The sequence below is a fragment of the Rhineura floridana genome, chromosome 2 (genome assembly GCF_030035675.1).
Source record: "Rhineura floridana isolate rRhiFlo1 chromosome 2, rRhiFlo1.hap2, whole genome shotgun sequence".
Classification (NCBI taxonomy): domain Eukaryota; kingdom Metazoa; phylum Chordata; class Lepidosauria; order Squamata; family Rhineuridae; genus Rhineura; species Rhineura floridana.
Genome location: NC_084481.1, coordinates 29,657,388 through 29,801,566, shown reverse-complemented (window position 1 = coordinate 29,801,566; position 144,179 = coordinate 29,657,388). Strand labels below are relative to the sequence as shown.

Below are 144,179 nucleotides of genomic sequence, written 5' to 3'. Positions count from 1 at the left end.
CCTTGAGGCCCATGACATATTATAACATGCTAAGGGATTCTGTGGTAGTGAAATTTCTGGCAGTGATAGGCTGAATTACTTTAATGTCACAGAGAGGGCAGACAAAACAGTCTCTGGCTGAACTTTGGCACAGCTCTGCCTTTTTGGCACTAGCAAAGCCTTTTATATTAGGGTCATTTTAAAGGCTTTTAAGGATTCCTGAGGTCTTGTTGAAATGTGTAAGTTTTCAGAGCTATCTGTTCTGATTTAATTAGTTTATTTCTTGTGGTAATATGTTTTATAATTGTATTTATTTTATTTTTTTAAAAAAAGTTTTAAATATTTTTTATGTATGCTGCTCAGAGAACTTTGGTTATCGGGCAACACAGAAATACCATCAATTGATCAAGCAAGCAAGCAAGCAAATGGATTATATCAAACTGTAGTTTCTGGTATTCTGGCCCTAACATCTCTCTTGTATACTTTGGTTATACTCATCAGGGTTGCCATACAAAGAAAGGGACAGGCAATCTCACTAAATTCACATCATAAAGTTCCAGCCATTTTGGTGCTTATGCTGTGGAGATTATCAATAATCTTCTCCACCATTGGCAGTCTCACTAAATTCACATCATGGTATACAGGTCAAGCCACTTTGGTGCTCATGCTGTGGAGATTATCAGTAACTTTCTACACCCCTGGGAATAGGAGCACCCACCCATGTCATGTAATGAAGGATCAGTATTCTGAGCTGGGGGGCTTTCAAATGAGTTCAACATAGAGAACAAATTGGTTAGCAACTCTTCACACAGAGACATTCAAATTGCATATACTTCTCTTTGTACAGTATAATAGCTATACAACATAAAAACTGTATGCTGTACAGTAGGTGTGGGGCACCTTTGGTCCTCCAGTTGTTGCTGAACTACAACTCCCATCATCTGGTCATTGGCTATGCTTGCTGGGGCTGATGGGAGTTGAGGTTCATCAGTATTGATTCTAACCAATAGAGATGATTTGGTGGATGAAGTGGCAATTACGGGAACTCTGGGGGAAAGTGACCACACCATACTTGAATTCTTGATTTTAACAGAAGCAAAAGCTGAGAGTAGCCATATGCGCACCCTGGACTTCAGGAAAGCTGATTTTAATAAACTCAGAACAATTTTAAGTACAGGCAAGCCACCCTAATGAGAAAAGGAGTCCAAGATGGGTGGGAGTTTCTAAAAAATGAAATTCTAAAAGTGCAATGGCAAGCAATTCCAACAAGGAAAAAAAGGGGGAGGGGAAACAGCAGAAGAAGCCAATGTGGCTTCACAAAAAGCTTAGAGATGACCTGAAAACAAAAAAGGACACATACGGGAAGTAGAAAGAAGGCCAGGCCACAAAGGAAGAGTACGGGCAGGTATCACGGAATTGCCGGGATGGTGTCAGGAAGGCTAAAGCTGAGAATGAGCTGAGGCTAGCAAGGGATGATAAAAGCAACAAAAAAGCTTTCTTCAAGTATGTCCATAGTAAAAGACAGAGAAAAGAAATGGTGGCAAAGCTACTCAATGAGGATGACAAAATGATAACAGATGACAAAGAAAAGGCAGAAGTCCTCAATTCCTACTTTGGCTCAGTCTTCTCCTAAAAAAGGGCCTATGACCCTCCCGGGAAACATGAAGTAGAAGGGTGAGGATTGGACCTTGAGATTGATAGACAAATGATCAAAGAATACCTAATCACTTTGAACAAGTTCAAATCTCCAGGGCCCGATAAACTGCATCCTAGAGTATTGAAGGAACTGGCTGAAGAACTCTCAGAACCGCTGTCTATTATCTTTGCGAAATCATGGAGGATTGGTGAAGCGCCGGATGACTGGAGGAGAGCTAATGTTGTCCCTATCTTCAAAAAGGGCAAGAAGGAGGAACCAAGGAACTACAGTCAGCCTAACATCAATCCCTGGAAAAACTCTGGAGCAGATTATAAAGCAGTCAATCCGTAAGCACCTTGAAAGCAATGCAGTGATTACTAGGAGCCAACATGGATTTATGAAGAACAAATCCTAATCTCATCTCATTTTTTGATCGGGTAACCTCCCTTGTAGACTGTGGGAATACTGTGGACATAATATATCTCGACTTCAGCAAAGCTTTTGACAAAGTGCCCCATGATATTCTGATTAGAAGCTAGCTAAATGTGGGCTGGATGGAACAGCTATTAGATGAATCCAAAGTTGGCTCCAGAATCGTACTAAAAGAGTACTTATCAATGGTTCCTTCTCAAACTGGGCAGCAGTAATGAGTGGAGTACCACAGGGCTCTGTCCTGGGCCCAGTGCTCTTTAACATTTTTATTAACGACTTGGATGAGGAGGTACAAAGCATGCTTATCAAATTTGCAGATGATACAAAGTTGGGGGGCATAGCTAATACCGTGGAAGACAGAAAGAAAATTCAAACGGACCTTGATAGGCTGGAACATTGGGCTGAAAACAACAGAATGAAATTCAACAGGGATAAATGCAAAGTTCTACATTTAGGAGGAAAAAACCAAATGCACAGCTATAAGATGGGGGATACTTGGCTCAGCAGTACGACATGTGAGAAGGATCTTGGAATTGTCATTGATCACAAGCTGAATATGAGCCAACGGTGTGCAAATGCTATATTAGGCTGCATTAACAGAAGTATAGTTTCCAAATTGCGTGAAGTACTAGTTCCCCTCTATTCAGCACTGGTTAGGCCTCATCTTGAATACTGCATGCAGTTCTGGTCTCCGCACTTCAAGAAGAATGCAGACAAACTGGGATGATCAGGGGACTGGAAACAAAGCCCTATGAGGAGAGACTGAAAGAACTAGGCATGTTTAGCCTGAAGAGAAGACGGAGGGGAGATATGATAGCACTCTTCAAGTACATGAAAGGTTGTCACATAGAGGAGGGCCGGATCTCTTCTTGATCGTCCCAGAGTGCAGGACACGGAATAATGGGCACAAGTTGCAGGAAGCCAGATTTCGACTGGACATCAGGAAAAACTTCCTAACTGTTAGAGCCATACAACAATGGAACCAATTACCTAGAGAGGTAGTGGGCTCTCTGACCCTGGAGGCATTCAAGAGGCAGCTGGACAACCATCTGTCGGGAATGCTTTGATTTGGATTCCTGCATTGAGCAGGGGGTTGGACTCGATGGCCTTGTAGGCCCCTTCCAACTCTACTATTCTATGATTCTAGTATCTGGAGGGCCAGATTCCCCACCCCTGTTTTATAGTGTGCTGTTGTATGTTATACTGTAGGACGGGTGGGGAACATTTGGCCTTTCAGATATTGTTGTACTACTACTCCCATCAGCCTTGACCATTGGCCCTGTTAGCTGGGGCTGATGCAAGTTGTAGTTCAGCAACATCTGGAGGGCCAAAGATTCCCCATGCCTGCTGTAGGGCCAAACTGAGGCCTTACTCTGGAATATCCTTAACTTAATCCAGCTCTGTTTAAAACACTGATCTTATAGACATGCTGTCTACTGACCCCTAAATCTACTAATAGCCATCTTGCTGATTTTTAAAAAATGATGTGCTCTTTATATGATTGTTTTTGTTTATCTCAGAAACTCTTGTGTGATATTTTCCTCATGACATTTTTTAACAGTGACCATTTGGGACCTTCTCCTCTCCAGTTACCAATGTAAATCTAACAATTGACCACTGGTAAATATAGTAGTATGACACACTGTGTTCTCTGTAACACCCCCTCAAGGGTTAGATTGTGGTGTTTGGGCCTGAGCTGAAGCTATTTGGAGACAGTAGTAACAAAATAAGAGAAATACTGAAGGAATGTTGTTGATATTCCCTGTCAAAGAGACCCACCTTCTACTTCCTGTCATTTGGGAGCATTGGGAAGCCATGCCACATGGAATCATTTGAAATTTAGATAATCTGACTGAGTGTAGAATTAGGCAGTGAGAGTCTGCATGCTTAGGTAAACTACTTAATTTTGAAAAGCAAGATAATAATATTGACTTGGGTCATGGTAATCCCTTTCTTTCTACTCATAGATTATGAATAAGATAATGTGTATAGCCTGCACTTAGTTGAGAATTAAAGGAGATGGTCTAAATTCTCATTTGAGCCTTTCACATGAAAAGCAGTGACAGAGCATTATTTTTCAGGGCTCCCTACAAACTTGTAACATGGCCCTTTTCTCTTTCTGCCCACAAGAAGTCCAGAGAAATGGTTCTTGAGCATTGTCAGTCATTAATCTGCATGCACACAGCATTCTTCACCAGCTGAAGTTGCCAAACAATTTTTGATGGCACCACCCAAGTTGTTGCGCAGATAAGATAGGGCAAACACATCTGTGCCCTGTACCTGTTGGAAGAAATGGAACAGGGATTGGGAACCTTGGGCCTGGGGGACAAATGTGGCCCTCCAGGTCTCCCTAGGCCATAGCCCCTCACCTCCCATCAGCCCCACTTTGCACCCTCCTAGAACGGTTTTGCTTGGCTGGAATGTGTCTTTGAACTCTGTTGATATTTCTTGCTTGCTTGAATAATAATAATAGCAATAATTATTCCATGTCACATGGAATCATTTTGATATTTGGTTAAGTGTAGAATGAAGTAGGTAAAATTAGGTAAAATTCACATTTATTGCTGTGCTCACTTGTCTGTGCCCTGCTGACAACTGGCATGTAGCCCCGAGAAGGTTACCCAGAAGGGAATGTGGCCCCAGAATCAAAAAGGTTCCCTACCCATGAAATATAAATGTGAGAAATCAATAAATAAAAATATAAGTTGGATTCCTCCCACATAGGTAACAGCAAATAAATATAAAATGTAGCTGGTCAGTTCAGGGTCTATTTTACACCCAAAAATATTTGTTACATTTGAACTCCATCTTTCCTTTAAAGAGTTCAGGGCAGTGAAAATGAAACTTGTCCCATTTATCTTCTCAATAACTCTGAGGTTTCTCGGTCAAGAAGCAACAACTGACCCAAGGCTGTCTTGGGAGCTTTTTTGCTGAAGGGAGAATTCAGATCCAGATATCCTCAATCCAAGTCATTGCTGTGAACCACACTGGACCTCACAGTTGCTGGTGAGCCTTCCAGGATTACAAAACAATCAATTTATGGCAATTCCTCATCTAAAATATGAAGATGATGATGATGATATTTATTTATAACATTAATATACCACTTAATCATTTGCTTTTCCAAACAGTGTACATAAAAACAAGCCATGTATAACATAAACAATAGAACAGTAAAATCATCATAAAACCAAACATTACCTTAAAATGCCTGCTGGAACAAGAAAGTTTTAGTAATACGCCTGAAGTTCAACAAGGAGGGTGCCTGTCTAATCATAGTTGGGAGGGATTTCCACAGGATTGGCCCCACTACACTGAAAGCATGTTTTTTCTTTTTTATTATTAATTTTTAATTTGCAAATATAGCAATGAAAGGAAAAAATAATAAAATAAAAGCAAAAATAGTGAAGTTACCAAAAATAAAGAGAAAAGTAATATATGAATTCTACTACTACTACTAATAATAATAATAACAACAATAACAATAATAACAATAATAAACAACCATCAATTTACATAAGGATACAGTATTCATCAATACATGCAACTTGAGTTAAGTATATAAATTAATATAAGCCCTCCAGATGTCCAAATAGGTATCTACCGTACTCGAAATTGATGTCTGTATGAAGTATCTTCAAATGTAGCCAGGGAAGTGAGGTCTTTAGTCCATTGCTTAATAGGCAGTGGGCATTTAAGCTTCCAGGCTCAAAGTATAAGGGCACAGGGCGGTATGTAAATATAATAAATAAATAAATAATAAACTGATGTAAGTCCTCAAAAAAGGGTGTTCTGGGGGTGTGGTGGGCAGTGGGACTGGGAGAGATTTATCCTGTACAGTATTTCAAATCTGTTCAATTCAGTCATGTAATCTCCAGTCCTGGCGTAATTTAAGCTGAGAAAAAGGGTGGTCCAAGTAAACACACACAATACAGTAGCTCTGTTTTTTTGCAGCTTTATTTTCTTTCCACTGGGCTCTGTTGGCTGAAGCAGCATTCTCCCCTCCCAAGGGCTACTGAAAGGAGGGTCTGGTATTCTTTAAACTGGCGTAACTTCAGATGGCTTAAGTTACGCTGTCTTCTTCAATGTAGGATTGCTCTGTCTCTTAGCAACCATAAGGCAGAGTTTAGTCTAAGCTTTTCTTCCTACTGCAAAAGCAGCCAGCACACTGCTCACCTCAAACTTATCAAGTAATTTGTCCCTTAATATACAATTAGGTCTTTTTTTGTGTGGCAGTGCTCACCTGTACGGAGTACCAGCACCTCTTTTTTTGCTGCCCATGCCAGCCATTTTGTGCTGGCACCCACAGCATTTTTACCAAGATATGAGTACTGGCATCTCATTTTTTAACAATGATGGCTATTAATATAAGGTTATGAAGATTTGAAAGGAACCAACATTTATCTTCATTTTCTATTTCTTTTATCTTTTCTCATCTATTTTTTAGAAACTACCTAGCTCCTTACTAAATTCCATATGCTCAACTGCATAAAAATCTATTTCACACTACACATTTTTTTTGACACTGCACGAGTAGTGTAGTGGCAAATTCAGAAATGCAGGGTAACTACATATTAGTCACAGCCATGTCCCCATTTTTTGCTGCTGGGTTGAGAATGAGATCCTTGTTAATGCCTTCTCCCACAACAAGAGTTGTCCCCAGCAGCCAATAAGCATGAAAGAGGGGAGGTTTAGCTACTGAAAAGAGTTTTCTCAGTGGCTGACTCACCTCCTTTTCCTCTGACTGGCTTGTAGGATGCTGGAGACATAGGGACCCTGCTGGGACTCTGCTCCCAAAAAAGTAAGAGGTCTAAGACTCCGGACGACTACACCCCTGCACTGCGCAAAATGTGTCTAGCTACACATTGGAATAAATCCTGCCATAAGGGCCCATAAAGTCCACTTCTGTTTATTTTATTTATTGTTTGTTTGTTTGATTTATATCCTGCCCTTCCTCCCAGCAGGTGCCCAGGGTGGCCAGCCATTAACCTCCACAGTATAGGAATATAATTTATGTGCCTGAACATCTGCAAATATCACGGATTTCACCAGCACAAAATTAATATAACTCTGGACCAGAACAAATGTATCACTAGACAAGGCCACATCATAAGCCTCAGTGTGACATTCTCAGCATTATACCTCCAACATCTATCGGTATTAGACAGTGCTTCCCTACACAAACATTGTGGAGTCCAATACTCACGAAATATTGACTTTTGTTAAATTAGTCTCAATTTCAAGTCTAAGGAAACATTCCATGATTCCAAGATTCTATCTAAAACAATTTCCCATTCTTTAGAAAAGCAAAGCTTCTAGTAATTACAAGCTATGCATCTGGGCCATGGCAGACCACCAATAGAGAGTCCCCCAAAGAACTCAGTACAGTAATTGGGCCCAGGATATAAGGGATCAGGCAGTCCTTAAGATATCCTGGACCCACGTTGTTAAGGGCCTTGTAAATTAACACAGGAACCTTGAAGTTGACCCAGTAACATGGGCAGCCAGTACAAGCTTTTATGCACTGGAGTTACATGTTGCCAGTAGTCTGTACCCATCAACAGTCTAGTTGCAGCATTTTGCACCAGCTGGAGCTTCCAAACCAGGTGCAAGGGTAGCCCCACAAAGAGCTCATTGCAATAATCAAGTCTTGAGGTTACTAGTGCACAAATCACTGCAGCAACCAGGCTGTCCTTGTCCAGTTGTAGCTGGTAAAAGGAACTCCTACCCACTGAGGCTACTAGAGCCTCAAGTGACAAAAAGTGATCCAGGAGCACTCCCAAACTATGCACCTATTCTTTCAGAGGGAGAATATCTCCACCTAGAACAACAAAAGGGTAAATCCCTGGACACCTACAGTGCCTCTTCCTAGGGTTCGGGCACAATTTATTAGCCCTCCTCTATTCTACAGCTGCATCCAGACAACACTCCAGACCATGTTCAGCTTCCCCCAACTTGGATGTTATGGAGAAAAAGCTCCATATCATCAGTGTACTGATGACACTTTGCCCCAAAACTCCTAATGACTACTACTACTACTACAACGAAAAATAATAATAATTATTATTATAATAAATAAAGCAGACACACAGATCTTGCCCACTTACGTATTCCCAACATTATCCTGCCTGCCACCTAATCTGTAATTGTGGCAATTTCTGATGCTCTAGAAATATCCACTTTTATTTCTAAGAACTGTCAATTGCTGTTAGAACAGGGATGGGAAACCAGCAGCCCTCCAGTTATCACTGGAGCATGGTCCAGTGGTCAGGAATGATGGGAGTTGGTGTCCAAAATCTGGAGGGCCAAAAGTCCCCCATCCCAAATAGTCCAACCTAACACACTTATGCCTAACATGAGAAAGTTAAGTTTTACAACCAACTAAAACTTGCAAAAGAGAAAAATAAAATACTTCAGATTGGGTTTTTTAGGATTAACATCAGTCAATATAAAGTGTCGCAATATTTTCATTTTATTGTACCTCTGAGAATGCAGTCGGAATGAATCCATGTATATTAGAACCCATGTCAAATTTTTATGGAGTTTTACTTGGCCAACTTTAAAGACACATGTTGATTCACCACTACTATTTGATCATTATTGAAAAAAGAAATCAAAGTGTTATTGATTCAAATTCCAGTCTTACACCAACTCAAAATATTCACACCCACCCACCAAATTACAGTTGTGATTTTCAGACTTCTTCTACACAATGCCATGGGAAAGACGTTACTTGACAGTAAAAATTGACCTATGGTTAGAATAGTACTATTCAAACAATAACCCTGCTTGAAAGTATTTGACTAGTTATTTTCATTTTCTAAATAAGAAATGGGGTGGAGTGGGGGGACAAAAGGACTAGCATAATACAGAACAATGATACTTTGTGAGATGGAGTAAAGCAGTCTTGTTTAGTCAATGTCTCTGCCTTTCCAATGCCTCTCTGCTATATCATTTCGCCCACCCGGTATAACCTCAAAGCTTTGTTCTTTTTGCCACAAATTTGCTGAATAGGCCCATTTGGTCACAGCAAGCCTCTGCTAGTCTTGGGGGAAAATACATTCCTGTTATCCTCTAATTATTGGTGTATGAATTTTCAGTGGGCAGCCTGTCATCCTTCTGTTTAGATTTATTTAAACTATCTGTGAATATGAGGGGAAAATTCACCTCACAAAACTGGAGAATTCTTAATTTTGTGTTAAAATAATTGACTTTTTGTTGCGTGTAGCACTGATAAACATATGAATAAATGAATGAATGACAGAATGCAAGATGCAGTCGTATATAAAGAGACAAAAAAATTAAGTACTTAATCCTTATGGTCAATTTTTATTTGTTATAATGAAAGTTCTTTAGAAGCCAGTCTAATATTTCTTTATTTCATTTTAATTCTTCCATGCATGCATTTTTTAATTGACAAAACCTTGCTCTAATATCCACTTTTTTTTGCCAAAAAGTATTTATTTTTCTTTTTTTGTTTAATTAATGAATGGCATTTATATACACCTTAATCATTAGCATTTCTAAATGACGTACATTAAAATACCATTCAGAGAATAAAACAGTAAAAAGGTGTCATAAAACCCAACATAAACTCTTAATCTTTCATCCTTCCACAGCCATTAAAGACTTTTAGGGGGTAGTTTACATTAATAAGGATAAGGTTGATAAATATAATAAAAATGACCTGAAGAATAGAGGGAAATGTACTTAAAGAAGTAAAAAATCTTTTAAAAGCAAGCTTAATGTTCTTCAAATAATATATCTGATGGGCATATTACCAGAAACATTTTGCAGTCTTATAAGGGTATCATTCTTGGTGACAAGAACCCCAAACACAGACATAATACTGAGATTCTCCCTGAACAGCCACCTTCATCAGCAATTACTTGTGGAAGGAACACTTTCAAAACAGAGAAGGCATGGGCCAAATTCTCACCTTCCCCTCAAATATCTTGCTGCCAAGTTCCATTGCTCCTGTTAATGCACATCCATACCTCTCTTTAGTTTCTGGGATTGGCAGTTGGGGACTCAGGTTGTTTTACTTTGAGAATCAGATTGGATTCAAAATCTTAATTGAAAGGATTCTCCTTTATTGTCAGGATAGTATTTCCTTCTGATTTGGTAGGAAGCACTTGCTGTACCATTAGAATGAGGTGGTCGTTCCTTCTAGTTTGGAAGGAAACATTTGCTGTACTATTAGAGTGAAGTGGCTGCTAATTTGGGGTGTTATGAAAGTGCAACAAACTGATAGTTATTTATCATTATTTAATTTTTATTTCAGAGAAAGGTGCTTGTGGGATTTTCTGCTTCATGTGCCAAAATCACTTGACCAACATTGGAAACTATGAACTTTGACCTGGGAAGAGAGGGAGGTGGCACCATTTGCTGTTCTGCCTTAGGTTGGTAACAATTTGCCTTGGGCCATCCGTGCTTTTGAAAAAGCTCCACAAATGCACGAAAAAATACAAAAAGCATGAGTAAGTTATATATTCTGATGAACAAAAGAGGCAGTTTCAAACTGGAGACAAGCAGATTCTGCCAGTTCTGCCCCACTATTGTTCCACAATTCTGATATCCATTGGGTCTAGGGTTGCCAGGTCTCCAGTTTTCACCTGGAGACTCTGGATTTTTGGGGTCCTCTCTAGATCTCCGGGTGACTCACCTTGATCTCTGGACTCTCACCTTCCATTTTTAAACAAATGTAAGTTTCTAAGTGGTCTGGTTCAAGAGATATACACCAAAATGTCAGCTGACCCGCCAACAACTTCTGTTAAATGAGCTTGCGTGGCTGCTCAAACCCCTCCCTTTCAGATTTGTAGCCAATAAGTGAAGTCAGGGTTGTGATTGACAAGGGATTTGTTGACCTCCACGCAATAGCTACAACCCATTGCAAGGCCAGAGAACTCTTGTCTTTTCCTGCTCGTCTGAAAGTCTCAAACAAGTATATAGCTTTCAGCAATAGCAAAAATCCCCTTCTCTGTGTGTGCAGGTCAGGAGATGTAGAACAAAAAAATCACAGCAGAATCTTTGTAGGCAATTGTTTACTGTAAACAATTTCAGTTACAGTTACAATAAAAGTGTACATGCAGGGTTTTTCAAATTACTTGCAAAAATAACATATCATACATTTTATCTTTCAAATAATTTTTGAACATAAATTTAAAAGAAGTGTACATGCAACTTGTTTAAATTTTCCTGGGCTGTTGAAGGAGGCAGTTTGTCTAATTCATAGCCTGTTTTGAAAACCTTCCCTATATGAAGCTGTAATTCTGTACTCGCTTTTCTGGGAATAAAGCTGCAATGCTGATTCCACAAACCAGGAGTAAACCTCATTGAATTCAATAGGACTTACTTTTGAGTAGATATGGTTAGGACTGTGCTGTAAATCAATGGGACTTTTGAGTGAACATAGCGTAGGATTGTGTTTGTGTTGTAAATCTTTCTCTCCCTCTCCAATTCTATTTTTAAAGCAATTAAACAGGGTTTACCTAGGTGTCACTGCTTTTATTTTGCAGGAAACTAATACTGATTTAATTAAAAATGTTCTGCAATGACCAACTGGTTTTGACAATAAACTATTATAAGAGGTGTATATATTTTTACATCTCCAGTGTGTGTGTATATGCAATCTTTCCAATAACCCTGTGAAGTAAGGGTTGGAAACCAAGGCAGCTCACAAGAAGAAATAAATCTATTTAAAAGCCAATAAGTATAAAACAAGTATAAAACAGGGCAAAACAGCTTAAAGTGGCAAGATTCTGAATTTTGGTTTGGGTGAGTTGAGTTCCTAATCACTGGAGGTTGCAGTCTTGCATTGGGACTTGCTTCTGAGTAAACATGCATAGGATTGTCGATATCTTTGTGGGTTGTGTAAATAATAAACTGGGTCATGCTTATATAAATATTTATTTATACTATGTCCTGGTAAGTATCTGATTTCACACTATGGCTGTACATTATTACTTCCTCTACATTTTAAGTGTGCCCTTCTTCCCGAGAGATGGTGGATAGCCCATGGTCACTGTGATGCCCTTCCCTGGCTCTCCCTGTCAGGTTCCTACCTGCTTGTGGCTACTGCCTGTCACTAGGCACCACCAGGGACTCCACCAGTCCGGACTGTCCTCTTTTATGGTTTCTCTCTCCGCTCTAGCATAGACCTCACCAGATCCCCCTGCTAGGCAGCACCACCAGTCACGTCCTATAACCAGTATTCCCAGAGACTCTGCCTGAGTCTCTCTCAATCAGGTTACCTCTGTGACTGCATGCTTAAGCTGTCCCAGTCCCTTTGATCTATATAGAATGCATATAATTCTGGGTTGCTGTGGATACTTGTGGTGTTATATTCTTCCCTTCACTGCTGCCACCAATTGTTACCGTTTCCCTTCAGCCTTGGTAAGTACCTTGCCCTCCCCTCTGGTCTGTATATTCCCCAGCCAAGGATCAGGCCTCCGGTAAACCAAAATAGTGTTTATTAAATATTAGAAATAACAAGATTACTTTATAAAGGCACATAAGCATATGGTTTCATCTATTCCTGTGATACTTGTCTTAGTATTAATCCGAACTCCACACTCTCCCCACCTCCACCTCCAAACACCCAGCTCCAAACACCTCTCAAACACCTCTAAAACCCACCAACGTCCACCTAACACCTCTCAAACAACCCACCAACATCCACCCAGATTCAACTGGTCATCCTTCCATTTATACTCTCAGCCATCCAAAACCTCAGCCAATCATCCAGCATTCTACTGCTCATTTACTCCCCCCTCCTCTTTCATTCCACTTACCATGTATCTTCTATACAAACAGCACTTACCATATATACATTGATACAGGAACATCACAGTCACCCAGTAAACTTTGTAGCTGATCTCAATTTTAAAAGATTAATTAAAATGATTTATATGCAGAAAAGTTTATGAAGCAATGCAGATCCACATCATAAATTTAAAGCACATCCAACTCACATTTAAAGTGCATGACTTCTCCGAAAGAATCCTGGGAACTGTAGTTTTCGCCTCACAGTCGTAATTCCCACCACCCTTAACAAACCACAGTTCCTGTGATTCTGCGATGGGATTCATGTTTTTCAAATGTGTATTGAATATGCTTTAAATGTATGATGTGGATCTCCTCTAGGTATGCTGTGCATTCATTAGTGAATTGAAAAGGCTGGGAAGGCTAGCTCAGTGGTAGGGCACATGTTTTGCATGCAAAGATCCAAAATTCAATCTCTGGAAACAGGGCCAGTTCTGAAGGGCGGCCAGGTGGGGCACTGACCGAGGGCCCTTGGGGTTACAGGGGCCCCTGCGCTCCCCTTCCACAATCCACGGCAGGATTGTTGCCACGGATAGCAGGGCAGGAGCTTCAGAGCCGCCCACCATTCCCCCGCTTCACCTACCTTTCTCTGTGCTGTTTTTTGCAGCTGCATGCACTGCACATGCAGGTTTGCCATCAATCAAGATGATGGCCGAGATTTCCCTAAGGGGCTGAAGCCTCTGCCGTCATCTTGGTTGATGGCAGCAATGCGTGCATGTAGTACACGTGCGTGCCATCAACAAAGATGGCGGCAGAGGCTTCAGCCCCTTAGGGAAACCTCAGCTACCATCTTTATTGATGGCAAACCTGCGCGTGCAGGCGTGCCGCCAAAAAAACAGCACAGAGAAAGGTAAGTAGACTGGGGGAATGGGGGGCGGCTTGGGATCTCCCGCCCTGCAATCCGCTGTACCAATCCTGCAGTGAATTGCAGAAGAGGAGTGCTGGGGAAGGCTGGTGCCCAAGCGTCCCCGCATGCCTGGGGCTGGCCTTGTCTGGAAAAGACTATTGCCTGGAATCCTGGACAACCAATGCTTAACCCCCTTTAACCCACTGATGATGCACCTTTACAATAAAGCAGTATATAAATGATGTAAATAAAATACATAAATAAATTTCAGAGTCACTGTAGCCCTTAGGTCTCTTTCTTTCAGGAACAAAGGCATCTGCCTTATACCGACTCAGGCCATTTGGTACCATTTAGTTCAGTACTGATGACATGGACTAGCATTGGATCTCCAGCATTTCAGGAAATAGTCTTTTCCAGATATTGGGTTTTGGACCTTTGCATACAAAACGTGCCCTACCACTGAGCTATAGCTTTCCCCCTGTTTAAAAAAAGTATGATTTAAAATTGTTCTTTTAAATTTACTAATGAATGTACAGCACACATGTACAGATCCACACCATTCAATTCAAGCACATTTGAAGCATGTGAATCCCACCTCAGAATCATGGGAACTGTATTTTGTTAAGGGTGGTGGGAACTATAACTGTGAGGGGGAAACTATACTCCCCAGGATTCTTTAGGAGATGTCATGCACTTTAAATGTGAATTGGGTGTGCTTTAAATGTATTGCGTAGATCTACTTAATAAACTTTGCCTGCATGTAAATGATTTTAATTAATTTTTTAACATGGAAATCAGCTACAACTTTTACTGGGTGACCATGGGCTACTCACCATCTCTCAGCCTAATCTGCCCCTCAGAGTGAAAACAACAGAGGGGGACCATGATCATCTCAAGGAAGAAGAGCACACTTAAAATGTAGAGGATGTAATTGCCAAGAACTGCTGCCAGTTCACACCAGGACTCAATTCCCAAACCCAGGGCAATTGATCCAGGCCAGGCACAACCCATGCCTTCCTTACCAGGGCTGAGTAAACCAACAACCTTACAAGGTAGGTAGACTGCCACCACCTCTTAAACCTGGTCACCCACTCTGGACCAAAGGGAAACCCAAAGTGCCAGAAATAGACCTGCCAAAGATTCCAGAGGACAAGAGCCAAAGATATACTTCTTCTCTTGAAGCGTTCAGGCAAAACACCCAAATATACGGTAGTCCGTGGCTAATTGGCCAAAGTGCTGGATTCAGAGCCACTGTCCCCCTGGAATTAACACACACTGATAAATAAGAGGTGGCTTAGTACAAAAAGTACAGCAGCAAAATAGTTCATTAAACCAAACACCCCCAAGGGCTAGGTAAAATAAAGAGAGTTCAAATCACAAATAAAAATAACAAAGCTGTCTAGCCTAATCTATACTCAAACAACAGGGAAACCAGTAAAGTAACATCATGGTTCTACATCTCCCCAGAGAAATATAGCCCAGATAACAGATGGAAGACGGAACCCCAAACATCAGGTAGCACCAAGGAACATTGGGGAAGAAAGACCTAACTCTGGGTCCTATTCTTATGGGAAAATGCCCAGCAACAGCCAGGAATTAATTAGCCAGTCAGGGGGCTTTCTGATGATGAAATCTTCTGAAGCTGTCATGTCTAACAGTCACACACTCACCAACTTTCCCAAGCCTATGGCCTTGAAATACCAGTCTCAGGCTGATAAGCAGGTGTTCTTGCTTACTGCTTAATTAACTGAGTTCAGCTGTGAGAACTCTCTCGTGGCCTCTCAGAGATCTTATTTCAGGCAAGATGTTTCTCTCAACACTTCCTTGCCACAGAACCATTTTAGAAACCAGGTGTTCTTGACAGCAATAAGGTACAACCATAGTGTGAAATTGGACACTTATTGGGACATAGTATTAATATTTATACAAGCATGACCCAAAGATGTTTATTTTTTATCACAACTGTAAAGATATTTATAGTGCAGTCCTATGCATGTTTACTCAGAAGCAAGTCCCAATGCTAGACTGCAATTTCAAGTGATAAGGAACTCCTAGAAAAGTGAGTTAGGATTAAAGCTTCATATTGGGATGGTTTTCAAAACAGACTGTGAATTAGACATAAACTGCCCTCTTCAACAGTCCAGGAAAATTTAAACTTATTTGACTCCTTATAATTAGAAAAGTATAATAAATTGTAAGGGCATAAACTGCATGTACACTTTTTTTACTTCTGTTCAAAAATTATTTGAAAGATAAATTGTACAATATGCTATTTTTGCAAGTAATTTTAAAAAACCCTGCATGTTCATTTTTGTTTTAATCATAACTGAAATTGTATACTGGACATACCTACCAAGATTTTGCTGATTCTACATTTCCTGCCACATTATTGTGCACAGAAAGAAGGGCACTCACTTGCTGCTGCTGCAGGCTATAAACTTACTTGTGATGTGCAGATAAGCAGGATAAAGAAGCTGTTTTCAGGATTGCAATAGATTCTAGCCACTGCCTGAGGTCAACAAATCTGACAAGGGATTTGACATCACAACCCTGACTTCACTTACTGGCTAAAAATCTGAAAGGGTGGGGATTAAAGCAGCCGGCTACTAACAGAAGTTGGGGGGGGGGTGATGGCTGACATTTTTGTGTGGATCTCTTGAACCTGACTATATAGGAACTTTTTAAAAAAATGAAAGGTAAGAATCTGGAGATTTTGATGAATCACTCAGAGACCCGGATAGGACCCCCTGAAAACTGGAGTCTCTGGGCAAAAAACAGATACCTGGCAACCCTAATTCTGAAGCATCAAAGTCACTCATATCTTGAAATTAGGAAGAGTTTTACAAGCTTGCACATCTTGTTGGCAGTTCTGGAGCCTCGGCTTCTTTGTTAACATATTTAGTAAAGACAGACCAAACTAAGTAAAATAAGTATTTCTATGATATGTCTCTGTATAAATGAATCTTTTGGATTATTTTTTCTGATAAAGCTAAGAATCAAACTTTGCTATACCAGTATCCCAGATTTGCCCTTTCTAAATGCTTCCAATACTTCTTTATGGTGAACCTAGCAGCTAACAATAAAAAACTATTTAATTATTTGGTTTTACAATCGATATTCAGAATTGTTAAGTATGGAATTAGGGAAACATTTTGGTGTGCAATTTGCTGTAAAAGATTTGGCACCAAAATTTATTTGTCAATGACCTGTTTACAGTATTAAGCCCCTGTCTGTAAGGGAATTAAATTCAGTTTGCATTTAAAGGTGAACTTGCCTAATTTGCAGTTTCTGAAACAAGATGCAAACCATAACACAGACATCCTTTGGATTTTACACTTCCCTGAATATTTCAGTCTACTTCTCAAGCCAAGTGATGTGTACAGAAATTCATATGCTACTGTAAAGTGTGTCTCTAAATGCATATCTTACTGAAAATAACATACAAAAATGCATTATAGTAGGGGTAATTGTTTGCAAGAATTGGTATAAGGCAAAATTGCAAATAAAATGTGTGTATTAGAAGATATTCACATGAAAATGCTGATGAATTTTCATGGGAACTTTAAAAAAATATCACAGACGGATCTGGAAATGCGGAGCTGAAAATTGGAAAAATTAGAAAGTGGAAAAATCTAAAATTGAGAGGTTTGCCCATCCCCATTATCACCACCCTTTGTGTATGCACCCTTTTACTGTAATACAGTAAGCAATGCTGTCAAGTTATAACACATACATTTTTAAAGGAGCAGACTTGCAATCTTGAGGGAAGGAAAAAAAGAAGAAAATTACCCAAATCCAAAGTATCAGCACTGAAACAGGGCACTGTTGGTTTAGTTAAAAATGGCACCCAGAAGCAGCCATTTCTGGCACTTGCGATTCCAGATCATTTGTCCTTAAGAGGGTGGGCTGAGCAAGAATGATTTTCACATTTATGCCACCCCATTCGCAGGCTGACAATCTGGAGGGACTAGAGTTTTCCCAGGGTGGCTGAAATGTGGGTGGGGCGCTTTTCAGTAGCAGCAAAAATAAGCACTCTTCCTACTAGCCACCAGCTCACTGCTGCCATTCCCTCCCCCAACCCCAAGTAACCTGGGGACAATCCTATGTCAGTCCTAAAGGACTGTCGCAAGTGGTGGAAGTTCCCTAAGCATAATACTGCATTATCGCATAGCTTTGCTCTCAGATGGCTTCCAAAGAAGAAAATGGTGTCTGTCAGCTGGCACCTTGAATTAGCTCTGCCACCACCATCCTGTTGAGCTGTTACTGTCAGTGCTGCCGCGATAATACTAGCAGCTATGGTGAAATTGGAGAAGGGAGAGTGGTTTTGATCCCAAATTGCTTTGAACTAGGTGGTCTCAAAATTCTTTTGAGCTGGAACATGTGTTCTGAACCTAGGCTCAAGGGCGAGTCAAAAAGCTGCTTTATCCTCTAAAACAGCTCCATTGCTGTGGATGATGGAATTCTCATAACATATCGGATAAAGGAGATTGCATACACCATTCATAATCACCTGAATATATAGCTTGTTTAATCTGAGGATGCAACCACCATTCAAAACGTTTCAGTGAACATTTGAGTATGAGTGAGTTTTCTTCCTTTTTGTTTGTACATTCCTTCATTTTACTCCTGAGGTAATTCACCATAGTTATCTCCCAGTTCTTCACTGTGTTTCAGTCTTCTAGGTCTAGATAGTCATTTATTCACCAAGTAAATTGCTTCAGACAGTTGTTTATTAACAAGGAACAACTTTATAATCAAAAGACTTATTCACTCAGCAATTTAATCTGAGATCAAGCCTCTCTGCATACCTATTAAATTCACAGCAATCACATGACCTAGGAGGCAAAGGGGAGGCGTCCAGCTGCTTTCCCCTTTAAATGCGAAGCAAATCAATTCACTTTAAATTCGAAAAGGGAAGGAAAACCTGTCTGTACTTCGCGTCTCTAAGGGCATGTAGACGGTTAGCTCCGATGCTTTGGTGAGTCCACGCCCACTCCCTCCTCCTCCCTTTTTTTTTTAACTGAGCATGCTTAGTTGCCAAGGTAACCAGAGGAAGAGATACTTTGACCTTAAGAGGGTGTGGTCACTAGGAAGCTGCAAGATTAACCCTTTCCCTTCAGTATGAACGGAAAAAAACGGTTTGAGGGCTCAGATAAGGTAGGAAGTGTGAATCTAGTTTTAAACCCTATCGCGATGAGAAAAGCTTTGTCTTAATTCGCAATTCAGCTGAAGTCAGCTGCAGTGTGAACCAGCTATTGGTATTTAAGAAAGCCATTGTATTTTTGAAGACTCTGAAATTAATTGGCGAACTAACCAAAAAGAAAGAAAGCAAAATCCAGGAAATATATACGTCTACTCAGAAGTCAGTCCCAAAGAGTTCAGTGGTACTCAGGAAGTCTGTATAGGATTGCAACCCAAGTCAAATTTCGTTTGACTTGGATTTGTCATTTTTAGATTCTCTGTCCTTCTGGGCATGCTGGGCTGGTTATCTTGGCTTGTATCAGATCAACACAGGTGGTGATACCAGCTGTAGACTGGAGGAGGCACTTCCTGATAATGACCAATGCCTATGCTGAAAAGGGAGAAGATGCTGGAATGTAAAATGCCTTCTCCGTACTTAGAAAATGCCCCTGGAACATAATAAATATCTCAACAAAATTAATGTTTTTAATTGTAAACTGCCCAGAGAGCTTCGGCTATGGGGCGGTATATAAATGTAATAAATAAATAAATAAACAACTGCACCTCCTTGAGACTTTAAGGTCTTTGAAATATTAGGGTCTGCTACTTCCTGGGAAGTGATAATGTATTGATTATATTTGCCAAACAAGTGGGGGGGGGGAGAAAGTATTAAATGTACATCTAATAGATTAGGCCAAGGAGCCTCAACTGGCAAATTTAGTTCCCGTAAGCTGCAGCGCTGTGAATCTTACTTGGGGAGGAAGCTCCTTGGAACTCATAGGATCAAGCTGCCTGCTTGTCTAAAACTTACATGCTCAGGATGTCTGAAATACAATACTTGAAAAATCTAAATTAGAAGTAAATGCCTGCACTGTCTATCAGCACCCCAAGATGCCCTTTGAAAGCACACAGCAGTCCTCTACCCTCCTCAGGCAGTGCAGCAGTGGCTGGGACTATTGTGCGTTGCTGTAGTAAGTCTCCCTAGACAGGCAATGGGCCCTAGCTTGTACCTCCTGCTTTCCCCCTCCCGGCCCTAATAAGAATATCTAGTCCTTCATTAGGGCAGTGGGAAAAGTAGGTGGGCATGTTATTTCAAGGCTTCTGAACTGTTTTGAGGAGATAAGCTCTATCTCAAGCTCACTTCCTCTCCCTCCCTCCCCTGAATGTCCCTGAAATAGCGTTGCCAGGTCTTTGGGTTTCACCCAGAGACTCCATTTTGGGGGGGTTCTCCCTGGGTCTCCAGGCAAGTCACCTCAATGTCCTCTGATCTCTTGGTTTCCTGTCCAGCTGCCTGGCCACACATGCATGTTCTGGCCTCCTGCCCATACATATGCAGCCACCCACCACCGCCGAGTGGCTGGACTGGAAAACCGGAGGATATGGCAACGGTAGGGTTGCCAGGTATCTGGGCCTTGCTGGGTCCCCTCCCAATTTGCAGCTTGGCGGGAAGGAGGGTGGCAAAATGCCATTTTGCACAGGTGCAGAAGGGGAAGCAGGGTGGGCCATTATTGCCAGAGCTAATGAAGAGGCTCCAGTGAGGAGGCAGGCGGAGTGACAAATAGGAGTGGGGCAGTGGGAGCCCTCTTGAACTCAGAGGTAGTGCAGCGCAGCCTAAACTCAGTGGCACAGCCTGAACACGATGCCAGCAGCAGTGTGGCCTGAACTTGGTGGGGATGGCGGGGCCTGCCTTGGCAGCAACCTGAATTCAAAGGCAGCAGCTTGGCTAGGTGAAGCTATGTGTCCCTCCCTCCTCCCAAATCTCTAGCACTGTTGCTTGCGAGCTAGGTTTCTCTCTGTCCCTTTTTGCTGGTTTATGGGACATTGTGGTTGGGGCAACATACTGTTTGTGTAGCATTGGCCACCCATCAGTGCCTCAAAGCTGTGTTTAAATTGGGAGATGCTGTTCTGCTTACCTTTACAAAGAGTGTTGCATCCCTGTGGAATTTTCAAGTTTATCTTTTCCGTAGGGTGCCTTCTCTCTCTCAACCCCCTCTTTCCTTCTCCCCCCCCCCACTAAAAAGTTGTGTCTGGGTGTTTAAATGAAGGGCATCAGGTGCTGTCATGGAAATTCTGTATGCTTTTTCTTAAGCTAAGAAGGCTAAGCTGTTTGATAGAAACTGAATTTGTAGCGTGGTGGTTCTGTTAGAATCAGTCTAGAAATGAAAATGTTTGGTGTAAAGCAACCTTCCCCAACCTGGTACCCTCCAAATGTACCTGTTACCACCCCTTCCTTAGCTTTCCACCTTGTGACCTTGCTAGGCCCCGCCCCTGAAATCTCAGGGCCTAGGACACTCCAGACATGGCAACCCTACCCTGAAATCAGTCTCAGGTTTATTTCCAAGCAAAAATAAAAAGAGTGTTTAGGATAAGATTGTATGAAGGAGCTTAAATATGCAGTTGAAAATAGCCATCATATATTGAAGCCCTCCTCACTTATTCCCCAGCCCTACATATGACAAATTTGGTTTGCGTAATTTGTCTGTGACATAGCTCTCATTTAAAACACAGCCATATTTGTTTTTCTGTAAGGCTGCAGTAAACTTCAAACAATATTGCCAAATATACTGCACATAATCATTAAATGTGGTTTGCCAATTTTAGAAGCACAGAATTGTTTATGAGTTAGGATTTTAAATACTGGATTTGCCTTTGATTCTTAAATCAGCAGCATGTTGGCAACGAAGGATCTTGCTACTTGCCTTGTTTAAGGCTTTGTTGCAGGATTTCATAGGGAAGGAGGTAGCTTATATTATACAGCTAGCACTGCTTCTTATTTGCAGTGTTTCAAAGTAGTTTAGAGTCACCGTATGCACTGCAGGCACACACTATAGGCAGGCAGGGGCTACAGAACTTCCACACCAGTGTGAAGTGCTCTCCCACCCACAAGGGGAGGGAAAAATTAAAAGATGAACGTTACAAACTAAAAAGTCTCCTGAGAGAACTGGTGAGATCTAAGCGACTGGATGCTAAAGCCAAACACCCACTTCTACGGTTCAGAGTCACACTTGCTGTCAGTCAAATCAGTTTTGCTGTCCTCTTCTGTTGCCACCTCCAGTGTTTTTGCAGACTAAGGATTTCAACTAAAAAGAAATACTTTTAGCTCCAAGAGAGGCACTGAACAACTCAAGACTTGAAACTCTGGATGGGGTATGTAGTTTGGGGGTACTTCTGGACACATCTTTATTAGAGGCCCAAGTGACCTCAGTGGCTATTGTAGTACTGCCTATTACCAGCTTCATTTGGTACACCAGACACAACTATTTATGGTTTGCGATAACTTGACCACTGTAGTCCATGCATTGGTACCCTCGAGACTGGATTACTGCAATATGTGCAGCTGCCCTTGGGCCTGGTCCGGATGCTTCAGCTGGTACAGTGGCTAGGCTGCTGATGGGGACAGATCACGGACAGCATGTGACACTTCTTCTAAAACATGTGCACTGGCTGCCCATACCCTACAGGATCACATTCAAGGCTCTTGTATTGATATATAAAGCACTGAACAACTTGGGTTCAAAATATGTTAAGGATCACCTGAACCATTATATCCCAGCACAATCACTGAGATCACCTGGAGGAGTGCTGTTAGTTGTCCCCCATGTTACAGAGGCCAGACTGGCCTCTACCAGAATTTGGGCATTTAGTGTCATCGGCCACATGCTGTGGAACACTGTTCCAGCAGAGATTTGGCAGGCATCCTTGCTTTTGACTTCTTGAAGGCTTGTTTATGCTGACAGGCTTATGCAGTTGTCTCTTGAGTGGCCAGTCATTTTAATTATTGTTTTGTAGTTTTTAAATGTTTTTATGTTGCTGTACATTGCCTTGATGTTTTGTGAGAAGGATGTATATAAATACCTTTATAATAAATAAACAGATTACCATAAGGCGCTGCCCTTGAATATGGTCCAAATGTTTGGTCCAAAATGTAGCTGCATGCCCATGCAGATCTTTCACTGGTTTCACTTGCTACCAATTTCATCCTGGGTTCAATTCAATGTGCCGGATTTGGCCTTTAAAAACCTGTAACAGTCTAGCACCAGAATCCTTCATCCCATTTCTCAGCCTGTACAAATAAGACCTTCATTGTATTCAGAGGTGCTGAGGATTTGGAATGGCCTCCTGGGAAATGTACCACTAGGTCCATCAATGCATGCTTTAGGTGGGCAGTAAAGACAATGTTTAGGCAGCCTCTTTGACAGCCTTTCCCAACCAGTGTGCCTCCAGATGTTGTTGGACCACAACTCCCATCTTTCCTGACCATTGGCAATGCTGGCTGAGGCTGCTGGGAGTTGTGGTCCAACAACATCTGGAGGCACATGTTGGGAAAGGCTGCTCTTTGAGAATTCTGAATTCTATGTGAATTTTTGCTATTTTTATAAGGCTGCTTTGCCATTTTATTGTTTTAGCTGCAGAATATTGCTTTAACTATGTTGTAATCATATTGCATATCTTGATAGAAAGGCAGGTTAGAAATAAATACATAAAGATGAAGCTAGCAAAAGTGCTAATTTTTCCACTGCTCAAAACACAGAATTCCATTTCTCTGCTTTGTAGAATATTGCTTTAACCATGTCGTAAGAACCTTGTTGTTGTTGTTGTTATATGCCTTCAACTCAAAGTTGTTGTTATGTGCCTTCAAGTCGACTATGACTTATGGCGACCCTATGAATCAGCAATCTCCAATAGCATCTGTCATACCCCCCCCCATTCAGGTCTGTGGCGTCCTTTATGGAATCAATCCATCTCTTGTTTGGCCTTCCTCTTTTTCTACTCCCTTCTATTTTTCCCAGCATTATTGTCTTTTCTAGTGAATCATGTCTTCTCATTATGTGTCCAAAGTATGATAACCTCAGTTTCATCATTTTAGCTTCTAGTGATAGTTCTGGTTTAATTTGTTCTAACACTCAATTGTTTGTCTTTTTCACAGTCCATGGTGTGCGCAAAGCTCTCCTCCAACACATTTCAAATGAGTGTATTTTTCTCTTATCCACTTTTTTCACTGTCCAACTTTCACATCCATACATAGAGATTGGGAATACCATGGTCTGAAAAATTCTGAGTTTAGTGTTCAGTGATACATCTTTGCATTTGAGGACCGTTTCTAGTTCTCTCATAGCTGCCCTCCCCAGTCCTAGCCTTCTTCTGATTTCTTGACTATTGTCTCCATCTTGGTTAATGACCGTGCCAAGGTATTGATAATCCTTGACAAGTTCGATGTCCTCATTGTCAACTTTAAAGTTACATCAATCTTCTGTTGTCCTTAGTTTGGTCTTTTTGACGTTCAGCTGTAGTCCTGCTTTTGTGCTTTCCTCTTGAACTTTCATCAGCATTCATTTCAAATCATTACTGGTTTCTGCTAGTAGTATGGTATCGTCTGCATATCTTAAATTATTGATATTTCTCCCTCCAATTTTCACACCTCCTTCATCTTGGTCCAGTCCCGCTTTCCGTATGATATGTTCTGCGTACAGATTAAATAAATAGGGTGATAAAATACACCCGTCTCACACCCTTTCCAATTGGGAACCAATCGGTTTCTCTATATTCTGTCCTTACAGTAGCCTCCTGTCCAGAGTATAGGTTGCGCATCAGAACAGTCAGATGCTGTGGCACCCCCATTTCTTTTAAAGCATTCCATAGTTTTTCATGATCTACACAGTCAAAAGCTTTGCTGTAATCTATAAAGCACAGGGTGATTTTCTTCTGAAATTCCTTGGTTCTTTCCATTATCCAACGTATGTGAGATGATCTCTGGTGCCTCTTCCCTTTCTAAATCCAGCTTGGACATCTGGCATTTCTCGCTCCATAAATGGTAATAATCTTTGTTGTAGAATCTTGAGCATTACTTTACTTGCATGGGATATTAAGGCAATAGTTTGATAATTACTGCATTCCCTGGGATCCTCTTTCTTTGGAATTGGGATGTATATTGAACGCTTCCAGTCTGTGGGCCATTGTTTAGTTTTCCATATTTCTTGACAAATTTTTGTCAAAATGTGGACAGATTCAGTCTCAGTAGCTTGTAGCAACTCTATTGGTAGAAAGGTGGTTAGAAATTAATTAATTAATTAAAATAAGCTAGCTTGTGCTTAAGCTTAAAGGGTGCTCAGTTTTCCACTCCTCAAAACGCAGCGTTCCTGGCTGTGCTAGTTGCAGCTCCTTTTGTCATTTCTCATCCCAGCAAATGTGCTACTGCCTGTTTCCCTACAAGAGAAGCTCAGGAGAGCTGTAAAAAGGTTGCTGGGGGTCAGAACTGAATCATGTTGGTTGGCAGAACTGTGTGGGAGGCTTTGCCCCACTTCATTTAGCTCAAATCAGTCCCATTCATTATTCATGCTGTAATAATTAAGGAAGTAGCCTTGTCTTTTTAAAACCCGTTTTTGGTATTATAACAACAACAACATTTATTACCCACTTTTCCCAAAAAACTCTCAGGACAGGTTACAACAATTTAAAAACACTTCCCTGGAGGGAAATACTCACCATATGCTCAGAGGTATATGTCACCAAATTCTTCTAAGCTACACAGAAAGTGGATTGGACTGTTAAAGACAAACCCAGATTGTGTTTGCATTTTGACAAATCTGTAGGGCAGTACAATATCTCAGGAGGAGGTTAGGTCTCCTGCTCCCATGGTGCATTCACTATAGCTGCCCAATTTCCCTGGTTTTTAAAGTGTGATAGAAATATCTTTCAGCTATGCATACATTCTTAAACCACAAAGTTTTTTTTGCATATTAGCGCAGTGAATTTCTTTGCTTTTTAATTCAGGAGGTAAGAAATAGGATCCTGTGAAAGTTTGCTGAGAATGGATTGATCATTTGCATGCTCATTGAAATCAATGGGATTTACTCCCCTGCAGTCAAGCTTAGGATAGGTGAAACTGACCACCGGGGAGAAGGGAGGGGAGGAGGAGGACCCGCAGGGGGAGGGAAAGAGGAGGGAGGGGAGGAGAAAGGGAGCAGGCATGAGGGGGAGGGCAGGTTTGATCATTTGCATGCTTATTGAGTTCAGTGGGATTTCCTCCTGCACAATCATGCTTAGGATAAGTGAAACTGACTATGGGGAAGAAGAAGAGGGGAGAGGGGAATGGGAAGAGGAAGAAAGGGAGGAGGGAAGAGGGGAAGGAGGAGGGAGGGGAGAGGTTTGATTATTTGCATGCTTATTGAGTTCAGTGGGATATACTCCAGTGCAATCATGCTTAGAATAAGTGAAACTGATCTAGGGGAGGAACGAGGGGGGGAAGGGCAGGGGTAGATATGGAGGTGGAGGTGCACTAGGTCTGGGCTCCTGCTGGGAGGAAGGGCAGGATATAAATCAAATAATAATAATAATATAGAGAAAGCCCCTTTCCTTTCCAAAAAGAAAACACTGTTAACAGTATTATTTTGGGGGGGGGTGTTCCCCCACCTTTTTATTCTACAGGACACACATGTAGTTTCCCAACCAAATTTAAACCAAAGCTGTCCTTGGCCACATTCATACCAGACATTTATTCAACTTTAAACAGTCATGGCTTCCCCCAAGGAATCCTGGGAAGTGTAGTTTATGATGGATGCTGAGAGTTGTTAGGAGATGCCCTATTCCCCACACAGAGCTTCAATCACCAGAATTCTCTGGGAAGAGGGGCTGTTAATCCACTCTGGCCACTGGAGCTCTGTCAGTGTAATAGGAGTATCCTAAGAACATTCAGCACCCTTCACAAACTGCACTTCCCAGGATTCTCTGGGGGAAGCCATGACAGTTTAAAGTGGAATGAATATCTGGAGAGGGTGAGGCCCCCTGATTAGCCAAGCCAAATGGACCATTGGTCTCACCTGAAGGGTGATTTGCCTGCGCTATCAGAGACTTCAATGTTAATATTGTTAAATTAATTAAAAATCAGCAATGCATTTTTTCTAACTTTTAAAGGGCAGAAGATGAAGGTCAGAGTATGGGGCAAGATCAGTTATAGAATTACAGGTTCTCTGTGAACATGGCTGATTTTTAATTAATTTCAACAGATTATGAGACCACCGACAGAAAAAAGTCCAACAGGGGTCTGGATTATTTTATTGTTTCAGACTTTGATCTCTGGATTCTGTGTGTTTTGTGCATCATCACGAAAAATTAGAGGGTTGTTAAAAAGAGTTTCTGGGTTCAGGACTATATGTTTTCTAAGTTTTTGTTTTGAAATGAGCTTATGGGAAGCAGCAGAATGTTATGGGAGGTATTTTCAATTTAACATCATGGAATGTGAAAAATCCATGCTGGCTATAGCATACAGCAACGCTCGTGGCTGTCTAATATGTAAAGTATCATCAGCCTTCAGTATTAAAAAGCAAACAGTTTGGAATGTTTTCTTCACAGGCATCAGTAAGATCTTTGGGAAATATGGTTAAACATACATTTTTTAGGTAATAATTCTTTGTGCTGTGACCTTATCTAGCCCGCAAAACTAAACAGACTGTACTGAGGGGGTGAAGCACCATATACTTGTTTAGTGCCATATCTTCCTCTTCATCTTCCTCCTCCTCCTCTTCTGGTGGCTGTCAAAGACACCAAGGAGCAAGACGTGGGAGACGTGTGCTTCAAGAATCTCCTCCGCAGGGAGCTACACCAGCTGTTGTGTTGGCAGCCTTGGTACTGCCTCTGGATCTTTCTTGCCTGCTCTGTCTTTCAGATAACTACTTGCTGTCAATTTTTCCTTTAATTTCAAGGCTCTTGTGTGCAGCGACAACACTGGAAACGTGTCACTAGTTATTCTCTTTTTATGTTTAGCCCACCCTTGCCTCAAGGTAACAATGATTTCAAATAACACTTTACATAAAATATTCAAGCAAACCACAGCAATATCATGTGCTAAAATTGCTACATACTGCCATTCTTTTAAACAAATTATTTTATTATTTTCAGTTTACAGATAAATACATCAAGCATTGCTGTGCAGCCACGTTTAGTGTGCCAATGCTTTATAATTTAAAGTCCTCCCCCGCTCCCCCACAATAGAAAGAAAACTCAAATGAAACCAGTATAAGAGAAGAGGAATTCAGATGTATCAGAATATGAATTAAAGCTCATATATCTGTATTTTGTTTAACTTATGACTCATCAGTATTCTCACAAAGGGCCCCCAAACAGAATAAACATTGCCTTTAAAAAACAGATCCTGCCTATTTTGTTTCTAGTTTGTTAACTAAGGGTGCGTCCAGAAAAATCTATTGGATGAGCATTTATCCTGATTTGTTTGCAGGGAGATTAGATGGCATTGGCTTTTTAATGAGCATTCATTCTGATTTGTTTGCAGCAAGGTTAGATGGACATTGTGACAAAGTAAGTGTTATCCCACACGTTCCAGTGCATTTTCCATCACTTGCCTTGTCACAAACAAGCTAGTTTGATTTGCAAGTCTTCTTAATCAACTATAATTGTGCAACCTGAATTTGCTGGTGTGGGATTGAATCCCACCCCAAAATATTGCCAAGTCTGGAAGTGCCCCAACTTGCTGCCATGCCACCGTTTATTAAACCATTCTCTAAGGGGCATCAGATAATTAATTAATCAATCCATTCATATCTCACATCTCCTCAACGGACCTCAAGGCACAAGGCAGGACAAAAATATAACAGTAAAATATTTGGAACACAACAATAAAAGATTAGCAGATTTCCATTTAGTATATTTTTGCTGTTATCAACATATATATGAAATTATAGTTTTACTACCATAATTAAATAAAATTGTTTCTGTTCCTAATGATATTATGCACCATGTTGTACATTTTTCTAACCTTGATAATGTCCATCCTGTAGGCCTTGGTTTTAGACAACCCTGTTGGAATAAACAATGTCTTTAATTAATATCCACTATACTGACAGGAAAAAAGCACTAAAGGGTTACTGTATTTATTTATTTAATTTGTTAATCACTTTTCTTCACAAAAGTGAACCTAAAGTGACTTGCAGTCAATAAGCTAGCTGGATAAGTTCCTATAAGACTTAATTTCTACTTGGAAGGAGGTGGAAAAGTTACCTCAACTGGAAGTTCACAACATTATTTTTTTAAGTCAGTGGTTGTCAGTCACAAAACAATGAGAAACGTACACTGGTAGTTTTGGTGTTGCAGAAATTCTCTCCTAAGGAAAAGGATACAGAACATGAATATATGTCTGGTACAATTTAGTCCCAGGAAGTTAAGTAGCCTTCCTGAATTGTAATTTTAGTTTATCTTTCCCAGTCTTCCTTGCTTTCTGTTGTACGCAGTAATGGCCAATGTTAAGTAAAAATTCTGGCTCCATCTGCACTATACCTTTAAAGCAGTGTCATCTCATTTTAAACAGTCATGGCTTCCATCAAACAATCCTGGGCACTAAGGGCTTTAGTGTTGTTAGGACACCTCTAATCCCCTAACAGAGCCACAATTCTCAGAGTTATTTTTAAAAAGTCAATCCCTCTTCCCAGGGAACTCTGGGAATTGTAATTCTGTTAGGGGAATAGGGGTCTCCTAAAAAACTACAGCTTCCAGGATTCTTTGGGGTAAGCCATGACTGTTTTAAAATGGTATACTACTTTAAATGTACAGTGCAGATGGGCCTCCCAGTTTAAATCTTATAGCCACTTCTGTCTTCCTTGGAATAAGACAGAGAACCTATTCTGCAACAATAACCCCTTTCAACGATGTGCAAAATTCTGTTTTTATTCCATCTCTAACATTTCGCATCCCTTAAGCTATCATCGCTCCAGATGTAGTTGAACTCCAACTCCCATCAACCCTAGCCAATAGTCCGGACTAATGGGAGTTGTAGTCCAACAACATCTGGAAGGCCACAGGTTTCTCACTCTTGCTATATATCAATTGCACCAGGGTGTGGACGGGAAAATACACTGCCATGAGCACTTTTGCATTGCAGGAACATTGCCCATATGCAGAGCTTGGAAAAGTTACTTTTTTGAACTACAACTCCCATCAGCCCCATCCAGTGGCCATGCTGGCTGGGGCTGATGGGAGTTGTAGTTCAAAAAAGTAACTTTTCCAAGCTCTGCCCATATGTGTAGCTGCAGCCCCAAGGGGAAGGGCTATATTCGAACATTCAGTCTCGCATTCAGGCCCTGTGAAGAGACGAAGGCATGAGCACTGGCAAAGCTCAGGTGGCACCATTTCTTTCTTCTCTATTACTTCCTTGCAAACACCTACCATGCATGCAGGTCAGTGACCCCTCCACACTGCTCACTTAGGGTCCCAAGGAGCCAAAGTGCGTTGCAGCATCTTTTGAAATATTCATTTTATCCACTTTTAGTTTGTTATTTATCTAACTGATAAGCGGTCAGATGATCTTGATTATTACTTTTCTTGAACTACATCTGCTTAATAAATGAAGTGTTTTTTTCCTCTGCCTCAAGTGTTCTGCATATTTAACAAGTGCTTGTATATGTTTCATTCTACTAGAATGACCTGATTATTGTCTTTCTGTTCACTTTACTATTAAAATAATTTTGTATTCTTCTGCTTTTCATGTTATATTCTGCATTTAAGTGCTTGCAACAAATGTATTAATACAATAATAATAACAGATGATGATAATGGGTATTCCATGCTGGTCCTACTCAGAGTAGACTCAGAGTAGACGTTAATAAGGATGACAGGATCATTCATTTCAATGGATCTTCTCTGAGTAGAACTTAGTTAAATATAACTCAAGATTATTAAAATCAAATCTAAATATCGCTTGAAAATCTCTCTATACAGCCTGGGAGGGCAGGCTGTAGAAAGGGAAAGGTACTCTGCTTGTACTCAAAGGAACTTTTATTATTACAGTACTTCACAATGACTCATTCTTGGTGCAGAAAACAATTTCCTAGCAAAATTTAAGCCCTGTTGAGGTGCAAGAGAACTATCCTTGTACATAAAACCAGGCACACACATTTCCCATGGCATTCCCATGCAAACCAGCTGCCCCTCTGCAGATGATGTTTTTTGCAAGCTCAGTGACAGCTCTCCAGTTCAGGAAAGCCACTATCTCACAGGTAAAACCTAGATCACTCAACATTTTTCACCCATCGCCTCCAACTGCTGCTAGGACCCCCCTCCCATCTGTGTACCAGTAATACACTATGTCTATGACTCCATTTCAAAAATTAGAAGCCAGATAATGATCATAAGTGGCAGAGGGAGAGCAAATGCTGCTTTTCAGCTTTTTATGGAGGACATTCAGTGATGAGCCTGAATATGAGTGTAATGATGAGTGTTTATTAGGTAGATTTAGTTATTCCGTTTCTGGATTATCTGTCAAAGGGATGTGTTCCTTTGAAACCTGAATACATGTAAAGTTTTTCTTTCCCACAGCCATTGTTAAGAGTTGCTTTCTTATATTTGGAGAGCCACTGCGGCGCAGTGGTTAGAGTGTTGGACTACGACAGGGTTCAAATCCCCACAGAGCCATGAAGCTCACTGTGTGGCCTTGGGCCAGTCACTGCCTCTCAGCCTCAGAGGAAGGCAATGGTAAACCCCCTCTGAATACCACGTACCATGAAAACCCTATTCGTAGGGTCGCCATAAGTCAGAATTGCCACTTCATTTTCATTTTTTCTTATATTTTATCTTACAGTGCTTTGCCCAATTGCTGTTCACTCATACTTCCTGCTCTTTGTGCACCGTTCTGTGGATTTTAGGGACATATTTTTAAAAGTTTATTTTGTAAAACAACGGTCAAACGTATATATTTAGATTAAGGCAAGTTGAATGTAGAATATGCATAAAAACCAGCCATCATGTGCATTCACTGGGTGAATGAATGAACATATTAGGGGGATGAGCAGGGCATTAGGTACATAATCTAAACAATATGTGGAACTTCCAAGTTGTGTTTATGTATTGCACACATTGAACACTGAATGTGCATAACCTCCAAGTGGAGGATATCAATACTCAAGAGTGTAAAATAGCTTTTTGACAGTCAGATATTCTGACTATATACACATTCACTGGTGAATGTGCAAAATCTTCTATTGGGACTGCTGAGTGTACATGATGAACAGTTCTTATGCAGCTTCCCCATTATCTCACATTAAACACACTATATAAACAAACAACTATGGTTTCCTACAGCCACCACTTTTTTTTTCCTGATTGTTGTCAAGGCAGGAGAGGAAGATGATTTCTGTGGGATTTTGGAACTAACGGGCTAGAAGGGAAAAAATAGTGGGGAATGAATTGTCTATTTTTTAAAAAAAAATCTGTACTACGTTTCCAATATCAATTGTTCGAGGCATTAAAAAAAAGGATTAAAAAATTAAAATATTTGTGAATTAAAACAAGATAATAAAAACATAATTTGATTAAATTAAAAATGTGTATCTAGCATTGATTCTGGGGTTTATTTTTCATGTAGGATGTCTGCTTTGATTGGAATAGGATGGGAGACTATAGCTAGAGGAATGCCATGGGCACAAAATGCACCAGCAGCAAAATATTTAAATGTATTCTTTTTCCAGACAAGCCACCAAAGGGAGCCTAGGAAATATTGTAGCTCTGTAACCTGCAATTGGCTGCACCCTCAGAATTTCTGCATGAGCTTTTTTTTGTAAGATAGTTTTTGTTTTTCTAATATTGTTAGGATTTCATTTTTGTCATTGAGTTATGAGTACAAAACTCCTTTAGACCATGGGAGACATTTCCATAACCACAAAGATCTCAATTTCTGCAGGGCAACAGTCATTCCACTGATGATGACTCTAAGACTTGTCCTGCAGATTAGAATTTAGTTGTGTGTCATAATTTTAGGCCTCCAGTTTGCAAAAACAAAGCACAATTGCGTGGGAAGAAAAAACTGAAACTGTGGAGCAAAGGCTTTTTCTAATGCTCAAGAAACTAATCTTTCTAGGGGTTCCATCAATCAGTAGACAGGATGACCATGCGAGTCCACAGGGCTAGGCTGAGACATTTTGCTATCTGAAGGCAGACAAAGGGATCTCCCTGCCCATTTCACATCCAGAAGCTGACTAGACTGGTCAGTTTAAACTCACTTCAACACTGGTGATGGGACAGCATTTTTTACCACACTGGAGGGCAGTAGGCTAGCTTAGGGAGTGCTGCACAGCTGGTTGTGTGGCATTCACTGGCTGCGTCCTCCAACACTTGCCACCATTTCTTCTCCGATATCTGCTAAGGTATCTGCCTCACTGTACCTAATGGTAGGGCTGGCTTTGGGAGTGTGAGATATGTTTCACAGCACAGTCCAAAGTCCTTTCTCCATACTCATGCCACCATCCCTATATACTCCATTGATCCCTTTCACCTCCCCTACTCTCTCCCAATCAAAGAGTGTCAAAAATATGCAGTAGCTTCTCAAGTATAGTAACTGGAACAAGTAGGGTAGAGTGGAAGGGCAGAGTTAGAGAGGCAAGAAGACACGTTCCCTTTGTACCACTCTCTGTGACTGTGAGGTTTCTTTCTCATTATTTTTCTCCGGTTCCTTTAATTCTCCCAAATCTTCTAGATGAGGCAGAGTGTATGAGAGTTGCTTTCCCTCACCCTTCCTCACTCATTGGGATGCATGGGTGGTATGGTGATGGGGAAGGAAGCTCGCATCCTGGGTTTTAGGATCAAGGGCAGCTGAACATAGCGTGCCTTGATGAAACTAGGCCAACCTCTGCCCCCCTCCCAGCCCATCTTGGGAACTGATCTGAGTTCAGTGGAAGTACTCAGTGTGTCTGTGCTTCCCTAAACCAAATCTATCCACAGCAAATTATTTGGCTAAGCATCATTTGCCAAACATTGATCCAAGATATCTCCATACCCCCAGCCTAGTGGTGCATGAATCTCTCGGGGACCATCCGTTTTTGGCAAATGCTGTTTTAATGTCCCATGTTATTTTTCTTCAAGGTTGGGGAGTCCTGACAGTCATTAGAAATCTTCTTCAGTTGTTGCCTGATTCTTTGAATCCTTGGTTAACTGCACACAGGCTGACCGGGTTCGGAAATAGAGTGTAGATAAACTAGGGAAATTAGAAAAATCTATTATTTTCTTTTAGTTCTCAAAATGTGCAAAAAAAAAAAAAAATCCCAGAGAAGACCCATCTCCAAAACAACAGCAATAGCCTAATGAGGAGTGGACTGAGCATGCTCAGTGGCTTCCAGGAGCCATGGAATGTTGAGTGTCAGAAAAGTGGAAAACTGGAACAAATGGGAGTAAAGTTAATTGTCCCCTTCCAATTTATAGTAAAGAGGAGCTCTCCTCTTAGGAAACAAGGATACATTGCAATATTTTGTTGTCATCCTCATTAGGCTTTAATTTGCATTGATGGCATTCCACTAATACAGATGTGGGGAACCTTTGGCCCTCCAGCTGTTTCTAACCTGTAACTCCCATTATCAGTGGCCGTGCTTGCTAGGGCTGATGGGAACTGTAGTTCAGAAACATCTGGAGGGCCAAAGATTCTCCATCCTTGCATTTATAAGTACTTGTACATATATATCCCCATTGCTGGCAGTGCATAATCTGTCTGAATTGCCTTGAAAGTATTAGATATGCATCCTAACCAGCATGCACCCTAATAAATATACTTGAAATTGAAAATAGATAAGAAAATTATACTTACATATGGCTTCTATATCCTTATCTCTTTTAAATTTCAGTTAAGATTTATTACGATCAGGGGGCTGGTCCAACCATAAGGAAAAACTAGACAACTTCCTGGGAAGCCAAAAACCCATGGGCACCTGTCTTAGTCTTAGCAATGTAAACATGGAATCACCAAACTTGGGACTTGCCCAGATTCAGGGTTGTAAAATTCACTCTTTGGAAAACAATTGCAGCTGTCTGATAAATGATAAAAGTAGCTTGAGGAACCATCTTACTAAGAGGTTTTTGCCTGGGTGCTTTTCAGTCTTAATTTTTACATCCCTATTCTCTTTGCTGGATAGGGGCAGCCAGCAAAGAGGGTAAGGATATAAAAACTGAAACTGAAAAGCACCCAGCAAACCATCTCCGTAACAAGCATCCTCACAATATTTTTATCATTCCTTGGGTACTACATGTTGTATATATTGGGGACGAAAGGTCTACAGACTATATTGATATTTTACAGCTTTAATTATCATTACTGACCTGCCTGAAGCTATATGAAAAAAAGGAGTGGGAGGAGAGAAGGCAGTCTTGTGAACATTTCTGTGGCTTTGTAGGGTAGCACATTACATTTTCTCATGAGAACTAGAGAGTGTTACAGGGAAAATGCTGCTTACACTTCAAGGCTACTCCCTTGGTACCCTGGAAACAAGTCTGAAAAACTGTATATTCCCATAGTCCATATCAAATCTCCAAACAGAAAGGCAGAACTGTTAACAGGTAACCAACAGCTAATGAATAGCTGTGTGTCTCAGAAGCCGCAGGTGCCATAGCAATGATGCCAACTTTTTAAAATGTAAACCACCATGCTATTTGTAATACTAGCTCTTCATTGATAAAAATGGGTTCAATGGCATATGTTGTCTTACCTACATTTCTTATTCTCTGGGACTAACAGAACAACAACTATATTCACACAGTTGCATTAAAACATCCTGGGAACTGGCTTCTACTATATTCTACCCGCTGAAGTGCTTTGTGCTCCTTTTATTGCCAGCTATCGGTTTAATTATATCATCTTGCCTGTTTTAATTTTCCTGTCCTCTGGAATCAAGAAGGCAATAGGTAAGTATGTATAAAATGTTTTGATTTTTTTTTTCTGAAGGGAGGCATGCGAGAATTGGCAACTGATGATCTGCAGCAGTGATTTGTTGGACTGTTAACAGAAATCTCTAAACTATACCTCCTGTTTGTTGATCTCAAAGCTAAGCAAATGATCTACACTGCCAATATTCTTAACCATCTATATAGTGTGCAAAATGTAGGTGAAGAATGTTGTATATCTTATTGGCACTCCAAGGATCTGGATTTGGAAGTGTTCCGACAAAATTTGCCACAAAGGTGCCATGGCAACAATCCCAAAAGTATGTATGCAAACAGCTGTGTACACTGCGGTGCTAGCTCTCGTGAGTCAAGGTGAAAAGTAACAGAAAAGCCTGAGCCTCTACTGGGGGAAAATAGCCATTTTAGTTGTATATGGCATTCATGGCAACTACACACAACAAAGCCAGGCGACGGAGTCACTAATATGGTAGAGTAGTACCACCTCCATTCCAAAAACCAAGAAGGTGAACCTCAAAAGGTGTGGAAGAATGGTGAATTTCATTCTTAAAAGCATTCCAATTTATAGTTGTTGCATCTAACACAAATGGCATGTAACAACACTCCATCAGAGGCAGCAGCCCTTTATTTGTCTTTTGAATGAGGACAGCACTTGATCTCCCCCAAAAAACAAACATAGGAACTCCTTTTATTCCGGAGACAAAGAAGAGAGAATTGCCTCTGATGAAGAGTGGTTACTCTTGAAACTTTGTTAGGCGTAACTGCAAACTGAAGAGTTCTTAAGACTAAACTATTTTAGTTAATATTTAGTAAAATAAAAACAAATACAATTAAAGTATACCATTTTATTCAGCAACCTTTTTTGAGATTCACCCATTGATTTTTCTGGCAACTGGATACAAAGAAAATTTCAAATTTATTCCAGCTTAAAGACTAACCCCACTGCATAGAGAACCATTGACTCTTATTTTATTTTATTTATTTATTGTATTTGTATACTGCCCCATAGCCGAAGCTCTCTGAGCGGTTTACAACAATTAAAAACATTATTACAAATTTAAAAATACATCTTTAAAAAGCAATTTAAAAACACATGCTAAAATGCCTGGAAGAGGAAAGTCTTGACCTGGCGCCAAAAAAGATAACGATGTTGGCGCCAGGAGCAACTCGTCAAGCAAGTTAAATTCCATAATTTGGGGGCCACCACTGAGAAGGGCCTCTCCCTTGTTGCCAGACTCCCAGCTTCCCTTGGAGGAGGCACCCGGACGAGGGCCTTGGATGTTGAGCGTAGTGTACGGGTGGGTTCACGTCAGGAGAGGCATTCCATCAGGTATTGTGGTCCTAAGCCATGTAAGGCTTTATAGGTTAAAACCAGCACCTTGAATCGAGCTCGGAAATATACAGGCAGCCAATGCAAGCGGGCCAGAATCGGTTTTATATGTTCGAACCGCCTGGTCCCTGTTACCAATCTGGCTGCTGCATTTTGCACTAGCTGCAGTTTCCGAACTGTTCTCAAAGGCAGCCCCACATACAGCGCATTGCAGTAATCTAGCTTGGAGGTTAGCAGAGCATGGACAACTGAAGCTATGTTATCCCTGTCTAGATAGGGGTGTAGCTGGGTCACCAACCAAAGTTGGTAGAAGGCACTCTGTGGCACCAAGGCTACATGAGCCTCAAGTGACAGGGATGGTTCTAGGAGAACCCCCAAGCTACGAACCTGCTCCTTCAGGGGGAGTGCAACCCCATCCAGGACAAGTTGGACATCCACCATCTGGTCAGAAGAACCACCCACTAGCAGCATCTCAGTCTTGTCTGGATTGAGCCTCAGTTTATTAGCCCTCATCCAGTCCATTGTCGCAGCCAGGTACCAGTTCAGCACATTGACAGCCTCACCTGAAGATGAAAAGGAGAAACAGAGCTGCGTGTCATCAGCATACTGATGGCAACGCACTCCAAAGCTCCGGATGACTGCACCCAACCAGATTCTGCCTGACAAACGTGTTACTGACAATTTGTAATCTTTTGAATAATATCAATAACATCATCACTTTGAAGGAAGAATTTAAACAAGCATCCCCTGATGAAGGCTATATGTGATTAGCTGAAACGCATTGGGCTTTTTATACATTTTTTATTTATAAAAACGGAATAAAATTGTGACTTTTTATTGTATTGTTTTGTCATTCTGGGCACCTCCCTCCAACTATTTCCTGAGCAATGTTCCCCAAGCACCACCTTCTGGAGCCGACCCACCAAGTAGGAGTGGAATCACTGTCATGCAGTACCTCCCACTCCCAACTCAGCTAGTCTTCCCAGAAGGATACCATGGTCAATGGTATCGAAAGCCGCTGAGAGATCAAGGAGAATCAACAGAGTCGCACTCCCCCTGTCTCTCTCCCGACAGAGGTCATCATACAGGGCGACCAAGGCTGTTTCTGTGCCAAAACCAGGCCTGAAACCCGACTGAAATGGATCCAGATAATTGGTCTCATCCAAGAGTGTCTAGAGCTGGCCCGCAACCAATCGTTCAAGGACCTTGCCCAGGAATGGAACATTTGCTACTGGCCTATAGTTATTAAGACTTTCTGGTTCCAGGGAGGGTCTCTTCAGGAGTGGTCCCACTACCGCCTCTATCAGGCAGCCGGGGACCACCCCCTCTTGCAGAGACGCATTAATCACTTCCCTGGCCCAGCCGGCTGTTCCATCCCTGCTAGCTTTTATTAGCCAAGAACGGCAAGGATCCAGCACAGAAGTGGTTGCACGAACCTGTCCAAGCACCTTGTCAACGTCCTCAAGCTGTACCAACTGAAACTCATCCAAGAAATCGGGACAAGGCTGTGCTCTGGATACCCCGCTTGATTCACCTGCTATAACACTGGAGTCTAAGTCCTGGTGGATGCTAAAGATTTTATCCTGGAAGTGTTTTATACAACATTATGGGAAGGATTGGTTCTCATTAAATTCTATGAAACAAAGTACTGTAACGATACTAAAAACTGCATTGCTGTTGGGAACACCTGAGCCTACAGAAGAGCTGTAACTCAGTGACAGAGCCAGGGCTGGCGCCAAAGGGCGGCCAGGTCAGGCCCTGGCCAAGGACCCCACGGCCCACAGGCCCCCCTGAAGGGCCCCTCATTAGGGCAGGAAAGTAGAGCTCCCCTTCTGCAATCCGCGGCAGGCTCCCTGCAGTGGATTGCAGAGAGGGATCTGCCAGGCTGCCTGCCCACTTGCTCGCTCTAACTACCTGTCTTCTGCTGCTGCACGCGCAGGGCTGCCATCAACCAATATGGCGGCAGAGGCTTCTTTAAGGGGCTGATGCTCCTACCACCATCTTGCTTGATGGCAGGCATGGGGGCACGTGCACGTAGTATGCATGCAAACCAGCAACCAAGATGGTGGCAGAGGCATCAGGCCCTTAGGGAAACCTCGGTCACCATCTTGGTTGATGGCAAGCTTGCGCAGCACAACAGGCCCCGGCCTGATGCTGGCCGTGGCGACCAGCATTTACCTCAAGGGACAGGTAGGCGGGGAGTGTTGCAGGCGGCCGTCGCGGGCCTGAGTGGCAGTTGAGGGGTGTGTGCCTGGGAGCTCCTCCCGTGATCCGTGTTGCACATCTCGGGAGCGCTACCTGCCCACCCTAAGGAGGCGCCCTTTAGAGAGAGGTAGGTGATGTGTGCGTGCGCCAGGGCAGGCTGGTGCCTAAGGGCCCTGGTATGCCTGGCGCTGGCCCTAGACAGAGCAGCTGCTTTGCATGCAGAAGTTCCCAGGTTCAATCTCCAGTATCTCTAGGTAGGGCTGGGAAGGGCTCCTGCCTGAAACCCTGGAGAGCCGTTGCCAGTCAGTGTAAACGATACTAAGCTGGACCAATGGTCTGACTCAGTATAAGGCAGCGTCCTATGTTCCACCCAGTGAACTGGGATCAGTAATCAAGATTTAGTCCTCCCACCATCTGAAGATGCCCCTTAATTTTTCGACTCTCATGAGAATTCCTGCTCTCATGAGAAAAATAAAACATTGCACTTGGGAACATTGTTACAAATAGACCAGAAGCTGCCCTTTGCCCCTAGGTGGCCTTGTCCCCACAGAAGTCAGGGAAACAAGGTACTCCCCTATGCAGCGTGTACAGAGAAGCACTGGATACTCCTGGCATCTCTAAAACATATAGTCCTACCCTGGAGCATATTGATTGTAATTTTCTGTTTTTTTTAAAAAAAAATGTAGTTACAGGCATATCAAAAAAAGCCAGTAAATTGGTTTCCATTGTATTTTTTCCCTTTTCGTTTTCATTAATTACAATATAGAAATATGATGCAAAACACATACACATTCCATTCATTCAAAGAAAACTAATTCATAGGTTAATACACTAAGGTTAATAGAAACAGAGAAAAGGAGCGTACATCATCAAGGAATTTATCACTCCAATGATGACAGGGAGCATTCTTTTTATTTTCTTACCATTTTATCATTTTCAGTTGCTCTTGGATAAGAACTAAGCTTCATTATCTCTGCCATATAAAAAAAACCACACCAATCAGTTGGGGGGCAAAGCATATTTCTTTTTCAATGTGAAGCTTTATTTTCACAGAAGAAAGAAGATAATTTATCATTTCTGCATTGTTCTTGTCCACACTGCCTTTGAAGTTTTTTTTTTTTGAAAACTTGAAAGGATCCATCGGATGTTTATACCCTGCAATTTGTTCAATATCCTAAAAAGCACCCAAAACTTCCAATTTTCTCACATTTGCAAAATAGCCGTGTACTTGGCCTTTATTACCAGCAATGAGCATGAGACAAAAGTCATAAGCCAATTTTAATGTCAGGGAGTTAGGTACAATTGATGTAATGTCTTTTAAAAGTTCTATTTTAAATTTATCACAATCAGTTTCCCCCCCTCCATAAACTTCATAACCACTGCCAGACTTTGGTAGTCATGTTCTGGGTTAACGTCTTTCTCATTTTTTCTGAAAAGTCAGGATACCATCAGATTTAATAATCAAGAGTATTCCATTTGTCTTACCTGCTAGTGCTTTACACTGGTAGAAGAATAAATTCTCCACTTGTGCTCTCTAACTGGGCCATTTTTCCAATAATGGCATGACTAATTTGGGGGGGGGGAGAAATAAATCATCAACATCTAATACTACAGGGATTTTGCGACAGGAATTGAAATAAAGAGATAGATTTATTTCAGTTAAGGAATTAAACTAAGGCCACAACTCAAATGTTGTGACATACAAACTAAGGCTGCATAGGGAAGTGAGACAATGTGCGGGAAAACTATAATTCTCAATCAGGTTCCTAAGCTTGTCCTTACTGGGTGAAGCTACCCTGCAGGGAAGTCAAGCTGGGCTTAAGGCCAGCTTGTTTCTCCCTGCCACACCCCTTAGGGTAAGGTGGGAGGTATTCTCCAAGTAAGTGACACAAGTTAACCCCAACAGTGACACATACCTCACTCCCAAGACCTCAGAGTCCTGACAGTAATTCTCTGGACTCATTATTCATCTAAAAGTGCCTCAAGGTACTCACAATTCCTATCCACCTCCTCCTTTTCCCACACACACCTGTCTCCACTTAGTCCTTCTTCCCTCACTGCTCTATTAGCAGAGCTTCCCTATGCAAACCAACAAGGAAAATGTTATTCCCAATATCTGAGAGATGAACATCATTTGGCCTATAAACTCCTCTCTACTTTGTACTGTATTGGGGTGACTTGATTATCCCATCCCAATTCTGCTGTAATGCTATTCCCATTTCCCTGCTGACCTTTTTACCTGCTTTATTCAAAGCTTTGGGGTTTTCCAATATCCTCCAACACCTCTTGTGCAGAATGTTTGACCACAGAATGACCACCCCGGGCTATCTGTTTAACCAGTTCCAAGTCTTGCAAAGCCTGCAGTATTAAAGCCTTCCCTTTCAACAGGCCAAGGTCATTGCCACCAGTGTGAATCACAAGCACATGCAGCTACCCTGTTAGAAGATGGTAGGCAAGAGCTTGTCCCATGTCAAACTCTGTCTGCCCAGCCACTGAACAGTGGCCCTCTCACTAAGGCCCACCTGTGTCCCCATGCTAGAACACATTGCTCTGTGGCTGACTCAAAACACCACACTGTGGCCTGCAATGAGGTCTCTGATGCATGCCCCTCCATCCCAGCCACCTGTGCAAAAATTGACAACATCAGTTATCCTGGAGCATTTACAGACTTGCCATCTTCTGTTTAAATGGCCTCACATAAGCCTTATAAGTTGCAGACTTCCACCTGCCAATAAGTTGAATGCCCTCCTGTGGCATTCCCATGTGAGCCGGTGTAGTTGCTGCTCCAATTCTGCATGAATGAGTGCAGAAACTGGAAGTACTGATGCCCAAGGCACACAAGGCCTCTCGTTACTGTCCAGAATTGGAACCTACTAAGGGAGGAACCATTCGTATGAATAAAAGGTTTCCCAGGGGGCTCCCCTCTAACCCTAACAGACTCCTCCTTCAGGGCCCTCACTGGACACAGATTTATATCGCAGCAAAAGTATAACTCTACCACCGAACCATGCCCTCACTGGTCAGTTTTAGACCTGCATACCCTGATGTGAATCTTCCCTTCTACAATCCCCAGATCCCCAAACTGAAGGGCCCCAGGGACGTATTGAGCTTAGATCTCGCTACTAATAGTCCCATCCTAAAAGCCCCACAGAAGCTGCTACATGAAACAGTGCCACTCCGCAAGGTGAATTAGAAAGAATAACTCACTGCAGCTTCATTCGCATCAATAAGGAGAGTGAAATAGGCTCCTGTCTGTTAGGCTGAACCACACAAAGATGGGGATGGAGCTATGCAGAGGGCCTTGTATACCTTATGCCCATTCCTCCCAGATTTGTGTTCCTGCGCAGAAGACTTTTAGTTTTGGACAGAGGAGCGGTATTCTGTACCACTTGTTCAAATGATACAATAGTTTCTCCTATGATAAAATTCTTCAAAACACTAAAACTCTTCTTTTCCCAGTAAGACATATCCCTTTAAATATCTTAATTATGAATTTGTTCATTATAGTAACAAGATATATACAGATATACCCAGAGCTGATTTGAAATTATATTTAGCCCGCAGTGTAAATTGCCTGGACAGATGGTGTTTCCATTATTATTTTTTAACTATTTCTATCCTCTTGGGCAGAAGAATTGTTGCAGCATCTATCTGCAATAATTTCATAAGAATCTGCACTCCAAACCCATAAAAAAAGCTAGAAACCTTATTTTTGTCATGCCAGCTTTCCACAGACAGGGATCATCTGGTGTGGGAGAACATTCAAAGGTAATCTCCCCACTTAAGAGTCTGAAGTGGTACAGTCCAAGAAAGAAGGACTCTACCATATGATATTTCTCAATGCGCAGTTTTGTTCTTTCTGGCTTAATACACAACAAGCTTTTTAAAGAAAGAGCCTACTTTCACTGGATTCTTGGACAGACAAAGGTAGGGGTCTGCAAGAGTGGAGGAAAGGGAAGAGACCAGTTTTGAAATGAAAAGGGAACATAATGACAACTGTATCTCTCTATCAAAATGTGGGTTTTATAGGTGCCTGAGTGAGACTAGTGAGGGTGAAAGTGAGATCTTTTTGTTGATTTTTGTTGGTTATTTTATTTTTAAAATACAAAAGGATTAGATGGTTTGTTGGTTATTTAATGTTTTATTTTATTTTTAATAATTTAATTTTTATATTATATTTTTTAGTTTGTATATTGATTTATACAAAATACACCTCTATAACCAACATGTTTCTTGTAAACTGCTTATGGGCATTCTTACAATGAAGAGGTACAGTATATAAATGTTTAATAAATAAAAACATTGGCTCTAATTTTTGAAAGATACCCAGATTGTCTATGTTAGTATATATAACTAGTAAAAGTAGTGTGTATTCTGCATAGGTACATTCTTAAATTGGGGGTGGGGGCCTTGCAAGTGCAGGAGATCCCAATCAGTTTCCCAGCATCTCTAGTGAAAAGGATCTCGCAGAATAGTACTGGGAAGCACCTCTATCTGCCTAAGATCCTAGGAAACTGCTGCCATTCAGAGTAGACAATTGAATCATAAGAGTTGGAAAGGGACCTTGAGGGTAGGCCATCAAGCCCAAGCTCCTGCTCAGTGCAGGACAAAAACTCCAAAATCCACAGTTAAGCAATACCTTTATTAGGATCAACAGAAACATCACTAAATAGTAGCAAGCTTTTGCATTTATATTCAATTCCAAGATGGAGACTGCAGGCTAAATAAGTCTCTGCTGGATACTACAGATATCAGGTTACAAGTCTAGGATTCTGGAACAAAGAAGCAATGGCTGCCTGCCATTTTTGAAAGCATAAAGGCTGCCTGTTACCCAGATCTGTCCCATGCTTTATGCTTAATTTAGGTTGCTCCTAATAATGGCATTGCCCAACTGTGGATTTTAAAGTTTATACAAAAATGTACACATCACCTCCTCTGCTTATTTCAGGCATCTGACAAAGTAGGTTCTTACCTTCAAAACATCCTGTCGCTGTAAACTAGTTAAGGAGTCAACTCATACCTGGAAGATCCACTGATTTAAATTCAGCTTACTACAGTACTAAATAATTGAGTTTAGGACTAGAGTAGAAGTCATTCTGTGCAAGTACAGCTACAATCCTATACACGCTTATCTGAGAGCAAACTCCATTGAACTTGGACTTATTTCTGAACAAACTTCTTAGGACTGAGATTCATTATGATTGAACAGCAGTGTTTTGGCTTGCATTGAGATGAGCTGGAATAATATGGTTTGTGCATGCAAGTATATTAATTTACATGAACAATGGAATAAGCCTGGTTCTTTTGCTGCTTGGGGAAATTGTGTTTTCTCTCTCTATTTTTTGACAGAATCAAACATTGTAAAATTTCTTTCCTGCATTTAAAAATTAATTCAAGCAGCTGAATACATCTGCAAGGTATGCCAACCTTAAAAGCCACAATGAATTGTCAAATGATGCTGCTTATGTTGATGATTTATATCTCAGGAATTCCAAAACTTCATGTCAACGTTCAAACAGCTTTGTGAGCACTTTTCCATCTCACCCCTGTGTGCAACAATAGAGTTTTGTGTTCAGAACCCATATCTATAAAGAGAACCTCAAAGCATCTCAAATTAAGAGCCCTAGCTTTTATGAAGTCAACAGTTTTCACACTGGTTTGTAGAACTGAATGTAGGACTTAACTCATATATTTGGAGGCTAGTGCTCCTCTGTGGAGAAAGCAATGAATACAAATTGCATTTGGAACAACTTTGGAAACAAGATGGATCAGCCCATTTTCTCTTCCCATCATAGATGCTGCATCATCCATTGTTAGATCAACACGGTTGCTCACATTATTTCATTTTCTACCATGAAGCTGTCCAAAGCTTTGAAAACTGCTGCGGTTGTTAGTTCTTTACTGAATGACATTTCTTCTGCAATTTCTTCTTCCCATACATATCTCACATATGCAAGAAGAACAACATGCTTGGACACATCTGTTGGCTCATCTAAATGTATTGCAAAATGCTTGCTTTGTTTTATATGCTGAACTATGCATTTTTAAATTGTCAGAAAGACTTTTTGGCAACAGTGGTGTCTGATAAAGATAAACTTTTCGGCTTTGTAGCTGCTGCCTCACCAAGCATTTCAGTGCCAGTATCAATGGCAGCTGGCAATATAAAGTTTTTCTATAATTGTATAGTCTCTTTTTGCTTTTGCAATGTGGAATGAGTCAAGAAATTAGACTTTCAGTAATTTTCTACTGAGTTTTCTTGATCTCCAAAAGCTGGTTGTGCATTTTTTGAAATAAACCAAGTGTTGTTTTTTAAACTGGCATGTTCTGTTGCTAAATGCCTCAACAACTTTCATGGCTTCAAACTTTCATTTGCTAGCATCTCACCACATATCACACACAGAGGTATTGGTATGCTATTTTTTTCAATACAAATGAACCCATATTTTATGAACTGTTGGTCAAACTTTTGAACCTTTTTAGCAGTTGTGTCCTTTCTTTGCTTTTGGTTTTTTTTCCTCTTCAGTGAAGCCTGTGCTTGATGTTAAGCAAGAAGGTGTTTGTGCTTTCTTACAAAAAATGCATCTATGGCATCCAACAGGATTCAACTCTGCCTCATCTTCTGTCTGTCTTCTCACTTTCTGTAACTGTCTCGGTCACCTCCTGGTGCCTTTTTTTCACCCTACTTTCTTGCACTTTCTGTCTTCAGTCACCAGCCTTGCCTTTTTCTCTCATCTCACTTTCCACCTTCTCCTTGCCTCCACCTTGAAGTGTTTTAGTTATTCCTTTCTCTGCTGCCACTTTTTCTCTTGTCCACAATCCTCTCACCTTCCACTTTCTCTTGTCATCTTCTTTGCCCCTTCTCTGTCACTTGATCTCTTGCCTCATATTCTTTCACAGTTTTTTTTATCACCAGCTATCTACCTGTTAAGAACATAAGAACAGCTGCTGGATCAAGCCAGTGGCCCATCTAGCCCTACATCTGCTAGATGCCTGTGAGAAACCTGCAAGTAGGATTTGAGCACAAGAGCATTCTCCCCTCCTGTGGTTTCCAGCAACTGGTATTAGCCATTGACAGACTTATTCTCCATGAATTTGTCTAATCCTTTTTTAAAGCCATCCAGATTGGTGGCAGTTTGCAATGTCTTGTCATTTGACAATTCTTTTAAAAGCCAACTAGATAAAAACACTCATTTTTATTTCAAACCAACAATGAAACAGTAAGGTTGCCATCATATGGACACTTACTTGCAAGTAAATCCCTTTAAAATGAATATACCTTACTTGCTTACCAACGTAATTAAGGTTCTCCTTACCTAGAGAGCTGAGTCTTCTCCCACTTTCTTGCTTTTTTCTCTTTTTCTATCAACTTCTGTGAATGTCTGTCACAACCACCTCTCTGCCTTCCCCTTCCTAGTGTCACCTTGCCTGAAATCAAAGGTACAAAAAAATAAATCTGGGGAAAGGTCAAGCATCCTTAGAACACAATACAGGGGTCAGTTGCTCTTCTTTTTAAAAAGTTTTTTAATATTATTCAATATACAAAGAAAAAACCCTCCCCACAGTTTTATTCAATATTTAAAGAACCCCTCCCCACAAATCCAACAATTATAAAAATAAACAATGGCTCTTAGTGGCAAATAACATCACAATCAGCAAGTCTACATCTTCTGTGACCACACAAATAGTCAAAAGTGTATGATGGTTAAGACAGCAAGCCAGATGTTCCTGCTAAGACCAGAGTTGTCATTTTTACTCATAAAAGCAATAAAGCAGAATCAGCCAGTGACAAATGAGGTGGCAGCGTGGGTATTGTTTTTCTGCCTAAGAAGCAATTTTTTTTTATTCTTTCAGTTTTCAATGTCGGCATTTTACAGCAATGAAATAGTAAGGTTGTCATCGTATGCACACTTACTTGCGAGTGAATCCCATTAAAATGAATATGCCTTGCTTCTGAGTAGACATGCATAGGACTTGCTCATTAAGCCTCCTTGCAAGATGAAAATGTGTGTCATCAGCACTGGAGAAACCTCCCCACCAAAAAGAGCATCCTGGCTGTGTGTGCAGGAAGAAGCCATGGAACCAATGGAGGAAGCCAGTACGCAGGCCCTCTTCTGCTCCTAACGGCGGGAAAACACAGATGGCGCGCAATGGCACGCCACGCAATCCTAGCCGCAGACAGAGTGGCAGCGGGAACCCCCCCTCCATCAATTGTTGATATCGATAGCGGTCGGAGAAGGTCAATAAGTCGAAGGGGCAAGGGAATCACTGCGCACGCAGCCGAAAGGAGCAAACGGCGGCAGCCGCAAGCGGATAAAATAGAAGTGCCGCCTCTGAGGAAACCGCCGCTCCGTATCCCCTCTGAAAGGGAGGAAATGGAGCAACAGAAGAGAAGGTGGTCACAACGGCACAATGTCCAAGTCGCTGCAACCACTGGTACGACAAATGGCAGACATGCAATAAGCGGGAAGCAGAAACCGCCGAGCCACCAGCCGTCTCAGCACAAGTCGCACTCCCTCAAACAACAGAACCGCTGAAATCAGCCAGCGGCCAACAAACCCTGCCCTAAGGAACATGAACAGGACGCAGTGAAAGGAAAAAAAATGCTATTCACTAAGTAACTGAAAGGAACGCAGGCTGGCACCCAGGGAACCACCAGTAGTGTCAAATTCAGAAGTGTAGGATCCCTTCATCATAGTCACACTACGCCCGTCACAGCCACGCTCCTTTTCCTACTGTCCCTTCTCTCCTTGTTCTCGCTGTCATATTGCAAGTCCACACTCCACGACAACAGAGGCCCCTAGGAGCAAGATCAGCATGACGGGAGGCTGTGGGTTAGCTACTGAGAAGAGTCTTCTCAATGGCTGACACACCTCCTTTCACGCTGATTGCCTCCAATCAGCATGAAAGGGCAAGGTCTCTTTTCAGTGGCTAACACATTCCTTTTTCATGCTGATACGCAGGGACCTGGCTGGAACCCTGCTCCCAAAAAAGTAACGGGTCTACGATCCCGGCTACCCTGACCGATTGCACCTCTGGGAATCAGAACCATACATCCACACAAAGAGAAATAGAACTACTAAAAACTCACAAATATGGAGATATAAGGCTCAGAAGGAAGAGCCTCTGCAGAAAGCTTAGATTTGGTGGGCGGGACAACTCCCCCTGGAGAGGAGGCGAAAGAAAGGTTTTGTGCCGTCCACCTTGGAGTCGCGCAAGAGGTGAAAGACCGATGCATTTTCTACCTGATTATGCTTCAGTCTCTCCTCTAAAGAGTTTAATTGAAGAGGGAAAATTTTAGAGAGTGGAATACTGAAAGAGGTAAAATTAGAAGGGAGACGAGGAGGGAAGTGACACTAGGAAAAGGGCAAACTGGGACTAGAAAAATAATGAAAGACAAGAATGAGTGTAACCCATACGCAGAAGCGTTCAAGTTAACTGGTGGTTTAATAAAAGAATGGTCTTCCACTATTTATTTATTTTAAACCTTATATCGTGCCTAATTTTAAAAGGAAATTCAAGATGGTTAACACATTAAAACCATAACAGTAAGATATAAAACAATCCACATCTCAATTCCAAACCAAACAACAGAAAAGGAGGGGTGGGAGGGCAATTAGCACATCCCTACAAACCACAATAGTGATTCCGAAGTTGCTTCCAGAGTTAACACAGTGGTGGAAATGATGTCCAGGAGATGCCTGCTGTGTTGGACGTCGGTTTTGGTACTGTACAACTATGGAAGAGTTTTAGGCTTACTTGGGAGTAAGTCCCACTGAGCGCAGTTCCGCATGCTTTCCGCACACCTCTGAAGTCTGAACTGTACGAAAGCGTTCAAGGGGGCGGGGCACGGAGGAAAAGACTTAATAGCACAGCCCTGTACAGGTCTGCTCAGAAGTAAGCCCTGCGGAGCTGAATAGAAATTGCTCCCAGTTAAGTGGGCATAGACTTGCAGCCTTAAGCAGAGAAACGACAGAACAAGGAAGCGGCGACCGACAACTCACTTTGTTAAGTCCCGAATAAACCTCAATGAAGTCCGCCCAGAAAATCTGTAGGAGTGTGGGACGCAGAATGGCCTCCGAAGCTCGCAAAAGGTACAATTCGGGCCGATAGAAATGCATTAAAATCAGTTCGAATACCATTCTGCGTCCCGGGAGGGGAGGGTGGCTTGGAGTCATTCCAACAGCCTTTCCCCCAAAGCGGCTTTGGTGACACTATTCAGAAGTAAAGTGGGCCTTGGCGTGGTTTGTTACCCGAGAAGCAAAGAAGAAAAAAGGGGTGGGGGAGACAGTGCAGAGGCTCCTCCTCTTTCCCTTTTCAGCTCCAGCAGCACCAGCTCTGCGCGCGCTCTTCTTTCCTTCTCCCTTCCCCCGCCCCGCATCCCCATCCCTTTTCTCGAGTTGGGCCGCTGCCGGGCACTCCCATTCATGCCGCTGTGCTCTATTCCAGGCGGTAGCCGCCACCCCCGCCCTTGCGCTGCCCACGCCAGGATCTGCGTCACGCGGCCGTGTGTGGGAGGGAGGAGCAGGATCGCGGTGCAGGAGGGAGCGAGAGCGGAATCTCCTCATGTGACGGCGCGGGAGGGGGCCGTGGATGTGCGGGCAGAGGAGAAGGGAAGGAGGCGGCGGTGGAGGAGGAGGAGGCTGCTGCTTCTACCGCCGCCGCCGGTCCCTACCTGCAGCCCTGCAACAGCCGCCGCTGCCGCTTGTCCCGGGTTCGGGGGCTGCTGGGCAGACCGGAGCCAGGGGGGCGGAAGCCAGCTCGCCTACCGATGGGAAGGGAGAAGGCTGGCCGCGGGCGAGGGGGACACTGGCCATAAGTTCTGGACAACATCCCTATCCGGCTCAGGAAGGACCAGGGCAATCAGCAATAGAAGCCGCCTCCCCTGCAGGAACAGCGTCCTGCAGAGAAGTAAGTAGGGACCCTCGTGGCCGGTGATCGCGCGTAGATAGGTCCAAAGTTGTTGCTGTCGCTTTGTACGTAGGCTGCTCGGCGCTGAAAGCGCACAGGTATGGGACCGTGGAGAAGGGCGGGGAGAATGTGTACGAGCACTGGCATCCTTTGGCGGCTCGGGCGTCCGCCTCTTCTGCAAGCTTCTTTTGCTTACGCGAAATAAGGTTATCTCCGAGTAAGCACGTATGGAATCGGGCTGCAAATGTTGGTGTCTGTGACCTGTCCCCAGTGGTGGTGGTTATCTTTAAAATATTTCAGCGGAATGTACTGTACGTGTTTACTTTCTGAGAATAATCCTATAAAGTGATCCGCATGAAATTGCTGCGAGTAAGCCGTTTGAGAATAGTAGCTCAGCTCCTCTCTCGCCCCTTCTTTTAACAAAAGCCTTTCTATAGACTGGAATAAACTGTGTTCGGGATTTTGAACTGAAGACATGCATATAATGTAACATTCTGTAGTTGCTTTAGTTATATAGTTAACTCTTGCCTACATAGTTCTAACTCATCGAGGAGTAAATCGCATGTTAAAAATTTACGTGTGAGTTGGAGGAGTGGGATAAGCTTTTTGCATACTGAAGCAGTTAGTAAATATTTTAAAGAGTGCAAGATAGGTATATAGCTTCTATTGCAAGTTCTTTAGCTTCACTGGTGCTCAAACGCTGTGAAACTGCAGATGGCTATGATGGTGAGAAGGGCTTAAATAACTGGAAGAAACTAAGGCAAGCATGGAGTCCCACCAACATATGGAGGGCTCCCAAGTTCCCCAACTCTGATCATCCCTGACCTTCGGCCGTGTTGGCTGAGGCTGATGGGAATTGGAGTCTGGAAAAACTCACATCATCTGGAAAGCCACAGAGTCCCCATTCCTGAACTAAGGGGATAAGGGAGCAAATGGGAGCAGTGCCTCTTCCCTGCCCTGTAGGGTGTTTTCATAGCTGCTGCTGTTCAGTTCGTTCCTGCTGCTGTAGATTGCCGGAAGGAGAGGGCGGATTCGTGTATGTGTGGGTGGTGCGTGGATGATTCCCAGAGAAATCCAGAGCAAAAAAGGGTGAGGGCGTAGGAGGAAAGTACTGAAACATCCTTGTATTGTCTTTGCTTAAAAGTTTGGGAGCTGGACTACATTTCAAACGCTTACTATGTTTGGAGTACAATCCAAATTTTACTATGTTTTCTCTTCAGTTGTTTAGTGATTGGGTTTGCAGCTCAATACATTAATGACTTTGAACTTTTTAAGTGTTGGGAAGTTTAATTTGCTATAGATTTTTGAAAAGATATAAAGACTTTTTTTTTTTACAATAATTTTTATTCAAATTTTCATAAAACATACAAAACAAAATCATAAAACATTCAAAGACAAAAAACAAAACAAAAATGATTAAACAAAAAAATAAGATGTTGACTTCCCATTTGCCGCAGATCAAATCAGTTATAGGTCGACAATATATAACAATCCTGTCTCTTAAATTATATTATAAAATCACTTTCCTCCAGTAGTTATCTTAATTAATCATCAAATCTCATAAACATTACTTTATTCTTTCCACAAAAAGTCAAAGAGAGGTTTCAATTCTTTAAGAAATATATCTATCAATTTTTCTCCAAATAAACATGTCGATTAATCCATCTCGTTAATAATAATAATAATAATCTTATTGTCATAACCATAGTCCAAATAAACATATCGATTAATCCATCTCATCAAAATCTGTTAGGTCCAATAATTTCAATAGCCATTATTCCATTATCCCTATTAATTCCATCTTCAATAGTCCTGTTAAGTCCAGTAATTTCAGTGTCCAATCTTCCATTATCAGTATTCCATAATAATCTTGCTGTCATAGCCATAGTCATATAATAAGAGTCTGATGGGAATTTCCTCTATCCCAAATATTTTCTTGCCATCCATTCTGAATAAGTTGCTGAAATATTGTTGTAAAGTCATATCTCTGTTCTTCTTTTTTACAAAATGCACTGGCTCATCTCTTGAGAGTTTTTCCATTGTCACATGGCTGCAGTTAATTCCATAGATTTTCTCTATATCAAGCTCCATCACGTCATTCCAGTCCAGAAGATTATCCAAGCCATTGATAACTTTATCTCTAATATCTTCATTAATTTCTTCAGAGATAACGTTAAATTCCAAACAGTAGATTTTATTTCTAATATCCATAAACTCCAGATCTTTTTCCAATTCCACAGTTGTTCCAATCTCCAAGGCTTGTGTCTTCCCTTTATTTTTTCTTTTCTCATCTCTGATCTCATTCTCCTCTCTCACAGGATCCCCTATTTCTTTAAGCTCCTGCGTCATTTTGCTCAGTTCAATTTTCAGCTCCTTACTGCCCTGTCGCAGGGTTTGTTTCGTTATCTCAATCTCATCCATTATTTTCTGAAACATAATTACTTCCAGATTCTCAGCCACTTTCTTGATTGCCATTTTTAAAACCACCAAAACAAAACAAAACAAAAATAAAGAAGAACCACTTCTTATTTCAGCAACAATTGGGCTAATATTCCAGGCTTGATGACATCACAGTATAAACAGAGCAGCCTGCCTTATCTCTCTATGTTCAAGAATACAAAACAAATTTAGTTCCCAGCATCAAAACAGTTAGTGGCGTCGTGAAGAAGCAGATTCGTCAAAATAAAATAGACCAAAAAGAGAATAGTCCCAGACAATATAATGTTCCTCGGAATAGAAATCCCTCTTCTGTTTATATCTTTAGAATGCACTTCCAGGACAGCTTTTTGCAATAGAAACAGAGATAAGCTGTTAATTTCGTGAATAACAGAGAAGAGTTATAGCTCACCCAGAAGTTCTTTAAACCTGATTCATTTGACAAATCTCTTTTTGCTGCAACAATTTAAACCAAGTTAAAAAAAAAAGAAAGAAGGGTGCTTGCCTGTTAGTCCGTTTTCTCTTTGAAGAAAAGATAAACGTATCGCATTAATCAGATAGAGCTTGTTCGGAAGTCCGTCCGGCATTGCTGGCTGGACCTTTTCTCATAAATTAATGAAATCCAGTCCTCCCAACAAAAACAGGCTTTTGAGGTTGATCTCTACGTTTCTCCCTGCTCGGGAGAAATTTCATCAGTCAAAAAAAAAATGTTCTGACTGATTTATATCTGAATAAGCTTCTTTTGAGGCGGGAGCCCGTCTCAAAAGCAGGCACAAGCGAAGTCACCCTTCCCGGAAGATATAAAGACTTTTGAGAGAAAGAGGGGTGGTCAATGTTACTCATACACACTTGTCTTCACAATTGTCTGCCCTTTGGCAAATACCTTGTAACTGCTTCATTTGGCTGCATAAGGTAACATGCAAAGATATATTCCCATGCATGTAGAAATATACCATGTGTTCTTGCACAGGCACACCCTAATTGTAAACCAAAGTCAACTTAATATTTTTGAATATGAGGATTCCGATTCTTTTCCCCCGAAACAAAAAAGATGGAAAAACATTGTAGGGTTTTGAAAGTGTAGAAGATCTTATTTATTTTAATCGGTACGTGAGTAGAGAAGTCTGTTTTTTATATTCCCACCATGTTCTATATTAGAAACTACGTAAAGACGTCAAACAAATTGTATAATTATTTTATTCTATATTTGTTTCTTCTAGCCCCTGATGAAGGCTGTATATTGTTAGCCGAAACGCGTTGGGCTTTTTACAAGATCTTTTTAAAAATACACGCTCCTCATTAAACTTTTGGTATTTTCCTACCTACGTTTTTCTTTTGTCATTCTGGGGCACCCCCCCATTCATTCTTTCTTTGTAAGGGAACTGATAATTTAGCTGCTGCCCTAAAAAAAGTGAGGTGTTGAAGTGTGATCACCCATATTCTGCTACCAAAATATAATATTAAAAAGGTGGTGGATTGTTAAAACAAAGTATCATGAATTAGTGATGGAGCATCCCTAATAAATCATCAGTAGATCTTAAATGCCTTTTTTGGTGGTGGTGGGGCAGAACTGATTCTATAGTTTAAAAGAAGTGGTTTTCCTTCTGCTGTTCAGTTTGCTAGATTAGGGGAACTATACTGTATAGATGTCTGTTTGAGAAAGTACTGTTATTGGGGATATATTGTTAGTGCCCTAGTCCAAATTTTGGAAAGAAGTCCCACTGATTTTAATGCTTTTTACTTCAAAGGAAACAGTGTACAAGTACCTATCATATAAGGACACAACTTCTATTGAAGTAGCAGGGACCTTACACCAGGGGAAACAAGTTTAGCATCAAGATGCTGATGATACATTTGTTTGTTTAAAACCCCATTTGCTAAAAAAAGAAAGAAGGAAATAGCCTTCATACTGGAATTCTGGACTATAGAAAGTTGTGGAAAGCCTTTTAAAATATGCAGTCAAGTGTTGTGGAAAGTATATAGTGATTATATCATCTGTACAAATATTTATTCAGTGATTTTAAAGAAATCTTTTGGAGGCTGTAGAACAGAGATGGGCAGATTCCAGGCTTGCACAATCTAGTTTGGTTTTTTTCCTAGAACCCCTGAGGTCCATCAACCAGCGCCAGGTTCAAAAGCCAGACATTTAGAGTAAAAGAATTCTGAGTCCAGGAATTTGTTTTTGAGTACCAGAACTGTAAATGAGATCACAGTTCTTCTACACAAAACCATCTCCTGATGTCTTCTCTTCCCACCCCTAGATTTCAGCAGCATAATGGGTTGTGGGGGGAATCAATTTGTTGTTTCCATTTTGTTAATAATTGGGAGTCAGAAATCCCCTGCCAACCTACTTCAAATTACCCAGAGATCTGTTAGTAGAATGTCAGAATATGATCTGCTCTAGAATGTCAGAAATGTTTTTTTGGAATGTTCTCTTTTGTTTTCCTAAAGGTGAAAGGTCTAAACATGCACCCAGATAAGAACAAATGGCAGTGGGAATAATATTTGATGTTGCCTTCACCCCACCCCATGCCATGCGCCATGCTCTTTATATAGGCATTCATCTATACCTATAGAATCTCACTGACTCTGGATTGTGAGGGCTGCCATTGCATTGGCAGGCTTCATGATTCGGCTTTTGGATTTGCTTTCTCTCTTTTGTGGTGGGACCAGGAAGCAATTACTGACACTTGAAACCTTAAAGATGCCCTAAAAAACCTTCACTTACCAACTCTTAAATTACTCTTCTGTTGTTTTACATATCTGAAGATAAGCATGAGCTAGAGTGCTTGCTATTAGATCATGTTTGTTTGCTTTCATTCCTTGCAATTTAACTTTCACTAAGAGTGTGTATGCGCACGTGTGTGTGTGTGTGTGTGTGTGTGAGAGAGAGAGAGAGAGAAGGGGGTTAAAGAATGAGAAGTGTGTGTGTGTGTGTGTGAGAGAGAGAGAGAGAGAGAGAGAGAGAACTTGGCAAATTAAAATGGAAGTGAAGGATTAGTAAGTCAACTGACATCTGTGCAAACATGGAGGAAAATATAAAAGTAGTTCTCTTCATCTTGTGTCATTTCCTTTCCTCTTGGGCATTTGTGCTACAGATGAATATAAGGAAAAACTGGTCGAAGTCTCATCGGCAAACACTCAAATAACGCATGTATTTTGCTCCTGAAACACAATAAGGCTTGCTGTTTCATTTCAGCCTTAATTACGGGAAGAAGGGGGTTGTGAGGGGACAGAGAGTGCCTTAAAAGGTGAAAATAGGGTCTTTGCTATTTCCTTTCTGTGCAACATGCCCATCGATTGAATGTGAAATTTTGATTGCTCTGTTTCGTACAGCATCTCTTTAGACAAATACTTGTTCATAGTCACATTTGCTACCAAAGTAGCCTGTGGACAGCCTGGGAAATAACTGGTTAATGCACATTCAGCCCACCCTTCCAGCCCACGCCAAGACTTCTTCTCTGTACTACTTCGCCCACATGCACAACATTGCAGCAGAAACGCCTCCTCTCTGTAACCTTCACAGAAACCTGCAAGAACCTTCAATTCCCATCATCTGCTTTGGGTAGAAATTTATACTTTTAAAGTTGATCATCTCAAGATGCTTATTTGAATAGAAATATTGGGAAGATTTCTGGTCCGTTCTTCATTTGACGGTTAGACAACTACTGATCGCGCTGCTTAGCATTTATATAGCTCTCTCTCAAAGGCTGTTCTTCTACTGCGTCTCATATGATACCTATTGTAATTGTTAATAATGACCTTGTATGATGGGTTAGAACAAATTGCTTTGCGACGCAATTCTAACCCGTGTCTACTCAGCAGTATGTTCTATTTAATTCACCGGGCTTAATCCAAGGTAGTTGAGGTTAGGATTGAAGACTTAGTAACACCATAATTCTGTGCTTTTGTTATTGAAGATACAAGCTGTGGTGGTGCCCATGGCTTGCTTCTTCTCCTACCCCCCCCCCAATCCCCTGCAGAAAAATATTTTTCAGGTGTTAGTAATCAGCCTCAGATACTTACTTATTTTATTTAGGGGATTTCGACTCTGCTCTGAAGTTCAGGTGCTATCTACTTTGCAGACCAGCAAGCATAAAACTGAATGTAAATACAGTAACAAAAACAAGCACTCATATTTTTTTTTAAAAAAACAGGAAAAGGCAGAAGTTGCAAATAGAAGACAAGCAGCTAGGGAAAATGGTGCATAAAACTGGATATAAAAGGTGCCTAGTATGTTTTCCAATCTAGCTGGCCCCACTTAAGAAAACTACATATTGAAAACATATTGAAAAGTTGTTCCCTCTCCCGCTTTCCCCCTGGTATCACCATTGTTACCAGAAGATTTTATGTCTTTCAGAGTTAAGTACACTCTGCCTGATGATTCAGTGAGAAGATAAACATGTGTACACCAGAGTTTGTGGATCGGTTTTCGTATCACCAGCTTTGGCTTCAAATGCTTAAAGTTTAAGCTTCTTGTGGGAATTTAAATAGAAGCTTGGGGCAGGGTGTGTGTATAGCTGCTGAAAGGGAAATTGTTGAATAGCAGGTCGTTCACACATGCATGTAAATCATTTGATTGTGAATGACTCAACCTGCACTGCACTATAGATGATGCCAAAAATTTGATCTGTGTTGTTTGATCTGTAATGCCGAGATAATTGCAACAAAGAAAATGCATATTGTGAATCATCCTTTAGTACAGGGGGGCTATTTGCATGTAGCCACTTCCCTCCCTCCTGCAAATCGGGGATGGAATGGTGAAAATCTGGAGTTCTATTTGGTACAACGTGGTATGTGAGTGCCACACCCTGAAGTTTGGGATTCAGAGCAGTTATTGTGCAGCTGCTTAGTCATATAAATTTGACCTTCTGCTGATATTGGTGGTTCAGAGTGGAGCAGAGCTTGATGATCACCCTATCCTTTGAAAGTTGTAATATGCCTGTATAAAGAAGTTTGCCAGATTGGATTGGGGAGAAAAAAGTGAGAGAGAAACTATAGGCATTCAGTGAACGAAAGCGGGTTATAAACTGGCAAATAAATAAATATTGCTTGAGTTAGATAGCACTACTACGCTGGGGGCACCTCCCATTGGGTTTCTACACTGCTGTTCCTTTCCCCCTTCCCTCCCATCTTGCATTGTTTGCTCAACTGAATGATGTGGCCTTTTCCTCTCCTACCCTCCTTGCACCTCAGGTTTCCTTTGCTGTCTGTCTTGCATCCTCACTTCTCAGTCACCTTCCAGATTCAGTGGTTCTCTTGGTGTTTATGAGTAGAAGATTACCAGTTGGCTTTGGTGGTGGGAATGGAGTGGTATGAAATGAAATATACATTTAAAAAAATCTAATAGTGTAGGAGTGCAGAACCTGGGAGGGGGGCTCAAAGGCCTGTCTGTGGCCCATGGAACTATACTCAGGCCACACCCCTTACTGGCCCTGCTTTATACCCTGAATGTTTTTAGCCTGGCTGGAATGTGTCGTTGAATCCTGATAATGCTTCTTGCTTGCCTGGATGGAGAATAGAGAGGAGTTATACTGCACAAAGGACAAATTTGTATTTTTTGGTCCACCCACTTCTGCCTCTGGCCCTGTCCACCAGTGAAGAAGAAGAAGGTGGCCTTTAGGCTGAAAAAGATTCTTCACTTCTTAAAGTTAAGAGTGTTGCATTCTGCCTGGCACATGCTGGGATGTTAACAGCACAATTCTATCCATGTTTGCTCAGAAGTAAGACATACTGATTGCAGCTGGACATTTCCAAATAAATATTCTGAAGATTGCAGAGTAAATCCCATTGAATTCAATAAGCATGTAATATATGATCAATCCATTCTCAGCAAACTTCCTATTTCTTACCTCCTGGATTAAAAAGCAGAGAAATTCACTGTAATATGCAAAAAAACTTTGCGGTTTCAGAATGTATATATAGCTAAAAGATATTTCTATCACACTTTAAAAAGCAGGGAAATTGGGCAGCTATAGTGAATGCACAAGGGGAGCAGGAGACCTGACCTTCTGTCTGAGATATTGTACTGCCCTACACAGTTGTCAAAATGCAAACACAATGTGGGTTGGTCTTTCACAGTCCAATCCACCTCTGTGTAGCTTGGAAGAATTTGGTAACATGTGCTTCTGAGCATATGGTGAGTGGTCGCAACACCTGCAATCAGGCCAAATAATAGAAAGAAGACATGTGCTGTGCTGAACTTGTTTTAGCAGGGAAGAAGCAACATTATTAAGACAGTTGATATAGTGCAGATGGTCACTTTAAATATGTCTGATTTACTTTGCAATTTTAGTGAAGTTTCCTATAGGAAATCATTTTCTTTTGTTTCTATTTCTGTGAATATGTGAAGTACAGCAACACTTTGCAAAATTTACACTAAAAAAACTCCAAACATAATTGTGGAGTAATGGCACTGACTATTTTGCAGAATACTCTCCAATGGACATCAGGAGTGTCTCAGTTTGCACAAGATAAAACAGTGGGAGGTGAAATATATTCTAGCAAAATTCTAGGTGTGCTCTATGTTTTTAATTGACAGTGCCCACCTTGCTTTAAATGAAGAGGTTTAAACTTAGCAGGCTGAAAACATGCATCGTCTTTTTTCCAACAGCTAGAGTCATTGCTGAAGTAGCAACATATTGTAATCAGTCTGATTTTACATTAAACTGCATTTTCAGATTCAACTGTTAATGCACCCAGAATAGAAATAGAACATAACCTCCAATTTGAAACACAAAAGGCTGTCTTCACCATCATATGACATTGACCATTAAAAACTTTGAAATTAATAAAAATAAATTTGACACAGATTTCTAGGATGAATAATGAGGGAAATAAAATTTCCTAGGTTAGATTCTCTGTAGAAACAGTAGTAACACAGGAAAGAAGCAAAGTAAGAAGAACACCAACAAACATACAAAAATGTAATTCTCCATCTTTGGAGATGGCAGGTGTTGCCGTCACTCACCATATGCTCAGAGGCACATGTTACCAAATTCTTCCAAACTACACAGGAAGTGGATTAGACTGTGAAAGATTTTCCCAAATTGTGTTCGCATTTTGAGAAATTTGCAGGGCAGTACAATATCTCAGACAGGAGGTCAGGTCTCCTGCTCCCCTGGTGCATTTGCTATAGCTGCCCAATTTCCCTGCTTTTTAAAGTTTGATAGAAATATCTGTGGGCTGTAGGTACGTTCTTAAACTGCAAGTTTTTTTGTCTATTAGTGAATTATTTTTTGGAATTTCCTCACCTTTTTATTCTACAGCAGACACATGTAGTCTCCCACTCAAATTTAAACCAAAGCTGTCCCTAGCCACATCCACACCAGACATTTATTCCACTTTAAACAGTCACTGCTCGTTTGTGAAGAGTAAAGAGAGTTGTTAGGAAACGCCCTATTCCCCTCACAGAGCTTCAGTTCCCAGAAGAGGGGCTGATTGTTAAACCACACTTGAACTCTGTCAGGGGAATAGGAGTTGTTCAGGTTTAGCACAATAATAGTTTGGGGCATGATGGAGTCAGACTTAGGTTGCAATCCTATACCCACTTAGCTGGGAGTAAGTAAGACTGACTGAGTAGACATATATAAAATTGCACTGCCCACCAATTTTAAAAGTACCATTGTTTTCAGCAGGAAAGTTGAGCATATGTTTTTCTCTCACTGCAGTAAATTTCATTTAAAATAGATATACTCTGCTTTTTTAGACACCTAAGGCAGCTGGAGGAGATGTAATAATTTGCAGAATACAGAATAATTTTCTTTATTTTACTTTTTAAAAGATGTTTTTAGATGTGTCTTTGTGTGTTGGCCACCTTGGTCTCCTTTGGGAGGAGGGAGTGGAATATACATTTAATAAATAAATATAGTGTTGATGATTTCTTCTGTTTTTATTGTTTTTTGCCTGCTCCTCATAAACTGGCACAACCAACGAGATGACAGGTTCCTTACGCTTCAGCAGCTTGTTGGTCAATTTGTAACAGGTTAAAAAAGTAGATTCAATTTGGACAAACTAAACATCATATGTTCTATTTTCCCAAAGTAACAAACAAATAACATTTTTCTTCTTTTCTATATAAAATTACTAATTTATGTAGCAGCAATTAATTCTCCACCACCATCCCCATTCCTAATTTCCATTTTAAAAGGGTATCTAATGAGCTCTGGATTTCTTGTGGGGGTAAATTATATCTTTATTGCAGAACTACTTTGTTGCCACCTTGATGTAAAATTGGAAATATTAATAAATTCCACATAATGTAGTCTGTTAAGATTTGACTTAACCAGATATGAAGTGTAGCATTTATAATGATGCTGTTACTATATCAATTATGAGCTAGAAATGGGCTTAATTTAACTTGTTCATGTCTTTTTAATTGAATGTATTAGTTTCATTCCTATTTTCTCGCTTGTGTGGCTTTCATACCTCTGTTGGAATTTTCAGAAACTAAGAGTTTCACTGGAGCTTGTTTTAATTAGCTTACAGATACATTCTTAGGTTAAAAATGTTCAGGATTAACTATTTTACTTATATTCTGTGCTGTTCTCAGAATGCTTTCTGTTAATTTTAAAGCCAGAGTTCATAAGCAGCAGGACTACTTTTTTGTGTGTGCAGGAATTAACCAGTGCCCTTCATGCTTTCATAAGTGAGTGGAGCAACAGATGTAAACTTTGCCTTTGTGTAGCTGATGCTGCCTACACACTCTTACTCACCCCTCTCTGTCCTTGATAAAGTCAAGCAAGAGGCATTATCCAAGTTGAAGGACACATTCCAGCCAGGCAAAAACACTCGGGGTGAAGCAGGGCCAGTGAGGGGTATGGCCTGCAGATGCTTCTGAGGACCAGATAGAGAGACCTGGAGGGCCGCATTCAGCCCCCCAGCCTGAGGTTCTCCACCCCTAGTTTAAATTGTTAAACAATTAATGGAATAGCCCTTCAGTATTTGAAGTGATTCAGTAATTGATAATTATCACAGAGGATCTCATTTAAGCAAGTTAGTATTATCCTTTAACATTTTTCTTCCTTTTTTTGAACTTCTACAAATTTGAGTATTTAATTTTTTTACTCTCATCTTTGCTTTCTTAGTTCATTTTTTTAAAATTCTCAATGCATTCTCTTTGGAAGGCAACAATGTTTTCAAAGAGCAACGAGTAGAAGAGATATGACAGATTGCTCAGTTCCATGGGTGAATGTGGAATGGCACAAATCTGAGCCATGAGTGAAACAGTAGGGGCACGGCTGTTGTTTCTGTCCTTTAAGCAATTGTGTACAGACAGTCGCTTTCTTGAGATAATATTTGCATGTCAGCAAGGATTCCCCTCCCCTTCATGACATGTTATTTATTTATTTATTTTTATTTCATTAAACTTATAGACCGCCCCATAGCCGAAGCTCTCTGGGCGGTTCACAAGACAAGAAATATCAAAAATACAATAAACGTATAACAATATAAACACATTAAAAGTTTAAAATATTAAAAATATTCAGTTGAACCTCTGGTGCTGGATTGGCTAGGTCAGAGATGGGGAGCTTGTGGCCCTCTGGATGTTATTGGACTCAATCTCTCATCATTCCCAGCTAGCATGGCCAGTGATCAGCAAAGATGGAAGCTGTAATCCAGCAACATCTGAAGGGCCATGGCTTCCCCATCCTTGGGCTGGATTCTTTAGTAGAGGTATGGGGAAAGTCACTCCTGCTGCTTCTGAGAAGTGATATCTGCATGTAGCCTTTATTTTCATCAGGAAAAACTTTGCCATGAGCAATGAATGGGCAAAGATCTCTGGCTTCCAGCCTCCCTGGGCTCCTGCTGGGAGGAAGGGCGGGATGTAAATCAAATAATAAAGTGATCTCCTTTTTCCAGTAGGAATGGCCTCAATAGAACATACATGCCATAATTGCTGGTATCACTTCTAAAGCTTCATCTTGTTCTTCTCGCACCTCCTCTCTGAAAGGGCTACTGTGTTTTTCTACCTCACAATTGGGGAACTGAGATAGTGACTTGCCCAACTCCATCTAGTGTGTTGATCATTTTGAGCAGGCCATTGAACCAGATCCTATCCCAATACTCACTTTGCTGTACCATACAAGGCCCCATAACTTGTGCAATTGTTTGCCAGTCAACTTCTCCCTCCATCAAAACCAAACACATTTTGAAAGAGCAATGGGTGTTGGAAAACGTGTCCGGAAATGGACATTCATTTTGTTCCCTCTTTTTTTTTTTTTTTTGCAGGGTGTTCCTTCCACAATGGCAACAGCGTTACCCAGAACCCTTGGAGAATTGCAGCTTTATCGAATATTGCAGAAAGCCAATCTCTTACTCTACTTTGATGCCTTCATTCAGCAGGGAGGGGACGATGTACAGCAGTTGTGCGAGGCAGGCGAAGAGGAATTTCTTGAGATCATGGCCCTTGTTGGCATGGCTAGCAAACCTCTTCATGTCCGAAGACTGCAAAAAGCTTTGAGAGACTGGGTCACAAATCCAAGCCTTTTTAACCAGCCTCTTACTTCCTTACCGGTCAGTAGCATTCCAATATATAAGTTACCGGAAGGATCTCCAGCTTGGTTGGGAATATCTTGCAATAGTTATGAAAGGAATAATAATACCCGGGAGCCTCACTTGAAGATTCCAAAATGTGCCGCCACCACTTGCATTCAGAGTGTGGGTGCAGGCAAGTCTGACGGGGTGGGAAACTTACCTCTGCAGAGCAGCAACGAGCCAAGACTATGGCAAGGACACCACACTACAGAGAGTGAACACAGCCTTTCGCCAGCTGATGTTGACTCTCCAGCCTCACCAAAGGAAAACACAGAAACCTTGGATGCAGCGGCAGCTCTGTCGGTTACCGAGTGTGTCGAGCGCATGGTTCCCACCCTCCCCAAAAGTGACTTGAATGAAGTGAAAGAACTGCTGAAAATAAATAAAAAGCTGGCCAAGATGGTGGGTCACATCTTTGAGATGAGCGATGAGGACCCTCACAAAGAGGAAGAGATTAGGAAGTACAGCGCAATATATGGCAGATTTGACTCAAAAAGGAAAGATGGCAAACATCTCACTCTCCATGAGGTAAAATAATACCAGCAAGAAATCCTTTTTCCCTGTTTCTTTTCAGTCTCCTCAGAAGTCCCCCACCCCACCCTTAGAGATCACAATTCTGTTAGGGGAAGTTCAGTACAACCCTATCTTGTCAGGCCATTAAGAATTTTTAAGGCAGGGAGGCCTTTTAAAAGAATATTTGTACATGAGTGTATTTTAAAAAGATGCATCTAGTATGCAAGTCCTGAGGTGTCTTTCTGAAGAACAAGTTACATAACTAAACTTAAATTCGAAAGTTACTGTTTTTGTTTATTTTATAAAATTATTTATGTGTTGCCTTTTGACTCAAATAGAGCTCCCAAGGGAACTTTCAGTTTAAAAATGTTAGGTTAAAAATAATATGACAAACAGGAAGAGTGGGAGGAGGGGATTCATCTTTAAAAACAAAGTGGAATTAATGGATTTTTATCTAACGAAGTTATACTTGGGGTAGACTTAGTGATATAAATGAACTTGCATTAATTATGACTAGGGTTGCCAGGTCAGAAGCATCTCAAACCCTGAGATTTCAGGGGTGAGCCCTAGTGATGTCATGGGGCAGGCCTGAGTGATGTCATGGGGGCGGGCCCGAGTGGTGTCATTAAGCATGATACATTAAGCATCAACCACAGTTGCTTGGAGCATACAATTCCAACAGAAACATTTCTCTGATTGGAAATTAAGACAGAAATATTGGCTAAAAGATGGGGCCTGGGTAGGGAACATTTAATCTAGCCTACTTGCTTTCGGCAAGAAGGGTTTTAGTGCCCTCAGTCACCAGGCCAATCACCAAAAGGCCATTGTAGGAAGAAAGGAGCCTAGTGTTGTGGAGATGTTAGATGGGAGCACTCAGGAGTAAAGTTGGATACCCCTGAAGGTTGCAATTCTAAACACACTTACTAAGGGACTAAGCCCCATAGAACTCAATAGGACTTACTTCTCAGTAGATATGGTTTGGATTGTGTTGGTAAAGCTTAACCAAGGATCCTCTGCAAAGATATCCAAATCCAAGCAGGGTTGGCAACCCCCTGCCTGGAATGCCCTTTTAAAATGGCTACTCCAAACGTCTTTACAGATTTGATCCTTCACTTCAGAAAGAGGTTTGAGAAAAGAGTAAGACGATTCTCTACCCTTTTCTGTCTACCCTGGGGCCGCTATAAACTCACTTTGACAGCCTACCCAATTCCAGGGAGTAATAATTGACAGAGAGAAAACACACATGGTTTGGTCTACCTTCACAGGCAGCAGCTTGGGAACAACAACAGTTGAAGCATGCTTCCCAGTACGTGAATTCTCTTATACCACTATTGGGCAAGAAACAAACTGTCATGCAAGCAACAAGGTGCATCATCAGTGGGTTTAAGGGGGTTAAGCTGTGCATATGTAACCACTGTTGTTGCTTTTATGGATGCAAGGGAGTTAGGTTAAAGGTAAATGAAATGCAAATAGAAAAGAAAAACAGAACACAATGATGCTTTCCTAAATGCAATACCATACCAACTGCAACAAAATTCCTATGAGTAAGGAAGAAAACTCAGCATCCCACAACCAGTCAGGATTCCTAACCAAAACTACAAAAATCCTGGCAGCCAGTCAGCCAAGGTCACAGAAATCCCCATGCAGCACAACCTGACCTGCGGGCTGCAGTTAATGCAGAATGCTGTGGCACGATTGCTGACATGAGTGAGACCCTGTCAGCACATAACACTTTTGCTCTGAAATCTGCACTAGTTGCCGATTTGCTACCAGGCCAAGTTCAGGTTGTGCTTTCCATGTTACAGGTGTGACATAGTACTTGTTCATTTCAAAACACTGCCCCTCTTCAACAGCCTAGGAAAATTTAAAATTGTTTAACTCCTGCACACAAGAGAGAGAAAAACTGAAAGCAATATACTTACTCAATTGATGAGATTTTCAGAAAAGCAGGAAAAAACAACCATTTTCTGGCATCACAGTGGGGTCTAGGCACTGCCTGGAGGTCAACAAATTACAACCCTGACTTCACTTGTTGGCTATAAACCTGAAAGGGCAAGGTTAGAGCAGCCAGCTAAGAGATCATTTCACAGGAGTTGCGGGTGAGGCGCAGCTGATGTTTTGGTGTATATCTCGGGAACCAGACCACCTAGATACTTAATTTTTTAAAAAATGAAAGCTGAGAGTCTGAAAATTAAGGTGACTGACCCAGAGAGGACCTCCAAAATCTGGAGTCCCCAGCCAAAAACCAGATACCTGGCAACCCTATGACTTTTATTATTACATTTAATAAGCTAGACCAAAAGAAATGTTTGCTCATGTACAAAGAACTACATGAGCCTTACAATTAATCTTGATCACAGTCCAAACAGAGAACTGTTGTATCTCTTAAGGCAGAGAAATAACAGACTGTAGATTGAATGCTTGGTCTCTGAATTTTACAAGGAATGTGACTGGTCGTTCACTTCAAGAGTATCTCTATATAAAAATGCATGTGACTGTAGTTTTTAAATACAGATTCAAATGACAACTACACTATCAAATTGCCATGTCTGTTTGGGTACTGATGAATAGTACTATAGTTGCATAAAGGTACATGTAAGACTATAAGCAAATGCTGTACCGGCATTTCTTTATTTAACAATTGTTACCAAATTTTATTCTTCTTTGCAACTTGGGAGAAAGTTTTTGAATTGTACCACAAGATTAATTTAAACCTATTGTGTAAATGTTTGCTTGTGTGCTATATTCTTTAAAAAAAAAGAAAAAGAGCTACTGAATTAGTAGGGATTTTTGGCTTGCCTCTGTTTTATCTTGAGATAAATGAATGTCTAAACAGCGCTGTGGTCATATTAGGGATGCAGTTTTTTGTACAGCAAAATGCACTGTGATCTAAGACCCTAATCTAATGGTATGTGATTAAAACATTTTCCTTCCTGTATAAAGAAGGTACAGAACTTGTGTTCAGAGCCATGCTTTTCTTAGGCTAAAATAAGACTTTGATATTTGGAACACTTTTTTTTTTAAGACCATGATCTTTTATAGACTATAGTCTACTTTGTCAGACATTGCAATGGACTGAACAGAAACAAACTCATATGGGTGGCTGCTTGGATTGTGAGAGGAATCTTGGTGGAATTTTCATCTGGTGCTGCATTTTTGTTTCTTCCATGAAGTTTTAAAGTAAAAGTAGAATCCATGGTTTCTGTTAAAGTCATGGGGTTTTTTGCAGTTAAAGGTTTGATTCACATTCCATTGTTTTGCTTTAATTGATTTGTTTAGGATAGCCAGTTTGAGCTCCTTGATGGCATGGTCAGGAAGGTTAAAGTGTTTATTTGCAAGTTTTTGAGGGTTCCTTATTTGCAGGTTCCCTATTCTTTATGTCAGATTTAGGGTTTATTTGATTTGACAGGTCAATTTGATTACAGTCAAACTTTTTATTAAGTCAAGAATGACACTGTGTAGGTGGTAGAGTACCTCTTTTTCTTTCTTTAACTTCATGATGGTGTAATTTGTTAGCAAGGGCAGAAATGAGGGCAGCATATCAAAGCTTGTTTCATTGGCTACCTGAAGTAACCTGCAGGCACCTCCAAATTGGAATGCAAGCTATCATTGGTGAAAAAGATCACTTCCTAGGGCAGCCTAGGTGAAAAAAGCTGGTGATGCTTGCATAGTTGGCCTGCTGCCTACTTAGCCCAATTGCCTTTAAAAGCTGATGTTTGTTTTTAATATTTGGTGGTATTTTGTTTTCTTTCAGATTTTTAATTTCTTTTGTTCCCAACTGTAGATCTAACTGGTGTTCAAGGATAAAAGCCAAAGAAAAGACACGTTCAGTGAATTGTTCATATTTGTAGAAACCTTCCTAGCACTGTTAAACCCTTTGACGCATTGTTAATTTGATTGTTTTATAGTTATCTAATTTGTGTTATAATTAATTTTTTATAATAATATATATTCTAATTTTATAACCAACAAAGATGGTTATCTTTTTTATTGTAATAATGGTTTAGGCTGCAATCCTATATGCATTTACTTGGGATTAAGTTTCATTGACCTGAGTGGAACATACTTCTTAGTAGACGTGCATAGACTTGCACAGTTAAAATACTTGACCAAATCTCTTTTGGCTGTTCGAATACCAAACCTGAGTTAGATCATCATCTTACTTAACCAGGATATGTCTGGAAGATGCTGGGCAATGTTATTATTATATTATTATTTATTTATTAATTAGATTTTTATACCACCCCATAGCCGAAGCTCTCTGGGCGGTTCACAACATGTAAACATCCAATACAATTAAAACATTATTAAACAACTAAAAATGCAGAAAAATTATACCAAAAAACCAAAACATAATTAAACTCATAGACGAGCACAAAACTCAATACTAAAATATTAACTGTTAAAAAAGTATTAAACTGGTTAAGATGTTAAGATGTTAAATATTAAATAATTATATATTAAATATTAAAATGCCTGGGAGAAGAGGAAGGTTTTTACCTGACGCCGAAAAGATAGTAACGTTGACGCCAGGCGTACCTCATCAGGGAGAGAATTCCATAGTTCGGGGGCCACCACTGAAAAGGCCCTTTTTCTCGTTGTCACCTTCCAGGCTTCTCTCTGGGTCGGCACCCGGAGGAGGGCCTTTGATGTTGATCGCAGCGTACGGGTAGGTTCGTATCGGGAGAGGCGTTCCAACAGGTATTGTGGTCCCAGGCCGTGTAAGGCTTTATAGGTTAAAACCCGCATCTTGAATCGAGCCCAGAAACATATAGGCAGCCAGTGCAGGCGGTCCAGAATCGGTGTTATATGATTGGACCTCCGAGTCCCTGTTAACATTCTGGCCACTGCATTTTGCACGAGCTGTAGCTTCCGAACCGTCTTCAAAGGCAGCCCCACGTAGAGTGCATTGCAGTAGTCTAATCTAGAGGTTACCAGTGCGTGTTGATGATGCTTAAACATACACACTGTAGAATGGCATGTGTAAGAATCTTGAATGTTGTAGGTAGTATTGCCAGGGCTTATAACAATGTTGTCAGTGTTATTCAAAGGGTGTACATGTCATTTTGGTTTGTTGTGGGGCTTTTTGCTCCTAGATCAGGGATGAGGAACCTTCAGCCTAATTAGGCCTGCGAGGCTTACCTGTTTGGCCCTCTAGGCCATTTAGGCCAAGCCATGGCCACCATATGTCTTATATGATGGGGCAGGTAAAGGCAGGGTTTGGATGAGCGGGATGTTATAGGCACTGCTTCAAAGCACCTTGCAAAGGGCTTCTCAAGTGCCAACAGTCGGATGACTGGTGACGCTTGTGAAGTCCTGTGCACAATTGACTGCGAGTTTGCCAAGCCTCATGCATAGTGTTCTCCAAGACCCAACAACAGCTGATTGTCTGGTCTTGCAAACCGCTGTGCACAGCACTTGGAAAGCTCTGAGCTTTGCGGGCTGTGCCTTTGCCTGCATGGTTTGATTCAAACTGTAGGGCAAAATAGCTCACCTGATGTCATTCTGATGCCAGGTGACTGATGGGTGGCCCCACCCACCAGTCAGACTTGGTGGGGGAGATTATGACCTGGCTTGCTGGCCAGGATCCAATTCTCCATCTCTGATTAGATATAGATGTTCTGCAAACATTTGATTGCTAGTAAGCAGTAGTTGCACCTTGGCTGACTATCTAAAGGCTGTTGTGGATGTTTCACCCAGTGGTTCTCTCAGGGTGCCATTATTTGTAATGTTTGTCTACAAGTCAATTAAGGCTTGCTGTAGCAAGATGAGAATTCAGTGCCAGTAACCTTGTATATTCTGTTACCATTTTGGAGATCGCGGAGCTTGTTCTGTATATTGGTTCTCTATTCCTATAAAGCAAAATCTAGTTCCACCGACACCACCTGCATCCTGTTGCTGCTGCTGCTGCTGTTTTTCAAATGGTTAAACTCAGCATGAGAAACTTAAAATATCAGGTGGTACAGTTAACTTGTTCTTCTTCAACTTTGTCTTCTTTGTTCATTCTCTGGAAAAGAAATACATGCTTTCCTGCTTTTCAGTTCCCAACTTATTTCTCAATTTAGAATGAATTAGTTTAAAAGAAGGAAAAATTATTTCTACACCTGCAGAAGAGGCTACTGCTGTTAAGAGCTGGAATACCACTTCAGTGGTCTCGTCCTTGTTCAGATTTACTCCATCTTCCCAAATTCTCTATTCATTGACCTTTGCATTTAGAGAGAGGCAAGGCCAAGAGACAGGGAGCATGCACTTCATGTATACTACCTGAAGAACAGGACTGATCAGGTTATCTCCGACCTCTGTAAACTGTTGCCAACATATTCATAGAGTATAATTAGAAGTATAATTAGTATTCATGATATCTTTGACCTAGGCTGTTTTTAACTAATTGTTTTAAGAAAAGTTTGAGCTCCGATTTAAATAAAATCCAATTTAAATATTAAAAAATCTGACTTTTTATTTTTGTTAAAAAATAATTGGTTTTTATCAACCCTGCTTGAAATCCTGGAGAGCTGCTGCCAGTCAGTGTAGACAGTACTGAGCTAGATGAACCAAGAGTCTGACTCAATATAAGACAGTGTCCCATGTTCCTTCTCATGACATAAGTCAAGATATGGCTCACCAGGACTACGCAAATGTGTGGGCACCCAGAGAGTTTTGGTGTTTCCACTGTGGCATCAATGTGATGAGCGAAGCCAAGGTTTGGCTTAGGGGCTCATCCAAACCAGGACTTGTGGTTAAGCTCTTTCTTCACTAACTGCAAGCTGTAGCCCTGGTTTGTTCTTCGTTACAGTTCATGGTTAGTGAGGAAAGAGCTTAACCAAAAGCCCCAGGTTGGATGACACATTAAGCCAAACCTTGGCTTTGCTCAACATGGCATGGAAACAAAAATGACCAGGGAGGAGCAAAGCGGATTCAGGCTCCTCTCTGGGATACCACGCATTTATAGTGTGAACCAGTCCAATATAACAAAGCGCAATATCAGCATAGTGAAGCAGCTGAGTTAGGCACACTGTATCAGATATTAGATGTAACTGGTTTGGTTTGGTTTTTAATAAGAAACTTGCTCAGTGACCATATGGAGTCTCCCCAGAGTTCCACAATTGTTCTGGTTTTGGTCCATGTATCCAAAAATGTGGTGTTTTGTAGGACTTTTGCTGTTTGCACTTTTTCAGTGAAGTTTTGCATGTTCACCTTATAGAACTGTTGTGAAATGGATGGGGCATCTGGAAATTTACTGAACTGCGCACATAATAATTTTATTGTTGTTGATAGGGCAAGAAAAGAATTCCTTCCCCACCCTCACCCCAGTATAATAGACTTATAACACAATCATATGTATACTTACTCGGAAGTAAGTCTTGTTTTGGTCAGTGGGACTTACTGCTAGTTCCAAGTAAGTGTGCATAGGATTGCAGCCTTAATTAGGGGTCTTGGGGTAAGTTCTGGAGAGCAATTTGTGATGTCTGCACATATAGTTACATTGCATGGAAAATAACTTCCAGTCTCCCAGTATTTCTCCTAGCACAAGCATCGTCCTTGTATAAACATATGTTTATCCTATGCTGGGGTTAACTACCATACGCCCAAAGCATTAGATACGGTTTTGTGGATTGGTTTAATGTATAGATATTGTTGAGTTGATACTCTACAGATTCTGCCCATTTGGCTACCGTCTCGTTCTAAATATGATAGTTGTCTGACAAGAAAAAAAAAAAAGTGGCTCTGAAGGAGTTGGCTGTTACAAATCCTGTCAATTACTATAAAGATATTTCAAAGATTGTGCATGCACACGGACATAGTTTTCAGTATTTTTCATTAATAAACCATTAAACATTGTAATAACAATTTATTTTTTTTAAAAATCACACTAAATACTGTTGAGTATTAAAAAGAATAAGACTTGGTTTTTTGCCACCTGCATGCACACAGCCTTAATAGTTTTTTAAAAAATACATTTCAATATGGCAGAGCAGCTGGAAATCCCAGCCTGACCATCAGCGCCTCTCAGATGCATTTCTTAGCCCTGCAGTCTGAAAATCCTTAAGTGAAGATATAGGGGCTCAAATTCAGCATTTCATTTAGGACTTGTTTAGAATTGAGTAGTGACCATTATCTCTTTTATTTCAAGGGATGCTCTGTTGTTCTAATGCAGAAATTTATTTTTTGTTTCTTTTATAAGTCACTGCAGCATTTTCAGTAATACCCCCCCCCCCAAAAAAAAAAACCCTCTTATCAGCCTGCAGGTTTTTGTTGGTAAGATCAGTACGGTTTTTTGTAACATGACTAGATTATTTGTGATCTTACTGCATAGTATATCTCTGTGCAGGTAACAATCTGATTTCCATCCCCTCTCCTGGTTTTGAGGCATCAACCAACCAATAGGAGTTGTTTGTTTTCACCATTTTTAAAAAATAAGATGATGCGTTTACTTCAGATGAATGGGAATCGTAACTGCATGCATTACTCTGGTATAAGATCAAATGTAAATCCCTCAGATAGGCTAGATTGCATTCTAGCTATATCTCTGAATGTAGTGGCTCTTAATGGATGGAGTCAGATCTGTGGCTTGAAGGAAGTTTGATTATTTGTTGTACTAGTTTTGTCCATTTCTGGCAGCATGTGAAATCCATGTAGTCCTTCCTTACTTAAGAAAGGAAGAAAATGTATCTGACTTGTTTCTTTGCTTTTGTGTGGATTTGTGTTCTGATGAAACATAGGAAGTAAAATAACCAGACCTGTTGAAATAAAAGTATATGATTTAAAATAAACAATAATGATGTTTGTATTTCTGCAAAGTCTTTATAGTTATTACATGTTATTAAAACCCATTATTATTAAAAAAAAGACCCTTGCACCCAGGTAGAAAAAGAAATGTGTGATTAGTCCAAGCTAAGAAGGGTGTATAGAATGGACAGAACCAGCAAGCATCTGCAGGTCATTTAATTTATACTGCTGCATGTTAATTTTGACGGCTCATGGTGTATATTCTGCACATAAAGAAATTATCTGTTTACCAAGTTAATCTGATTTTGCTAGGTGTATAAATTATGCAATTTAAGACAATTGGAGCATGGTTTGCATGATTCTGTTACTGGTGGCCATGAGGTTGGGGGAGCGGCAGGGAACTGTGATGATATGTTCCCTGAAAAATCCCATTTAATTTGGGTTACCTTCTAGTTTCTGAGATTTTCCACGCATCCGTCGTAAGGAATAGAAAATCTCATTTCTTGTAATGAAAGCTGAAGCCTACAGAATGCTGCGTTCTTCCCAGTGTAAGAGCTAGTATGGTGCAGTAGATAAAGTGCTACTCGTTCTGCTTGGCCATTAAGCTTATTGAGTGACATTTTGCTCTCTGTACCACAGGATAGTGGCAAAGGTAGAACAGGATAAGCCTAGTATGGGGGTAAGGCCTGGAGTAGAGGGGAGGGCACAAATATGGTTATATTACATTGAACACACTAATCCATAGATGTAGAATACTGATAGCCATTTGCCATAGATGACAGTGAGCAAGACTGATTCTTATATCATCTTTTTTATATTAAGACAATGACTCATTGACTTAAATGTTCTTTTAGGATTCCAGGCAATGAAACCTATGTAGCACGTTCTCAGCATTTGGAGACTTCTAGTCTCACTGAACACTAATGTCAGGATCATTCAGACCATGATGTTCCCAATCTCTATGCATGGATGTGAAAGTTGGATAGTGAAAATAGCAGATAAGAGAAAAATCAACTCATTTAAAATGTGGTGTTGGAGGAGAGCTTTGTGCATACCATGGACTGTGAAAAAGACAAATAATTGGGTGTTAGAACAAATTAAACCAGAACTATCACTAGAAGCTAAAATGATGAAACTGAGGTTATCATACTTTGGACACATAATAAGAAGACATGATTCACTAGAAAAGACAATAATGCTGGGAAAAACAGAAGGAAGTAGAAAAAGAGGAAGGCTAAACAAGAGATGGATTGATTCCATAAATGAAGCCACAGACCTGAACTTACAAGATCTGAACAGGGTGGTTCACGACAGATGCTATTGGATGTTGCTGATTCATAGGGTCGCCATAAGTCGTAATCTACTTGAAGGCACATAACAACAAGTTTCCTAGCTCTGTCAATACTTGGTTCCCAAAATCTATCCTGTTTTAGGCTGACTGAACAATGTAAAGTGAATGCCAGCATAAGCCAGTCCATTCCCTCTTAATTTAGCTTTAATTCCTGATGCAAATATTCATTCCACGATCTTTGTAGTCACTGAGAAGAATTTATGGCTATTCGTCCCATCTGTGGCAGTTTGGAGGTTGTAAAGAGGGGAAGGAATATTGGGCTTGGGCTTGGCTAATGTAATTTCGTACCTTCTGCTCTTTCTTTAAATTGCACTGAGACAAAGTCTGTGCTGCTGTGCCAGGAAGTAGAACTCTCAGTGCTAAGGACCATAAAGTGTAAATGGGAATGTGCTTGTCAACATGCAGTGAGCACATGCCATGGAACCACCATTGGCGGTTTCCTTTCACAGTGTCATCCCACTTAAAGTTATGGTAAATTTACTCCAAGGAACTAGCCGGCCAGTCTGATCCTCTTGCCCAGAGATTTACTGTACATTTCATTAGGTTTAAAGAGAGAGGATTCCATCCTTGTACAATCATACGAATTGCCCACCTTTTCTACTGTCGCCGGTCTGCTCCATGCCTAGGGCCGGCTTAGCAGGGCTGTGGAGTACAAAAGGGACGGGCTCCACTTGAACCAGAATGGAACCAGACTGCTGGCATTTAAAATTAAAAAGGTGGCAGAGCAGCTTTTAAACTGACTGAGGGGGGAAACCTGACAGGAGCTGAGAAAGGTCCGGTTTGGAATAAACCTCCCCCCTGGGATAAAAACCAAAGAAATGAGGAAATTTTAAAAGGGGTAGGCCTAGAAGTAGGCATTGTGAGAGCAGGGGCACAGGATATAAATTCAGAAGAGCAAAATTACCACAGGCCTAACCACAAGTGCCAAAGACACTTGAAGAGAGACACTGCTTACAAGTGCCTGTACGCTAATGCTAGGAGCCTGCGAACCAAGATGGGAGAACTGGAGTGCTTGGTCTTAGAGGAGAGCATTGATATAGTGAGCATAACGGAGACCTGGTGGAATGGAGAAAACCAGTGGGATACGGTTATCCCTGGATATAAACTATATCGGAAGGACAGGGCAGGACGTATTGGTGGCGGAGTCGCTCTATACGTGAAAGAAGGCATTGAATCCAGCAAGCTCGAAACCCCAAAAGAGGCAGACTCCTCCACAGAATCGTTGTGGGTGGTGATACCATGCCCCAGGAGGGACTTAATACTGGGAACGATCTATCGTCCCCCTGATCAAAATGCTCAGGGAGACCTTGAGATGAGATATGAAATTGAGGAAGCATCCAAACTAGGAAATGTGGTAGTAATGGGTGACTTCAACTACCCGGACATAGACTGGCCGCATAGGTGTTCCAGTCATGACAAAGAAGCAAAGTTTCTAGATATTCTAAATGACTATTCCCTAGACCAGTTGGTCATGGAACCGACCAGAGGGACGGCAACCCTGGACTTAATCCTCAGTGGGGACCGGGACCTGGTGCGAGATGTAAGTGTTGTTGAACCGATTGGGAGCAGTGACCACAGTGCTATTAAATTAAACATACATGTAACTGGCCAATTGCCAAGAAAATCCAACACGGTCACATTTGACTTCAAAAGAGGAAACTTCACAAAAAGGAGGGGATTGGTAAAAAGAAAGCTGAAAAACAAAGTCCAGAGGGTCACATCACTCGAAAATGCTTGGAAGTTGTTTAAAAACACTATATTAGAAGCTCAACTGGAGTGCATACCGCAGATCAGAAAAGGTACCGCCAGGGCCCAGAAGATGCCAGCATGGTTAACGGGCAAAGTCAAGGAAGCTCTTAGAGGCAAAAAGTCTTCCTTCAAAAAATGGAAGTCTTGTCCGAATGAAGAAAATAAAAAAGAACACAAACTCTGGCAAAAGAAATGCAAGAAGACAATAAGGGATGCTAAAAAAGAATTTGAGGAGCACATTGCTAAGAACATAAAAACCAACAACAAAAAATTCTATAAATACATTCAAAGCAGGAGACCATCTAGGGAGACGATTGGACCCTTGGATGATAAGGGAGTCAAAGGTGTACTAAAGAACGATAAGGAGATTGCAGAGAAGCTAAATGAATTCTTTGCATCTGTCTTCACAGTGGAAGATATAGGGCAGATCCCTGAACCTGAACTAACATTTGCAGGAAGGGATTCTGAGGAACTGAGACAAATAGTGGTAACGAGAGAGGAAGTTCTAGGCTTAATGGACAATATAAAAACTGACAAATCACCGGGCCCGGATGGCATCCACCCGAGAGTTCTCAAAGAACTCAAATGTGAAATTGCTGATCTGCTAACTAAAATATGTAACTTGTCCCTCGGGTCCTCCTCCGTGCCTGAGGACTGGAAAGTGGCAAATGTAACGCCAATCTTCAAAAAGGGATCCAGAGGGGATCCCGGAAATTACAGGCAAGTTAGCTTAACTTCTGTCCCTGGAAAACTGGTAGAAAGTATTATTAAAGCTAGATTAACTAAGCACATAGAAGAACAAGCCTTGCTGAAGCAGAGCCAGCATGGCTTCTGCAAGGGAAAGTCCTGTCTCAGTAACCTATTAGAATTCTTTGAGAGTGTCAACAAGCATATAGATAGAGGTGATCCAGTGGACATAGTGTACTTAGACTTTCAAAAAGCATTTGACAAGGTACCTCACCAAAGGCTTCTGAGGAAGCTTAGCAGTCATGGAATAAGAGGAGAGGTCCTCTTGTGGATAAGGAATTGGTTAAGAAGCAGAAAGCAGAGAGTAGGAATAAACGGACAGTTCTCCCAATGGAGGGCTGTAGAAAGTGGAGTCCCTCAAGGATCGGTATTGGGACCTGTACTTTTCAACTTGTTCATTAATGACCTAGAATTAGGAGTGAGCAGTGAAGTGGCCAAGTTTGCTGATGACACTAAATTGTTCAGGGTTGTTCAAACAACAAGGGATTGCGAAGAGCTCCAAAAAGATCTCTCCAAACTGAGTGAATGGGCAGAAAAATGGCAAATGCAATTCAATATAAACAAGTGTAAAATTATGCATATTGGAGCAAAAAATCTTAATTTCACATATACGCTCATGGGGTCTGAACTGGCGGTGACCGACCAGGAGAGAGACCTTGGGGTTGTAGTGGACAGCACGATGAAAATGTCGACCCAGTGTGCGGCAGCTGTGAAAAAGGCAAATTCCATGCTAGCGATAATTAGGAAAGGTATTGAAAATAAAACAGCCGATATCATAATGCCGTTGTATAAATCTATGGTGCGGCCGCATTTGGAATACTGTGTACAGTTCTGGTCGCCTCATCTCAAAAAGGATATTATAGAGTTGGAAAAGATTCAGAAGAGGGCAACCAGAATGATCAAGGGGATGGAGCGACTCCCTTACGAGGAAAGGTTGCAGCATTTGGGGCTTTTTAGTTTAGAGAAAAGGCGGGTCAGAGGAGACATGATAGAAGTGTATAAAATTATGCATGGCATTGAGAAAGTGGATAGAGAAAAGTTCTTCTCCCTCTCTCATAATACTAGAACTCGTGGACATTCCAAGAAGCTGAATGTTGGAAGATTCAGGACAGACAAAAGGAAGTACTTCTTTACTCAGCGCATAGTTAAACTATGGAATTTGCTCCCACAAGATGCAGTAATGGCCACCAGCTTGGATGGCTTTAAAAGAAGATTAGACAAATTCATGGAGGACAGGGCTATCAATGGCTACTAGCCATGATGGCTGTGCTCCGCCACCCTAGTCAGAGGCAGCATGCTTCTGAAAACCAGTTGCCGGAAGCCTCAGGAGGGGAGAGTGTTCTTGCACTCGGGTCCTGCTTGCGGGCTTCCCCCAGGCACCTGGTTGGCCACTGTGAGAACAGGATGCTGGACTAGATGGGCCACTGGCCTGATCCAGCAGGCTCTTCTTATGTTCTTATGAGTCAGAGTCGGAAGCAATTTTGAGTCGGAGTCGGTAGAAATGTACTGACTCCGGCTTCAAAATAAAATTAATATTTTAATATTAACATTTTAACATAAATCAATATACATTTGCCATTTATAAAGGAGTCTGAGTCGGACAGTAGAAAAATAGAGGAGTCTGACCGACTCCACAGCCCTGCAGCTTAGTGCGGTGTTAAATGGAGGAGGCTGTCTTAACCATAACACAGCCTACAGGTGTCCACCTCACAGTGGTATGGAGAAGGGCTCTCTCTGTGGTAGTGGCTGCCTTGTGAAATGATCTCTCCTTGGAGGTTAGGCAGGCACCGCTTCCACCAGCAATTAAAAACATGCCTCTTTACCCCGAGATTTTCCTGACTGGTAATCCAGGCTCCTGCCATCCTTGGCTGCTGTAATTGATAGTGATGTTTTACTGTTTTAATGATACAGCTTTTATTGTTATATTTTGTTATGTTTTTTGTTCTGTTAACCACCTTGGTATTTTGTTGAAATGAATGGTGGTATCATTTTAACAAATTAAAATAAAATAAACATGAGGCTATATCATATATGAGAATTCTTGAAATTCCTCAACTTTTTTGTGTGTTTGCTTTGCCAGTGGTGGTCCATTTGTGGAAGTTAAGTGATAATCTAGGGGTGCTATCCTGAATTTCCCTGAGGAATTATGCTTGTCTTCTGGAGATACTTTTGGCTTCGCTCAAAGTTCCTCTGATTCTTTGTATAAGCAGGGAATCCCAAATTGAATTACTTGATAGGTGAAATTTTGATGGCAACCCCAGTTGACACCATCTCTTTCATGCATAATGATGGATAACATCTGGCAAACAGGGCTGTGGAGTCGGTGCGCCAAACCTTTGACTCCGACTCCTCTATTTTTCTACTGTCCGACTCTTGACTCCTGCTCCACCCAAAATTGCTTCCAACTCCACGACTCTGACTCCACAGCCCTGTTACAATATGTTGTTATAATATTATAAGTTTTTATTTTGAAGTCGGAGTCGGTACATTTCTGCCGACTCCAACTCCACCCAGAATTGCTTCCAACTCCACGACTCCGACTCCACAGCCCTGCTGGCAAATGTAGAGCATGTTGTGACTTGGAAATGGCAGGATCGGTCTCAATCCATTGCCGAGTGAATGCAGATATTATTCTCTTTTTCATTCACAGACTAGTAGTTGGATTGGGAAAGGTTTTTTAAGATGCTTCTCCCCTCCTTATTTTGAATGTCGTAATAAAAGAAGGTCTACACTTGGCATCTTTCGCATCTCCTCCATGTTTAATGCATATTATATTGACTTGGATCCAAAGGATCATATGCAGAAGGAGAAAATATATTTGCACTACTGCTCATATTGGCATTATTGCACTAATGGAAGACTTTTTTCCTTAGTGCAGTACCACGACGACTTTGGTTGTTGTGTCTAAAGCGTGAAAAAGACGATGAATAAGGAATATATAAGCCATGTAGAACTCTAGCAGCCTGTACAGAGTCTTGCACAGCAGCTTGTGCAAATGGAAACTTCTTTGAATTTGAAGCACTTGCCTCATGCTGTACTCTTATATTAGCTCACAAATAGCCCTTACATAAGCAAAATAGGCATTCCGATAGCTGTGCACCTTTGGATAAATGATGTTGTTATATTTGTTACCCTCCTTTCACTATAAGGCTCTAAGGAGACCAAGGCTGAGGGTGAAGCCTCACATTTTCATGGGAATCTCAAACCTCTTAAGCTGGCCTCTTAATGGATATGGATTGGTTTTTGGAACAGTGGTTCCATCTCTGATGTAAGTGGTTTAGGTAACCAGCCAGAAATTGATTTAGAAATTGGTTCTACCTCCTTTATGATTCTGGAGTTTCATTACAAAAGAACTAGCCAGTTCTGGCCATTTGGCCATTGTGAAAAGGTGATTAACCTGAGAATGTGTAATTAGAAATAAAACCCAAGAAATGGCCTACTAAGGAAGAATGCTAAGCCTGCTCAGTTCATTTTAAAAGTATGCATTGTTTACAAACAAAATAGCCTGCCTCTGGTTTAAGAACTATTTCAGAGTACCAACTTACTTCAAAGGGAATCTAGATAAATCTAAATAAAGAAAAGCTAAAGGTACCTAATAGTATTTAAAGACTTGGTGGGTTTTGGGAGGGGATGTCTTTACATAGCTGTGTCAGAGGATAGGCATAATGACTGAAATCTTAAGAAATTCCTCCAGATTTCTATAGATCTTCCCCAAAGATTAATATGGCTACGGCAATAAAATGTTCCTTGCGTTTTGTTTTCTAGCTTACAGTTAATGAAGCAGCTGCTCAATTGTGTGTGAAGGATAATGCACTGTTGACCCGGAGGGATGAGCTCTTTGCACTCGCACGGCAAATCTCCCGAGAAGTTACGTACAAATACACTTACCGGACCACCAAGTAAGCTATTTTTTTTAGCATGCAAATTGCTTTAAAGAGGTTTATTGTGAAGTATTAGAAAATTAATTTTCATTCTTGTTTTTCCGTAGCCAGAGTCTGATTCTCACAGTCCTTGTTCATAAACATGACTAACCATAGGTGTGGTGGGGAGGTGTGAATGTTTGTGCATTGTGTGTGTAGGCATCACACAATCTCCTTTCTGTTGGGAATGTGGAGGAGTTTGCACCTCCCCACCATGTTTTTCATAATTGTTGCAGAGAACTGTCTTTCATAGATCAGATTGCTTCCATAGGATTGTTCACTGGGAAGTTAAAAATCTTCCCCCCTGACATTAGTTTTCTGTGTACAGGAAGTTTTTATATGAAGGTGTATTCAAACATGCAAACCCCACTCCACCACCCATAATCTGTTAATGGTACGGTCCAGCAAGAGTGAACCTTATAGTTCTGATCAAGTTGTTCGGCTGTAAGACAATCCTTTGTGAAACTGTCCGAAAATCAAGGCTTAAATGAGAAATTTGGATTTGCTATCTCTCTCTGTTGTAGGCAAGGATTTTTCCCAACACTTTTTCTGAAGATAGTGTCCGCTACCTAGTAAAAAAAAATGTGTTTTCATCTCCTAGGTCTAAATGTGGAGAAAGGGATGAACTGTCACCAAAGAGAATTAAGATAGAGGTACTGTATTTTAACTTGTTCTGTTTAGTTGTAATTGCTAACACTGATTTGCATAAGAGAGAAAAGACCTATGAGGAATTATTTAACGGATGGATATGTTCTGCCTCATTCCCTGACTAAAAATCCCTTAAAATAAAATATATTCTGAATAAATATGATCCAGTTTATCTTTATATAAGACTCTGGAGTAGCCAGTTAGACATGAGGACAATCGGAACAATGAAAAGAAGCTTGTGGAGTTGGAAATTTGGAGAAGAGAACTGGACCACTAATCAGGATAAAATAGATATATGATCCTCCCCCCCCTCCACAGTATATATATATATATATTTAAATATGGGTAACATGAAATCTGTGTTCACCATTTTCATAGTATTCATACAATGGAATGTGCACAATAAGCTTCTACATATATGGATCTTCTTTTCCATTCAGGGGAAGTAGCGGTTGTGCAAACACAGTTGGCCCTTTGCACGCTTACAGCTTACATCTTTATTGAAATAAGTGAAAAAGCCCTTGCAGATGAGGGAACCCTTCTGCTCAATAGATCACTGAATTGGGCTAGCTCTTCTATTTATTTCTTTTTAATTGAGAAAATCAGCAAGTATTATTTCAATAGAATACTTGGAGAGAAAATATCAAATTGAGTTTAAATATTTCATTTTAGAAATGTTGGGTTCATTCTACTGGAAAATTCTTTTTAGGGATGGAATTTGATTAGTCTTACATCATCATAAGGCTTCTATCTAGCTTCTGTTCTAGAAAAGTTAATTGCAGCCCAATCCTGTGCATGATTGCTCATCTCATTATGTTAAATGGGAGTACTCCCAGGTAAGTATATGTAGGAGTGCAGCCTTAATGCCATGCTATATAAACATTGGGTGATCATCTAACTAGGTCGTCCTCAGAGTAAACCTGTTGAAATCAATGGACTTTAGTCCACCCAGAGTATGAGTAACGTTGGATATTGCCCTTTATTCCATCATACTTTTCGGATCTTTCATTCTGCAGGCAAATTATTCTCTTCTGTACCTCCCTTGGAGGAGTCCTGGCAACAATATTCTGCCTGTCATATTCCTTTAAATGGTCTGAGTAGAGGTCTTGTTCTGTATTGGAACATCATGTGACCTAAACATAAATGATTTTGTTTTGTTTTGTGTAGGTGGCACAATTTTTTGCTGTTTTTAAATAGCTAAATAAACTGTGTTTCATTGTTCAGATCTTCCTAATTGAGGGAAATAACTCACAGAGAGTAACTCCTGCCAGTACCTTTGGGAAACTGTTGCCCTGTCTAATGGATCGTGTTGCCATTAAGAAACAATTTCCTGATAGTCAGGAGAACCCCCGCCCCCAGCTATAGAGATAATGACTAAACCTAGCAAGCACATGAAGATTTATTAAGTATTTCTTCTTTAGAATTTTTTAAAAAGTAGATCCAATTTTTGAGTAATGCAGATAGCAGACTGAAGTAAGTAGGCTGTCGACTTTATCATAATTTTTCCTCTGTGTTGGGGGAGTTAGATACGTGATGCAGCAGCACAGCAGTTACTTTGCTGTGGTACTGGACTCCCATTGCAGCATATATTTCCCAGTTAATGTACTATTGTAGGAAATGGTCTGTTTTGATTTAAAAAAACTTGTTTGCAATTTGATTTTTTTTTTGTAAGCTACCCTAGGAACATGTTGATGGGCAGAGTATATATTTCCTTTAAATATATATTTTTTCCTATTGGAAGGCACATTTCCCCCCATAACTGCTTGTGTTGGGTGAACTAAAAGTGAAAAGACGGGAAGAAAAGTTATTGGCTTACACGTTTCTATAAAGGCCAGCAAAAATGTTGCAGGGACACTTTGAAAGTCTTGCTGCTTTTTATGTGGCAAGAAAAGGGAGATAATTGGTGTGATCTATTCCCATATGCATGTCCCAATACTACACCCTACTAAAAGAGTTAAGATACAACCCCCCCCAAATACTTGTCTCTTTCAAGTATATGTTGGTTGTCATGTTTGTCATATTTAGAGTAGACCCATTGAAATTAATGGACAGGACAAACTTAAATCTATGCAGGGTCTTTGTGAGTAGAACATAGTTGGATACAACCCAAAGTATTTAAAACAAAATATTAGGTGCCATAGCTCACATTTACATTTCCAGTTTTACTATAGCAAATGCAACCAAGTTCACAAATCAACTTAATTGTTCTTTTCAGCACTTGAAATGCAACTGCTTTCTTTGCAAGTTGAAATAGATCTCTGTAGACACACTTTTTATTTATTTTTTCAGGCTTCAAGGAGAAGGAAGTTTTCCTCATTGAGGTCTAGTAACTTTTGGAGACCTCACCCTGTCTGGTACTGCTCTTGCAAATACATCCCATTCTGTGGCCGATGGCTTTAAAAAAAAGTTTTAAGTTCTGAAAGTGATGTACAGCTTGCTGAAGCAAGAGTGAAAGACTTTTATAGATGGCTCCTTAACCTTTGGATGTATACGCTGAGCCGTTTTTCTCTTGCCTCAGCAACTCTTTTACTGAAATACAGGAACCCAGATTGTCACTACTTTGATTTCCCCCTCCACCTAGTGAGCCTTCTACCCTTCCACATCAGTGGGTGTAAAGCACTGCCATTTTGATATTTTCAGGCATTTAACAACTCTTTTTCACAGGTGGAAATGATTGCCTTGGGCATGATGTGAAATGATTTTTCAGTATAATGAGAGGAGTCCCCCTTTATGTCAAGATTGAGGTGCCTTAGCAGAACTGTGTGGGCAAACCTACAGACTGCTTGGTTCCAGCTAGCCACCGTTGTAAATCTCACCGCCGCAGGAACAATGAGTTTTGCATAAGCAATACAAAGAAAGAAAGGAAAGAAAAATCACAAATTACATCCAATTACCTGTGAAAGCCTTTTTGCTTCCCTCATGTGACCTCACCCTTCTCTTGATAGAGTGGGTGGATAAACTGTGGGCGGAAAGTGTGCAGGGAGAGGAGGGGGTGGAATCCCAGTAAAATGACAAGCGATGGGAGTTGAGTGGGCGGGAGAAGGAATGCAGTATTAGACTTGGATTGGGGAGTAATTATTAATGAGCTGCTGTGAGATCCCTAAATGCCTTCTCAAGTTAAAAGACAAAAGCCAACCAACAGCGTAAAGGACAAAAGTTGTCTCCCTCCCTCTAAGCACCTGCCTTGCTCCCTGGGGGAGTTCACTGTGGACGTCTTGTGGGTGGCCTCCCCCCCTCTGCTTTTTTGACACTTCTGAGTCAGAGGCACCAGCCCCACATGAGACTGTGTGCTGATGTGCTAGAGGCTCTGAGAAAGCACAATAAATCATTGGTGGTTTAATGAAGTATCTACTCTCATCATCAGCATTATTATTTTGCATAGAAACTGTACATGAAGAGGGTTTCTTTCCAAATATAGTGTTGGCAGCTGGGAGAAAGAAGTATATTTATATATGTGTGTGTGTGTGCGTGCATTTTGTGTGTGATATTACAGTCCTGTGGACTAGCCGTACCAAGTGATCGTGGAAATCAATGGCATCCCTAGCAGAAGCAGAGGGGATTCTGTTGCGAGGACAACGCTTGAAAGCTTCTGTGGGAGTAAGAGACCTACAGAGAAATTGGAAGCGGTGGGTGGGGGAAAGAGGTTCAGAGTTAATGTCGGTATGAGGCAGGGTGGGAGAAAAAGGGACAAAGAAAAGAAGGTATATGCTTACCCACGCCACACCAAGGCCAGGCAGGGTTGAAAAGCAAAAGTGTGGGATTTCTTCCTCTCCCTGAAGATGAAAAGAACAGAAGCAGTGCAATCTGGTGTGCGTGTAGGAGAAGTGTTGGTGGAGGGGAAGAAAGCGCCTGTGGGACTGGGAACATCTGCGCTAAGAAATTGCTTTAAGAACAGCCAAGTTGGAAGAAAACGCTCTGTATGTGTGTGTTTAATAGAGAAGGCACAAGTAGCAGTGCCAAGAAAGGAGTGTTTGGCCAGCAGAAACGATATCCCCTGCTACCTGTCATGGCACCTTTTAAAACATCCTTTCTTCCAAGTGACATCACAGGAAGAAGTTGGCAAGATGTGTGTTTTTCTTTCTCCCTCACCCCCCCCCCCCACCCCTTTGGCCAGGGTGCAGACATGTTAAGTAGTTGCTACTCAGAGTTAGACCTATTTTTCTGGGTGAAACCAAGGCACTTTCTTGAAGGGCCTAAGACGGCCTAGGCTCAGGAGAAAGGGAACATACAACCTGGATGCTACCTAGGGCTTCCCTGCCCCACCCCTCACCCATATGCAGAGGGGTTCATTTGGTTTCCCTGTAGTTCTAATTGTGCAGGCTTCCTGACCTGAGGGCCTGAGAGAATCTTACATTGGCCTGTACGTGGCCTGCAGGACGCTCCTACGGGAGACTGGCCGTCACATCTTGTTGGACTTCAGCAGTTTGGAAGATGCTCCATGCTGCTTTTGCCTCCGTTAGGGGCTGCGTCTGCTTGGATAATTAAATTAAGCAGCATCTTGCACTGGGTGTTGGAGGGAAAGAATTGTAGAGTCTCTATAGGACTGGCAAACAAGGGTACTGAGGATGGGTGATTGGTTGAAAGGGTTTATATGAAAGTGCAGCGTTTGTATGCTTCACAAAAAGAGCCAGTGTCATGTACTGGTTAGTGGTGGCAACCTCTGTCCTGCAGGCTTAATTAGGCCTTCCAGTCCTTGGAGGTTGTTATGGTTAATACTAATTAAATTTATATCCTGCCCTTCCTCCCAAAGTTGCCCATCAGGCTGTTTGGGGGCAAACCACTCCCACCTTTCCTTGGCCTGGCATTATACATGACGTGGGGCGTAGGAAAGCTCAAGCCACAGTTAAAAGGAAGAATCAGGAGCACACTCAAGATAGGGAGCCATTTTGGGTTGGTGACCAAATCCTTGTCTATCCCCCCCCCCAGCCTACCTTTGACAAGTGGGCAGGATACCCTACCTGTCAATTATCTGACATCATTATGATTTCAGGTGAAGGCACCGCTCAAAGTCCCTTGCACAGTACTTCCTCAGTGCCCAGAAGCCAGTGCTCAGACTTTTCCAAATCCTGAACATAGGGCTGGCAAAGTGCTTTCTCCAGGGATAGGTTGTATGATGGAGGTCTCTGTGAGGAACCTGGTTACATAGCTGATCCAGCCTTGTCTCTTCTCTACCTGCCTCACACATGAAAGCACATGTGTGTCAGGTGTGGGCAGGTGGGTGTGGTTTGGGGGAAATGGCCAAATCTGACCTGGCACAGGTCCCCAATTAGACCCACAGGATGGAGGCTCCTCACCCCTGCTTTAAAAAGTATAGCAGCCCTGTCAGGGTTTAGTTCCAGTGAGCCTGTACCTCTTTTTCTTCCCAGCCCTTCAAACACCCTTTTGCCAGGCCGCTTTTTTCCCTACCAATGGCATGTAGCCTCTTCTGTACCTAGGTACTGCTGTGCTTTATCTGTGCCTCCTTTTTTCCTTCACTTCTGTCTCTGCCACCATGGTTTCTTCAGGTTCCTGCCTATTTTCATCCCATTGACTACTTTGCCCTCCTTCCTTTAGTTGCCAAGACTCCTGGCCTGTCTCCCTCCCCTTTCATATAATCCCTTTCTCACCTTAAGTGCCTGCAAGGCTTTTCAGCCCGCTTATAAGGTGGTTAGTCTAAGTTCTCAATCCCTTCTGCCTTCCTTCTCCTTCACCTGTTCTGCGGGTGGCACGAAGAGAAAAAAGAGGGTGGAAGGGAGACAGGAAAAAAGGGGGGGGAAAGATGGCACCACCATTGTTTGGCTCTAGACCTGCTTACTGCCCTTGACAGATTACGCCTGAATGTAGATCTTGATGGGGGGGAGGAACCCTTCAGTTTCTCCACCCCTGCCCTACAGGTTTTAATCCTAAAGGTTTTCATTGACTTCTTTCCCCTCCATGGCAAAAGGTAGAGTGCACAGAGTCTGGTAGACTTTGTTCCCAGAGCACAGTCTGTATCTTCATACCAATTGGTATTGGAGGCTTCATCACCAGCAGCCCAAGGCTATATAGATAGCCTGGTTGGTGCAATCAGCATAGGGACCATTAATACATTTTATCTTAATTTGACAAGGCAGACAAATTCAGACTCGCGTTATATTTGCATGAGGGCTTGTTACAAAATGCCCGCTTAAGGGTTTAGAAGGACAGGTCTTTTTTCCAAAGGCTGGGTACTACACTGGGCATAGATTCCATCCCTGCAATCGTCTTTGGGTTCACTGGGCTCCCTTGGGAAGAAGGTCAGGATGTAAAGTCAATGAATAAATAAATACTTGTAGTCCTTAGATTTGGGGCCTTGTGTTTTGATTTTAGGCCTTTTTCTTCTTTTTGAACTTTTCTCAGTGTGTCCAGCCCCTCTTTCATTTGTGCTCTGTAGCACACATCTTACCTTTTGTATCTCACATTTTCTCCCAAGGAGCTTAGAGCAGCATATGTGGGGATTATCGCATTTTTACCTTTGCAGAAATTCTGTGATGTTTGTTAGGAGGTGGAGAGAGATCATGAGTGGTCATCCAGTGAGTATTATGGCTGAGTGGGCATTGTGGCTCTTCTGAAAATATTGTAAGCCATAGTGATAGTTTTCATGTTTGCAGGGGACGGGAAAGGGAATACTTGGAGTATGGAATTTTAAGTGAAGTTAGGAGGGCAGAGCTGAAGATAGCATGGAATGGCAGTTGAGGGGGCAGTTGTCTATTGAAAGTTGGAAGAGGAATAGAGTAGAAGAGATCAGTTGGGGTGGGGAATGTGTATAGGAGGAGACTAATTCTAGTCACCAAGATTCAGTTTACTGTGCACATGCTTTCAACCTGCACTTGCAACATTTATTTTTTGTCTTTAAAGGACCTACTCTTGTTCTATGACTGCTCAATTTCAGAACCAATCTATTGAAGAACTATTTCTATCTCTCCACCCCCAACCATTAGCTGTGGTGATGATTTTAAAACATGGAAAATAATGGTTTGAGTTCAACTAAATCCTACTCAGAGTAGACCCATTGAAATCTATAAACCTAAGTTATTCATGCCCATTAACTTCAGTGAGTCTGCTCTGAGTAGGACTAGCATGTTTTTAGTCTTCTGAATTTAAACATTCAGAAATAGTAATCGCTCCTTTTACTCCCTTTTGCACGTTCACAGGATGGTTTTCCTGATTTCCATGATGCAGTCCAGAGTTTTTATCAGCAAGATTCAGTCAAAATACAACAGGCATTATCAAAAGGGAAGTGTGAAGACCTGGCATCACTTGGCTCACAGGTAAACAATCTACCTATTGTAGAGCCTATTAATAGGCTTCCTCCTATTGATACTGGTTCCAGAACAACCGCAGTTCTTTCCTTACAGAACATTCTGTTCCAGTTCTGCAGATTAAGAGGTCCTTCTGACCTGGCTGTGATCCTATCAGTTTTAATGTAGGTGTATGACTCATGAGTGATTTTTAAAAAACAGCAGACACACGAAACGGCTACAGCTTTACCTTCATTCATAGTAGGCAGATGAAGATTTTAACTCTGGGGAAAATCATCCAATGACTGGAGCAATGGGAATCTTTCAGCGTTTGCTGTCTCTTGTCAATACAGAGTTTGGCAACTTTGTGGATACCATGTCAATGATGAGTGTGAATTCTTTTTAGTTAAATGACACTGCAATTTGAATGTCATTTTTGTTAAAAAGGTAGATGAACAGCCATACTTGGACATTTTGTTGTATAAATGTTTATAGTGGCAGTTTTGTAAAATGCTGGCTTTAAATCTTCTAAAAGTATCCAGCACACATTTTGTTCTGCATCTACTCCCTTTTTGCATGTCATGAAGTGAACAGTGGTCCAGAAGTCTGGTCACCACCTTTGCCACAATGGGTGTGCCATCACGCTTTGCTGAGGGTGTCAAGATGGGCTCCAGGTTAGAGTGGGTAAGGGCAGCAGGGATGTGTGTTCTGCTGTCCAGCGCCAACCTGATTTCCAGTCTTCCTCTGCAGCTGGCAGGAAGGGTTAGGTGTTGTCTTGGCAATGGTCATCTTGGATACCCAGTGCCCAAACAAACCCTTGTTTCTTCCCCCCCCAAAGTTTGGAGTTTGAGGGCAACATTGTTTTCCTTGCAGATGCATTAGGTTTTTGGAGGCTCTCCAAATCTGGTGCAACTATGGTGACCTTACTTGCCCCCTTCACCAGCTCAACACTCGGAGCTGAGGGAGGAGAGCGAGGAATGTGGGAGGGGAAGAGCATAGAGACTTTGTACAGAGGCACAGTGTGAGGTCAGTGACCCAAGTTAGTCCTCAGAAGTCCCACTAAGTTCAGTGGGGCTTATTCACAGGCAAAAGTGCATACGATTGCAGCGTAAGGCTACAATCCTATGTTTGCTTCCACTAGGGTAAACCTCATTGAACATGAATGGGAGTTACTTCTGAGTAGATATGTATATAGGATTGTGTTGAAGGGTGACAGGCAAATTTTGGCTTGGCTACCGAGGTGAGCCAAAATTTGTGGGCTCCTGAAAATGAGTCTGCAGCAGCCCCTTTGCCATGTTGAATTTATAGCTGACTTTGTGCTGCTTTCTCTCCTCTCCTTTCTTGCATACCAACGTTGAAAACTCCCAGGGTTTTATTAAACCGGTTTTCTATTGCATCCGGAGAAGGAAACTGATTTAATTTCAGATGATAAGCCAGTGTATGAACGTCTTCAATTCCAGCATGAGAACTAGGAGAGGAGGGGGTGCATAGCCTGATTAAACCACTGGCTTGTGGCCCCTCCCTTGTCATTTGTGGTGCACAGTTCTTAGTGGCATGTGTAAAATTTGGGGTGGTGGAGAGTGCTGCCCTCTGGGCTTGGCAGACAATCAATGCATTTTGTAAATCTCAAGAGTATACTTAGCTCTATGAGAGCCGGTGTGGTGTAGTGGCTAAGGTGTTGGACTATGACCTGGGAGACCAGGGTTCGAATCCCCACACAGCCATGAAGCTCACTGGGTGACCTTGGGCCAGTCACTGCCTCTCAGCCTCATGAAAACCCTATTCATAGGGTCGCCATAAGTCGGAATCGACTTGAAGGCAGTGCATTTACATTTATACTTAGCTCATTGATAACTAAATTAGATTTGTTAATGCTGGGAACACCTTTAGGATCAAAGAGCAGGATATGAACATGTGAAATACATAGACTCAAAAGGCATAATTTTGAAATACATTTCGTTCAAGAAAAAAACATGCCAAATGTTTCTTGCTGCCTGTAATTTGAGAGGTCAGCTTGCTCTAATGTGGGTGTTGATTCTTGAAGTGTTTAGACAACATTATTGCTTCATGCATTGTAGGTGGCTGCAGATCTTAAATCTCAGAGGGGTTAGTCACCTGCCTAAGGCTTCTTGAGTGGGTGGGTGAGCCTGAGGCTTGAGAGAGGGAGCAGTCCCCCTCACTCTGCACCTGTTGCCCTTCCTCCTGACTTCTCAGACTCTGTCTCTTCCCTGAGCAAGGGGAGCCAGTGCTGCCTATGCAGGGGCATTTTCAGGCTGCTGCTTGTATCCTAGAACGTAGCCCTGCTCAGCTGCTTCCTGCCGTGATGTAGCTCAGATCTAATGCAGGGGTGGGAAACCTCTGACCCATGGACCCCATTATACCTGCCCAGCCTCCCCATTTGGCCTGCCTGGCCATTTCAGCTGAGTCACGCCCACCTGCCCTATACCTGACGTAGGGTAAAACCTGGCTTGGGCCAAAGGGTGTGTGTTTTAAATCAGGGGTGGGGAACATTCTTCAGTTTGAGGGCCATGTGCCAGCGTTTGGTAAGGCCAGAGGCAAAAGTAAGGTGTGGCAACAGATCTGACTCTTACTTTTATCCTGCACAAAATAGTGCTTTGGAAGGGGCTTCCAAGAAGTTCCTTGCGGGTTTTAAGAAAAAAAAGTCACCTGCCATCATTGCGACATCCATGTGAGTGAAAGGTGGGCTGCTCTGCCCACCTATCAACGTTGGCCAGAAGGGGGTGGGGAAGATAGCAAAAAATGTGTCGTTTCCCACCCGATCCCATGCCACCTCAAAGTTATCTCAGTCCACGGTATGCTGCTGCTTCCGTAGGGACCCAGAATCTCTGTCTTCATTCTGGTGGGGCCACCAGAGGATGAGCAGGGTGGCTACTAGAGGCAGAATCCCTTGACGCTGCTGGCTGTGCCTGTACCTGCCCAGTGTACCCCCTGCTAGAATGCTGCTGGTGGCCAACTCCTCTGAGATCTCCTCCTCCCTCCTCCTCCTCAGTCTCTACATAAGAAGATAAGAACATAAGAAAAGCCTGCTGGATCGTGCCAGAGATCTATCTAGTCCAGCATCCTGTCGCCACAGTGGCCAACCAGCCACCTATGGGAAAGCCTACAAGCAGGATCTGAGCACAGCAGCGCTGTTGGTGCCAACACCACCTCTGCCATTGCCACTGCTAGACCTGGAAGCATCACATGGTTTCCTGCCAGCATCATTGCATGCCTCGTGACCAGACACAATATACTAGGACAAATAGAGTTATGACTGTGTTAAATGTATAGCGGTGGGCTGTTTTGCTGCTTAAACAGTCAGGGCTTGTACACACCATAGCACCAGTAGCAGACTACAACGAGTCTGTGAAACAGGCACACACCAGGAGCCCACAAAGACAATGAGCCAATAATTAATAATAATAATAATAGGCTGAGGTTGATGAGAAATGCTGAAAATAAGAAATCACTTGGGAACAAATGACTGCTGTATGTTTCCATGGTATGTGTCCATTTCACAGAACACAAGACAAGCACAGATAGTGAGCAGCTATAATAAGAGGAGTAGGATGAGGTTGATGAGAAATTAAAAAATCATTCGACACACAGAAAAAGCAACCATAATGAATAAAGAAGAGCGAAGAATAAATCAAATAAAATCCCTCAGGTTAAATAAAGACTGTCGCACAAAGTCCCAGACCTCATAGTCTCTAAGAAGGCGGAGGCAAATAACGCTGCACTCTACTAAAACAAACAAAAATAGCAGCAAGAAGATGTTAAAATGGAATGAAAAAAAGCTGCCGACAACAATAAACAATTGGAAATAAAATAATAAATTGACAAAGATGGTAATAAAAATGGAATGAACAGAAATAAGCAGATAGTATAAGTGGAAAGGGTGGGCAGGAGGAATGCCTCCATCAATCCAGAATCTTTTACATAATTCAGCCTCTGGAAAGAGACAGAGAAAGAGTTTGGAAAAGAGGGAGCACACATGAGATGAGCATATTGATTTCCATTAGCATCCCTTCCCCAAAGTGCTATGATTGGAGAGCCCTGATGAAACCGCCATGTTCAGATCTTGTAAGTTCAGGTCTGTGGCTTCCTTTATGGAATCAATCCATCTCTTGTTTGGCCTTCCTCTTTTTCTACTCCCTTCTGTTTTTCCCAGCATTATTATCTTTTCTAGTGAATCATGTCTTCTCATTATGTGTCGAAAGTATAATAGCCTCAGTTTCATCATTTTAGCTTCTAGTGACAGTTCTGGTTTAATTTGTTCTAATACCCAATTATTTGTCTTTTTTGCAGTCCATGGTATGCGCAAAGCTCTCCTCCAACACCACATTTCAAATGAGTTGATTTTTCTCTTATCTGCTTTTTTCACTGTCCAACTTTCACATCCATACATAGAGATCAGGAATACCATGGTCTGAATGATCCTGACTTTAGTGTTCAGTGATACATCTTTGCACTTGAGGACCTTTTCTAGTTCTCTCATAGCTGCCCTTCCCAGTCCTAGCCTTCTTCTGAGTTCTTGACTTGTAAGCTACACCTCCACAAAGCTATCCCTCAACCTTCTCCCCTCTCTGGCTTTTTCCTAATATTGTAAGCTTCAGAATGTTGGTTTTGGTTTTTGCAGACGCTGTGTTCACTTTCTTTGATGACATCCAATGGACAAGGTGTCTTCTTTTGACTTGGGATGCTTCTTAGCAATTCTGCTTCTCAGACAAGCCAAGAATTACTTCAAGGCACTCCACTTTGACTCTGATCCAGGAATCATCCAAATCCAATGTGCATACACTTACTATGTGGCACATTTTAACCCACGCATTTTAAAAATTGGTATTTCCCCCACTCCTTTTCATTCTCGAATGATCTGTCACAGTAATGACAAATAGATCACATTCAGAGTTTAGAATTTTCTTGGCATTGATAATTTTACACTATCTTTTAGCAGGCTGTTAATTATCTCTCTCTTGTAGTGTATAAGGCCTTATTCTTTTTCTAGGCAAAACTTTCACACTGTTATTCTCTACAAACATACTGTCATCCTACACTTTTCAGAATGGCAGATTGTTGGCATTTTTTTTAAAAAGTGGATAGCGCTGTTTCCAAAAATAAAAGCTTGAGTGAAATTTTGGCATAACTGATTTTATGTTTTTTAAAGAAGAAAAGATGTCCTTGTTGCTCCTGAAATATTTATTCATTTATTAGATTTCTTATCCACCTTTTACCATAAGGTATCAGGACGGGCTACAACAGTAGAATATAAAATTATAAAACAAATAAAACAGTTGCAACCATAAAACAAGAAAAGTATAAAAACAACTAAAAACAGTTGTGTATATAACACAATTAAAAACAACTACATATATAAAAACAATACAAACATTTAAAAACAACTACATATATAAAGCCAGTGTAAAATAGTTCCAATACAGATGCAGACTAGGGTAAAGATCTGCACTTAAAAAGCTAGGAAGGCTTTCAACAGGCACCAAAAAGACAACAGAGACTGTGTCTGTCTATTATGTAAGGGGAGGGAATTATCGAACAGAACAGACCTTCTGATAAGATAGTAGACGGCAGAGCACAGTGATTGATTGAGTATACAAGGGGTGAGATTATATTTTAGGAATACGTTGTCCCAAGCTGTATAAGGCTTTGTACACCAGTACCATCACCTTGAACCTAGCTCAGGAGCTAATTGGCAGTCAGTGAAATTCTTTCAGCAGTGATGTAATATGGTGACAGTAGTCTGCCCCAGGGAGCAGTTGATCTGCCACATTTTGCACTAGCTGCACCTTCTGGGCCAATTCCAAGGGCAGCCCCGCATAAAACACATTGCAGTAATTCAGTCTGGAAGCTTTGAGTGTGTGGACGACAGTGGTCAGATTATCCCGATCCAGAAACCTCCGTAGCTGGTAAAATGCCCCCCTAGCCACTGAGGTCGCCTGGGCCTCTAGTGACAGTGAAGGATCCAAGAGCAGCCATCCCTAGACTACAAGCCTCCTTCTGCAAGGGGAGTATGATCCCATCCAGAGCAGGCAATTGATCAGTTATCCAGCTTCTGATACAAACATATATATTATATATATTATTTATACATATATTTGAAAAGGACTAATAATTTAGACCAAGGTCTGATGCTTTGGCATTGAATTGAATTGAATTGAAACTTTATTTTTACCCCGCCCTTTTTCCAAACTGGAACTCAGGGCGGCTTACAAATAAAACTACATGTAGTTAAAAACATAGAAAAACATACAATTAAAATACAATTAAACTATGCACAATCTTAAAACCGTAAAAGGCACTTAAAAATCTAAAAACAATTTAAAATAATACAAATAATAATATAAAACAATAAAACAAGCCTTGTAAAGCCCAGTCCTAAACACCTTCTATCCCAAAAGCCTGTCGGAATAAAAAAGTCTTTACTTGCTGACGGAAGGATGGCAAGGAGGGGGCCATTCGTGCCTCCCTAGCAAGGGAGTTCCAGAACCTAGGAGCAGCCACCGAGAAGGCCCTATCTCGCGTCCCGAGATGTGATATTATTGTGTAGTAAGTCTCACCCCGTTTGAGGAATTTATCTTTGTGAAGGATCATGAGTGCTGCACTTTGAATGAAATAAATACCATAGAGTAACTCACATGACCCTGTTTCATTGGGTTCAAAACTCTATCATGACACTTGTATGCTTGATTTGTACATTCTAAAAACAAGTGTGAGCCAATGACATTTGAAAATTATCTTCTAAATGGGTAATTCCAGTGCGGTTCCTCTTTGTCTCCTCTCTTCCAGCTCAGTTGGGGTTCTGAATCATGTGGGGGACCCACCCACCTACCCACACAAAAGTACAAGAGACTCCCTGCTGCGTACCTTTCCCTTTGAACTCATAGAGGGCTCTAAAAGCAATGCAGTGGAGGGGGCTGGGTTTAGTAGCACACCCTCTGCTCTCCCTCATGTGTTTTGTTAACACACAAGGAGAACTAATAACTGAATAAGGCTTTTGTCTGCTCTCATATTGGAAAAACTTACTTAGGCTTTCCAAGTTCTTTATGTCTCTAATCCTTCCTTTTAAAAAAAATCTCTCTCTTAAAAATATGTCAGTTTCAAACAATACTTTAGAAACTGTTCAAGGAGGGAAGGAAGTTTGGCTTTATGACTGACAATTTATAACAAGGGCTAATCCATCAGTACTGTACATAGCTCTGCCCTAAAATGGGTGGAGGTGGCTTCATAATCAACAAAGGGGGCAAGATCTTACTTTAGACTGTTGGTACCAATCCCCATGGACCATTGCTATAATGGGGAAAAAAATAACCCATCAAGTACAACTTGTACAAGGATATGACGCTCCAGACTCCTTTTACATTATATGGCATGCTTTTATTGAAAATAGCTATTTTGTGTAGAGCTGTAATTATTAATAACGTTGGAGTTCTCTGTGTGATCTCGGAAGACAGGATAGAGGAAAATACTTTCTTTTTTATATGCTGTTACTAGAGAAAAGTAGTTCCTTTTTGTGAATGCTGTTGTTAATTGAATTTATATTTTCCTGCTGAAGGAGTCCAGGACAGCAAGGACATAAACAAAACAAATAAACAAACAAAAACATTCTAAAAACAGTTACATGAAAGACATTATTTCATCCATTGATCTCCAGGTTCCCAGAATAGTGTCATTTAGCCATCGAATGCTTGGGTAAAAAGGAATATTTTCAAATTCCTCCTGAAAATCAGTAGTGACAGAAACAGATGCACCTCACTGGGGAGGGCGATCCACAAACAGGGAGCCACCACTAAAAGGGCCCTGTCACAGATCACTGTCAGTTGAGCAGCCCTCGGTGGCAGCACCATCCACAAGACCTAATCTGCTGATCATAGGCCCTGAGATGATTGATACTGGGGAAGGCACTCTTTTAGGTACTTGGGTCCAAAGCGATTTAAGTCTTTATATGCTAGTGCCAACACCTTGAATTTGGGCCTGGTAGTTCACTGGCACCAAGTCATGGCATATATGTATTCATTTATTTATTTTGCTTTTGATGTATTGTGCCCCTGTGCATGGAGGTTTATTATTCTTGCTTAGAAAATACCAGTAAAGAGTTAAAAACAAAAGGGGGCACCCCATCAGTGAATGTGGCTGCTGTTGAAAACCAGAACAGATTTCCCTTGAGTCTAATGGGCAGCAAGCCGGTACATATATGTAAACAATGGCACATACTAGAGTTGTACAGTAGGGCCCCACTCATACGTCAGGTTCCGTTCTGGACCGCCGCCGTAAAGTGGAACACATTGTCTAACATTGTCTAAAATGGCGCCCGACGCCTGAAAAATGCCGTAAAAGTGGAACAAGTGCTGTAGGAGCAAGGCCTTTCTGCAATTGACAACTGCTGTATCAGTGGAATGCTGCAAAGCGGAGCGCTGCAAAGCGGGGCCCTACTGTACCCAAAATCTTGTAATTTGTCCAATTTTGCTATTATGGGGCACTGAAATGAGAACCCAAAATGGGGAGGGGCTTATTTCAAAGGGTTACAAAGATGCCAAAATGTTTCAGTGAGTTGAAAATAGATTTATTTTCCTTTCCTTTCTGTTTTTTTTTAGCATTCCTTCTTGCACCTGCTACAGGATTTAAAAGCAGAGTGAGCATGCTCTTGTGCATGCTCTCTCTCACACACGCACACATACACTGCCTATTTTGGTGGCAGCAAAGGAGTTTTTCTGGAGTCTAGCTTCTGGCTTGCATTATTATTCTCTGTTGATACCACCATAGCAATGTTATAGAGGAAAATTAAGGTGAATGCAAGCACTTTCATAAGCTAAACTGGAAGCTCTTGCAGCACGTCTGCTTCCACCACAATTAGCCTCTTATCTGGAGTTTACCTCCCTACAGCAGACCCAAAAAGCTACCATTATGAACAGGGCTAGCAGGGACCCTTCCAGAGCAGGCTCTCTGATGACAATACGTATCTCTGTGCTCAGTCCATTTGGACTAGGAATGACTGGTATGGGGATCTAAACAAAATGTTTCAGCTTCTTAATAAGAAAGATGCTCCTACATTTTTGACAACTTCATTTGTTCTCTCTTCAGAACCTTTTCTACTATATTCTTTTTAAGAAGAAGTAACCAGAACTGCATATACAGCATTCACAGCAATCAAATGTTAGCTGCAGATTTATGGAACACAAACCACAGTGGCAGCATGTTTAAAGAAAATTGCTTTAGAAGGGGGCAATTTAGAACGGGAAGTATGGGCCGGGTGTGCTTAATCATTCCTTACCCACAATTTCTCTGTTCTAAATAGCCCCATCCCCTTAAGCTGCTCTTCCCCCATCCCCTTACAAACATATGTTTGAAATCCTGTCGTGGGCAGCTGCTTGAGGGAGGGAGAAATTTGAAACAGGGAAGTGAATTCCATTTAACTAGGAGAGCTTTCTAAAATCAAATTTTGTAATTTCAGCATTCGCGATTTGCTGTAGCTTTCAGCCAATTTTAATTCTCTTATGAAGCTGGGGGGGAAATCATGTGATTGAAGGTACAACCGCATTAAGATCTTGTGCTGTGTATTTACCTGTGTTCCTGAGCACTGATAAAACACAAAAAGAATCTTGATGCAATTGTACATATTACCAGAGCTTGGAAAAGTTACTTTTTTTGAACTACAACTCCCATCAGCCCAATCCAGTGGCCATGCTGGCTAGGGCTGGTGGGAGTTGTAGTTTAAAAAAGTAACTTTTCCAAGCTCTGCATATTACCACATTGCAATGGTTTTTTCTGGTGTTTTATCAATCATCACTGAGAGAGATTAATCACTGGGCAGCTTGAACTACCCTCGCATTCGCTTTTTCTTAACTTTTGCTGATTCCCTGATTTCTCTTTGCTTTTGGAGATCACCAATAGAATTTCCATCTCCAGTGCTAGTTCTCAATCTTCTCCCTCTGTGATTCAGCCTTTTGTAAACTGTAAATTTTGTTAAATGCCTGGTAGCGACCACGCATTTCTATGTACTATTCTGCACCAACATCTGTACGTAGTAATAATGATTATGGCAAGTGCCTAAATCTGTGTTCATCTTAATTGCAGCCTGAAAAGATGATTGCTAAGCAGATGGAGTTTCTTTGCAACCAAGCTGGTTTGGAGAGACGCCTTTCCACAGGTCTTTACAGGCAAAGCTCAGAAGAGCATAGTCCTAATGGCTTGACATCAGATTATGGCGATGGGCAAGGTATAGTAGCTTCCAGGCATGTATTTGCCATCATACATCTATTTTTATGGTTTTTACTATTCATGCTGTTGGTGCAAAAGCGATCTTTGCTAAATTATAACAAAATGAAATTTGCTATGGTTAAGGATTTCGTAGGGGAAGAATATTGTGGGGACCAAAAAAAAGGTGGTTTGAAAATGTTTACCCCATGTATGTGATGTGTTGTTATGAGAAACAAATTCTCTGAAAACTAGAATGTGATCTAATTTAAAAGATTCCTCAGTGGTATGAGAGCTGCCTCTCCTATGGTTGTTCCTACTAGGCTAGGGTCATGCACATGATCTCTGCCCATACATTTCAGGTGGTTTGGTGGTTCCAGACCAAGCACACAGTGGCTACGGTTGTTTCAAGTCGCTAGGCCACACACCATTTGGCAGTCAGGCAGCCAAACCACAGGGTGGAAGCCTTGTATGTTGTCCATAGGAGTGTGGGAGCAGGAAGAGGAGCAGTGGCCCCCAGTGGCTTTGAGGTATCGCTTAAATTGGGCCTGCCACTTTAGCAGATAAAAGAGGCTTTATCGCTATTTTAACATTGATGTGAGGCTTTAGCAGGGGTGGGCAGGCCTTTTGGGGTTGAGGGCCACGGGTCTTCACAGGAAAGTGGTCAGAGGCCACATACCATCGGAGGGGTGAGGGGCAAAGCCAGAGCGGATGGAGATACCCTTTTCTCTCCCCTTCACTTACCTGTCATCAACTATTCCATTTTATTTCTCTCACACAATTCATCCATCATCTCTGGAAAGCACACAATCTCAAATATTCTCTCTCCTTCTCCCCCTTTCACTCTCTTTCACAGCCATTCATTTCTCCTCCACCACCTCACTCTTCCATTCAGCTCCCCCTCCCATCCAATTCTCTTTCTCTCCAATTAACAAAGAAGAAAACCTTTTCACAGGCAGCTGGCTTCCTCTTCCATGCTTGGCACTAAAATCAAAGTGAAGTTTGGAGGATGCCAATTTACATTCTCTGAAACAACCAATAAAGTGATTTTGAGAAGAAGAAAAGTATAGGAGGGTGAATACGCTAATGGCGGATGAGTAGCTAGGAGCAGCTTGTCAATCCACTTGATTTTATTTATATACGTGAACTAATTCAGTGTACCAATACATATCTGTTTGGTATGCATTTATTTTATGGAAGGCTTCTTTTGTGTGGATGGTTGATTCTTAATTAATTTGCTCATAAGAAACATTTTTGTGATATTTCTGCATTCTATGCATAACATCATTGTGACATGGGGTGTTGAGGGCCACATTGAGCAAAACTGAGTTGATCACTTCTCGGGTATAGTCTTGAATGAGTATCTCTGTGATAATATCTTTTAGGTGAAATGCCTTTAAATCTCCGCATGTCAAGTCTACCAAATAGGCATATGCCACACATTTCATTAGATGGTGAGCCTCATGTAGTGAAGCCTCTTTGTAGTGACTTGAATAGACTATACACCAGTGGTGAAGCAAAGTCACAATCTTCAGGTAAGAATCTTTTCTTTGTATGCTAACCATGAACTATCCTGTGAAATTTGTGGGGTAATTTCTCTTTTGGGGGAGATAATTCTCAAATATCTTGTGTGTGTTTTCTGTGCTTAATGACATTTCGGGCCTGATTAAAATGTTACAGAATAGCTATTGACAATTCCTCCAGTATGCTCAGTTCTGTTTCACAGCAGAAATATATGCAAAGGCTAATCAAGTGGGGTGCCAGGACTATACCCCACACCAGTGTAATTGTGGAAGTGCATGACTTTTGTGGGAAGCCAATCCATAGTAGTGGTGCTTACATAAATTACTCCTTCGATTGCAGAGAAGCATTTTAAAACTATAAATCTAAGAACTTTTGTGTGATAAATTGTAAGTGAATATTTATGTAATTAGTGAGTGTGCCCGAGTGCTTAGAGGGCCACTAAAAGTTCACATCTCACAAGGCAGCCCTGTTAGATAGTTTTGTATGTGTGCCTTGCTAAATCTACACGAATTATTTACCAGTGTATGCAAATTGATTCCCATTATTTAATATAACAAACCTGCCACTTTTAAAATGTTAGGCCTTGACTTACGATGCAAAGGCTGATGTAGCAAGCTGAATGACTCTTAAAGGGGAGTACCAAGGTTGGCTATACTTTTGTGACTTGCTTTTCTGTAACATAGTTAGAAAAGATGCCTTCAGACACACTACCAGGCTGGTACAGGTGGACCTGTTGCACAAGGCTTAAAGCTTAGAAACCATATTACTATATGGCTTGGCTTGGGCCTTGCACAAAGTGAGGAAACATAAAATTTTTACAATTGCAAAGGTCTACAGTTGGTATGTTAAAATCTTGTGATATCTTAACCTCTCTAGTCTATTTAGGGAGCCAAGCTGTAAATCTAAACATCCGAGGCTTGCAGTATAAAGGACTCCCAATAGGCTAGAAGTCACAGCTGGCAAAATGCAATGTCCCCAGGGTCAGTAGTGTACAGTAACCCTCAAGAATGCTGTGGCCCCCTGTCTTTATTATGTATGTCCAGTGTGGCCCTCATTGGTGATCTGGGTCTCTCCTTTGTCTCTTGAATAAACTTAAAATGGTGTTATACTGAGTTTATTGCTGTTCTGTACTACATGTGTGTATTTATGCAGGATTTCATATGCGGATCATTGACAACTATTGATATAAAAGAAGGCTTTTGTTTTGGCTCAATATTTTTCTAAAAAGTATCCTTTTTATTGTTGTTGTTGCAGAAGGCCTTGGTATTTTAAAAGATTTTCCTCACTCTGCTTTCAACAGCCTCGAAAGGAAGGTCATAAAGACAGAACCAGAAGACACAAGATAGCCATGCTGTTTTAGATTATTATTTTTTAAAGTTAAAATAAAGTTTTGAATGAGAAATGAAAACATGCCTTAATAACCAGTGTTGCCTCATTGAAATAAGCGATTTCATAGCCAAAGCCTAAGAGCTGGGACTGTTGTGTTGTGGAACTGACACAAAAAACTAGTTGGATACTGCAACTGCAATGAGAAGTGGGTGCAAACTTTATGAAAAAGTGGCTCTGTAATTTGGGAAAGGCTCACAAACTAATACTGTGGGCCCTTGTTATTTAAGAATGTATTATGTATTTGTATAACTTAAAGTAAAAAAACAACAACCCAACAACAACTAGGTGGTAGAAATGTGTGTTAAGTCCAGTAAATGTGGCTGCCATTATTTTTACTTGAAATTTTCAATGTCTAGTTTTAAGTGTAGATATGATAGTCATGAGACTGTTTTTTTAAAATAAATAAATCCTGAGTTTGGAGCAGGGGGACAGAAAGCTAAGGACAGGCAAGCCCTAGTTTTAACACATTTTTAATGACAGTTTTGCAATGTTTATGTTTTAGAAGCAAACAATTAAGCAATTGCATACATTTTTATAGGGAAATAGCATTTGAAAGAACTGACTGTATAATAACTGGCTTTTTTATGCTTATTGATGTAAGATCATTCTCAAAGACTTCATGAATACATTTCTGTATTTATTTATATTGTATTCCTGTCCACTGTTTAGGAACTGGGATAAAGGAAGCCAACACACTATTATTTCATACTATATACTCCACACCTGGATGGGTGGATGGAGTAGTGGATATATCTGTGTTCATTAGATATTCTGATGAAGGCTGCCAGAGCAACTGCTAAAATGCTGGCAACATTTTGGAACGTTACTTAGATTCCTTCTCATTTTTTTTAAGTTGGAATGTTAGAAGAGGTGGAAAAGAACAACCAATGAAATTATATTGACTGAAGAAATGAGGAGGATGAATATGCTGTTGGCATAGGAGTAGCTAAGAGCAGCTTACCAATTCATTTGACTTTATTCATATACCATACATTGCATACAGAAGGAATAGCCAATGTGCTGCCCTCCAGTAGTTGCTGGACTACAACTCCTATCATCGCTGATCACCATGCTCCTTGTGGCTGATGAGAGCTGTAGTCCCCCAACAACTGAAGGGCACCACTCTGGCTATTTCTGGCACATAATGTACTGATACTTACATATGTATGAACAACTGTACTCAATATTTATTATCTGGAGGATTTCTTTTGTGTGGATGGTGAATTCTTAAGGGTGCCATTTTGTCGATAGTGAAGTGACTGGCTAATAGGAGACATTTCTGGGGTATTTGCATGTTACGCATAATACCATTGTGACATGTCAGTCCACATAATAGCCTCCTCTCTCCTCCTCACTTAAGATTTTGTGGTTGCATTGCTGCACTTAAATGGGGGTTTCAAAACCATTATTTATTTTTTAAATGCTGAATTTGCCTGTAGTACTTTCAGAGGAGGTAATGAAAATACTACCAATTCTTGTCAATCTTCCATAATAGGCTGTTGCTCTTCATATCTGAAGATTTTGCTCTGTGTAATAGTGATTTACTGAGTCATTCCATATGCCCTATTGAAACTCAGTGTAGCGTGAGGTGACATGCCTACACCCCAGTCTAGAATCGTTGTAAAATGTGTTTAACTGTTGTCATTTAATTTGTGGAGCAAAGCTTTATTATAGAAACAACAGTGCACATGTTTTTAATATTATGGAACTTTTTTTAAAGGAAAAAATCTTGTTTTCTGAATTTTGTTGTACTACTTTACTGATGAAGAAAAATATTCAATGGAGTAGATCTTCAGCTTAGTGGATCAAAACAAATTGATGTGTAGTTTAAAAGTGGCTCATTTTATTGTTATGTGAATTAATAACGTGTGTTTCATGATACCTATGGTTTCAAGTAGCACTGCTTGATATCTGAGCAGTTCCATAACATATAACAGTAATTACAGGCAGAGAAAACACATATCACTCACTACCCGTAAGACATAGCACCCTGTTTTATAAAGGCCAATGTAATGTAGTATAAATTTAAATCTGTGGTACAGATCTATTTTTTTATTTTCAGTTGTAAATGACCTGACTCAGCTGTATTGTAAGTACTAAGGTACTTGATTTTTTTTTACCAGTCTTTCAGTCCAAATAAGCAGGCTTTTAAATGTTGTTTTGCAGGATGTCTTGTACAACTTAAAAAAAAAAATCAAAGTAAGCTGAAGCAGCTAAAGACACTTCTAAAACATCTTAGTTACTAGAGCAGGAGTGGGGAAACTTTTTAGTTCCCTGTGAGCTAACCTTGACAGATGGGCAGGGCAACCCAATCACATAATATCATTATGGCATCACATGACTGACATGTGAGTTGTCCCACCCACCTGTCAAAATCTAGACATTGGAGGTTGAAAGGGGGAGTGCAGGAAAGGGCTTTGCGATCCTTCCCTTGCTTCTTTGCACCTCCAGTGTCAGAGCTGTGGAGGGGAGGAGAGGGGAGAATTGAAATGGGTCTCCCCATGTGGTTCCTTTACACGTCCTATGTTGGAGGTGGAAAGGAGCCACACAGGGCAGCTTCAAAGAGCAGCGCTGGGAGGGAGAAGTGGTTTCCATTGAATTAGAAACTGCTTCCCTGTCCTTGAGCAAATGTTCCTTTGAAGCCCCATCCTTCCCCACCCCACACCTGTGTTCATGTGGCTTCCCCAAAATGGTAGAATGGGCCGCAGGGTCCTCACCCCTGTACTAAAGAGGTACACTGTTGTAGAAATAATTATTTCAGAGATGCTGAAGGGCACATCTCTGCCGAAGTATACCACTTTAGGGAGCACATGGGGGATTGTTTAGTATCCCTTCCTTCCACGTGGTACATTCCTCTCTTCTGAAGACGTCTGTTCAAGCCTTGTAGCCTGGACTACTTCTTGATGTACTGTATATATCTTTGCACATGGAAGGAGATACTGATGCAGGGATACATACAGAACTCTCCCACTCTTTCCTGCTCCTGCCATGCATAGATGTGTTTGACGTAACATGCACCCTTCTGAATATCTGAATGGGCTCTTCAGTCAAGGTGTTTCAAAGAAACAGATCTTGCAGTCAGTACATAGGCTTCTTCCAGAATGCTAATAATTAAGACTTACTGATCGTTGGCAAGACAAGCAGATGTCTTGTCTATAGCTTTTGTAGGGGGGATATTAAGGAAGCCTGGCTGTTAGCTGCAGCAAGGTTATTTTGACCAAAGTGTGATCCTTGTTTGTCTGCATTTGTACTCTTGTTTGTCTGCATTTGTGTGCCTCATTGGTTACAAAATAAAAGTCACCTTGGCAAAGTTTTTTTTTCTTGTTTTACTTTAAAATAGAATTGCTACAGGAGTAATAAAAAACTGCATATTTGTCACTTTACAGTTAGCCTTCTTTCTTCCAGTAATTCTGGTTTGAATTACCTGTTTATAGGAACTGCTCTGTTTGAGGGCTTAAACTGAAAAATGAGCCATTCATGATGTCAGAAATTACACTTTCCCCCAATATTCCCTGCTCTTTTTTATTGAAGAACGGCTCATTTCCATACAGTACTACTAGAAGAAAAAGAGAGGAGACTTAACTTGTTCCCTGCAATGTATTTAAAGTTGGGAAAACAGGAGGGTTATTCATATGTTACACTGAGCACAGGCACAAGCTGTGTCTCCACATGTACAAGTAATTGTGAAAAAATAAACACTTGATCATTTGTACAACTCTGCTATTGTATACAGAGGTACATAGACTACACTTCTTGAACATTACATGTGAATTACTGTTTGAGTGTATTATACACTCATTGAATGTAGCACCTGAACACCCCAATTAGTGTGTATTAAAGGAGGCATTATTTTATTTCATGTATGTGTCCATCAGTTACCCTAGAAGGAACAGGATTACCATTTATTCGCTCTTTTCCTACCTGCTGCTTTTCTGTTGCAGCTGTCCTGGCTACGCACCCACAATGTCTTTCTATCTCTGGGGTTCTCAATCTATGTTGAATGTCCACCAAACTATTCTCAAGCCAGATTGTGAAATGTCATGTCCAGGTACTCCAGTTAGCTGGCTGGCTGGCCACCTAGGCTGTAACTCAGGCCTAATTTGTGATTTAAATCCACCAAAGGCTAATTGAAAAGGGGGAAGTAAAGAAATCTGAAAATCACATCTCTGATCGTTGATAGCTGGATAAGTAGATTACCTATTGCTGTGTTAAGACCTGGGTGGGTGAGTTTGGGGGTCCTGATCTTAACCAACCTTGCCCACCTGGGTATTCAGTACTACATCAGTCAATGTCGGTGGGGGCGTGGCAGTGATCCATAAAAATCCCATCATTCTCAACCAGGAAGCCTGTTCATCAGCGAGTGGGATGTGGGGATTTGTACCTGGTGTTGGGAGGTACAAACAGAATAGAGATCTTGCTGGTGTACTGTCCATCTCGCTGCCCAATCACCTCCCTCACTAAGCTGGTGGAGGCAGTCTCCGGTGTGGTGGTGAATCTCAGAATATTTGTTCTGGGGGACTTCAATATACATGTAAATGCTGGCTTGCCTGGGCTGACTCATGGCTGCCATGACAACCATGGGGCTGTCACAATACATTGCACACCCAATACATACTGCAGGGCATACCCTAGATCTGACTTTTGCTACAGAGAACTTTGGGTAATCAAGTAATATTGCCCCATAGTCATAGACAAATCATGTCTGATGAGGTTTGGATTGGAGGTAACTGACCGCTTCCCCCCTGCAGGGGTCACCCCCAGAGACTGATTAAACCTGAGGGATTTCTGAATGCTCCAGGGTATTTTCCAGATAGCATGGCTGGTGCCCCTGTCGAGGCCCGAGTTTCACTGTGGAGAGGTAAGATGGAAAGGGCCATCGACACAATCATTCCTAAGTGCCATCTCCTGATCAAAGGGAGGCCAGGTGGTTCCTAGGTTTACTGAGGAGCTCCAGTCAATGAAGGACACCAGATATGCAAGTCCCACCATGAACCTGACCAAATAGGAGTACATGGTGGTTCCTACTACATGGCAGTACTAGCGGCAAAGGGAACATATTGCAATCTCAGTGAATCTCCCAGCAGATCTGTTTAGAATGGTAAACCCCCTGGTCAAGACTAGTGTGCCATCATTTAATGACGCACCGCTCAATAGCCTGTGGGGAGAGATTTGTGAGTCACTTTGAAGGGAAAATTACTTGGATCTGTGCTGAACTTGATGCCACAATTGGTTCAGGGTTGTTGGAGGTCCCCAGAACACCACTGAATTCTATATTGTGGAGTCAATTTCAGTTGTTGCAACCTGAAGACAGTGTTGAGACTGACTACATGCCCTCTCAATCCCTGTCCATCATGACTGGTAAAATCTAGTAAGAGGAGATTGACGAAATGCTGTAAACTGCCCAGAGAGCTTCGGCTATGGGGCGGTATATAAATGTAATAGATAAATAAATGGGTCCAGGGAATGATCAATGGCTCGCTATGGCAGAAAGTTATGTCACTGCCTTGAAAGAGGTGGAGGTGCAGCCTCTCTTGAAGAGGTCCCCCCAGCCCTATAGCCAGCCTACCTTGTTAGGTGGAGCAGCCATATTCTAGGTGGGGCATTGGGGGTGTGGCACATTGCACATAGCACCAGCCAATCCTCTCCCCACTGGTGGAGAGAATGTGAAGGGCAGGCAGTGACCTTCCTCCACACTCTTCCATCCAGAGAGTGTGTTGACTTACATGAAGTGTAATCTGTTGAATTGTCTCACCCTTTTTTGAGAGATCCCCAGGAATACCAGACTCAAAAGCCTGACTTTGCCTGTAGCCACAGTACTCTTTCACCTGTGGTCTGCCCCTGTGTTCTTATTCTTCATGAGCTGAACTACTTTGGTAATGACCTTGAGCTCCTGAGCTTGGCTTTGATGCTGTAGTAGGTATCTCAGTTTTAGATTCCACCCGAAAAACAAACTTTTCCGTACTACAAGTTTAGGGAACGGCAGAGAAAAAATAAATACTTTAGGATGTGTCAATTAACTCCTTGAGAGTCCCTCCTTCTAGTCTTGTTCCTGACTTTTAGATTTTCCTTTTCATTGGACAATCAAGGGAAAACTGTTTAACTGGCTGCTATATAAATGACTAAGCAACTGGAAACAGCGTGGAAAGGAAATTTTGCCGGTTACTGGGTTGATTTTTCTGTCCAGAAATCCTGAAAACCCTCACACTGAGTTGCACATACTGGGAAAATGAGAAATTAGGTCTGAGTTACAACTTAGGTGGCCAGCCGGCTAGCTAACTTTAGTTTACACAGCAATATTTCTATTTCTCTAGGGTTGTTTTCATCCTTTGCCATCAAGTACTCAAGACAAAGAAGAAAAATAGTCACTATAATTGTGAATATAGTTAGAGCTTTAAAACAATAAAGTGTAACTTAGGGTAGTCATTTTTTCAGATCACTTTAAGTTATCTTTTTATTTCACCCTTTAGCAATAAGCTCCAAATCCTGCTCTGCTCATAATAATAAATTCAGAGAAAACAAGCTTTTACTTCTTACCTCAGGCAAACATGCTTCTTTATTGCTGTCTGCATAGAGAACACAACTGAAACTGAAAGCAGAACTAAGGAAAGTTCGAGGAGTGGAGTCTAACTCTAGCCCATAATACAAAGTTGTCATATTTAACTCTTCAAGGGTCATGTTACTATACAGGCTGTTTTTTTTAGGATCACTTAAGCAATTATAAGGTAATTGTGATTATGAAAGATCCACCCTCAGTCAGTCAAAGGCCTGAGTGAGTAGACTTTGGGGGCTCTTCCCTTTGAGGCTTTTTTTATGCCCTCGCCCTGCCTTTTTCATTTAATTTTTCAGAGGGTCCTATTCTTAAAATGGCTCCTGTTAGAACAAGCCATCATTCTTTAAATGTCACTGTCGTCACAAATTAATTTATTTTTAAAAAAAGCCCTAGGGGGCAAAGCACAGCTTGGGGGGGGGAATGCCCTCATTCCCACCACCACCCCAGCTATAGGGCTGGGTCCAGTCTCTAATATTCCCTCCCCAGACAAGGTGATTGAAAGGGTGGTGGCTGGCCAGGTGCAGGCATGCCTGGAGGAAGCAAATCTAGATCTATTGCAGTCTTATTTCCGGTGCAGTTTTGGCACCAAAACAGCCTTGGTGACCCTGATGACCTTTATCAGGGGAAAGACGGGCAATGCAACCCTGTTGGTTCTCCTTGATCTCTCAGTGGCTTTTGACAACTATTGACCATGGTGTTCTTCTGGAGCAACTGAAGGAGGCTGATAACCGCTTTGAGATCTTTTAGATAGTAAGCGGTCTATACGTGGGAATAATAAGTAAATAAATAAATTGGAGGTGCTGTATTACAGTGGTTCTGCTCCTACCTGCAGGGCTGCTATCAGAAAGTAGTAGCAGGAGAATGTTGCTGAGCTGCATGGCTTTTGGGCTGTGGAGTCCCACATGAGTCCATTCTATGCTATTTAACATCTATAAGAGACCATTGGGAGCTGTTGTCCGAGGATTTGGAGCACGGCATCATCATCGGTATGCTATCTCTCCATTCCATCTGGATTAGAAGAGGCTGTGAAGGCATTGGACAGGTGTCTGGAGGCAGTAATGGGCTGGATGCAGGCCAACAAACTGAGGCTGAATCCTGAGAAGAGAGAAGTGCTGTGGGTGGGTGGTTCCTGTGTCCAGGAATTAGGTGTACAACCTGTTCTGGGAGGAATTGTACTCCCCCCGAAGGAGCAGGTTTGTAGTCTGGGAGCACTTTTGGATTCCAGCTTGTCACTAGAGTCTCAAGTGGCATCTGTGGCAAAGAGTGCTTATGGCCAGCTTAGGCTGATTCACCAGCTGTCGTCATTCCTGGACTGGGATAGCCTGACCTGTTGTTCATGTTCTGTTGACTTCCCATTGGACTACTGTAATGTACTGTATGATGGGCTGCCCTTGAAGGTGGTCTGGAGGTTGCAGCTAGTGCAGAATGTTGCTGCTAGACTGGTAAGTGGAGCAACCCAATGAGACTATATGTCATCAGTCCTGAAAATCACTGCACTGGCTGCCAGTGACCTACTGGGCCCAATTCAATGTATTAGTACTAGCATATGAAGCTCTAAATGGCATGGGACCCAGTATCAACCATCTCAGGGCCTACGATCAACAGGTGAGACCCTGTTGGTGGTGTCGCCTAGTTGGTGTTGACACATGGCAAGGCCTTTTCAGTGGTGTCTCCCCATTTGTGGAATGTCCTCACCTCACAGGTGCAACTGTCTCCCTCATTACTGACTTTAAGAAGGAATGTAAAACATTCCTGTGTACCAAGGCATTTGATAGCTGATGGATACTGTTCCTAGCACCCAAGAGACCACTGGATGGAAGAATATTTTTATATCTGTTTTTAGAGTGTTTTTATCTGTAACTGTTTTTAGTTGTTGTTAAAATGTGTTATGGATTTGCTGTCTAGGGCTCCTTCAGGAGGAAGGGCGGAATATAAATTCTATAAATAAAATCTAAATAAAATAATACTGCTGTCTATTCATCTATTTCAGGCAGAAGAGATTTGGATGCACTCATTTTCTTCAAGCAATGATCCATTTTTCCTTCAGAGTGGGTGGGTGGTACTAGTTTTTTCAGGGAGTCTTGTTTTTCCTGAAGCGTTGGCTTTGTCAGCCACAGTTGGCATGGTCCCAGGAAAAATGTTTTTTTTTTCTCCCTACCTGGTAAAAACTAAGTAGGTAGCATTTTAAGGCTTTGATATTTCCAATTTCAGTATTGTTCAATGACTACATCTCACACTGCTTTGGATTACAGTTCAGTTTTATTTATGTATTCAAACCCTGATTCTACAAAACATGAGATTCATAGATTATACTCTGATTTGTGCACATAAATATAACTGGTAGAAATGCTGGCATGTAATTTACATACTGAATAATTTCTACCTGTCTGCACACATATGCTTGATTTTTTTTAAACAAGTATATATATGTCTATACCTTTTTAAAATATATATATCATTCAGATCGTTAGGTTTACCAGCATTACTTTTTGCTGCATTTGCAAACATAAGAAGGCATCAGAGTTCTTGTCTTGCTGTCTTTTTATCAATTGCATTTTACAAAATGTTTCCTTGGATGGCCAGCCTTCTAATTTTGCCATATAAAAGAGTATAAGGGCCACTTCCTATATCATAGTCGGCACTTAGGTGCTGATACCAAAATAATATAATGCACGCGCATTTGATCGACTACAAAGAGAAATGGCTCATTATTCTCCTTTAAAGTGCATGTCAGCAGGGGCCCAGTTCTTTCCCACTCAGACTCTCATATGTATTTAAAGGGGGAAAACAGTGATTCAGATATGTCAGTGCCCATTTTATCTGAAGCTATCACCCATACTTTAGGTTACATAGCTGAATACTCTATGTGATTTTAGATCTGTTTTATTAAAAACTGATTCCTTTATTTCCAATATGTAGTAGATGTAAGTTATCTTATTCATCTGTGTTCTGCAGCAGGATTTACTTAAGCATTCATTAATTGAGGGAAATAACATCCTCTTTCCAGTTCCTGCTATACTAGCTGCCATCAACAGATTTCTAACAAAATAAAAGATCCAATGCCCCTACATTGTAGAATCCCCTCCCCACAAATGTCCATCTGGCACCTTCATTATATAGTTTCTGTTGTATGCTGAAGACAGACCCCTTTACCTTGCTCTTTGACACCTGAGGTGTGTGTGTGTGTGTCTGGCATGCCATCATGCAGTGTGAGGGCAGCATTGCAGGGGAGTGGGGGAGAGGCACGGCGGGCATAAGGTAAGTGTGGCAAAGGTGTGAGGCAAGCGAGGAAGGCGCACAGGTGGGCAAGTGATGCTGGTGTGAGGTGAGTGAGCAAGCACGGTGGAAGAGCAAGGGGGCTCAGGTGAGCCATGGAGAAACGGGACAGCCCAGGGTACCTCCTAATCAGCTGTCCTGCTCTGCTGTTGCTGTACCCCCACCTCACTGACAGCCTCAATGGCAGAAGGGAAGTGGCGGGAGAGCAGAACTGTTGCTCAGACATTGCCCCGGCCACTTCCCACTGTTCCTGTGTTGCTCAGCCAGCTGCCTCCCTCCTTGCAGGAAGATCTAAAGGAGAGGAGAAGAGGACGCTTAGCCACCCTTTTGGGGGGGGGGAGGACAATCTGTTTGGGAGTCCTTGAGGGGTGCATGCGCACATGCACTCTTAACTATAATTTACCCATCCTTGGACCTTATGGTGATGCGTGGGTAAGAAATCAAGTTTTTAAATTATTATTGTTATTTAATAATAATAAAAGACATGGGTTATTTTGTACACCCTATAACTATACAAAGGATCTTATTTGCAGAAACTTGTATGTTTTACTTACACACATACTCCAATCTGATTTTAGAATGTCTTCTAAAAAATCCCAGATTCCTGCAGGCTGCAAAAATGAGAGAGAAACAAAATTGTCAGATCTTTCCATCCCTAGGGAAAGATGTGTATGGAAGGTATGGCACACCTAAGAATATGAGCTTTATGAACCACAAACCAGTTAAGCTTTCATTTACAATGGGGGTGGGGGAAATCTCTTCTTCTGAAACATGTAACTAGCCATCTGTGCACACTGATGATGCCCATCTGTATTGCATTTGCAACAGTCAGCTGAGCTCTTTTCAATTGGTTGATGTAACTTCGCGCCGAAGAGCAGGAAATCATTGGGCCTTAGCCATGATGTCATTAGGTGTCCAAACTACAAAAGGCAATCCACTGTCTCTCACCCTGAGCCCTCTACCTGCAATGCAGGGATAATAAGAGGCCTGCCTTACGGAACTGTCAGTTGCTAAGACAGTGTAAGGGAAAGGGTTCGAACACTGAAAAAGCACAGCACTAGTAAGAAGCAATGGCTTAAGACTCGCCCATCTTCTACAATTCAGATTCTGAACTGGGTTACACCTATACCTCCAAACCAATTGATTCAGCTACACTTAGACATTCAACATTTGTGTCTTTACCTTTTCAGTCACACATAAGTAGTGCTAATTGAATTATGTTTGCTGCCTTAAATATCTTAAAATTTATTTCTTAGCCTATTATGTCTTTAAAATGTATGTGATTTAAATTTCTTCTGGGATTCCAGAATGGCTTCATTCTTTTTGCTATTTATAAAATTAGAGATAATTGCCTTGGCAGTGTGGGGGGGAGAACCTGAATCCAAATAAATCCTTTCATTCATTTTCCCATTTCCTCGCCATCCTCAGCAAAACACAAGTCACCATTTTAGAAGTAAATGAGCTACTTTCTGAAACCCAGGGGTGTAGTTGTCTGGGGTGCTGCTGAAAGCCACCCAAAATATGGGAAATGTCTTAACTGTTCATATACCACATCCAGAAGACAGGGAAATCTCTTGTTTTAGAAAAGGAAAATTGAACGCGGAAAAAAAGGATTCTGTCATAATTTCAAAGGACTGTTTGGAACACTCATAAACACACTACTTCCCAACAAATTAGTATTAAGCTATTGGAGAGAAACTGAATTAGGAGGTGCAACATATTTATACATTTTGAAATCCTGCAGTGACTCATTTATGTGCCATTAAAAGTTTATACTTCATACATTTCTAGTTCAGCTGCTTCAAAAAGTGCTATGTTCCCCACCCACGGGATCCTAGGAAGGCAGGGCTGTTCTTCTATTACTTCTTGTGTTCCCTGCTGATAGGGTCAACCAGGATCAAGCACGTAGGACGAGGCTGAGTGGTGTGCGTGTAGGTGGAATCTAATTGCTCCCCACAGTCGTTTTGGATGGACATTTGCAAGGCACACAAATAGCTGTTAAGCACAGTGAGGGTCTGTGAATAAAGTAGACGGGTTTTGTTTTGTTTTGAAAGGAGAAAGACGCAGAACTCTTCCCTCCTTGAGCAGATGGTTTCAAAAGGTTATGACATAGTCTCGAGCATGGATTTGTATATCGTGTGGTATAAACTACTCATTGAGTATCTCAAATCACATAATAGAGTTTTCTCAAACAGCAAAAATTACTGGCACAAGAGGGACTACATCTAGCTTGTACAGTTTTTTAAAATAACAAACGTTATTGCCTTAAACTAAAAATATTAACTGAGAAAATCTAAAAGAAACAAGTAAATAAATAAGTACGTACATGAAGAAAGAAAGATATAAATACAATAACAAACACAAAGGGGTCAAACAATTTTGAATATTAATGCTTGCCACGTAAAGACAAGTTTGTCTTTAACAAATTGTTAAGCTTCATAAGGTAGTTTTAATGAGCAAAGGAAAAAAATCTTATCTTACTATTCAAAACATAAAAATACATAAATAAATAACTAGTTAAATAGACAATGGCTTGTAAACTTTATGAGGTTTACCAGGCTGAATATAGTCCACTAATACTGACAAGCGTCAAAAACAGAAGATGATGAAATCCTCTGGTGGTGGGCTGCGTGTGATGATTGGTGGCTCACTTGTTGTGGAGGTCTGTGCTAAATTTTCAGAGCGGTGTGAATCATGAGGAGTAATCTACAATAATGGATTCTTTAGGGGAAATCATGTGCTTTAAATGTATGGTATGTACTTTAGACTTTGAGAAGGCCTTTTTTAAAAAGGTATTAGATTTTACTATAGGCATTGGTGCAGGTAAAGAGAACCCATAACTCACACTTCTTTGGACCGTAAAACTATTCCTGATTGGTGTAACAATAGCACTACAACAGAGGAAAACCCAGGGCCAGCCAAAGACATTTTTATTGCCTGGAGTGAAATGGCAAATGCCACCCCCGCACCCCAGTGTAGGTGAATAATGGCCATGTTATTTTGGCATCTGAGGCAGAAGATCCCACAAATGCCTCTCTCTGGGAGGGTAAAACCACAACAATAACCAATCAAATAACTAATCATTTGCCGCCCTTTCATGATACCCAAAATCAGTTGCCTGAGAGGGCTGCCTCACATTCTTTGTTTGTTTATTATTTCTTATATGGATACCCTACTTTTCTTTCATCATGGAGCCCAAGGCAGCATACGTGTGGTTCTCCGGCAGTCTCCCATCCAGACACTGACCAGACCCAGACCTGGCTAGCTTCAGCAACGTGGTGGCCTCATGTGCCGCCCTGGGCTCCTGCTGGAAGGAAGGGTGGGATATAAATCAAATAATAAATAAATAAATAAATGTGCCCTCAGACCAGTTTGGCACTGTTTAATTGTAGGGCTGGCCCTGGGAAAACCTCAGTCTTTCCAGCAGCTACCAGGCAAATCCTCCCAATTCTTACTTGAGATGTAGCCCTCTTCATGTGTTATTTATCTGAAGTTGCTCTACATGAGAGGGTGATGCTTTGTTCACAATGCTGTGCAGATGCCCCGTAAAAAGTGAAGATGGTATTCAATGCTAATTCTACTCTGAGTAGATCCACTGAAGTTAATAGACATGAGAGGTTCATTAATTTCAGTGAGTCTAGTCTGAGCAGGACTTGGTTGAGTACAATTGTGAGTGAAAAAGTGTGACTATTTTGCAGTAAATGTCCAGTGTGGACGAAGCCTTGGGCTTCATTTCAGATGCTCAGTGGATAGAGCACATCAGAGGGTCCCAGATTCAGTTCTTGGCATCTCCAGGTAGGGCTGGGAAAACCTCTTGCCTTAAACCCTGGAATGGAGTGATTCTTCTTCTTCTTCTTCTTCTTCTTCTTCTTCTTCTTCTTGTGTTCAAACCATTGTCAACAGTTCACTTACTGTTTAACAAAGTAACCACTTGAAAATCAAATTTTCTATGATGGCTCCTGAGATCAAGGAGCAGGTTTTAGTCTATGTTTGGATACAATTGGATGCCATTTTGAATCAAGATGGTGGACTGAATCTTTCAAAAACTCTGCTGATTTTTTTGGTTTCTTGGAATTCTCAAGCAATGCCACGTAGGAGACTGCAAGTATCTCATATATAGTATGTGTGTTTATATTGTGTGTGTACGTATTTATTTATTACATTTATATACCGCCCCATAACTAAAGCTCTCTGGGCAGTTTACAGCAATTAAAAACATTAAAAACAAATATACAAATTTTAGAACACAAAAAACAATTTAAAAACACATGCTAAAATGCCTGGGAGAAGAGGAAAGCCTTGACCTGGTGCCGAAAAGATAACAGTGTTGGCACCAGGCGCACCTCATCATGCAAATCATTCCATAATTTGGGGGCCACCATTGAGAAGGCCCTCTCCCTTGTTGCCAGACTCCCAGCTTCCCTCGGAGTAGGCACCCGGACGAGGGCCTTAGATGTTGAGCGTAGTGCACAGGTGGGTTCATGTTGGGAGAGGTGGTCCATCAGGTATTGTGGTCCCAAGCCGTGTAAGGCTTCATAGGTTAAAACCAGCACCTTGAATTGAGCTCAGAAACATACAGGCAGCCAACGCAAGCGGGCCAGAATCGGTTTTATATGTTCGAACCATGTGGTCCCTGTTACCAATCTGGCCGCTGCATTTTGCACAAGCTGCAGTTTCTGAACCATCTTCAAAGGCAGCCCCATGTAGCATGCATTGCAGTAATCTAACTTGGAGGTTACCAGAGCATGGACCACTGAAGCCAGGTTATCCCTGTCCAGATAGGGGCATAGCTGAGCCACCAATCAAAGTTGGTAGAAGGCACTCCGTGCCATCGAGGCTACCTGAGCCTCAGGTGACAGAGATGGTTCTAGGAGAACCCCCAAGCTTCGAACCTGCTCCTTCAGGGGGAGTGCAACCCCATCCAGGATAGGTTGGACATCCACCATCCAGTCAGAAGAACCACCCACTAGCATTTATTACCTGAGGATGCAGTATATTTTACTTCATACTAATTTCTTTGCCATATACATCACACATATATTAGAACCAAATATTCTTTCTTTCTTTCTTTCTTTCTTTCTTTCTTTCTTTCTTTCTTTCTTTCTTTCTTTCTTTCTTTCTTTCTTTCTTTCTTTCTTTCTTTCTTCTTAGGCAGTGTGTCTGAGCCACGATATGCAGCATGTTTTGACAGATACTGACAGGCCTGTGATGGTGTCAGGAATTGCCTGAGAGCCCAGAATCTCCCCACAATGTTCTTGCATAATCATAAAATAGTTGTCATTTTTTTCTGGAAAAAAGTGAAAAGTATAACATCTCTTTTTTCTGTTCTGTTGGTGAAGAAGATAGTATGTCTTGCTTGAATCATAATATATACAAGGCTTACATTAACACTGAATCTGTTATTTCAACTTAAAAAAAATAATTGGCAAGTGGAAGCCAACAAATGTTCATACAGTTAGATCCAGAGAAGAATGAATGCAATTCCACTCACACTATAGGAATCCCCTGACCCTTCTTACTTCAGCCTTGCTCTGACAGGGTTCCTGTAACCTGCCAAAAAAAGGGAGAGGAATTGTTCCGCAAAAATATATGAGGCAAAATTGCATACAATAATGTGCGTATTAGGAGAAATTCATACTAAAATGCTGATGAATTTCCATGAGATTATAATAAAAAACATCCACATCTTGATGTGGAAGTGTGGAGAACTGAAGACTGGAAAAAAGATAATCTAAGAGAAACCAAAATGGACAAATTCACCCATTCTTACCAGTGACAAGAGCAACTCTCTGCCTCTCAAAATTAAACACTTCAGCCGCTGTGCTGTCCACTTCTGTCCTCCCCGCCTCTCAAAAGCTTGGTTGGTACCTCTTCCTCTAGAGCAGTGGTTCCCAACCTGGGGGCCGGGACCCCCAGGGGGGCCGCATAGTAATCCAGAGGGGGCCATGAACAATAAATAAATGTATTATTATTATTATTATTATTATTATTATTATTATTATTTAAGTCTTCACTCCCTCTACACTGTCTGCTTTCTGCTGCCGCTGCAGATGACACCTCCCCCTTGCTCCAAACGAGAGGGGAGGCCTTTTCTGAAGCTCCAGAGCATCTTTCAGGCACACCAAGGGCAGGCATCTGCCTATAAAATACATGGCAGATGCCAAAGGAGGCTGAGGGTGGGGCTACCAGGAAGAAGAGGGGATTACTATCACTGATTCCTGTCTCCTTGCACTGCCGCTACTGGCAACGCCCTTACTTAGAATGAGAGGAGAGGGCTTTTTGTGAAGCAAAAAGAAGCAAGCCTGCAAAGAAAGGCTGCTTTCTCCCTTCCTTCTTGGCAGCCAGCCTGCCTCCCTGGGGGGAGGGGGTCACAAAAAAAATTCAGCTTATAAAAGGGGTCCCGCTCATAAAGTTTGAGAACCACTGCTCTAGACCTTTGGTAGGAACAAGAGAAGTGAGTGCAAAAATATTTTGTTTTATCATGTTTGTTTGTTTGATTCTGACTGTTGTGTGTATTTGTATTGTTTTAGCGGACCCTGAGATCACTTGTGATGAAGGGTGGGATATACATTTTATAAATACTGTACAACAAAATAAACAGCACTAGTAGTTCCAGTCTTCCACTTTCAAAGGACCCACTCCTTGCTATGCACCTTCTTACTGTTCATTCTCCTCCTCCAGATTAACAAAAACTCAGAACTAGTACCCTTAACTTAGCCAGGATGCTCTATGAATAGCATTTTAATGATTCACGCCAGGCCTTGCCTCCAAGAGGTCTTCTGTATCTTTAAAAGTTGTGGAGAGGGGAGGGAGAATTCCACCTTGTGGTTTTTCTCATTACAGTGTTGCAAGAACACCTGCACTTGGCTGATCTCTTCTCCTAAAGATACAGGATCAGTCTCAGGCCAAGAACCTGGCAACCCTAATCTCATCAGTTCTTAATTGGCTGCTGGTCCATTTGCAAGCACCATTCAAAGTGTTGGTTTGGTAGCCATGCTGCTGTTATCCACATCCTAAAGCATACAAAGGGCTGCCTTTGAATCTACTGAGCAACTACAGTTGATTCAGAGTATGGTTTTTAGAGTGCCTGATTTGGGACTGGGCAAACAGTATGTGGCTAACATACTCATACCAAAGACTAGAATTATGCAGAACCCCCCCCCCAAGAAATATCACTAGTGCAGTAAAATATTTTTCTCATGTTTTTCAGAGATTTTGTTTTGTTGAACTTTGGTGGCACTGCCAACCATATGGGTTGTTGGTGGGGGGAGGGTGGCTGAGGTGTAATATGCCCCTTTCTCTCCCTTTTTAAAACTGATTTTTACATTGTTTACAGGGCAGCTGGGAGTACTGTGAAGCACATTGTTGATGTGACCCCAGCTAGCAGCCAACTTAATTTGCATATATAAATATAAATTAGCATATGTAATTTTTATGCAAATACATGTCATGGACCTATGGACCCAGTCCTCTAAGTACCTTGCAATACCCATGGTGGCAATCTAGGAAATTCCCATGAGAAATTTCATGTTTTTCAGCTCTCTTCAAAATGCCTTAGGCACCTGATCTGAGCAGGAAAAAATGTACTGCCCTCAAGTCGATTTTGACTTATGGCAACTCTATGAATAGGGTTTTCATGAGGCTGAGAGGCAGTGACTGGCCCAAAGTCACCCACTGAGCTTCATGGCTGTGTGGGGATTCAAACCCTGGTCTCCCAGGTCATAGTCCAACACCTTAACCATTACTCCACACTAGCTCTCTGTCTGAGCAGAAAGGAATCTTAAAATACCCCTTGACCCTCACTACAAAAATGGATGGCAACTCTAAGGACATTGCTCTTGCCTTTACTGAAACCATTGAAAGACAGCTCAGTTAAAAAAGAAAAAGCACTTGAGCAATAAATTCAGAATGATGCTTCAAGATTTGGCAAGTCTCCAAGGAAAGAAAGTATTTATTTTAAACAGTAATATATTCAATTACATCTGTGCGCCAATTAAACATTTCTTACATATGAACTGGCCTTTGGCCATTTTCTAGTGATTGTAGCTGCCCTAGGCCTTGGATTTCGATTGTGGGTTCCTGCATTAGTTTGTATTTCTCAGAAACAGGTTGTGTAATGAATAAATAAGCTATCTTTGAGCAATCATTTCCCCCCCTCTCCCAAAGGACAGCCAGGATAATATTCTGTAATCATTACTTTCCTTGTATCTGCTTTCTATCTGTGCCCGCCCCACACCCAGCCCCATCACTGTCAATGTCAGTTGATTTTTAATTTGATTTATAACTCGGTTTGGTGATTTATTTTAACAGTTGCTGTTTGCAAAAAATTATTAGAAATCACAACAAAGGAGCAATGAGATAGATTTGCCTGGATGTTTACTTGTGTGTCAGCTGTGTAACTAATTAAAGGAGTAAATGCAAGTTAATATTGCTGGTTTATATTTTTCAGCTCTTCTTGCTAATTGCAAGAAACAAAACAAAATTGTTTTTTTCCCTACCAGTCTAAATGATGCTGCTTTAAAAGCCCAGTCCTAACCTCTCTGATCCTGATGGCTAGAGGGAATTGGGAAGGCACATTGGTGCCTCTACCCCAGAAAAACACCATGGGGGGGTGGACTCCAACTGTGCCCAGGTAGGTGGAAAGCTACCACTGGTGGTTCTCCTGCTGGTGGTAGCAGTAGAAAGTTCCAAAATGGGGGAGGAGAGGTGCCAGAGGCTTTTGATCCACTATATCCAATGTTCAACAGATTCCTCAAGGGGCCCAATCCTCAGTCCTCTCAGCTCTCTCAGCCTCTTGGCAGTCTAGAGCTAAAGGTAAAGGTGTCCCTGCACTTATAGTGCAAGGCGTTTCCGACTCTTAGGGTGACGTCTTGCAATGTTTACTAGGCAGACCGTATATATGGGGTGGGATTGCCACCGCCAGGTACCTCGACCCCTTTTACCGAAGATTCGACTTCCTCCTTCCGTTGGAATCGAACTCCGGCCGTGAGCAGAGCTTCAGCTGCGTTACCGCCGCTTGCCACTCTGCGCCACGGAGGAAAAAGCAAAAAAAAAAAGTGCAAAACTCCATCCTCTGCCTTTTTACCTTGGCCAGCATGAGCCAGCAGGAATCTGCCACTCCAGTTCTCCCCACTTAGGATTGCTGTACTCACATACTTAGGGCTGTTGCTCAGTAGTAGAGCACGTGCTTTCCATGCAAAAGATCCCAGGTCCAATCCCCAGCATCTCTAAGTAGGGCTAGGAAAGACTCCTGTCTGAAATCTTGGAAAGCTGCTACCCAAGCTGCATTCGGACAGCAGTTTATTCCTTTTTCCCAATGTTTCCTTACCCGATAATTTGCACATTTTAGTTGTTCTTTCACATGACGTGAAAGCCGCTTCTGGAAATCAAGTGGGATATAGTGGAAGTTTAGCACTCATTTCCATGTTAATTGCTTCCAGAAGAAGTCTATTTGCAACCCAATTAACTCAGAAAAATAACAGGAGTAAAGTGATGACATTTGGGGGCCTATACCGGCATACAGTTCTTTCTCATTGTTTTCATGGGAGAACAGAAGTGCACATGTGTGGAAACGGTGGGGGAGTTGCAACATGTCCAATGACATCCACTGTTGCGTCAAACCATGCCCACTGGTGTGAATGAAATGTAGCACAATATGGCAATAAATCAGTCAAAAGGCCACAGTTCCATAATGCAATGCAGTGTGAAAGGAATGTTAAAAATTGAGAGAGAAGCTCAACCGTTATAATCAGTAAAACTAACACAATAAATCCCATATCTGCAGCCCAAGTCAAGTATGCAGACAGTATAAGGCAACTCCCTATATTCAATAGAAAGAATTGGACTTATTTGAAAATGAAATGGACTGCCTTCAAGTGAATTCCGACTTATGGCGACCCTATGAATAGGGTTTTCATGGTAAGCGGTATTCAGAGGGGATTTACCATTGAGCTTATTTAGGAACATATTTAGGAATAGGCTATAAGTATCTTAACAGACTGTGTTCAAAACACTAAGTTGTGAAGCTGGAGTGCCTTTTCACAGTTCAGCTGTATACTTAATTACTCATAAATAACTGTTACAAGCAATGTAGAATCTTGAATTACTCCAGTTTGAACTAAGAGAGAAATAACCATATATCCAGTTTTCATCCAACTACAGTTATATATATATATATACTGCCATCAATGTGTGCTGAAGGCCAGTTATAATTGTTTTATAGATGGTTAAATTTTATTTATTTATTTATGGTATTTATATACCACTTAATCATTAACATTTCTAAGTGGTGTACATAAAATTAGCAAAAAAAACCCCATACAAAGAATAAGAACAATAAAAGTTCATCATAAAACTGAACACTATCTCAAAATGCCTACTGGAGTAAGTCGTGGGTCTGAAGTTCAGCAAGGAGGGTGCCTGTCTCATCTCAGCTGAGAGGGAGTTTCACAGCCTTGGGCCCATAACACTGAATGCATATCTTCTAGTAGTTATGGACCATGCATCTGAGCCGTGGGGGATCACCAACAAAGACTCCCCCAAAGATCTCAGTGACTGGACAGGGATATAAGGGATCAAGCAGTCATTAAAATATCCTGGACCCAAGTTCTTAAAGGCCTTGTAAATTAATATAAAAACCCTGCACCTGATGTAGTAAACATATTGTCAGCCAGTGCAAGCTTTTAAGCACCAGGGTTGCTGGCGGTAGTCTCTCCCCATCAACAGTCTAGCCACAGCATTTTGCATCAGCTGGAGCTTTCAGACCAGGTGCAAGGATGGCTCCACACAGAGTGCATTGCAATAATCAAGCCTTGAGGTTACCAACGCATTAATCACCGCAGACAGGCTATCCCTGTCCAAGAATGGCCATAGTTGGCACACCAACCATAGCTGGTAAAAAATGTTCCTAGCCGCTGAGACTACATGAGCCTCAAGTGACAAAGATGGATCCAGGGGCACCCCCCAAACCATGCACCTGTTTTTTCCAGGAAAGTAACCCCATCCAGGACAGCAACTGACCAATTTCCTGAACAGAGGAACTATCCACCCCAGTATTCAAGCTTATTATCAAGGTTATTAGCCCTCTTCATTCCACATCTTCATCCAGACAATTTTCCAAACCATACTCAACCTCTCCTGACTTGGGTGTTATGGAAAAATAGAGCTGTGTATCATCAGCATACTGATAACGTGGGCCCAAACTCCGGATGACCAGTCCCAACAGCTTCCTACAGCTCAGTGGTCCCCAAACTTTTCCCCCAACAGACCATTTTAAAATTGCTGAGGGTCTTGGCAGACCACTTAATGATATATCTGGCGGATGAAGCAATTGTAATGTGCTGTGCTAGATCCTACATTCCATAGAATTCAAACTGTAATACAATAAAATGCAATATAAGAAATAAAAGAAGCAATAAAAAATACAATTAAGAATCAATATGAATATTTAATCTGGACATGCCACGGACTGTCTGAATGAAGCTGGCAGACCACTGGTGGTCCACAGACCACTATTTGGAAACCCCTGCTATAGATGTTCAATAGCATTGGCAATAGGATTGTGCCCTGCAGCACACCACAGCACAAGGGCCATGGGGCCAAGAAGCTATCACCCAATGCTGTTCTCTGGACACTGCCTTGCAGGTAGGAATAAGACATGTAAAACTGTCCCCAATACCCATCCTACAGAGCTGGTCCAGGAGGATACTGTCCTGCCCAAACACTCTGAAGTCAGACATGAACAAGGAGCTGTGCTTTTCTTTAGTAGGTTCATTAGAAGGCTTCAGTTCAGAGTGCTTCACGAATCAGCTTACAGGGTTGCACAGAATTCAGCAGCATTACTAGGAGTGACTAGACACGACTACACTGCGGTAAGACATTGCAGCAACTAGACATGCCCCTTTGTGACGTCCTTTCAGGAACATCACACCCTTCACCCAGCTTAAGTAAGGATGAGTCCAGAGGGTCACATCACTCGAAAATGCTTGGAAGTTGTTTAAAAACACTATATTAGAAGCTCAACTGGAGTGCATACCGCAGATCAGAAAAGGTACCGCCAGGGCCAAGAAGATGCCTGCATGGTTAACGAGCAAAGTCAAGGAAGCTCTTAGAGGCAAAAAGTCTTCCTTCAAAAAATGGAAGTCTTGTCCGAATGAAGAAAATAAAAAAGAACACAAACTCTGGCAAAAGAAATGCAAGAAGACAATAAGGGATGCTAAAAAAGAATTTGAGGAGCACATTGCTAAGAACATAAAAACCAACAACAAAAAATTCTATAAATACATTCAAAGCAGGAGACCATCTAGGGAGACAATTGGACCCTTGGATGATAAGGGAGTCAAAGGTGTACTAAAGAACGATAAGGAGATTGCAGAGAAGCTAAATGAATTCTTTGCATCTGTCTTCACAGTGGAAGATATAGGGCAGATCCCTGAACCTGAACTAACATTTGCAGGAAGGGATTCTGAGGAACTGAGACAAATAGTGGTAACGAGAGAGGAAGTTCTAAGCTTAATGGACAATATAAAAACTGACAAATCACCGGGCCCGGATGGCATCCACCCGAGAGTTCTCAAAGAACTCAAAGGTGAAATTGCTGATCTGCTAACTAAAATATGTAACTTGTCCCTTGGGTCCTCCTCCGTGCCTGAGGACTGGAAAGTGGCAAATGTAACGCCAATCTTCAAAAAGGGATCCAGAGGGGATCCCGGAAATTACAGGCCAGTTAGCTTAACTTCTGTCCCTGGAAAACTGGTAGAAAGTATTATTAAAGCTAGATTAACTAAGCACATAGAAGAACAAGCCTTGCTGAAGCAGAGCCAGCATGGCTTCTGCAAGGGAAAGTCCTGTCTCAGTAACCTATTAGAATTCTTTGAGAGTGTCAACAAGCATATAGATAGAGGTGATCCAGTGGACATAGTGTACTTAGACTTTCAAAAAGCGTTTGACAAGGTACCTCACCAAAGGCTTCTGAGGAAGCTTAGCAGTCATGGAATAAGAGGAGAGGTCCTCTTGTGGATAAGGAATTGGTTAAGAAGCAGAAAGCAGAGAGTAGGAATAAACGGACAGTTCTCCCAATGGAGGGCTGTAGAAAGTGGAGTCCCTCAAGGATCGGTATTGGGACCTGTACTTTTCAACTTGTTCATTAATGACCTACAATTAGGAGTGAGCAGTGAAGTGGCCAAGTTTGCTGATGACACTAAATTGTTCAGGGTTGTTAAAACAAAAAGGGATTGCGAAGAGCTCTAAAAAGACCTCTCCAAACTGAGTGAATGGGCAGAAAAATGGCAAATGCAATTCAATATAAACAAGGGTAAAATTATGCATATTGGAGCAAAAAATCTTAATTTCACATATACGCTCATGGGGTCTGAACTGGCGGTGACCGACCAGGAGAGAGACCTCGGGGTTGTAGTGGACAGCACAATGAAAATGTCGACCCAGTGTGCGGCAGCTGTGAAAAAGGCAAATTCCATGCTAGCGATAATTAGGAAAGGTATTGAAAATAAAACAGCCGATATCATAATGCCGTTGTATAAATCTATGGTGCGGCCGCATTTGGAATACTGTGTACAGTTCTGGTCGCCTCATCTCAAAAAGGATATTCTAGAGTTGGAAAAGGTTCAGAAGAGGGCAACCAGAATGATCAAGGGGATGGAGCAACTCCCTTACGAGGAAAGGTTGCAGCATTTGGGGCTTTTTAGTTTAGAGAAAAGGCGGGTCAGAGGAGACATGATAGAAGTGTATAAAATTATGCATGGCATTGAGAAAGTGGATAGAGAAAAGTTCTTCTCCCTCTCTCATAATACTAGAACTCGTGGACATTCAAAGAAGCTGAATGTTGGAAGATTCAGGACAGACAAAAGGAAGTACTTCTTTACTCAGCGCATAGTTAAACTATGGAATTTGCTCCCACAAGATGCAGTAATGGCCACCAGCTTGGATGGCTTTAAAAGCAGATTAGACAAATTCATGGAGGACAGGGCTATCAATGGCTACTAGCCATGATGGCTGTGCTCTGCCACCCTAGTCAGAGGCAGCATGCTTCTGAAAACTAGTTGCTGGAAGCCTCGGGGGGGAGAGTGTTCTTGCACTCGGGTCCTGCTTGCGGGCTTCCCCCAGGCACCTGGTTGGCCACTGTGAGAACAGGATGCTGGACTAGATGGGCCACTGGCCTGATCCAGCAGGCTCTTCTTATGTTCTTATGTTCTTATGAGTGGACACCCTACTTGCTTGAAATGAGTGTCACTCTTGGGAGCGTGTGCGCACCTGAGTGCTTCTCCTCAGAGGAGCTGTTGGGGTGCACTGATCTTTCCGGTGCAACCGCCTCCATGTGTGAGGCGAGGGTGGCTGCTCTGCATCAGCAGGACCCTCCCCGTTAGAGGGAGGGGGGCTGTGCTGGAGTGGCAGCAAAGTGGGTGTGGGAAGAGGAGGATTGGTGGGTGGCGTGGCAACTGCTTGTCTGGGCTGGGCTGCCTCATGGGTAACCGGAGCTATGGGGGCGGAGCTGTCACTGTCCATGGCGAGAGAGTTCTCAGAGTCCTGTGCACTAGTCAGCTCGTCGGTGGAACTGACATCCCATTCCAGGTCCTCCTCCTCCTCCTCCTCTGCAGAGTCTCTGCTCCACCCCCATTTTGCTGGGCTCATGGCAGATACTGTGATCGATGGTATCAAAATCCACTGACAGATTGAGAAACAGGAGCAGCGATGCATTCCCTCTGTCCTCTCTTGATATAGGTCATCCATCAGGGAATCAAGGTTGATTCAGTCCCCAAACCACACCTGAACCCAGATTGAAATAGATCCAGATAGCCTGTAACCTCCAGGAAGTCTTGCAACTGCTCTGCCACCATTCTCTTCACCATCTTGCCAAAGAAGGGGTTATTTGTTTCTGGGCAGTAATTATAAACAACAGGGTCAAGAGTGAGCTTCTTCAGGAATGGACACACGACCTCTGCTTAAGGGCAGCAGGTACCACTTTGAAATTTGGGTTCTTTATATTTCTACTAAGCAGCCCTATTTGTCGACCACAGCCCAAAATGAAGCAATCAATGACTCATTGCTAAATTGGCCTTAAGCTTCAGATCCATGAGAGTCTGTAAAACATCCAACTATAGAATCTGCACAACGTTAAACTAGCCAAGTCTTCTCCCTCTTTCTTTTGGATAAAGATGGTTGTTTTTCTTGCATTAGTCTTAAAATGCTAGACAGCCTGATAAGCTATTAGTACTTGGGATGTGGATAAAGTTGTTACTACACTATTATCTAAAGTAGAGAACATGAATTAAGATATATTGCATCCATAATGTTGTAGTCTTGCACTTACTGTTTTATTTGAAAACCCACATCTCTACAGTCAGTTATGCAGTCCTGTGTTTTCAGTAGATACGTAAAAAAATGTGCAACTAATGAAGTTTAGAACCACCCATTCTTGAAAATGGAGTAAAGGGAATGGTGTGCCTGTAAGAGTCAACATTTAGAGAGAATGGGTTGTATCAACAAAGTTGTCTCATTCGCACAAGGACCTATTTGCACAATGGAATTTCTCCTTCTTTCCCACCTCCCCCCATCTCTTATTGGGGTTCCCCAACCCTCCGGATCAGAACTATGTGGAGTGCAGGGACACACAAGGAGAGGAAACGAAGGGAAAGTTCCACTGTGCAAGTGGAAGTCCTTGCGCAACAGAACAACTTTATTGGATACAACCCAAAGTTTGTTATACAGCTTAGCCATCCAGTATCATCTTCTGCAGCAGATTTATGCTTCAGATCTGAAGATAAGGAGGCTGGATTACAACAAAGAGGCACCAGTTAGCACTAGTTGTGGTTGTGTAACAGTCCCTCTTCTGGACTGTTTTGAGGTAATTCCAGACTGGGACTTACTGTAAATGGGCCATTCAGGTACTGCCAATGGGTTGCTGACAACAGGGTATTTTAATTTATCAGATTTTTCCTGGAAACACTAAATCCAGATTAAGTGTGTGTGTGTGTGGGAGGGGATACAGACTGACATTTTGAGGCTAGCAACATTATTTATTTATTTATTACATTTATATCCCACTTTTCCTCCAAGGAGCTTGAGGTGACACATGGTTCTTATTCCCCCTCAATTTTATCCTCACAACAATCCTGTGAGGTAGGTTATGATAAGAGACAGTGACTGGCTCAAGGTCAACCAGTGAGCTTCATAATGTACATGGCTAAATAAATACATCGCATAAGAAGCACCTCTCCCACAATAAACATCTGTCTGGATACATCCTTGGACTGTTTTCACCTCTGCTGGACCCTAGTCTGTTGTTTGCACTACTATGTATCACCATGGAGGTAAGCATTCAGAGCCCCCATGTGATGGGCAGATTCTCGCCATGCTAAATCTGCAGTCCTCCTGACATCGCAAAAACTTCCTGCTTGGAAGCACTCTTTGGCTGCAACCCTAAACGCACTTGCTAGGGACCAAGTTCCATTGAACAGAATGGGACTTGCTTCTGAGAAAATAGGCATAGGATGCATAGTGCATCCTTCACTGTCTACAGATCATTTATCACATCCCGGGGCCCCTTCAGACATCCCTTTTATTGTATATTAATGATAATTTGTGCTCGCGATGCTGTTGGGGCAGTCATATGCGACCCCTCTTTCAATATTATTTGCTCCTGCAGAAGTTTTGGGGGAGTTTTATTATTAGTTTTATTAGCTGTTCTGCACTGTGTCCCCAATGCTGCCATTTTATTGCTGTCTGGATATAGCGCAACAAAAGCAAGACAAAACAATAACCCAGAACATTTGTGGTATGAAAAGTTGCTCGATTTCAGCAGGAAGTTACAGGCTAGGCACTGATTTATAGCCCCTCCAGACATCAATAATGTTGTGACATTGGAGATGCATCACAGAATGAATAAAGTGGAATAAATCCACTGCTAATGCTCTATTATTGTGTCAAGAACATGTCGCAGAATATTCCCACAATAAAACACTAGTCTGGAAGGGAACCCAGTCTCAGTTTTACTTGCGATTACATCTGATTACATTTCCTTACCACCACCTTCCCCATTTGAACCCGACTCATAGGTACTTACTTTGGGGCACTCATGAAATAAAAGTTCTTTGAAACGAGATACTTGGCTGCTTAAGTGTTGACTGCTAAAGAATATAGTAAGAGTAATTGTTCCTCCACTGTGAAAGAATTTTGTCTTGCTTACACCCCTTTTCCTAATACAGCTGGCTCTGGAAAAGGCAACTGGCACTGGGCTGTTTTATTATATTTATTTTTATGATGCTGAAGTCATGGGTCGGATTTTGTTAAGAGATAAAGATTCATTTATATCAATATCCCTTCATGTGCATATGCGCGCACATACAAACACACATCCGAAATAGTGCTGAAGGGTGCAGTGAAAGGAAAGAGGTATAAATTGAAGAATAACTGAAGCCAGTATGTGCCATCATGTTTTCCCTGGTGTTGCATCATGTTTTCCCCTCCACTGTCTCCAACAAGCCTGAACGCATTGAGATGCTCCAAGTGGTAATTAACAAGTATAAAGGATTTTTTTAAGACTGTAAGACTTCCTGTGCAAACTGAAAATATTAAGATCCACTTGCAAAACATCTATATTTCTTTTCTATGGGAATAAACTGAGCCAGATTTAATGCCCCCTTATCTTCAACAGAGTCTGAGACATGGCTTCCCCCAAGCACAGCATTTCAGACATTGTCCCAGTATGCGGCCAGTGGAAGGGCTGGGCCACTGAGGATGTTGCAGAGACAGTGGGTGCGGCCTCACTCTCCCAGGCCACATGATTGCACAGGACCATAATACCTGTGTTTAAAGGTCAAAGGGCCTCTGGTGAACTTGAATGTCATGATCATAGCCTGAAAGCTCCATGAAATTTAACTCAGTTTCTGCACAAAAAGGGAGCTCATTCACCATATCCATAAAGAACAGGGCACAAAACAACAGAAATAAACAGAAGAGGTTCAGGGTTAAGAGTGCATGCAAATTGTTTCAGCTTAAATCCTCTGCATCTCCACGTAGGACTGGGAAATCCTGGCAGAGTTGCTTGGTGCAGAGAACAATTCTGAGCTGAATGGATCAATGGTCTGACTTGGTATAACGTAGATTCCTAAATATTGGGGGAGGGTAGAGCACATACAATAGATGTAACAGTGATGTACAGTATGCAGTTTAGGGAGATTGGCAGAACTAATTTCTTGGAGGGTGTCTAGAGAGGGAGTAGTGTTGATAGGATATCTTGCCTTGGTGGGGTAACATTGGACTGGATAGTTTAATTTTTTCACCCCAGCACCGTGTTTTTGGATCACATACATTCCTGCTGTCAGTCCTAGCATCCCTTCTTGGCTGTGAAGCAACTGATGGCAAAGAATGCAAACAGAACTGTTGTGCAAGGGCTTGAGCAGGCTCTGGATTTCAAGGCGCATTTATAATACATATTCTCTCTGCAAACCTCTGCTCCCACATGCCTATTGGCACGATTGCAAGCCCTCCCACGCACCCACCCACCCATGCTCACAGCCATAAAGGCCACCCACACACATATGTCCTGCTTGTTCCATCTCATGTGGAAAGCTGCTGTAGCTATGGGAAAAAACGGTTAATCTTAAATGCACGCAGACCTATAGCATGATACAACCTGTATCCACGCTACTGGTATTTTTTTTTTTTAAATAATCTTTGTACCTCTTGCTCTCAGTTTTAAAGGATGCTTGCAAGCAGCGGCAGAAGGAGCCGCAGCAGTTTTAACTTCCACTATTCAGGACAGTCCACAAAGAGAAATGAAAGAGGGCAATGCTGTTCGACTTTTTCAACTTATCAAGGTTTGTTTGTAAAATGTTTTTTAAAACCTAGTGCAGAGCAAATAGCCTTTCAGGTTCAGATTGCCATGCTAGCTCTTTAGAATATATTGAAGCTAGAGAGAGACGCCAGTGGATTTTTTAGGGAGAGACAGAGAGAGACTGCTTATACACCATACATTTAAAGCACATTACTTTCCCAAAGAATCTTCCCAGAGCTACAGTTCCCAGCACTCTTCACTAACTACAGTTCCCAGGATTCTTTGCGGGGGGTGGGGTGGGATGTGCTTTGAATGCTCTTTAAAGGCATAGTGTGTACACAGCCAGAGGTGTTGAAGTTGGTATGAGAGAGGCATTATTGCTCTTGGTCTGTACACTCATTCCACTGCAATTCCTTATGAGAAAAGATGCTCAGATATTTATTTTATTTATTTAATTTAATTTATATACTGCCCTAAGCCCGAAGGCTCTCTGGGCGGTGTACATAAAAGATAAAACAAGCACAGTGTATAAGTACAATAAATACAATAAATCAAGAACCAAAAACAAACAAACAATAAAAGAACCAAACAATGTCCAAAATACAAGATAATAGTGAAATACTGTTAAAATACACTTTAAAATGCCTGGGAGTATAAAAAGATTTTCACCTGGTGCCGAAAAGATAGTAGCATCGGCGCCAGGCGCACCTCATCGGAGAGACTGTTCCACAGTTCGGGGGCCACCACTGAAAAGGCCCTAGTTCTAGTCACCACCCTCCGAGCTTCTCGATGGGATGGCACTTGGACGAGGGCCTTAGATGTTGAGCGCGCAGTGTACAGGTAGGTTCATATTGGGAGAGGCGTTCCACCAGGTATTGTGGTCCCATGCCATGTAGGGCTTTATAGGTCAAAACCAGCACTTTGAATCTAGCCCGGAAACAAATAGGAAGCCAGTGCAGACGGGCCAGAACAGGTGTTATATGAGCGGACCTTCTGGTCTGCGTCAGCAATCTGGCCGCTGCATTCTGGACTAGCTGTAGTTTCCGAACAGTCTTCAAGGGCAGCCCAACGTAGAGCGCATTGCAGTAGTCCAATCTAGAAGTTACCAGAGCATGAACAACTGAGGCGAGGTCGTCACTGTCCAGATAGGGACGTAGCTGGGCTACCAATCGAAGATGGTAAAAAGCATTCCGTGCCACCGAGGCCACCTGGGCCTCAAGACACAAGGAAGGATCGAAAAGGACTCCCAAGCTACGAACCTGTTCCTTCAAGGGGAGTGTAACCCCATCAAGAACAGGATGAACATCCACCATCTGGGCAGAGAAGGCACTCACCAACAGTGTCTCAGTCTTGTCTGGATTGAGCTTCAGTCTGTTAGCTCCCATCCAGTCCATTATTGCGGCCAGGCAACGGTTTAGCACGTTAACAGCCTCACCTGAAGAAGATGAAAAGGAGAAATAGAGCTGCGTGTCATCAGCGTACTGATGACAACACACCCCAAAACTCCTGATGACCGCACCCAGCGGCTTCATGTACATGTTAAAAAGCATGGGGGACAGTACCGATCCCTGCGGGACTCCACAATGGAGGGTCCAGGATATCGAGCAATGTTCCCCAAGCACTACCTTCTGGTGGCGACCCACCAAGTAAGAGCGGAGCCACTGCCAAGCAGTACCCCCAACTCCCAACTCCGTGAGTCTTCCCAGAAGGATACCATGGTCGATGGTATCAAAAGCAGCTGAGAGATCAAGGAGAATCAACAGAGTCACACTCCCTCATACAGGGCGACCAAGGCTGTTTCAGTATCCAGGGTCTAGATCATTTAAAGCTTTAAAGATCAAGAAGAGCTCTTTGAATTATACCTGGAACTAATTAATTTAATGGGACTTATATAAAACAATTAAAATGATAACCAATTCATTAAACTGAAACACAAAACACAATTTAAAAGTTAACGTATTTATACAATTTTGCCACTCAAAAACTGATATGTGCTAGTAAATTCTGGAATGCATCATAACAACATTATATAGTCCACAGACTGATTTAAAATAAAAACAAAACGTTCCTGCACCTTTAGCTGCATGGCCTTTTCCCTTGAAGACAAAGGGCTAGATTTTTTCCAGCCATTGTCCAGCTGCGTGCACTCACATACACATGCACTTACACACTGCCCCAATGAGATCATCTGAACTAGAACTGCTAATCTGTTGAGTGGGTAAGAGTAAGGAGCAGGGAATCAGGATTCAGTCCTATCTTTTCCTGAATGTGACAAGGAGAATGAATTCCAGAAAGTTGTGCAAGTCTCAAGGAAAAATCTAAGGAGCTTCCTCCCACAAGCCTTGCTTGTTGCCTCCATGAAACCCAGCTCCGCCTATCCCAGCCTTACTGTTCCATTATTCCAGGGCTAAGGAACCTGTGTGGGCCTCCAGCTGTTTGTTTGTTGTTGTTGTTTATTAAATTTATATCCTACCCTTCCTCCCAGACGGAGCCCAAGGCGGCAAACAAAAACAAAAAACATCTTGAAAACCAAACAAAAATATCTTTAAAAATAAATCTTTAAAACTTAAAAAAAGCCCTAAAAACAGTTCCAACACAGATGCAGACTGGGATAAGGTCTCTACTTAAAAGGGATGTTGCTGGACTACAACTCCCATCATCCCTGGCAATTGACCATGCTGATTGTGTGGCTTATGGGATCTGAAGTCCAACAACATTCGGAGGTTCCTAACTCCTGCATTATTGCTATTCCATCTGCCCCCTCCTTTCTCACCTTTTTAAAGTCCTCAAGATGAGCCTCAGGTAAGGTTGCCAAGCAACCAGAAATAAATGGCTGGTTTGTTCTTTCACCTTTAGCAGCAGCTTGATGTGCATCAGTCCACACGGGGTGAAGATTAACACGATTACCTGCTAATGTCTGCACATATACACCTACAGTAGCTGGTTAGAAAGTTGGCTACCCAAGCCAGAGGGTGTGCCATTTTTGTATTCCATATAGTGAAGTGGCAGACACATTGGCACTTGATAAATGCTAAGTAGTGAAATTTTAACTACCAGTGAATTAAAGATGCAATACTGCCATTATTTAGATGTGGTTCATGTCCTCTTTACTTCTGTGGAAGTCATGCATGAGGTCATTGGCATGTTAAAGCACATCTGTGAGGTCAGTGGCATGTTAAAGGACGTCCATTAAAAATTAACACTCCTGTCTACATATGTCTGTTACACATTCCTCGCTTCCCCTGTATCCAAGAAGAGTACTGTTATCTAATACAGTTATTGCTTCAACATTTCCTTAGTGCAAGGATTCATCATTTTAATCAGCAGCAGTACTTAATTACACCATGCCTAATTTATGTATTTGATAGAAATTCAAGCTTCATTGACTACGAGGTTTTAAAATAATAAACCATCCCACTCCACCCTGACAGTATCTTTCCTGTGATGCATCATGCAGTAACTATAGCAGCTATCACAGCACAAATTCAGAGACTGACAGCGACTAGGCCCAACAGACTGAACTTGGTAGGCCGGGACAACACACAGAGCATCCAAACAATCGGAAGGACATTAAGGTATAAATCGGTGCCCTGAACCTATTCCAATGTTGCCAGGTCTACTAAAATCTCAATAGATCTACTGAAATATATGCTGATCTACTGATTGTCTGAAAAATATATTTGAATGAGAAAAATCTGCTATTTGGCCTTGTTTTTTCTTTAAGAATATATATATATATTACACAACAAAGCAGCAATAAACTCTGCAAAAGTTGCTCCTTCAGTCATGTGACTCAGTGGAGTCAAAGCGGAGGCAGACTTAGATTAAGAGTTGTGTTCAGTGTCAACTCTGAAATCAGCAGGATGGTCTGCTCAGTTTCTTCTATATTTTGTATTGTCTGCCAATGAAGCTTTTTCAGAGGATGGTCTAGCTCAGACTCAGTCCAGGGCTATGACTGGTATAGTTCTGGCAGCTTTTTTTTAAGTATGGAAACTGCATTCTACCCTTATAGAAAGTGTGAAAGACCAACCCAAATTGTGTTTGCATTTTAACAAATTTGTAGGGCAGTACAATATCTCAGAGAGGAGGTCAGGTCTCCTGCTCCCCTGGTGCATTCACTATAGCTGCCCAGTTTCCCTGCTTTTTAACGTTTGATAGAAACATCTGTGGGCTATAGGTACGTTCTTAAACCACAAGGTTTTTTGCCTGTTAGTGAATTTCTCTGCTTTTTAATCCAAGAGAAAAGAAATGGGATCCTGTGCAAGTTTGTTGAGAATGGATTGATCATTTGCATGCTTATTGAGTTCAGTGGGATTTACTCCCCTGCAATCATGCTTAGGATAGTTGAAACTGACCACAGGGGATGGGGAGGGGAAGAGGCGGAGGACGGAGGGGAGGGAGGGCAGAGGGGGATGAGAGCAGGCAGAAGGGGGAGGGGAGGAGAAGGACAGGTTTAATCATTTGCATGTTTATTGAGTTCAATGGGATTTACTCCCATGCAATCATGCATAGGATAGGTAAAACTGACCACAGGGGGAGGTAGGTAGGGCTGGAGTGGGCAGAGGAGGAGGGAGGATGAAGAAGGAAGAGAGGAGGGGAGGATGCATGCTTATTGATTTAATGGGATTTACTCCTATGCAATCATGGTTAGGATAGGTAAAACTGATAATGGGGGTGGAGGAGGGGGAGGGGAGAGGAGAGGGAAGGAGAAAGGGAGTGGAGAGGGGAGCAGAAGGAGGGGGAGGGGGAAGGAGAGGATTGGAGGAGGAGGGGCAAAGAGAGGTGGAAGGGAGGGCAGGTTTGATCATGCTTATTGAGTTCAGTGGTATTTACTCCTGTGCAATCATGCTTAAGATAGGTAAAACTGACTATGGGGAGAAGGCAAGGGAAGGGAGGAGGATGGCAGGAGGGGGGACGAGATTGTATGGGTGGGCAGAGGGGAAGCCCCATTCCTTTCCAAAAGGAAAACATTGTGAACAGTATCATTGCTTTTCAGCATTTCCCCCACCTTTTTATTTTACAGCAGGCACATATAGCCTCCCACCCAAATTAAAACCAAAGCTGTCCCTGGCCACATCCACACCAGATGGTTATTTCACTTTAGGCAGTCATCACTTCTCCCAGTGAATCTTGACCCTGAGTTTTAATCCTCTTCTGGCCAAAAGATGTTGCATAACCATCTCGGACTATCATCATAACACAGCGGCAGTAACTCTTCTGGATTTATAGTACAGTCTCTAGATCTGTAGGAGGTGTCACATGTTTTCACATATCATTGCACTGTAGACCACATACTAGGACTGAGAGAATCACCAGAGGATCTTATACACCCCAAAATGTCCAGCCAGGAGAAAGTCATGACAGAGGTGTTAAGCAGCAGAGCGAGTTTGGCAGCAGGGCGAGGAGGCCAGGGCCCCCCACTCTGCCCATCTGTTCCCTGACCTCAACTAAACCGCAGTCTCCAACCCATTGACGTAATAAACCTTAAACAAAACTATGCAGGTAAGAAGCCAGCAGGGGTGTGGGGGCTTTCCAGTGTTTTGCACCTCCTGCAGCATGTACGACTATCTGCCTGTTGGACAGAAGTCGTGGGTGTGCTCTCGGTGCAATGAGCTCCTGGCTCTCCGGGAACGACTTCATTTCCTTGAGGCCAAGGTGGAGGATCTGGAAAAGCTGAGAGAGGCAGAGAGGTGTGTGGAGGAGGCCTTCAGGGACATTATAGCTGTGTCCCACTCCAACGATGATAGCTCTCCTGCTATCATGGAGAACGATGGTCTCGGGGAAGGAGAGCATCCAGCTGAGGAAGAGGGAAACGACCCCTTAGAAGGGACCCATTCCTTGGGGGATGAGCAGCTATCCTCTCGTGCCGAGGATATATCTCCAGGGGTTGGAGGGATCCTTGTAGTGGGTGATTCGATCATTAGGAACATAGATAGTGGGGTGTGTGATGGGCGTGTAGACCGCAAGGTGTTTTGCCTGCCTGGTGCGAAGGTTGCGGATATCGCCCGTCGTTTAGATAGTTTGGTAGACAGTGCTGGGAAGGAGTCAGTGGTCGTGGTGCACGTTGGCACCAACGACATGGGGAAATGCAGCCGTGAGGTCCTGGAAGCAAAATTTAGGTTGCTAGGTAGGATGCTGAAAGCCAGGACCTCCAAGGTGGCTTTCTCTGAAATGCTACCGGTTCCACGCGCAGGACCAGCCAGACAGGCCCAGCTTCGCAGTCTCAATGCGTGGATGAGTCGATGGTGTAGGGTGGAAGGGTTTGGATTTGTTAGGCACTGGGGAACATTTTGGGACAAGCCGGGCCTGTACAAAAGGGACGGGCTCCACTTGAACCAGAATGGAACCAGACTGCTGGCACTTAAAATTAAAAAGGTGGCAGAGCAGCTTTTAAACTGACTGAGGGGGGAAACCCGACAGGAGCTGAGAAAGGTCCGGTTCGGAATAAACCTCCCCCCTGGGATAAAAACCAAAGAAATGAGGAAATTTTAAAAGGGGTAGGCCTAGAAGTAGGCATTGTGAGAGCAGGGGCACAGGATATAAATTCAGAAGAGCAAAATTACCACAGGCCTAACCACAAGTGCCAAAGACACTTGAAGAGAGACACTGCTTACAAGTGCCTGTACGCTAATGCTAGGAGCCTGCGAACCAAGATGGGAGAACTGGAGTGCTTGGTCTTAGAGGAGAGCATTGATATAGTGAGCATAACGGAGACCTGGTGGAATGGAGAAAACCAATGGGATACGGTTATCCCTGGATATAAACTATATCGGAAGGACAGGGCAGGACGTATTGGTGGCGGAGTCGCTCTATACGTGAAAGAAGGCATTGAATCCAGCAAGCTCGAAACCCCAAAAGAGGCAGACTCCTCCACAGAATCGTTGTGGGTGGTGATACCGTGCCCCAGGAGGGACTTAATACTGGGAACGATCTATCGTCCCCCTGATCAAAATGCTCAGGGAGACCTGGAGATGAGATATGAAATTGAGGAAGCATCCAAACTAGGAAATGTGGTAGTAATGGGTGACTTCAACTACCCGGACATAGACTGGCCGCATATGTGTTCCAGTCATGACAAAGAAGCAAAGTTTCTAGATATTCTAAATGACTATTCCCTAGACCAGTTGGTCATGGAACCGACCAGAGGGACGGCAACCCTGGACTTAATCCTCAGTGGGGACCGGGACCTGGTGCGAGATGTAAGTGTTGTTGAACCGATTGGGAGCAGTGACCACAGTGCTATTAAATTAAACATACATGTAACTGGCCAATTGCCAAGAAAATCCAACACGGTCACATTTGACTTCAAAAGAGGAAACTTCACAAAAAGGAGGGGATTGGTAAAAAGAAAGCTGAAAAACAAAGTCCAGAGGGTCACATCACTCGAAAATGCTTGGAAGTTGTTTAAAAACACTATATTAGAAGCTCAACTGGAGTGCATACCGCAGATCAGAAAAGGTACCGCCAGGGCCAAGAAGATGCCTGCATGGTTAACGAGCAAAGTCAAGGAAGCTCTTAGAGGCAAAAAGTCTTCCTTCAAAAAATGGAAGTCTTGTCCGAATGAAGAAAATAAAAAAGAACACAAACTCTGGCAAAAGAAATGCAAGAAGACAATAAGGGATGCTAAAAAAGAATTTGAGGAGCACATTGCTAAGAACATAAAAACCAACAACAAAAAATTCTATAAATACATTCAAAGCAGGAGACCATCTAGGGAGACGATTGGACCCTTGGATGATAAGGGAGTCAAAGGTGTACTAAAGAACGATAAGGAGATTGCAGAGAAGCTAAATGAATTCTTTGCATCTGTCTTCACAGTGGAAGATATAGGGCAGATCCCTGAACCTGAACTAACATTTGCAGGAAGGGATTCTGAGGAACTGAGACAAATAGTGGTAACGAGAGAGGAACTTCTAAGCTTAATGGACAATATAAAAACTGACAAATCACCGGGCCCGGATGGCATCCACCCGAGAGTTCTCAAAGAACTCAAAGGTGAAATTGCTGATCTGCTAACTAAAATATGTAACTTGTCCCTTGGGTCCTCCTCCGTGCCTGAGGACTGGAAAGTGGCAAATGTAACGCCAATCTTCAAAAAGGGATCCAGAGGGGATCCCGGAAATTACAGGCCAGTTAGCTTAACTTCTGTCCCTGGAAAACTGGTAGAAAGTATTATTAAAGCTAGATTAACTAAGCACATAGAAGAACAAGCCTTGCTGAAGCAGAGCCAGCATGGCTTCTGCAAGGGAAAGTCCTGTCTCAGTAACCTATTAGAATTCTTTGAGAGTGTCAACAAGCATATAGATAGAGGTGATCCAGTGGACATAGTGTACTTAGACTTTCAAAAAGCGTTTGACAAGGTACCTCACCAAAGGCTTCTGAGGAAGCTTAGCAGTCATGGAATAAGAGGAGAGGTCCTCTTGTGGATAAGGAATTGGTTAAGAAGCAGAAAGCAGAGAGTAGGAATAAACGGACAGTTCTCCCAATGGAGGGCTGTAGAAAGTGGAGTCCCTCAAGGATCGGTATTGGGACCTGTACTTTTCAACTTGTTCATTAATGACCTACAATTAGGAGTGAGCAGTGAAGTGGCCAAGTTTGCTGATGACACTAAATTGTTCAGGGTTGTTAAAACAAAAAGGGATTGCGAAGAGCTCCAAAAAGACCTCTCCAAACTGAGTGAATGGGCAGAAAAATGGCAAATGCAATTCAATATAAACAAGGGTAAAATTATGCATATTGGAGCAAAAAATCTTAATTTCACATATACGCTCATGGGGTCTGAACTGGCGGTGACCGACCAGGAGAGAGACCTCGGGGTTGTAGTGGACAGCACAATGAAAATGTCGACCCAGTGTGCAGCAGCTGTGAAAAAGGCAAATTCCATGCTAGCGATAATTAGGAAAGGTATTGAAAATAAAACAGCCGATATCATAATGCCGTTGTATAAATCTATGGTGCGGCCGCATTTGGAATACTGTGTACAGTTCTGGTCGCCTCATCTCAAAAAGGATATTATAGAGTTGGAAAAGTTTCAGAAGAGGGCAACCAGAATGATCAAGGGGATGGAGCGACTCCCTTACGAGGAAAGGTTGCAGCATTTGGGGCTTTTTAGTTTAGAGAAAAGGCGGGTCAGAGGAGACATGATAGAAGTGTATAAAATTATGCATGGCATTGAGAAAGTGGATAGAGAAAAGTTCTTCTCCCTCTCTCATAATACTAGAACTCGTGGACATTCAAAGAAGCTGAATGTTGGAAGATTCAGGACAGACAAAAGGAAGTACTACTTTACTCAGCGCATAGTTAAACTATGGAATTTGCTCCCACAAGATGCAGTAATGGCCACCAGCTTGGATGGCTTTAAAAGAAGATTAGACAAATTCATGGAGGACAGGGCTATCAATGGCTACTAGCTGTGATGGCTGTGCTCTGCCACCCTAGTCAGAGGCAGCATGCTTCTGAAAACCAGTTGCTGGAAGCCTCAGGAGGGGAGAGTGTTCTTGCACTCAGGTCCTGCTTGCGGGCTTCTCCCAGACACCTGGTTGGCCACTGTGAGAACAGGATGCTGGACTAGATGGGCCACTGGCCTGATCCAGCAGGCTCTTCTTATGTTCTTATGTTCTTAGGTGTAACACCTGTTTCCTCATGGACCAAGCAGGCATGTAGGGTTGAGGGTTCCAGTAGATCCAGCCCTGGACATCCACGAACATGGAGGGGCCTTTCTATCTTACAACTCCTGGAGTCACATAAGGGCATGTGGATCCTTTTGCTGGTGGGAATGAATTAGATCTATAAGAGTGTAGTCTTCCATGGCGACTGCAAAGCTTTCTGGTTTTGGGATAATCATACAGATGACAAATTTCCTAGAGAAATAAGCACAGGAATGTGGGGGCAGTGGATAATGATTCCAGAGGTCAGCATTCCGGGCTCAGTAATAATTACATAAGCACAATTCAGCAGACTTTTTTTAAAAACAAAGAGCATGGCTATGGCAGCTTGGGAGGTAGAGGGGCAGATAAAACCCTGTCTGAGATTTTACTGATAAATTCCGAGGCTCAGGCAGAGAATGGAGGCAGCCTATAGACATCTTGATTCCAGGGAGACAGTCAACAGCACAGTCATACAGGCTGTGTGGTGGTAAATCAAGATACTTCTCTGTGACTGAAGGGCTTGCCAGTAGTGTTTGCACTGCTGTTGCAGTTTCTGTCAGTGGCAAACAATGCTGACAGCAGTAAGATGAGTCAAAAACCAAGGTGCAGGACTGCCAGGAGATTGTCATGCAGAGTCAGCCAAGGGATCCCTAACCAAAGCAAGAAGTGCAGAGGCTGGAGTACATTAAAGACCAACTGCTCCCTATGCCCTGGAGGCCCCACTTTCAGCTTTCTGGTTTCCCATATGATGGGACCCAAGACAAAGGGCCTTCCATCAATCACCTCTATGGCCAAAGGGGACACTTTAAACTGGGTCAGAATGACCTGCTTGGTCACAAAAAGCATCATTTCCGAAACTGCTGGACACCCCCAAATCTATCAAGGTAGTGGCCCCCAGGAGTCAGCTGTCTGGCAGGTGTAGGACTAATGGCAGGGTCAGTTGGGCGACACTTTCAGAATCCCCAGTACTATCTCCTGCAATGGTGGATGGAGTCAGGGCAATGCAAGCCTGCATTGCGATGATCAAGGCGTGCAATGATCAAGTTTGAAAGGTTCCTGAGTGACTGAGCGTAGGCCAGCTCATCCAGAATATCATCCCTCAATCCCTCCAAAAACTGATCAACAAGGGAAGGTTCATCCTAGTCCTAATTATGTTAAGAATCCTGATCCCACAGGCAGAAGGTACTGGCATATTCCAGGACTAAGACATAACCTTGCTAAAAGCATAGGATGGAGGCCATTCCCAACTTCCACGGATCCCCAAAAGCATGCTTCATCTCAGCTAGGAATCCCTCACACCTATTCAGGAGAGTACTGGACTGTAACAAATATGGCGTGGCCCATTGGGCAGCATTCCCTTTCAACAGACTGACAAGAAAGCCAAGTTCAAGATTCTAGTTTTGGTGTACAAAGCCTTATACAGCTTGGGACCAGGATGCCTGAAAGACTGTCTTACCCTTGTATACCAAGTCAATCACTGCACTCTGCAGGTGAGGACCTCCCGCAGATACCATCTTATCAGGAGGTCCCTTCTGCACAACATAGGAAGCAGACCTCAACTTAAAAGGCTTGTTGAAAGAGGAAAGCCTTCAATAGGCACCGAAAAGATAACAGAGATGGCACCTGTCTATATTTAAGGGGAGGGAATTCCACAGGGTAGGTGCCGCCACACTAGATAGGTGCTATCTCTGTTATCTTTTCGGTGCCTATTGAAGGCTTTCCTCTTTCAACAAGCCTTATTAGTTGAGACCTATCCCAGTCTGTATCTGTGTTGGAATTGCTTTTTAATATGTTTTTTTTAAAACCTTTTTTTCTAAACAATTTTTAACCCTGTTTTATTTAAGATTTAAAACCTTTTTAAAAAATGTTTTTAAAGTTGTTTTGTTTGATTGTATTTTATGGTCTGTTTTTATGATATTTTAAAGTGTTTTTAGTGCTTTTGTTTGCCGCCCTGGACTCCTGCTGGGAGGAAGGGCAGGATATAAATCAAATAATAAATAAATAAATAAATAAATAAATAAATAAGAAAGCATGTATTGACACACTTACTAGGGAAGTCCTCAGGTTGGAATCCATATAGAGTTGACATTATATTCGGAAGCATGAAAGTAAGCTTCATTTCCTAGAAGACATGTTTGGAATGCTTACTGGACACTGTCCCTCTGGGGGCACAGGAGCTGCTGCTGCAGCCATCCCATGCCAGTGGGTTAGAGCAAGATGGCCACTTTGGTATGGTGAAGGAATTCATGGAACAAGGAGTTGCAGAACCATGAAGAGCTCCTAGCAACTTGGTCCAACAAAGATCAAAAGTAAGGTTAGCCTCTGCCCTCAGACCATCTCTCCCAAGCTCCCCCTTTTTGTAGTTTCTTAAAGGGCCAACCCTCTTGTTTGAAGATGGGAACTCCTCCTGTCTTCTCTGACCTCTTGCCTGGTGCACTTTCTGTACTGATGAACTACTGTGGAAGGCCGCATGACTTTTCTCCTCACAGGGAAACAACTGTGAAAGCAGGAACCAAGATAAGGCACTTTTCAATTTAGTGAGGTGCTAAGTAATTATTCTACTGCAATGCTTAGTGGACAGACAAAATCTGAATTTGTAATTTCAGTGGTTTGTCCAGAAGGTTGTAGAGTTGCAAGATATGTTCTCTCTCCAAACACCTGAACAACTGGAGGATTGGGGTAGCTATAAGGGGAGGTGGAGACCAAATTACTCACCAGAAAAACTATTCTGACAACAGGGACACCCTCACCAAACGTCTGAATGACTGGACTGGGGTGGCTGTAAGGAGAAGTGGAGACCACACTTCTTTTAGCAGAGGAACAATTGTGACACCAGAGGCTTCTGACTAAAAGCAAGTGGTTAACTGACCAGGGTGAAGATTTGGGGAGCTATGCTTGTCCCACCCAGAGATGAAGGAAACGGGCTGAGATGAGGTGTGATCTGTTTCTCGTTTTATTAATGTGATGGTTACATCCAAAGCAGTGTGGTTCATAAACCTGTCTACCCTGATTCACTACTTTCCCTAGCTATTCTACCTAAGCAGACTCGGCAGCGTGTGGAGGGAGTTGACTCAGCACTAGAGTCTTGGGAGGCACCTGCTTAAGTAGGGAAGGTCTTTGCATGTAAACAACAGCTCCAATGGAGTTCCACCTCTGAAAGTCTCTCTTCTCGCGCCTCCTTGCATGGGGCGAGGGGGGTGAGCTTCCGATGGCCCATCCGACAGGAGGGCTTTGCTAGGTGACAGCGTGACCTCAGGAGGCGGGAAGCTGGTTGGCGGGGAAGCGTTTGAAGTGCCAAGCAGGGATTCCTGCATGGGTGGGGTTGGCGCGAGTGAAGGGTCGCTTCCCTACAGTTCAGGTGGGGAACTTGCAGGTGGGGCTGGAACTGCCTCGATGGGGGTGCTGGCCATGGGAATCTGCGGCCTGTCAGAGCCCTCCCTTCCTCCGATGCCCCCAGGAACCTCGTCCTCATCTGACTCCTCTCCCTGATCTAACTCTCCCTGTGTCTGGGGCGCAACAATACTTGGAGAACCTCTTTCTTCCTGGTGGTGATGCAACTACTCAAAATGTGTTCCACATCAGATGCATCAGACTTTACTTCCTTACCTCCTGCTGGCAGTGCTATATAGAAACTGGAGACAGTAAGGCTACTGGTCAGATGGCAGCTCTTGTGCTGGGTTTGGCTCCTGAGGAAGTGTTCATGGCACTTGTCATCTCTACCAACCTTTAAGCAAGGGGTGGTTCAACGTTGTGCCAAGATTTTGGTCACTGCATCATGAATAACTGAACCCACCCTGAAATGAACTCTGCCATGCAAAAGCACTACCAGGATATTTTCTTTCCCCAAACAGCAGAATGACTGGAAGATTGGGGTGGCTATAAGGGGAGAGGGAGGCCACAAAATGTTTATCTCCACAAGGGAACAAGTGTGACAGCAGGAATCAAGGTAAGACACTTTTTAAATTTAGCTAGATCCCAAGTACTGGCTATGTACAATTCTACTGCAATGCTTAGTGATATTTAGTTATATTTTCTCTCCCCAAACAGCAGATTGATGGGAGGTGTAGGGTGGCTATAAGGGAAGGTGGAGGTCACAAAACCTTTCCCCCAGGAGAGAAAGAACTATAACAGCAGGAATCCTCCAAACACCTGAATGACTAGAAGATCGAGGTAGCTATAAGGCAGAGCTTGGAAAAGTTACTTTTTTGAACTACAACTCCCATCAGCCCCAGCCAGCATGGCCACTGGATCGGATTGATGGAAGTTGTAGTTCAAAAAAGTAACTTTTCCAAGCTCTGCTATAAGGGGAGGTGGGGCCACAGAACCTTCCCACTTTCATGGTGGCAATAGTAAAAGGAGAAAATCCTTCAGTGCTCTGAATGAGTGGAGGATTGGGGTGGCTATAGGGGAGGTGGAGGCCACACAACTGTTCCTCTTTAACAGTGGCAAACATGAAAGGAGAAAATCCTTCAATGCTGTGAATGAGTGGATAATTGGGGTGACTAGAAGGGGAGGTGAAGGCCACACAATCTTTCCACCTTCAAGGTGGCAAACATGAAAGGAGGGTCTCCTTTAATGGTATGTAAGGGTGGAGGACTGGGGTGGCTATAAGGGGAAATGGAGGCCGCACAACGTTTCTACTTTCACGGTTGTAAAAGTGAAATAAGGAACTCATCCAGTGTTGTGAATGACTAGTACAGGGACCAGCAATGTGTCTGTTGGGAAATGTGTGTATACAGAGTTTGTCTTCTGGAATGTGTTCTTGGATAGTATAGGATATTTTATGGCTTGGTTACATCATGCTGACCCTGTGACTTCTTTTTCAAAGTATCAGCAAATCTACAAAATGTTTTATTTGCTTCCTTGCTTTGTAAATCAGCATTTTTTTCAGAAGCTGTTGTTTTTCAGGAGACAATTAGTGTTAT

At 41.9% G+C, this 144,179-nt stretch overlaps 1 protein-coding gene and 1 long non-coding RNA gene across 7 annotated transcripts; one reads left to right on the top strand and one right to left on the bottom strand.

Moving 5' to 3' along the window:
• Positions 1-27,869: 27,869 nt before the first annotated feature.
• Positions 27,870-49,470, bottom strand: LOC133376314 (uncharacterized). Of its 5 annotated transcripts, XR_009760446.1 has the most exons (6): positions 49,347-49,470; positions 46,410-46,521; positions 40,020-40,069; positions 33,673-33,870; positions 28,911-29,013; positions 27,870-28,709 (listed from the first exon to the last, which is right to left on the bottom strand). It is a non-coding gene; the product is annotated as an uncharacterized LOC133376314 (long non-coding RNA). The 5 variants fall into 5 exon arrangements; XR_009760445.1 differs by lacking the exon at positions 40,020-40,069; XR_009760448.1 differs by lacking the exons at positions 40,020-40,069; positions 49,347-49,470 and adding an exon at positions 48,729-49,340.
• On the top strand, positions 48,970-104,313 carry NAB1 (NGFI-A binding protein 1). 2 transcript variants are annotated; one of them, XM_061608205.1, is made up of 8 exons: positions 48,970-49,187; positions 62,671-63,504; positions 79,829-79,962; positions 80,585-80,636; positions 87,783-87,899; positions 97,959-98,100; positions 99,464-99,613; positions 100,857-104,313. In XM_061608205.1, exons 2-8 carry the CDS (start codon positions 62,686-62,688, stop codon positions 100,946-100,948), a joined length of 1,506 nt encoding a protein of 501 aa, XP_061464189.1. In that variant the 5' UTR covers positions 48,970-49,187; positions 62,671-62,685; the 3' UTR covers positions 100,949-104,313. The 2 variants fall into 2 exon arrangements, with proteins under 2 accessions (XP_061464189.1, XP_061464188.1); XM_061608204.1 differs by lacking the exon at positions 48,970-49,187 and adding an exon at positions 49,458-50,004 and having other exon boundaries at positions 100,857-104,312.
• The last annotated feature ends 39,866 nt before the right edge of the window (positions 104,314-144,179 follow it).

Excerpts from the sequence above, each read along its gene's own strand:
- NAB1 (XM_061608204.1), top strand. The coding sequence starts at position 49,687 with ATGTGCGGGCAGAGGAGAAGGGAAGGAGGCGGCGGTGGAGGAGGAGGA. Across the intron at positions 50,005-62,670 it reads GAACAGCGTCCTGCAGAGAA|GGTGTTCCTTCCACAATGGC; the intron begins GTAAGTAGGGAC and ends TTTTTTTTGCAG. Across the intron at positions 63,505-79,828 it reads AACATCTCACTCTCCATGAG|CTTACAGTTAATGAAGCAGC; the intron begins GTAAAATAATAC and ends TTTGTTTTCTAG.